Below are 116,425 nucleotides of genomic sequence, written 5' to 3'. Positions count from 1 at the left end.
CAGTGAGCTTCCATAGGTGAGTGGGGACTAGAACCTGGATCTCCCGACTCCCAGTCCAACACTCTAGCCGCTACACTACGCTGGCTCTCTTTTTATATGCAACTTGGTATGTTTTTCAACAGAGACCTGTAATGCAAAATTCAAAGAAGTGCAAAAACCAAAGGGTGACTCCTTTCTGATCTGCATATTAGTTGGGGAACTGCAAATCAGTCTGGTTTGCTTAAAAAATGCATACTGAGCTACATCCACGGGCATTCTCTATATTAAGGTCCTTACCCAAAAGCTGATCAAATCCCCTTTTACTTATTACATGTATATCCTGACTTTTCCTCCAAGGAACCCAAGGCAGCATACATGATCCTCCTTCTCTATCCATCCTCACAACAACCCTGTAAGGTAGGTTAAGTTAAGAGACACTGATTGGCCCAAAGTCACCCTGCGAGCTTCACAGCTAAGTGGGGACTTGAACCCGGTTCTCCCCAGGAGCAGTCCAACGCTCTCACCTCTAGGCCACACTGGCTGTATGGGGAGGTTTATTTGCAAAGGTCAACTGATTTGCTTGCTTTTTGCCCCCGTGATAGAAGGTTGCTGCTTCAATCGATCCTCGGTCTCCCGGTTCACCTAAAAGAGGATTTGGGAGCCAAAGGGCTTGTTTGTATAAGAATCATCACCCAATCCCCAAACCTTGCTTTCAGTGTTCTCGAAGACTGTGTGTTCAAAACCCTCAAACGGATTTCCTCTGTCCTTGTAGAGCGAAGACTCTCTACACTACATATCCTGTCGTAAGCAAGCTAAAATACAGTTGCTCGTTGTCATGCTTAGAATTTCGCTTCAAGACCTCAGCTCAGTTTTACAAGTAAGGACTCTTTATCCTTACTAAAAAGAAACCCCTATCCACAGCCTTGCCCTGTCTTATGTTTTGGCCTTCACTCTTGATTGATTATTGCTGGATGAGAAATACTGCAAGTTATAGGTCTTTTTTCCTGTCTGAACACACATAGGATTGTGCCTTACTGTATATTTAAACAGTCCAATAACAGTTCTCTGGGTGATGTACAATGCCTTAAAAGCATACGACACAAACATTAAAACAAATCATGAAGACAGTGTAAAACAAAACCAAGATAAAACGGGCAGCAGAATAAAGCACTGAAAACAATTCTTAAAAACAACTCAGTTCTTAGAACGCCAGGAAGAAGAATAAGGTCTTCACTTGGTGCCCGTAAGAGCACAATTTAGGCGCCAGGGGAGCCTCTCGGGCGAAAGCGTTGCACAAAGGGGTGCCACCACTGAAAAGGCCCTCTCCATTGCAGCCATCCGCCTCGCCTTGTTTGGCGCAGACACCTGGAGGGGGGCTTCAGATGATGTTATTAATGTCCAGGAAGGTCATTTTTGTTGTGTCTGTGCCACTGACTTCTGTTCACCAAACTCTAGCACCCCCAGATAACTAAAAGTCTCCCACTCCCAGGGCCGGTGCCAGATTATTTTGCGCCCTAGGCAGGTGAGCTACTTTCACCCACCCCCACCCACCCCAGCGTACCTGGACACAGGGCACCATCTCGCCCACCCAGCTGAAGCAAAGCTAGGACACTGGGGTGGGGTGGGGCAGCAGGCGGGTGGCTTCAGAATGGCGCACCTTGCCGGAAGCCACTCTGGGAGAGTGACTTCCGAGCGCGCCATTCCGAAACCGCCCGTCCCCCCTACCCCAGCGTTCTGGCTTCACTTTGGTGCCCACCCAGCCGAAGCGAAGCCAGGACGCTGGAGTGGGGGGGCGGGCATGGCTTCGCTTCGGCTGGGTGGGCACCAAAGTGAAGCCAGAACGCTGGGGTAGGGGGGACGGGCGGTTTCGGCTGGGTGGGTGCCCAGCCGAAGCGAAGCCAGGGCGCTGGGGTGGGCAGCTTCAGAATGGCGCGCCTGGAAACCGCCCCCTCAGAGCTGCTGTGGGAGAGTGGCTTCCGGGTGTGGCATTCGGCGCCCCCCTTACCTTGGCGCTCTAGGCAGCAGCCTGAGTGGCCTCTATGGTAGCACCGGCCCTGCCCACTCCTTTAAATGTTTCTACCCGTTTCCCCTCCTCGGAACTTCCTGGGAACAGAGACCAGTCTATGTTGCCTATATATCTCAGTGACCCAGTTCAAACGACACACCAAGCCACAGTGGTTAAGCATTTTGACCCCTTATGACTGAGCTTTTTGTGTGAACCATTCCTAACCTTGGTGGCTACGTAACGACAGGATAAACACGCTCATTAAACATTTGCTGCAAAAGGCTGAGCAGCCTAACCATGGCTGAACTCCCTCTAATACTCAGGCTGACCTTGCCACGGTGGCAGGTGGCTGGGGGGCAGGGGGGCTACAGGACTGCTTGGATAAAGGCCACGCTAGCTAGGAATCGTGGGCATTGCAATCCAGGTTGGGACACAGCTATCTGGGATTAGAATCTCAAGGAAGAAAAGCAGAAATGACAGAGACGTTGTTGTAACAGACCAACACGGAAGTGGTTCCGGCTTGGATGGGTGGATGTCCACAATTTGCTGTTTTAGACCTAAATTACTGAGAGCACCAAATAAACATTCAGACAGATGATCCTTTAATCTGAACCATAAATCAAGGGTGGGAAGACTTTGAACTCATGCAAGCTAGAACCACAAGGTGGGTATTTTTTCCACTAGAACCCCACAGTCCACTAATCAGAGGCTGCACATACAAATACAAATCTACATACACATTAATAGCTTTACTGCCGATTTTTCAAAAACCATTGCTTTGTAAATCTTAATTTCTGTTTCTGCGGAATTTATCAGATCAAGCTGTTTCCTCAATGCCTTTAATTCATAGATTCATAGAATCGTAGAGTTGGAAGGGGCCTATGAGAGCCAGTGTGGTGTAGTGGCTAAGGTGTTGGACTGGGGTCGTAGCTAGACCTAAGGTTTATCCCAGGATTGTCCTGGGGTTAAACCTGTTCATCTAAGTGCCATACAGGGCATCCAGTGCTCAGGCAGGGACGAATCCAGGATGATCCTGGGATAAACCTTAGGTCTAGCTACGGCCTGGGAGACAGGAGATCTGGGTTCTAGTCCCCACTTGGCCATGGAAACCCACTGGGTGACTTTGGGCCAGTCACATACTGTCAGCCCAGCCTACCTCACAGGGTTGATGTTGTGAGGATAAAATGGAGAGGAGGAGGAGGAGGAGGAGGATTATGTATGCCACCTTGGGTTCCTTAAGAGGAAAAAAGGCGGGATATAAATGCAATAAATAAATAAATAAATAAGGCCATTGAGTCCAACCCCCTGCTCAATGCAGGAATCCACCCTAAAGCATCCCTGACAGATGCTTGTCCAGCTGCCTCTTGAATGCCTCTAGTGTGGGAGAGCCCACAACCTCCATAGGTAACTGGTTCCATTGTCGTACTGCTCTAACAGTCGGGAAGTTTTTCCTGATGTCCAGCCGGAATCTGGCTTCCTTTAACTTGAGCCCATTATTCCATGTCTTGCACTCTGGGAGGATCCAGAAGAGATCCTGGCCCTGCTCTGTGTGACAACCTTTCAAGTATTTGAAGAGTGCTATCATGTCTCCCCTCAATTTCTTATGTATATATCCTTTGAACAGGTTGGCTCTATTCTAAAATTGTTATGTGAGTTGTAAAGTCTTTTGAAAGTTTCTCTCTCTGTTGTTTTTTTAATAGGTGGCCTTTTGCACAAACTCACCTCTGATTACAGCTGTAGGTGTTTCCTGGATTGTAACTTCAATAATATGCCCAGTTTGCTGGATGGGATAGCAAGGGGATCTATCGTTTAAGGGACTTTTTAGTCAAAGACCAAAAAATTAACGATAGTCAACTAAAAGACAAGTTAAAAGGAGTTAATCCCTCTTGGCTCCAACTGACACAAGTCAGAACATTCTTAAACCGCAGATTCAGTAACACGACAGATTTCCGCCCTCTCTCCCCCTTTGGGCATCTATGTGTGAGATCCAATGGGAAAGATAAAGGTGTGACCTCAGCAATTTATGACCTATTGCTTGAGAGGGGGCGGTGGCTTCTCCCTGGCTCTGAGGAGCATATGGGAAACTGATCTACATATACAGATTGAAGATACAAAATGGAAACAAATTTAGATAAATCCCCCCCTTTGAACAATATCATCCTGCATACAGGAGTCAGCCCTCAAGGTTATATTAAGACGGTATATAACTCCAATTCAACTCTCACATGCAACGACTTTAATCTCCCCGTTGTGTTGGAGAAGATGCGACGAAAAGGGCTTTTACTTACATATGCGGTGGGAGTGTAAGGCCCTGAAGCAGTTCTGGGAAACTATCTTCAATACAATTTCTAAGGCCACTGATCAGATCATCTTGCCAGAACCAAGCCTGGCCCTGCCCAATGCTGTAAACCCCTCCCTTACCCATAAAGAATTGGTATTTATCCTCCTTACAGCAGCTCGTTTAGAAATCGCCGAACATTGGAAGGATCCGAAAGGCCCTACACTCACTGGACGGAAAGGGAAAGTGTGGGATATAGCCTGCTCTGAAAAATTAATCTACCACCGCAGAGTTTCGTTGGGCCAACTTAGCTATGACCATTTCGATGAAATATGGTCTCCTTTTCTCGATTACATCAATGGTACAGATGCGACATCCAACTCTGGTTTAACTAATCTTCCTTTGACCACAGTAAATTGAAGGAAACAAGCTCAGTTCGGCAGCTACAGAAATCGTGAGGTCTCTGTTTGTGTCTTTATTAAGAAAGCTGTCTGAGTTGTATGTTATATATATATATATATATATATATATATATATTTTTTAACCACTTTGTTAAATAGAGTTTAATAAAGAATAAAAATATATATTTAAAAATAAATAAATAAAATAAAACTATTGGGAGTTAGAAACTCTTGCTGATCTGCTGAAAATCACCCAGGTGATCTCCTCCTGCCTGCTAGAAAGATGACAGAACATTTTTTTGTTTCAAGTTAGGAAAAAGACCAGCTAATAAAGAAAGACTATGGACAATTGGTAAAGCTTGCATAATCTTTTATGTCACTAGCTGGTTGAAGCAACTGGGAAAAGACATCAATAGAGAGAATGTCAGTCCAGTTCTTCAGTGAAGCTGTTCCTGGCAGACGAAAAGGAAATACATTATCTGCCTATCACGTAATGCATTATCTGCCTATCACATAATGCATTTATGGCATGTACAACCACAAGATGCAGCGATGGCCCATTAGCTTTAAATGACTGGGGGTGGGAGGTGGAATGTATTACAGAAATCCATGGATCAGTCTACGAACAGGTCATAGGCTGAAGGCATCTGATGATGCAGCCTCCTTGCTAAAGCTAAGCAGGTTAGGGTCTGGTCAATGCCTGGATGAGAGACCTCGTGGGAACACGATGTACGCTGCCCACATACGTCCTGGGTTCAATCTCTGCTGTCACCAGCCAAAAGTATCAGATAGGTAATGCAAAAGATCTCCACCCAAGCCCCCGGGGAAGATACTGCCTGTCAGAGCAGACACATATTAAAAGGGCCCCATTCTCATAGCCACTGAATACAAACGCTGCAACCTTTATAACGTAAGAGAGCCAGGCTGGATCAGTCCAAGGGTACCAGCCAGTCCTGCATTCTGTTCACACAGTGGCCATCCAGCTCTCGACCAGGGACCCACAAGCAGGCCATGAGTGCAACAGCACCCTCCCACCCATGTTCCCCAGCAACTGCACACATACTTGCCTCTGCTTCTAGAGTTAGCATATAGCCATGAGGACTAGTGGCCAATGACAGCCTTCTCTATGAATTCATCCAGTCACCTTTTAAAGCTCTCCAAATTGGTGACCATCATTACGACTTGCGGAAGTGAATCTCATAGTTTCACTACGGCTTTTTTTTATTGCTACATAGCAATAAAGTGCTCAGCGCAGGGAACAGTTCCCGCACAAGTCCTTTGGCATTACATCATATAGTGTGTGTGTGTGTGTGTGGGAGGTTTCAGGAGTTTTGGGAGCAAGGTCTTTTTATTATTATTATTTTCTCCTCTGTAATCCCTGAACGACCCTATCTATTACTTGTTTATTATTACATTCCTATCCCACTTCCCCCCCTCCCCTCCCCTCTTCTTGCAAGGAACTCCAGTTGGCTGACATGGTCCTTCGCCCCATTTATACCCTCACATCAACCCTGCAAGGTAGGTAAGGTTGAGAGTAACTGGCCCAAAGTTAGCCAGTGAGCTTCACGGCCGAGCGGGGACTAGAACCCAGATCTCCTAAACTCCAGTCCAACAACCTAGCCACTGTGTGCCTTGGCTTTCTTTAATGCTAACCTTCTCTTCTACAAGCCCTGAACGGGGCTATTTATTTATTTATTTATTTATTACATTTCTATGCCACCCTTTCCCCACCCACCCCTCTTGCAAGGTGTGTGGCTTGTTGCTGAACTGTGGCTTATTTATTTATTTATTTATTTATTACATTTCCATACCACCCAATAGCCAGGGTTCTCTGGGCAGTTCACAAAAATTAAAGCCATTCAAAGTATAAAACAACAGTATAAAACCATCATATAAAATACAATACAAAAGCTCAACCAGATAAAAACAGCAGCAATGCAAAATTACAAACTTAAAACACCAAGATAAAATTTATTTATAGACAGTTAAAATACTGGGAGAATAAAAAGGTCTTCACCTGGCGTCTAAAAGCATATAATGTAGGTGCCAAGCGAACCTCCTTACTTATTTATTTATTTATTATTACATTTCTATGCCACCCTTTCCCTACCCCCCTCTTGCAAGGAACCCAACGCGGCTTGCATGATCCTCCTCCCCGTTTGCATCATCACAATTTATTATTTATTATTTATATTTTTCTCATTTCTATACCGCCCAATAGCCGGAGCTCTCTGGGCGGTTCATTGACCAGACCCTAACAACAACCCTGCGAGGTAGCTTAGGCGAAGAAGTCAGCGACAGGCTCAAAGTCACCCGGGCGGTTTCATGGGGACTAGAACCCGGAACTCCAAAGTCACCACAACGCTACGCCGGCTCATGGAGTCCATCAAGTCCAAAACACGCTCGCCAATCCGGGGCTCCTGCAGCCCAAACGCAACGCCCACAGCCAGTCCAGCCCTGCCTTGGCATTGCCCCGGGGCTTCGCCGCGTTGGCCCCGCGCCCACCCCAACGCTAGGGCGACTTGGTGGAGCCACTCGCCTTTCAGGCGCCCGGGACGCGCCACAAGCAGCTGCCCAGGCCAGGGCGCGTCCTAAGCCGGCGTGGGCGCCCTGCCCTGCCCCGCCAGCGCGCCCACCCGGCACCAGCGCCCGCCGCCACTCACCGGCCCCGCGACCCGGCCGCCAGGTCCCCGCGCCGCCCGTCTCGCCTCGCCTATAGCCGGCCGACTGAGCCCGGACTCCGCCCTCCCTTTGCCAGCTCGGCCTTCCCTCCTCGCCAGCAGCTTAAAGGCGCAACGTGCTTTTCTCCTCCCAGGCCGGGAGCAGCTCTAGGCTGGGGCTTTGGAAAGAAACCAAGGGCGCGATCCGAGCCATGGGTAGATCCGGGGGTGGGGAGGAGCCCTACGATTCCCGGGATCCCCCAGTTAACCATGCTGAGACTTGTAGGGCTTTTATTTATGTTTTTGCTTTGGGCGCGTGTTTGGAGAGGGGGGAAAAAGAACCACAACTTCCAGTGTTCCCCAGCAAGTCATAGAATCATAGAATAGCAGAGTTGGAAGGGGCCTACAAGGCCATCGAGTCCAACCCCCTGCTCAATGCAGGAATCCACCCTAAAGCATCCCTGACAGATGGTTGTCCAGCTGCCTCTTGAAGGCCTCTAGTGTGGGAGGCATTCTGGTTAAAGAAAGCTAGGGCTTTTTTATTTTTTTTAGGAGGGCCAGGATCAATTCTCGATCATCCCAGAGCGTAGGACAAGGAATAATGGGCTCAAGTTACAGGAAGCCAGATTCCTGCTGGACATCAGGAAAAACTTCCCGACTGTTAGAGCAGTACAACAATGGAATCAGTTACCTAGGGAGGTTGTGGGCTCTCCCACACTAGAGGCAGCTGGACAACCACCTGTCAGGGATGCTTTAGGGTGGATTCCTGCATTGAGCGGGGGTTGGACTGGATGGCCTTAGAGGTCCCTTCCAACTCTACTATTCTATGTTTCTATGAGGGTGCAATCCTATGCATGCTTAGAGAGAGAAAAGAACCCCAGCAATTGCCAGTGTTCCCCAGCAAGCCACGCTAGCCAGAGCATGCTGAGAATTGTGGGTCTTTTTTCCAGTCTAAACATGCATAAGGATTGCATCCTAAAGAAAATAAATAAAGAGTTCCCCCCACTCACTCTCTTTATTGTCTGCCCCCTCTCAAGCTTGCATCGTAAATCATGCACTTCTTTACAGCATTTGGGGGAGGGGAAGCCCCTGACCATGCAAGTTTATTCAGAGATCCCCCCGAATTCAATGGGATATTTATAAGTATTGACTTATTTCCAGCCTCCAGATTGAAAGTAACCTCCAGATGTTTGACTATTTACTTATTATAGGGTGGTTTTTTTAAAAAAAATCCACCCAATAACCAATGTTCTCTAGGTGGATTATAGTTAAAAGACTAAAATTCCATATAAACGCTCAAAATATATATGATGCACATATTTAAAAGAAGGCAATAATACGGTACAATTCCCAGCATACCCAACCAGCATGGCTGGTGGTCAAGGATGCTGGGTGAAAGAGTCCAAAACATCTGTAAGGAAAGGGCGGCTTATTTACTGTATTTATAATACACACACACGCACACACATCACTTTTGTTATAGGGCTGCACACCTGCAAAGTGTTTCACCAGTTTTCACTATGCTTCTCCTCCCTTCATTGTGGCCACCCTACATGCTGCACTGTTGCTGGCATTTTACAGATGGGAAAACCGAGCTGAGCAAGAGCAGGGCCTACATAAGGGTACAAGGTGAAATCGTAACAGACGTGGGACTCGAATCTAGACTTTCCTGATTCGTGTCCAGATCTCTAACCAACAAACCAAACTACCTTACAAAGTTTGGGGTTGTTATATTTTTTTTCCTGTGGCCGCAATCTCATGCATATTTCTTCGAAATGAGCCTTGCTTCTGAGTAAACAGGCACACACCCTGGGATCACATCACACAGGGTAACAGAGGTTATTTGAGCAAGGTTATTCGACAAATCCCTTTAAGCTCCTGAGTTCAGTGCTAGAGTTTAACGCAAGAACATGTGAAATAAACGGTAGCGTACATTTCATCGTGCGCAGAATGCTTGAACCAGAATGCCCAACTTTTAGTATTGCTCTGAATGAAGCTTGGGCATTTGACCGCTCTGAAGATAACTTTGCCAATTGACCGGCTACACCATTGATAAATGCTTCCAATATTTGTCTGTTTCAGAGCACTGCGTCAGAGGAAAACCCCACCAATCAAAAAAGCCCAAGTCCACTTCTTTGTTAAAAGGTATCCAAAGGCTTTACCATTATAATCAATTACATTTTTGGAAGGAAAGAAAAAAAAAACACTTAGTTTATACGAATGCATGGCAAGTGACATTCAACCTGTTCATCAACCTGTTCTTGTCAACTGTATTTGGATTTCCAGGTGGAGCCTACAGAACTTGAAATTCTGTTTCAGCTGAAATCAAACACACACAGCGAAGCTATAAAAGGCAAAGGTCAGGTTTTAAAATGTGGAACAACTGCCCAGAGGTGTCCCTGTTTAAAAAAGAAAACCCGCTTCTGCCTTTACTATCAGATAACACCATAGAGAAACTTTCCAGATGTTCTGGACTGCAACACCCATCATTTCCAGCAACCTGTTGACTTTCCGCGTTTGGCATAATTGTTAGACTGTAAAAGAGCCCTGCAGCAAAGCTCTCCCATTCTTTCATTTTTATTTATTATTTTATTGACTGCGTTTAGAGCAGGGCTAGGAAACATTTGGTCCTCCAGACAGTGTTGGACTCCAGTTCCCATCAGCTCCAGCCAGTATGGCCAATGGTGAAAGATGATGTGAGTTGAGGTCCGAAAACATTTGGAGGGCCGCAAGTACTGCACCCTGCGTTGTCTGAACCCAGGACATTTTCCGGAGGGTGAGTTGTTAACCGTGCAGCGGGGCTTCTTTTTCTCAAACAAGCCATCTTGAGAACCCATGGCTTGTTGTTGGGTTGTTCAGGGTAGTTAACAACCCCCACCGCATGGCTCAACGAACAACCCATGGTTCAACAACCCACACACAACCCCTGAGTGTGGTTTAGCGTGTTGTACGAACCCAGTCCATATCAGGTTCAGGGGCAATTCTTCAATACTTTGGATCTTAAGGAGATCTGAAAACGTCCCTCGTGTGCTGCCCCCCTTTTTTGGGGGAGGGGAGCGCACCAGTGCTCAAATTAAAGGGGAACAGGTAGAGGGGCCCTTCGTGAAATCCACAAATTCCAACCTCTAACACCCCACCCCCAAATCAAGCTCCCTGTACCCTTATTCTTATATTATTTATTACAAAATAATAAAAGCGGCAACCAGAAAAATCAAACAAGTAGGATATATTCCTGGCATCCCCTATAATTCGAACACTGTAACCCACTGAAATAGAGCGGCTGGTTTTTGATTCCCCACCCAAAATATGGTCCTATGCTTCCCTTGTGTTTCGCTAGCCCCTCTCCCGGTTTGCACCTCCGCCCTGCTAGGCTAAAACACCCCAGGGAGAGATGGCCGGCCCCTGTTACCTGGCTAGCGACGTAAGAGCCTTAAGAGGTCAGTACGGCACCTTGTGAAATTGCCCCTCCAAGATCACATGCTCGGAGCCGAGAGGGCTTGAACTCAGCCACCCGGGCGTCAGGTTCATCTCACAGGAAAGTCCAAGACATTTTGCTGAAACAGCCGAAGGCCTCTTGCAGACTCGGGAGCGGCGTCCGCATATGTACTTTGGCAAGGCCCCGGCGGGGTCTCTAAGTCCAACTGTCCCTTAATAGCTGCATTGTTCACCTCAGGACATCGGTCAGAACGTTCCTGGGCAGCCCAAGAAGTCTCCCTCGGTACCGACACCGCTGTGCCCTGGGGAAAAGACACCCCTCCGTCAAAAACAATCCCTCTGCGTAGAGTTTAAAGTCGACATTGCTAAATGCTTTTCTTGTTGTGAGCTGTCTGGACTAACTAGGGTGACCATATTTTGGAAACCAAAAAGGAGGACAACATGGTCGCCCCCAAGGGGGCGTGTCCAGCACCAAGGGGGCGTGCCCACCCGAACATAGCCTTGGTCACGTCTGATTTTACAGCACACATTTAAGACAAATCTGTTCTACATAACAACTTAATGTTAAAATCACTGAAATAAAGAACAAGTGAGAGATTCAATGTATCTGAAATTAACTTCACTCACTCCTACTTTTGTAGGTTTTGCTATACTTTGAAGCTTTTGCTATACTCTGTGTGTTACATTCTCCCCTTCCCTCAAATATCTTTTCTGACTGCATCTTAACTCATTGCAAGCTGCTGTTGTTGTTAACAGGGTTTGCTACTGGCCCCAGATCTGTTTCAAATTTGGTGTGGCTAAAGCTCTACCTAAATCCTTTCATGGTGCAAAGTTTCATCTCTTTATCTTTAAAAATGACGATTTTAAAAATAATAATTTTAAAACCTCAATTTTTAAAAAATTCCTAAAAAAATCAATGGATGAACGTACCTGTTTCAAATTTGGTATGACTAAAGCCCTTCCTAATAGCTACCATTGTGCCAAGTTTCATGTCTTTATCTTAAAAAATGACGGAGTTATAAGCATTTTTGTTAATTCCCATTAGAGCTGCTCTTTGGAAAAAAGCCGGATTTCCCCTCCCCCTCCCGGATTTGCCATCAAAAACCCGGGCAAATCCGGTCATATGGTCACCCTAGACTAACACACTTGTGGGCAAGGGTCTGGAACAGGCCTGGCATCAGCGGGCAACGGCCTGGGTCCCCTCTGGGAGGTGGCTTAGGGCGACTATTTTAATGTCCCCTGATGCCGCCAATGTCGTATTTCTCTGGGGCATTGTGGGAAATTTACATGACTGCTCCAGGCCACCTGGCTTTGATCTCAGTGCCGGCAGGGCCAGCATCAAAGGTAGGCGTGGTTGGGCACCTGTCAAGGGCCCACCTTACAGCAGGGGGGCACCGACCAGAGGGCCCTGGAGGTGCTGGCGCTCTTCACCATTTCAACCTGCATCTTCACCTGCCTTTTGCTCTGGGCTGGCCAACAGTGGTGGTGAGAAAGTGGATCAGGAGACACCGCTATCAACTGACTCTCTGCCTATCAAGCAAGTTATGAAATGTAATGTAATGTAACTAGAACTGTCCTTCAAGGCAAAAAATAATTGGCTAGCACGGTCTCTTTAAAGACAGCGTCTGCAGCCCTGCCTTACTCAAGGCAAAGCAATTTGGGCCAAAGGGGAACTTGACTCCCACTGAAGCGGCCTTCTAACTGTACAGAAGTGCCTTGAGAATGCGCAAAGTGTTTCCTTCTCATATCCTAATACTAATACCTTGGGAGATCGTAAATCCCAATAATTAAACCCTGTGCCTGGGATTAGAGAAGAAGTGAGCCCCTGAACCTCTTTGTTGTAATGAAATTAAGCATTGATTAAGCAGGGATCAGCCTCCCTGGTTGATTCTAGGTCACTGCAGCATTACTAATGCCATGAAAGATAAGTGCTGGGGCTCATCTGTGCCTGGATGTCATGCCCATCATTGCAGTTCTATTCTAAAGATGTGTCTTTTGCATCTGTAATGCAGTTATTAAAGACACAGCCTAGAAAAAAGGGTGGCACTTCTGACTTTGCTTTTAACAGAGTGCCAACACTTATTTTTCAAGGGTCTTCTGCCTTTTAAAAAGAGTCTCGTGTGGCGCAGAGCGGTAAAGCAGCAGTTTCTGCCGCTGAAACTCTCCGCGGAAGCTGGTTTCAGGCAGCCAGCTCGGGTCGACTCAGCCTTCCATCCTCCCGAGGTCGGTAAAATGAGTACCCAGTCAGCTGGGGGAAAGGTAATAACGGCCGGGGAAGGCAACGGCAAACCACCCCGCTATAAGGCCTGCCAAGAAAACATCAGCGAAAGCTGACGTCCCTCCAAGAGTCAGTAATGACTCAGTGCTTGCATGAGAGGTTCCTTTCCTTTCCTTCTGCCTTTTAACAAAGCAAGCAAAATTGAACAGCTGATGAACAGCAAAACTGAACACCTGAAATAATCCTACATTGATGACACCAGGCAAAGACCTTATCAATTCTCCTCCTTTAAAAATACTTTTAAATTTAAAAGAATTTTCAACTCCCGCTTGTTATTATTTTTTGAATAATATGATTAATGCTGCATTTTAAAATCATCTTTCTTCCTTGATTTAGCTGCTTGGATATTTATCTTTTTTTCAAATAAATGTTTTAAATGATTGTTTCTGCATTTAAAACCTTTAAAGTCTCCTTTATTGTGTTTTATCACTGTTTTTACTGTATTTTTTTTATTACATACACCACCTTGAGAGCTACAGCTATAAGGGTGACTCATAGATTGAATAAATAAAATAAAACAATCAATAAACAAACTTTTTCTTAAAAGCTTAACCTATTGCCAGTGCGACTTGCGACAGTTTTTATGACAATAATAACAACAAAGTTATCCACAATTGAATTTCAGAAAAACTCTTTTCCTACGAGAACAGAGAGAGAGAGAGAGAGAGAGAGAGTTTTGGTTTTTCCCCAGATTATGCAGAGTATGGAGAAAGGAAAAAATATTTCCTCCCTTTCTCATAAAACTAGAACTCAGAGGTCAGAGTGACCCAATGAAATTAACTGGCAGTAATTCAGGACTGACGAAAGCAAGTACTCTTAGGCGGGGCAGAGGTGGAATTATCTATCACAAGATGTAGGGAAGGTCACTAACTTGATTAGGTGTTTTTTTTAAAAAAGGATTATTAGACAAGTTCTTAGAGCAACAGCTATCGGTCCTTCTAACAGCAAACTCAAGTAGCGAGAGGCAGCAAGATTGAAGGCTAAATTGGACAACTGAGAAAGAAGAGGCAGGCATGAGCCAGCTTGGAGGAATGATGCACTGGTTTAAAATGTTTGAATTAGTTTTATGTACTTTATGGTGTTTTTATTTGTATTGTACCCCGCCTCGATCCAGAGGGAGAGGCGGGTAACAAATAAATAAATATATTATTATTATTATTATTATTATTATTATTATTATTATTATTATTATTATTATTATTACTATTAGGCCCAGCAGCTAAATGGAACATCCCTGTACAGAGGCAGTGTACCAGAAGTGCAGGTGCTGGTGCATGCCAATGGGAAATTGTGACCTCCACACGTCCTGCTTGTTAGCTGGCATTTTTGGAAACAAAATATGTGAACTAGGTGGATCTTCTTAGATCAATCTGGCAAATTGGTCCCCCATCCCCTAGTTTCATTAGCCACAATTGTTAGGAATGAAACCAGGAAAAGGGCTTCAGAATTGCAGCCTTGAATTGCAAGCCTATATAAGCTTATCTGAGAGTAAGCTCCATTAAATTCAATGGACTGACTTCTGAATACACATGTAAAGGGTTGTGCTGCTGGTCAGCCTTCAGCTGCCAGGACAATGGGTGGAGAATTGGAGCCTTAGAACGCCATCCTCTGCTTATTTAGAAAGAGTGAAGTCCTACAACTCCCAGCATGCCCCAGCCTCGCTGGAGCATGCTGGGAGTTGTAGGACTTTTCTCCATCTAAACAGGCAGAGCATCAGCTACTGAAAATTTCATCTAATCCTGGGCTACGCAGCACTACTAGGTGGACCTCCCCGGTCAGATTTAGCAAGGTAGTCCTTAACCCTTTTAAGGTGGCAACTCAATTTCCCTTGGAGTAAACTAGGGGTAAATTAGGCCTCTCTTATGCGTAATTTAGGAATAAACCAAGAGTTCCTTATGGGTAATCTAGGAGTAAACTAGGAATTCCTTGGGAATAATCTAGGAGTAAAGTAGGAATTCCCTAGGCGCATTCTGGGAGTAAAGTAGGCTCTCCTTAGGAGTAAACTAGGATTTTCCTGGGAGTAAACTGCGAGTAAACTAGGAGTAAGCTCAGGACTTTTCCCAGCACCTACCTGCCTACCTACCTGCGCTGTCAGCCTCGCAGGTGCGTAACTGAAGGGAAGGGAAGCGGCGGAGGCTTACACACCGGCTCTCCACCCTTCTCCAAAGGGGCGACAGCGGCTCCGCTCCGGTTCTCGGGCTCGGAGCTCCCTCCTGGGGCTGTCGCAGGTACAGCGCCCGCCGGGGGCTCCTCCTCCGGCTGCATCAGCGGCTCACGTGAGACTGGACGGGCCCCGGGATCTCTCCGTCCATGGCGCTGCATCAGCTGCTGCTTCTGGTGGTCGCCCTGCCGGGGCTTCTGCAAGCCGCCGGCCCGCCGCCGCCGCCTCCCTTCCCCGGCGCCGGTTCGGAACCCACCCGCAGCTGCTCGGTGCTGCTGGACCCGCTCTCCGGCCAGCTGAAGGTGGTGAGCGGCTGGGCTCCGTCCGCCGTCGCCTGGGCCAACCTGACCGAGGGGATCCGAGAAACCGGGTAGGTGCCCAGCCGGATCGGGCTGCAGCCCGCTTTATTTGCAATCCGAACCCCTCCCCTCCCTTCCAGGAAGACCAGTGGGGCTTACTCCCGAGTAAACCCAGGCAGAGGGCTCTTGGTGCAATGCTAGCCAGCTCACTGGAAGCGAGGGCGAAGGGACCCCGCGGGGTTTACTTCTGCGTAAAAGTGCACGGGAGGGGAGGAGAGGGGAGGGGGGTGCGTGGCAACGGATCACGCCCCATGTCAGACTATTTTGCGCCCTAGGCAAGGTGAGCTACTTTCACCACCACCACCACCCCCTCCAAAAAAAAAAAAAAAAAAAAAAAAAAAATGCCAATTTTGATTTTTAAGAACATGTTTCCTGGAAAAGATAAGAAGCACAAAACTGGAAACTGCTAAATTTATTTTAAAGTGCAAGAAATACGTCATGCCAATTATAGCAAACAAATTGGAAAGGAATGTCTATGGGTCTAAAATGCATTGTTTAATAGGAATATCACCTCCAAATCATCCCCCACAACTCACACACGCATGCTCACACACACTCAGCATCACTCACTACAAACAAACACACGCATGAACACATGCATTCACTCAAAGACCCCATGATACACCCCATTCACCCATACATTCTCTCTCTCTCTCTCTCTTCCGGGCACGTTCCGGAAGTCCGAACATGGAGCCCCCCCACCCCAGCGTCCCTGTTTTCGCCTCGGCTGGGTGGGCATGGGGCATCATCTCGCCCACCCAGGCCCAGCTGAATCCTCGGGCTGGCCGGGCTCACAGCCAATGCGCGTGAGTGCTGTGCTGTGCCCGGCGCCCCTCTTAGCTTGGCGCTCTAGGTGGCCGCCTGAGTGGCCTCTATGGTAGCACCGGCCCTGCCTGTTGGGCACAGTAGAACGGGGACTGCCGAGGATATTGCAACAGGGTGACCACGCGGAGGCCAGCTGGCACACATTTCCCACTTCGGATCTGCCCCCCCCCCTTGCGCCAGCACGCAGGCCCCGATCCACTTCAGTTCCTGCAGGTCCAGAAGAGTGCTTTTGGGCGGCTGTGTAGATCCGCACCTCCCCTCCTCCTCCTCCTTTATTGCATTTGTATACCGCCCCATAGCCGAAGCTCTCTGGGCGGTTCACATAAGATAAAACACTTAAAAACAATATGCAAAGATTAAAAACCACAAAACCCAGCAAAACACACATACATTGAAAACCACTGTAACGGCTTGAAACTCATGATCCTAGAAGTGCACGTACCGTACTCATCCTTTTTCTGTGGGAGGGGCTGCTAGCGATCCCAAAGATTGCTCCATAACATACCGTCCTTCTAGAAGCCTATGGGACAGGTTTGTATGAGGTTGTGTATGCTTGAAATTGATGCGAAGCGTGACAAAGAGCCAGTGTGGAGGCTTAAGCAGGGGTATGTCTTGGTGCAGGGGCTGGGCAGAGGGCAGATCTCCAGATGTTTTCGACTTCAACTCTAAGGTGACCATATGGAAAGGAGGGCCGGGCTCCTGTATCGTTAACAGTTGTATAGAAAAGGGGATTTCAGCAGGTGGACTTCGTAGGCATGCAGCACCTGGTGAAATTCTCTCTTCATCACAACAGTTAAAGCTGCAAGAGCCCTGCCTAGAGTGACGAGATACAAAAGAGGACAAGGTTCCGCTGCTAGGGCTATGCACGGACCCCCCGATATGCTCCGCACCTGATCCGCAAATTCCGGATCAGGCCCGCTCTGCCCCGCGTCGATCTGCCTATGGTCCACTCCACTCCGCTGTGGAGCTCCGGCTCCGAAACAGAGCTCCGTATTGGTGGTGCCGGTACCAGGTAAGGCCCCCCTCCCTCCTCCCCCCTTACCTGAATCTGTCACAGTCTGGCGGCTGCTTCAACTGAGCTTGAGGACTCAAACAGGAAGACCAGGCCGCAGTCGCGGCCTGGTCTTCCGGTTTCAGTCCTCGGGCTCAGTTGAAGCTGCTTCCGGAACGCGACAGACTCAGGTAAGACCCTGTCCCCTTACCTGGCTCCGCCGTTGCCGCCGCATGGACCGCGTAAGGCCCCCTCCCTCCTCCCCCTTTACCTGCGTCCCTCGCGTTCCGGCAGAGGCTTCACCTGAGGCCGAGGCTCAAAGCGGAAGGGCAGGCCACGGTTGCAGCCTGGTCTTCTGGTTTGAACCTCAGCCTCAGTTGAAGCTGCCGGACCACGACAGGGGCAGATAACCCCCCCTCCCTCTGCCCCCTTACCTGGCTCTGCCGCTGTCGCCGCATGGAGTGTGCCAGCACCAGGTAAGCCCCCACTTACCTTTTTTCCGGAGCTCCGGATCGAGGCGAAGGATCCGCTTGGTCTCGATCCTCTTCGCCTCGATCCGCAGACCCCCCCCCAATCTGCTTCATCTCCGCCTTTGTCGGAGGTGAATCAGGCTGCCTCGCTATTGCTTCTATGCTCCGATGCGAAGCAGAGCACAGCCTTAGTTCCTGCAGCTTTCACTGTGGTGATGAAAAGGGTATTTCACCAGTTGCTGCGTGCCTACAAAGGGCACCTGCTGAAATTCACCTTTTCAATGCAACTGTTAACGATACAGGAACCCTGTCCTTTCCACAGGGTCACCTTGTTCAACTCCCAGAAGCCCCTGATAGCATGGCAAATGGTCTGGAATGCTGGGAGTTGAAGTCTCAAACTGTCTGTTCAGCCCTGTTTTAGAGCTAGCAAGTAGAAGTAACAGAGATGCATTCCTTTGCTGGACTCAGTCTCTTTCCTTTCTCGTTCTCTTTCTCTCTCGCAGGTGGGCTTCCCTGGAGCTAACCACCAATGAAAAGTATAATGACAGCATCCAGGCTTACGCAGCAGGGTTGGCTGAAGCAGCAGTATCTGACCAGGTGTGTCTAAGAAAGAGACAGTCCCCATTCCATATTTTTCAGGTTCTCTGGATCCTTCCTCTCGTTGCTTTAGCTTTCTAGGGAGAAAACCTGAGGCTTAATTTTGAGGCATGGGTTAGCCTAGAACAGAGGTAGACACACTGGGCAATTTGGGGAAAAAAACTCTCCTGGGCACTGCCACAAAATGGCTGCTGCGGGAGGTGTGGCCCCTCCCAAAGGACAAGTAAGCAGCCCAAAAGACTTGAGTACAAGGCAGAGGTTTGCTTTGAAGCCATCTCACCTGCTAGTAAAGAAATGTGTACATTTTTAAAAAACAAAGCAGGGGAAAGAAGAATTAAAAGTAGGAGGATTCGGGCACTGGATTTGGGGCGTGGGGGAGAAAGTTGCCTGAGAAGGTGGGGGGCATTGCCTGCCCCTGGCCTAGACCCTTGCCTTTGATGCTGGAAAAATATGCAGAGTGTCAGCTTCTGGTCAATGAAAGCTGTTTTACATGTTAACTGGAGCTTTGAAGAGTTTCCCCCCTGGCATTCTGGATAAGCTAAAGAAGTATTGCCAAGGTCTTCCAAAATCTCACTGAGCAGAAGACTGTAGGTCCCAATCCATGATTGTGACTTGGCACATGGCAGCGTCAGAGCCACCGAGGAGAGGGCCGACCGGAAAAGCAGGATCTTCAAACCAGGCCAATGTTTTTCGAATTCATAATTGTATTATTGTTAGTTGACTTCCTGTTGTTAGTTTTAATCAGTTCTTTGAGTAACACATACCATTAAACGAACCATCGTGCCCTCTAATAGCAAGCGAGCTGCTGCGTTCCGATGGGATTGTAGCCGAAATGGAATCACCAGGAAACAAGAGGGAGGTATCGTGTTTGAGGCATCATGTTTAAGCCTTGCAGAAATGCAACCCTACCCCCCTGCCCCAAAATCTCTTTAGGTAAAAAAAACCCACACAGAAATCCTAAGTGGGCTGTACAATTGCAAAACAGCCCATTGAGGATTAGGCATTCTGAATGGACATAGAATGGGGCGGGGAGGGGACGCAGTATTTTCTTCGTTTGTTTTTAACATTTATAAATTGCATTTCCTCCACGGGGTCCCACATCGGTGTATGCAAGCTGAAAAACAAATCCAAGATTTTTTTAAAAAATGATGTTACACATTATGGAACACCTTAAACACCAGCACCAGCCAGCTCCTACTGGATCTAGCACGGATCCCAGGCCCAGACACTCACAAGCTCACCAAGTGAGGTTTAAGACCTTTTTACAATCTGACTAAGGGTAGAGATACATGGGAAATGTACCCTACCAAGAACGGGTATGTCCTTGTGAGATGGGTAAAGTGGAAACAGTAGGCCATATTCTGCTGTATTGTTCCTTTTATCAAGATTTGCGCCAAACATTTATAACCTCTATCTTGCAGCGAACTCCCGGTAGATTAGATGAATATTACATAAAACATCTTCTGTCGGATCAGAATCCTCAGGTTACTCTAAAAGTGGCCAGTTTTTGTGCGGCTGCCATAAGCTGACGGAAACTGATGTTGAAGAATTTTATTGCACCTTAGACTTAGGCTGAGACTGCCGCGTTTTATGGATTTTATGTATGTATTTTATTGTATATTGGGGTTTTTAATATTATTGTGATGATGTTTTCTGTTGTGCTGGTCTATGACCGAAATAAACTAACTAACTAACTAACTAACTAACTAAACGTAGTAAAATATCATAAAAGCGTGCATAACATACGAACCCAGTAACAGGTAAACAATAAAACTTAACGCTAATATATCTCGCGCAAAGCTAGAGCACATTGTTTTCGTCACACCAGCTGACAACCACACCCCTTTCCTGAGGCAGGAATGTTTTAGACTTTCTTTTCCCACTCCTACCCCCCTCGCTCAGGCTTTGTCCTTCAAACCGTCCTCACAGCTTTCGGCTGGGTTGCTTAATCGCTCAAGGCCAGTTGACAGATATGGCCGGGCTGGCGCCGGTCTTTTCTCCCCCCGGCCAGACGTCATCCTCCCTTTGGTATTCTTATCATCCTACAAAACCATACAAATTAATTAAAACGACCCTTTTTCCATACTCAAATCCCCATGTGCCCCTATCCCTCTTCACATCCACTTTCCCTTACACGCCCCATGACTGTCTGGAGATTGTAGGACTTTTCCCCGTCGAAATATGCATAGGATTGCACCCTTATTCGTTTCTTTTTTAAAAAATGAATTCTAAAAGATGAAAATGTTAAAATTCCTGGGCAAAAAGTAACGTTTTGACTTGGCACTGAAAAGAAAAGAAGCTGGTGCCAAATTCATAGAATCATAGAATAGTAGAGTTGGAAGGGGCCTACAAGGCCATCGAGTCCAACCCCCTGCTCAATGCGGGAATCCACCCTAAAGCATCCCTGACAGATGGTTGTCCAGCTGCCTCTTGAAGGCCTCTAGTGTGGGAGAGCCCACAACCTCCCTAGGTAACTGATTCCATTGTCGTACTGCTCTAACAGTCAGGAAGTTTTTCCTGATGTCCAGCTGGAATCTGGCTTCCTGTCACTTGAGCCCGTTATTCCGTGTCCTGCACTCTGGGAGGATCGAGAAGAGATCCTGGCCCTCCTGTGTGTGACAACCTTTTAAGTATTTGAAGAGTGCTATCATGTCTCCCCTCAATCTCCTCTTCTCCAGGCTAAACATGCCCAGTTCTTTCAGCCTCTCTTCATAGGGCTTTGTTTCCAGACCCCTGATCATCCTGGTTGCCTTCCTCTGAACATTATCTCTTTTGGAAGGCCATTCCAGATCAAACAAATTCTATCTATCTATCTATCATATCTATCTATCTATAGGTAGATTTATCAGCATTGTAAAGCCCGTGTCACTATGGGTACTAGTAGTTCTGATCCTTTGCTGCTTTTTGACTTCTCAAGCCCCTCACTACAGAGGGGCTCATGATTAATTCAAATGTGGCTCATCCATAGTGAATTCCCCCTCTGAAATCTGCATGTGGCATGGCCCCTCCCCTTCCCTCATGCCCTCCAATTGGCCTCCTCCGTTCCCTTCCCTCTGGCGGCAACAGCTAACCACACAGCTGCACCCGGGGACTGCCTTCACGCCCCACTGATTGGCTAAGCAGGACTGTCCATCATCCTGCCGGCGGAGGGGCTGCCCTGCCTGTTTGATGCAGAGGGAATTATTTGCTATTAAAGCTTGAGCTTTGATTTATTTATTTTTGGCAAGTTTAAAATTTTCTGCGCGTCTGCACAGCTCAAGCTTCAGTGGAAAGCAAAAATGAACAAAATGGGTCTGGTAGATCTCGAGTAATAAGCCTTGCACGGCCGTCATCTTATACAAGATGGAATATCCTGGAAGGAGGCATAGCTGGCTGGAACACTGAAGAGGCCCAGCCCAGACTGCAACGTTGTGTCGTCAATCTCAATTGTACTTTTTGGAATTCTGGACCAGAGGTTCGAGGCAGTTGTGTGTTTACAAAGGATCTGCCTGGAAGCCTTCTTAATTTCCCCCATTTTGTGCCTTCCAGCTCATCTACATGCACTGGATGAATATCATGGTGGGCTACTGTGGCCCCTTCAAGTACCAGACGGACTACTGTCAGAAGCTGAAGAACTACATTGAAATCAACCTGGCCTGGATGGAAGAGCAGATTGAGGGAGGGAAAGACTCCGAATACTGGTACCAGGTGCGGTTTCCTGTGCCGAGATTCTGATGCTCACGTCAAATAGTGAACCCGGGGTGAGGGGGGGCAGGTTGACTTTTGTGGCACAAAATTTTCCCAGCAAGGAGTTTAAAAGGGATCAGATGGTTTTTTACTGTACTGTAGATCTTGGTTGTGCTGCTCCTGTATGCCAGAAGTATAGAAACTTAGGCCTGGCGACAAATTTATTTATTTATTTATTGGATTTCTATACCGCCCAGTAGCTGAAGCTCTCTGGGTGGTTCACAGAACTTTAAACCATCAAGTACGATTCAGTTCAAGCTATAAAACAAACCACGATACAAACACAATGGCTCAGATCAGACAACACGTTTCTCAATGGTGGTTTTAGAACTCCACAGTGGAGTTTTTACACCACCGTTGAGGAATGTGTTGTCTGGCAGGGAAACACCACGTCATGGTGGAGTTGTTTTTTTTTGGAAAACACTCCATGCAGAATATTCATGCTGTGCAGAAGAGAGTTTATGCACATCCGTTGTGTTGTGTGGAGTCTTCCGTTGTGTTGAGTTGACTTTTCCCAGTGGCTACAGAGTTCCCTGGCAAGAGTGGCAAAAGGAGCGAGTACCCCTCTAGGAGAAGTGTTGGGATTGGTTTTTTTTTTGCAGCAATGGCTGATGGGATACCATCAGGAGGACTGGGGGAGGACAGAGGGTGGAGGAACTTTCAATCAAACTTTCCTCAACTCCACGGGAGCCCACAGTCATGCAGTGGTGGAGTTAGAACATGTTGTGTGGGCAGTACCTCCTAAAAACTCAACCGATGAGTGGAGTTTTCACACTGCGTTGACTAACGTGTTGACTGATCTGAGCCAATATAAAAATATACAACAGAAAGGCTCCAAAAGCAGTGATGCACGGACTAGGGATTTCGTGGTGGTGCCCACAGCAGTTTTTCATATTCTCAAATGTGCCCACAGGTCCAAAAAAAGTGTCTGTGGGGTGGGGTGGGGCCTGGCTTAGACAATTGCAGCTCCTGTTGCCGTTTTTAATGCCTGAGTTTGGGAGTGATTCCTGTGTGTTGCCCACCTGTGTTTCCAGGTACGCCTCGCTCTGCTGCAGTTGAAGGGTCTTGAGGACGGTTACAATGACCAAGTGGCCTTCCCCACGGGCAAGTTCTCCATTGCCCCCTTCGGCTTCCTGTGAGTCTTGGTTTACATGAGAAGAAGGGTGGGGAAAGTCCATGAAGGGCCCTGGTTGTTGCGTAGGGCAGATGGACACATGATGTTAAGCGTGCACCTGAAAATGCAACGTGCAAGCAAGGGAGTCACACCGGAATGCTCATCAGAGTTGAGATTGGCTGTTGCTTTGAGCAGTATAGTCTTGGTATACTCCAGGCGTTTATGGCTGTGCAATATGAGTATGGGGAGACATGACAGAGGTGCACAAAAGTACGTATGGTGTGGAGAACATGGATAGGGAGGCCTTTTTCTTCCTCTCCCATAATACTAGAACCCAATGGGGTCATCCCAGGAAGCTGATCAGTGGGAGATTCAGGCCAGATAAAAGGAAGGACTTCTTCGCACGGTGCAGAGTGAATTTATGGAATTCGCTACCATAAGATGTGGTGATGGCCACCAATGTGGATGGCTTTAAAAGGGGACTGGACAAATTCCTGAAGGAGAAGGCTATCAGTGGCTACTGATCCTGACGGCTAGGTGCTACCTCCAGTATCAGAGGCTGTTTGCCTATCTATACCAGTTGCTGTAGAACATGGGTGGAGAGTGCTGCTGAACCCATGCCCTGCTTGTGGGTTTCCCAAGGGCCACTCTTTCATAGAATCATAGAATAGTAGAGTTGGAAGGGGCCTACAAGGCCATCGAGTCCAACCCCCTGCTCCATGCAGGAATCCACCTCAAAGCATCCCTGACAGATGGCTGTCCAGCTGCCTCTGGAAGGCCTCCAGTGTGGGAGAGCCCCATGGCCTCCCTAGGTCATTGGTTCCATTGTCGTACTGCTCTAGTCAGGGCGTTTTTCCTGATGTCCAGCCAGAATCTGGCTATTGATCTTCGAGTGCAGGCAGGCTGATATGGGTGAAGGTGGTCCTTCAAGTAACTTGGTCTCAATCCATTTAGGGCTTTAAAGGTCAAAACTAGCACTTTGAATTGGGCTCGGAAACATACTGGTAACCAGTGCATAAAAATGTAATAAATCCGGCCCTCGGGATTTCCCAGAAGACCACGCCCCTTCCCTGGGTCCCGCCCTCTTTCCTCCCACCACTGACCGCTTGGTCATCTCCTGGCATTTGTTCAGTTTTCCTCCCATTTGAAAAGGACGAAATGCCTCCCTTAAGGCTTAGCTACTGGCAAGGAGAGCTTTAAGCTAAAATAAGTGGGTGGGGGATTTTTGGCCACGCCCCTTTTTGCCTTTGGCTCTCAAGAGTTTCTCCAAAATGGAATTCAGTCCTCAGGCTGAAGGGGATTTGATGGCCCTGTGTTATAGTATCCAAAGCACCTCACACCCATCATGTACCTGATTTTTTTTGTTTTTGTTTTGCCACAGCCCTGTAAGGTAGACCGGCACTATTATCCCCCCAATGAAAGCAGGGGAGCTGAAGCTATGGGGAAAACACGAAGGAGTTCCCAAACTAGAGAAATGGGTCATCTCCAATGTAGGGAACACGGTCAGTTAGCATAACTGACACTTACAATATCAAACACTTTTGGCTGGCTTCTCACCCAAGCGTCTTTGATTTTTCTCTGCTAGCTTGTTCCAGCTCGGGGGTGATTTGGAAGACCTGGAATCGGCCTTCAACAAATCTGAAAGCCAGCGCGTCCTGGGTTCGGGGTCGTGCTCTGCTTTCATCAAGCTGTTGCCTGGCAACCGGGATCTCTTCGTCTCCCACGACACGTGGAGCACCTACCAGTCCATGCTGCGAATCCTCAAGAAGTATACTTTGCCATTCCGGACTTCAGACCGCAGTGAGTGGCAGGAAACGGGAAGAGGGTGGACCGGGGTGGAAGGGCAGTGGTGGTGCTACTAGTAGTAAACTGCCCAGAGAGCTTCAGCTATTGAATGGTATAGAAATGATGATAATGACAACAACAGCTGCAAAAATAATTGACCAACAACTGGCCATCAAATTCAACTTCCTCAAACAACCTACACCATACTATACATACTCTCCCAAAACACTCTTGGAAAATGCAGATCATAAAATATACTGGGGCAGAACAATTCATATGGACAAGACAATACCTTGCAATCGAGCAGACATAACAGTTATAGACATTATATTATAGTTTTAATTGTAAAATGCCCAGAAAGTCTCGGCTGTTGAGCATTATTATTATTGTTGTTGTTATTGTTGTGTTGGACTGGGACTCAGGAGATCTCGGTTCTAGTCTGCTTGGCCATGCATCTCACTGGGTGACTTCAGACCAGTCACTGATTCTTGGTCTAAGCTACCTCACAGGGTTGTTGTGAAGATAACATGGAGAGGAGGAGGACCATGGAAGGAGCCTTGTTTTCATGCAAGAAAAAAAAGGCAGGATATAATCATCATCATAATAAAAAATAAACGTAATAATAATAAAATATTATTGCACTTCGCATACATTTCTTCTTCTTCTTCTTCTTCTTCTTCTTCTTCTTCTTCTTCTTCTTCTTCTTCTTCTTCTTCTTCTTTTTCTCCTCCTCCTCCTCCTCCTCCTTCCCCTTCCCCCCCTCCTCCTCCTCCTCCTTAAGGCAGCAAATCTGATTCTGCTCCCCACAATTATATCCTCACAACAACCCTGTGAGGCAGGTTAGGTGGAGATAATGGATCACGCTGTTGGTCTCTGTGGAAATGAACTGACTTCCAAACTACTTGCAAGCACTGAGCCTTCTCAGGGAGTTATTCTTCTTCGATGCAGAAGACCTAGGGTGGGCAGATCTCACCCATCCTTCAAAATGGGGTTGAGGGGGGCATATATACGTTGCCGGATAAGTGCTGATGGCTGTTTGCTTTGGGCTCCCCAGGTGACAGCTTGATCCCCGGGTACGTCCAGGCTTTCTCCTCGTATCCAGGCACCATCTTTTCCGGAGACGACTTCTACATCTTGAGCAGTGGCCTGGTGAGTGACGTGTGTCCTCTTCTGCACTGTCCCTTGTGGCGTTACACCCCACAACTCAGTCCCCTAATGTATGACTAGGATTTGTAAGTCTATTGTGTTTAGGATGTTGACCTGAGTGGGTGCAGATTGAATATCTTAGGAGGAGGGAGGAGGGTATATAAGGGAATGACTGAGGTGATCGGGGCGGCGGGGTGTTTTTAAAGTACTTTAGTTCGAGGGAGAATTAGAGGATCAGGGTAAAGAGGGTGGTCTTTTGAGTGTAGTGTGCAGATAGTTGGTGTATATTAAACAATCCTGATAATAAAGGAAGTTCAAGAGTGAAGGTGTGAGAAAAAGGAAAGTGTGTATGAGAAGAGAGAAAGGATTGGACGAAAGGTTTTGACAAGGGTCTGAAAAGTTTTATGATGAAACAAAGTTTGTGAACATCGAAATAAATTTTTATTCAGTTTGTTTTGCTCCCACAAAAATCCCACGTGTCTCCTTGGCATTTATCATCTGCAGTTATATACATATAACACCCGTTCTGACATTAATTCACCATTAGCACAGACACAGCGCATTATTTTATTCCTGAAATCATTCCTGTTTAACCCCTTTCTCCACATAGTTTGTAGAAAGGTGGTGCTTGTCCCTCACCTCAGGCTCATAAAGTGGTGGCGCTTAGCTTGAGCAGGGAGTGTCCACGGACAGGCCTGTTGTAAAGACCCTGTGTCGTGGCACATTCCTCCTCCTCCACCACCACCACCACCACATGACCACCCAACAAAGATCCCATAGTGGCTGGATGGAAGGATGTAGCTCAATGGGAGAACACTAACAGGCATCGTGCACATAGAAAGTCCCGGGCTATGGAGGATTACATTCTGCTTGGAAGCAAGCAATATTGAACTATTGGCTCCATCCAGAAGACACCCTAAATCACGGCTTTAACCATGGTGGTTAAGCCAGAAAGTGCGGGCGCGAAAGAGACAAGCTCTGGTGCTTGGAGAATTCGTATAAAAAGTTTTCTATTAGTATCCAAAGGTGCTCAATGTTTTGGACAGGGAGTCCTTCATCAGGAGGTGAAAAAAGTTAATGAGCTGCCAAAGAGCTATTGCGTTGCAAGGTTTTTCAGATTGCAGTCTCCAGTTTATAATACCGTGATTTTCAGCGTTCTGTGCTGGAGCTACGTTTGTAAATTTTAAAGGGCCTGTTGCCAAGCCAGAAAGCCAGGCCATGTTCAGAAGACACCTTAAACCATGGCTTTAGCCATGGTGGTTAAGCCAGAAAGCTAGGCCGTGTTCAGAAGACACCTTAAACCATGGCTTTAGCCATGGTGGTTAAGCCAGAAAGCCAGGCCGTGTTCAGAAGACACCTTAAACCTTGGCTTTAGCCATGGTGGTTAAGCCAGGAAGCCAGGCTGTGTTCAGAAGACACCTTAAACCATGGCTTTAGCCATGGTGGTTAAGCCAGGAAGCCAGGCTGTGTTCAGAAGACACCTTAAACCATGGCTTTAGCCATGGTGGTTAAGCCAGGAAGCCAGGCTGTGTTCAGAAGACACCTTAAACCATGGCTTTAACCATGGTGGTTAAGCCAGGAAGCCAGGCCATGTTCAGAAGACACCTTAAACCATGGCTTTAGCCATGGTGGTTAAGCCAGAAAGCTAGGCCGTGTTCAGAAGACACCTTAAACCATGGCTTTAGCCATGGTGGTTAAGCCAGAAAGCCAGGCCGTGTTCAGAAGACACCTTAAACCTTGGCTTTAGCCATGGTGGTTAAGCCAGAAAGCCAGGCCATGTTCAGAAGACACCTTAAACCTTGGCTTTAGCCATGGTGGTTAAGCCAGGAAGCCAGGCTGTGTTCAGAAGACACCTTAAACCATGGCTTTAGCCATGGTGGTTAAGCCAGGAAGCTAGGCTGTGTTCAGAAGACACCTTAAACCATGGCTTTAACCATGGTGAAAAAGGCAAAAAGCCTCATTCACCATGGTTAAGCCATGGTTTAAGGTGTCTTCTGAACATGGCCTGGCTTTCTGGCTTAACCACCATGGGTTAAAGCCATGGTTTAAGGTGTCTTCAGTGTAGTGCTCAGTAGGCAATTTTGACTTTTTCTTTCCTGGCCGTATCTCCAGACTGCAGCCCACGTTGGGAGTGGCTGGACAAAATTGCCCCCCCCTCCACCACCTGGACCTCTGGACATTGCTCACGCCTGTTTTAATACCACCCAAAGCAGTTTTTAAAAAGTTGAAGGGAGCAGAGGGCCTTAGTAGGACTAAATGTGAGAAACCCATCCTCACCCAGGGATTTTGTGAGATGTAATATCAATATTTGGGGGGTGGGGGGGATTAGCCCACCGGATAATCACTCCCACTCAGTTTTCCCCAGAACAAGGTGTCACTAGGAAGTGCAGGTATTTACTCATTTCTGGTACTAGACACACAGAGTTTTAGTTCAGTAGCAACTCTCGGACACGCAACTTTTGCCTTTTACTTATTTCATAGAATCATAGAATAGCAGAGTTGGAAGGGGCCTACAAGGCCATCGAGTCCAACCCCCCGCTCAGTGCAGGAATCCACCTTAAAGCATCCCTGACAGATGGTTGTCCAGCTGCCTCTTGAAGGCCTCTAGTGTGGGAGAGCCCACAACCTCCCTAGGTAACTGATTCCATTGTCGTACTGCTCTAACAGTCAGGAAGTTTTTCCTGATGTCCAGCTGGAATCTGGTAGATCCCTAGTTCAGAAGAAACACAAAGCGCACAATGCTGACATTAACCAAATCGGTACAACAACATGGTACATTTCTAGCAATGAGGCTTAGGAAGAGCAAGACATCAGAGTAAATACGCCATCTTACCTGTCTTCCCAAATCAAGTCAAAAGGGCAAGTTCTCCCATGGGGAATGTAATCTACGATTGCTGGGCTGCCTTTTCATACATGTTAAGCTTTTTTGCACGTGTTGATCTGCTTACGTGGTTTTAGATTTCAAGTTTCCTTTCTGTACAGTGGAAATATCAACACGTTGCCGAATCTGGTCCAAAAATCTATAGCGCTTGGATTCAAATCCAAATAACTTGCTCCAAAATCGTGCCTATGAGACAACAATCATGGTCCTCTTGATGTGCAATTGACATGTCAGTGATAAATAGATCGATTATCTCAAAAATTCTGTTTCCCAGAATGTGAGGTTTCACAACAAGATTCCCAGATGGCTGTAGTTTGAAAAACTTTACTCCCAGCCTAAGAGAGATAGTTTATTTATTTATTTCATTTCTATACCACCCAATAGCCAAAGCTCTCTGGGCAGTTCACAAAAATTAAAACCATCATTACAGCATAAAATATAATATGAAAGCTCAAAACCACAATATAAAACCCACAGTATAAAACCACAATACAAAGGTACATCTAGCAATGCAGAGATTTAAAATACAGATTCAAAACAGCAGTGTTAAAAGACTAGGATAGTAAATTGGTAAAATGCTAGGAAAATAAAAAGGTCTTCACCTGGTGCTGGAAAGAGTACAATGTAGGCTCCAGGCAAACCTCTCTAGGGAGCTCATTACACAGCCGGGGTGCCACAGCAGAGAAGGCCCTGCTCCTGGTAGCCACCTGCCTCACTTCCTTTGGCAGGGGCTCCCGGAGAAGGACCCCTGAAGATGATTTTCTGGTTTAGCAAGGTACATTTGGGAGGAGGCGATCCTTCAAATAACCTGGCCCCAAGCCGTTTAGGGCTTTGAATATTAATACCAGCACTTTGCATTGGGCTCAGACATGGATTAGCAGCTAGTGTAGCTGAAAAAGTACTGGGATAATATGGACTTGTTGTCCAGTCCCCATTAACAATCTTTTGGACCAGCTGAAGTTTCTGGACCATTTTCAAAAGCACATAAAACACATTGCAGTAATCCAGACGAGAGATTATCAGAGCATGGATACCTGTAGCTCAGCGATCTCTGTCCAAAAAAAGGGGATTTGGTGCTGGAATAAAATCATGGCATCCTAATGCAGAATAACCTTTGACGCGATTGATCATAGAATCTCCTAACTGCTTAGCTAAGTCAGGCTGAGCAATATGGACCCCGATATTTGCCATGTAAGGGAGGCCTCTGGGGGGTGTTAGGATGCCAGTGGGACCCACTCCAGGAAAAGCAAGTCTCCCAGCACAGGACAATATACTGCAATAAGATAAGGTTGCTTGTATGAACTGGCTACAGCAACGTTATGAGAAGAATACTCTTGAATGCCTCTAGTTGTGGGCTCTCCCACACTAGAGGCCTTCAAGAGGAAGCTGGACAACCTTCTGTCAGGGATGCTTTAGGGTGGATTCCTGCATTGAGCAGGGGGTTGGACTCAATGGCCTTGTGGGGCCCTTCCATCTCTGCTATTCTATGATTCTATGAATCCCAAATTAGACCTGGTCCCTGTGATTCCCAGCAGTAGGACCTCGCTCAGACCTTTCCCACCTCTGCAGGTCACTCTGGAAACCACCATTGGGAACAGCAATAGCAGCCTGTGGAAGTACATCCAGGCCAAAGAGAGCGTCTTGGAATGGCTGCGCAACATCGTGGCCAATCGGCTTGCCAGGAGCGGGGCGGAGTGGGCGGCCGTCTTCCAGAAGTTCAACAGCGGCACGTGAGTGTATGCTTGTGTATGGAGAAGGTCCCCCATTCGAACCTCGGCACCTCCAGTTAAATGAGAAAGGCCCGGTGTTAGGATCAGGCCTATTCTCCCTAGTGTCGGGGAAGGGATTTCCGGGGCTGAATTGGGCTCAGAATCTGAATCTGAAGACGTTTATCAGCCAAGGCAGGAAGCGGGGGAGGAGATTCTCCAAGACTCTTCAGGCATCAAGGATGAATCTTTCTAGGAGCTTATCAGACTCGATGCTGAGAGCGTTCCCCACCCCACCACTGGGAACTCTGCCTCTGTAGGAAGGGGAGGGGGACATCAGAGTTGACAGATCCCAGAGTCTGCTGCAGGGTCAAGTGGGTGGAGAGGAGGTGGGAGGTGGTCTCTTTTGGAGACCCACCAAAGGCGTCTCCAAAAGGAACCTCCTTGAGATAAAGTGCCGGTTGGTCTGGGGGGAAATTTTCCAGTGTTAGTTGAAAGGCAACTACCTAGTTTTGCTAGGCTAATTAAGCTTAGAGGAAATCTCCTACCATTCATGCTCCCATCAGGTGTGAAGAGATGTCTATTTGTTGACTAAAGCTTTGTGGATTACACAGTGGACCTCCGTCTTGTCTTGCATCTCAGCAGGAGGACTTGATATCACGACACCTAATTAGTGTAGGCAGTTCTGGGAGAAACTGACGGGGCATGAAGTGGTTTTCTTGGTGTGTATCCATGCAAAAGACCTCATGGCGTGGTTGCATGGCTAGGCCCAACTCCTGTATTAAATAAATATGATAATAATGGGTAGTCCTGTGCAGCCTGTAACCATTTCTGTATATATCAGGGATGGACAAATGTTTGGTTGAGAACTCCCAACAGCCTTAGCCAACATAGCCAATGGTCAAGGATCATGGGATTTGTAAGCCAACTCTTCTCAAGTGTCACATGTTGACACCCCTGGGGTGTGCCTTGTTGGGTGTGTATCTGTACCCCCTAGATCTATTAGGAGGCTATCCACCCCAACGCTTCTGAGATGTCGGCTGGTATGGTCCATTTGAGCATTGGTTACAGAGCGATGAGGGCTAGAAACTTTGTTTTTTAAATGAAAGCTGGGCTTCTCGGGAAGCTGAATTTGGTAGTGCAACTTTTACATTTTGCTTTGCCTGCAACCTCTTTGGAATGGTGCTTCGAAATAAAAAACATGCAGAGCTGGAACTGTGGTTTTCTGAGCCGATGTGGGGCAACAGGGTCTCCCTGGAACCTGTTTAAATTAATGATGTGTTGAATCCTCCCCCTTATTTTGGGGAACTTTTTCTCTCCTTTCAAAAAAAGGCGGGTTTTTTTTGCCTTTTTCACAGGGAAGGGGAGAATTTTGGAGAATTTTCCACATATATTTTAAGTGCAGCAGGTTGTTGAGGGGGTCTTCTTTCTATTTCAAATTTTTAAAAATGAACAAACAAACAAAAAAGAAAAACATCACTTGGAGGAGCCAGGCAGTTCTCCCTGAATGCCTATTGGAGACCGTGTGACCTCTCCCTCTCTAGTAGGCATTCAGGAAGAACTTCTGGGCTCCTGCAAGTTCTGGGGGTGGTTTTTTGTGTGAAAAAAATATATAGAAAGGAGACCCCTCCACAGCTGCTTACACTTAAAAAGGTATGTGGAAACCCTCCCCCCCTCCCCAAGGAGAAAATTTTCTAAAATTCTCACCTCTCCTAGCCTCTTTTGCCAGAGTTTTTGTCCCCTCACCCCATGAAATGCCAAAAATGGAATAATCGAAATTTAGGTTTAAATGGCCAGCAGTTAGCTTTGCTAGAGGGCCCCTTGAAAAAGGGGGTGGAGTGGCAGTGGGCCCAACTGGCATTGGTCTGTTGCCAAATTTCTACTCTCCATGCCATCTTTTGCCTCTGGGGGTTGTCATTTTGGGGAAACAACACCTCTCAGGGCCAGATTTAGTCTTCTGACCTTCTAATTCCAATGCGGTCTGCTTCCCGGACATTGTCCCGATATATCTTTTTTGTTTGCTTGTTTTTGTATAGGTACAATAACCAGTGGATGATTGTGGATTATAATTCTTTCATCCCAGGCAAGGCGAGCCTCCAGGGGGGCGTGCTCACCGTGCTGGAGCAGATCCCGTAAGTGCTCCTGAGGGCAAATCCCAGAAGCGTGTGGCAACCTTAGAAGGGCTCTGTGGGCCACTGGGAGAAGCCAGTCTTGTGCCGCTACATGCTCCTAGTTCTGCTGTGCCCAAGATATATGACTGCCTGAGGCGAAAAACAAGATGGCGCCCCCCCCTTCCTCAGTCCCTGTACAGTAATTGACTGGACTGGCAGGATTGATTGATTGCATTTATATCCCACCGTTTTTCCTTTGTAAGGATGCATTATCCTCCCCCTCCTTTTTATCCCCACAACAACAACCCTGTGAGGTAGGTTGGGCTGAGAGTCTGTGACTGGCCCAAAGTCACCCAGTGGGTTTCCATGGCCGAGTGGGGACTAGAACCTGGATCTCCCGACTCCCAGGCCAACCTCTAGTCACTGCACCACACTGGCTCTCAGTGGAATCTTCCGTCAACACTGGCCGTGGAATATCACCCACCATGACAGCTGAGGTAGCGAGCTAGTTTAGGGCCCCCAGGAAAGGCTGTGAGGCATATACAGCTCTGACCTCCAGCAAAGGGGAACTGCCACTGCAGCATCCCCCCGCCTCAACATCTGCCGCCTGAGGCATTCGCCTCATTCAGCCTTATGGTAGGGCCGGCCCTGGCTGTGCTCCCTTAATCTGGTCAATGCATCACTAAGGTTAGCCACTAGCTCGTCCCTCTGTGCTATCTCTTCCCTGTTTACCTGTTACCTCCTGTGCTGCAGGTACCTCTCCACCTGGGGCTGGGTGGTGGGTGAGTGGAGGGTGGGGATTAGACCTTGCATCAATGCCAGCCCTCGGGATTGGGTACCGGATTTTAATGGCTATTTAAATGTTTCACCCGGCCCCTAGTCTCAACCCATCTTCCCTGCTGCTGTCTCTCTATCTCCATCTCTCTCTCTTCCCCAGGGGGATGATCATTGCGGACGACAAAACCGACCAGCTGTACCAAGACGGATATTGGGCAAGCTACAATGTGCCGTAAGAAGTCCCTTGGCTATTGCCACCTTTGCTTCTTCCGTTTGCTGTTGGGAAAGGGTCGTAGCTCAGCGGGAGAGCACCTGCTTCGGACTCGGGAGGTGACGGGTTCGAATTCCAGCATCTCTCAGGAGGGCAGGAAAGAACCCTGCCTGAAACCTGAGAGGGTTGCTGCTAGTTAGTGTAGAACAGGGGCTGGGGCTGAAATGCCCCCTCCCGGTCCAAGCCGGTGGACCAGATGATATCAAGGGGACCCACCCAGAAGCCCCTCCCTTTTCCATGACATCATCTGTTCCTACCCACTTTTCTTTTCTCTGTGCGCAGACAGACGAGGTGCCCTGTGCCTCTCTCTGCAGAAAGAAACCGACTTAGCCAGCACTTACAGGATTCGGGCTTCTCTATCCTATGCATTTGGCCCACAGCCATGAGGTTCTGCTACACCAAGTGTCCGACCTAGTAGAAGACGGCTTCTTGTGTGAAGCATGTTCATCGTGGCAATATTTATTGGGAGTTGGGAGGGCAGCTCCGTGGCAGAGCGCACGCGTTGCATGCAGACATTTGCCTCCCTCTCTCACAATAGTAAGACAGAAGGGTCCTTCCATGAAACTGATTGATGGGAGATACAGGACAGATCAAAGGAAGGACTTCTTCACGCAGCACAGAGTTGAACTGTGGAACTCACTGCCACAAGATGTGGTGATGGCCACCAATTTGGTTGGTTTCAAAAGGGGGTTAGACAAAGGCCTGGGGGAGAAGGCTATCCATGGCTGCTAGTCCTGATGGCCATATGCTAACTCCAGTATCAGAGGCAGTAAGCCTATATGTATCAGTTGCTGGGGAACATGGGAACGAAGGTGCTTTTTTACTCTTGCCCTTCTTGTGGGTTTCTTGTCGACAGCTGCTTGGCCTGGGGTCATCCCATGAAGCTGACTGGTGGGAGATTCAGGAAAGAGAAAAGGAAGGACTTCTTCACACAGCACAGAGTTAAACTATGGAACTCACCACCACAAGATGTAGTGATGGCCACCAATTTGGATGGCTTTAAAAGGGGGTTGGATAAATTCCTGGAGGAGAAGGCTATCAAGGGCTTCTATTATTATTATTATTATTATTATTATTATTATTATTATTATTTATATAGCACCATCAATGTACATGGTGCTGTACAGAGTAAAACAGTAAATAGCGAGACCCTGCCACATAGGCTTACATTCTAATAAAACCATGATAAAACAATAAGGAGGGGAAGAGAATGCAAACAGGCACAGGGTAGGGTAAACAGGCACTGGGTAGGGTAAAACTAACAGTATAAAGTCAGAACAAAATCAAGTTTTAAAAGCTTTTAGGAAAAAGAAAAGTTTTTAGTTGAGCTTTAAAAGCTGCGATTGAACTTGTAGTTCGCAAATGTTCTGGAAGAGCGTTCCAGGCGTAAGGGGCAGCAGAAGAAAATGGATGAAGCCGAGCTAGGGAAGTAAAGACCCTTGGGCAGGCGAGAAACATGGCATCAGAGGAGCGAAGAGCACGAGCGGGGCAATAGTGTGAGATGAGAGAGGAGAGATATGAAGGAGCTAGACCGTGAAAAGCTTTGTAGGTCAACAGGAGAAGTTTATATTGGATTCTGAAGTGAATTGGAAGCCAATGAAGAGATTTCAAAAGTGGAGTTACATGGTCAGAGCGGCGAGCCAAGAAGATGATCTTCGCGGCAGAGTGGTGAACAGAAACCAACGGACTGATGTGAGAAGAAGGAAGGCCAGTGAGAAGAAGGTTGTGGTAGTCCAGCCACAAGATGTAGTGATGGCCACCAATTTGGATGGCTTTAAAAGGGGGTTGGATAAATTCCTGGAAGGAAGGCCATCAAGGGCTTCTAGTCCTGATGGCTCTGTGCTACCTCCAGTAACAGAGGCAGTTAGCCTGTGTGCACCAGTTGCTGGGGAACATGGGCGGGAGGGTGCTGTTGCACTCAAATCCTGCTTGTAAGTTTCCCATGGGCATCTGGTTGGCCATTCTGTGAACAGAATGCTGGACTAGATGGACCCTTGGCCTGATCCAGCAGGGCTCTTCTTGTGTTCTGATGGTCCCCAGGCTCCGTCCCCAAAATCTTCAGTTAAAAACAACCCAGTTAAACAGTCTGGTGCTCCAGTCCCAAACATCCCATGCGTGGTTGTTCCTCTGCACCCAGGTATTTCAAAGAGATCTTCAACGCCAGTGGCCTTCCTCCGCTGGTGGAGAAGTACGGCGACTGGTTCACCTACGACAAGAACCCCCGGGCCCAGATCTTCCGGCGCAACCAGACCCTCGTCCGGGACATGGACTCTATGATCCGGCTCATGAGGTAAAGGGTTTGCTTGCGCTGCCCCCTGCAGGCAGGGAGTTGCTTGCGTAAAGATGGGACGCAACACAACATCTCCTTTCTTCTGAGACCTGGGCTGGGTGGAACAGGTGGAGCTGGGTGGGCAGACCACGTTTGGAGCCAAGAAGGATAAATGTTGCCTTAGAAATTGGGTAGGTCTTTCATGGGCAGTAGTGGGTTAGCTCAGTGGCTCACCTAAGTCCCTGGTCCAGAAGCTGAAAAGAGTGTTCCACTGATGTTGTAAGTAGCTTTTTTGCCTGGTGCTAGGCACCATTTTCCCACAGCAGAAGCACCCAGCTTAAAATGAGAGCAACACCCTTCCAAAATCCCAAGAAGACGCCTGTTGCTATTCATTTACAAGTGGGATCTGTAACGAACTGCTGCAGGATAGAGCGCTCCTGTTTAGACTGCCAGCCAGGATAGACTGCCTCTTGCAGGATATTCCATTCCTGCCTGTGTTTTTCCAATTTCCTCCCACTGGTCAGGTAGCACTGGCCACTGGCGGCTCCTGGCTACTTCAGGTTTGGCTTTCTACCTCTTTCTTCTTCTCTCTTTTTTTGCAGGAGCAGGGCTCCTCTAGCTTTGCCTTGTGCTTTTCTTTAGCAAAGGCTCAGCGGCTGTGCTCTGGGCTACTAGAGGAGGCGTCAAGGCTGGGGAATCAGCTGACCTGCCCCTCGTCAGCTGTACAGTGGCTAAGGGGAGGGGGAAAGAGGGAGGAGAAAGTGGCAGCAATTAGCCAATTAGTTGTGGCAGGGGAGGATCTCACGAGGCCAGGAGCGCCGTGATTGGCTAGCTGCAGTGATGCACTGCGTAGCTGCTGGACGTGGAGGGGAAATTGAATCATAGAATAGTAGAGTTGGAAGGAGCCTATAAGGCCATCGAGTCCAAACCCCTGCTCAATGCAGGAATCCGCCTGAAAGCGCAGGAGAAAGAGAGAGAGAGAGACCCATGAGAGACCTGCACTGGGAGCTACATCAGTGGCACTGCCTGGAACCAAACTAAGCAAATCATGAACAGAATGTGTGCAAATTATGCAATTTTCAGTTACAATTTGAGCAACTTTTTATTTATCGGGGGAGGATTCCTGGAATCCAAAACGTTTCGGGAAAAAGCTGAGGCTGGTGGGCAGCAGGAATCCGTCGGACCCCAAAATCGCCGGATTTGCAAATGATGGACGTCCCTAGCACACATGCATGCACACACAGGATGCCTTTTGGTCCGTACTGCCCTGGCTACGCTCAGTTCCTCTTCCTTGTTTCCACATAGGTTCAACGACTTCCCGAAGGATCCGCTGTCCCGGTGCCAAGCCTGCGATCCGCCCCAGAACGGTGAAAACGCGATTGCCGCCCGCTCGGATCTCAACCCGGCCAACGGCACGTACCCCTTTGGTGCCCTCCGCCAGAGGCCGCACGGGGGTACTGATATGAAGGTGAGCAGCTGTGAACGAAGGAGACGAAACCGATTTTGAGAGGAGTCTCAGGTTTCTGCAAAACGAGGAAACGTCTCTGGCTGGACACCAACGATAGTTTTTAATCGTTTATTAATAAAGAGGTTGCTTTGAAAGATGGTTTCGTTCTTCCAGTGCATGCCTTGCACTACTTGCTGTCCTTTGATTGGATGTGACCAAACAGGTTCAGCAGGTTTGGAAAGGCTCCTAAAACTTGCTAACCCTGTTTGACCAGATATGAAAAAGGAGGGTGGAGATGGTGTAACAATCCCACTTTCAAAGCGTCTTCAACTCCCTGCAGAATTCCCCCCCCTATAGATTTTATTAGAACAGAATATGATAAAATTATTTACCTACTTACAAATTCATCTAAGTCCATTCTATTAAGCATAGCTAGGTTCGCAGTTAAAGCAGCTCAGCTTAGAACTGCAATAGAGGACAGTGACCTGGTCTAGGATATGGGCCGCTATAATTTATATCCTGATGAATCAACGGAACTGTAATTAAAATATATTACTGTGACCGAACTACAATAATACTCTGTTTTATATTGTACCTTGTGGTGTGTGTTGTTGATGTTGTTGATGTTGGCTAAAACCTATTTTGGTTGCATAATAAAGATTTGGACTTGAATATGAAAATACAAAAAAGAGAGACAGGAAACGGAGACAGAAAACACATGCCCGTTACAGAGTTTTGGGAGAGAGAGAGGGAACAGGCAGCACAATAATTGCACTTAAGACAGTATTTTTATTCATAAATGTATTTTATTCATAAATGTATTTTTAATATTCATTTATGTCGCTCGGAAAAAAGAAGGGTCAGGGGAGACGAGGGCCCTGCCTTCATGGCACTGGGTTGGTGCCACTCCGCCGCTAAACCCTGCGGTATCGCTATTTTGGGATGATGACGAGTTCTCTAGATGAAAGGAGACCGTGCTGGGTCTCTGGCGGCCATTCGGCTCACTGGGCCTGCCTCCTTCCCCTCACCTGACTTCTGGCAACCAATGAGGGATAGCCTTCCCCCGGAAATGCCCCCCGGCACAAGGACAGATGGTAGAAGAGCCATGGTGACCTTGCTCAGGTAGGAAAGGTCAGGGTAAGTCCCTGACTTTCCCCCTGTGCCGTGTCTTCTCTTTGCCCCTGGCGATTCTGAGCCTCCATGGGGCAAAGACGACGTTTAGACAGCCCCATGACGGAGGTGTACAAAATTATACCCGGTGTGGAGAATGTGGATAGGGAGTCATTTTTTTCTCCCTCTCTCAAAGTACTAGAACCCAAAGGGGTACCCCCATGAAGCTGATGAGTGGGAGATTAGGGATGTGCTCCGCTTCTCCTCGGACCGGAGAAGCAGGAGCGGATCGGGGGGCTTCGCCTCCGCTTAAGGCGGAGGCGAAGAGGATCGGGGGAGCCGCGGAGCGTTGCTGAGCGGATCGAGGTGAAGGCGGATCCTTCACCTCGATCCGGAGCTCTGCAAAAAAGGTAAGGGGGGTTTACTTGGCCCTGCTGCTGTCGGTGCCGCCCGTGTGGCGACGGCGGCAGAGCCAGGTAAGGGGGAAGGGGGTCTTACCTGCGTCCGTCGCGGCCCATCCCAGCTTCACTAGAGCCCGCGGCTCAACCAGGAAGTGTAGGCCGCAATCTCCCACTCATCAGCTTCATGGGGGTACCCCACTGAGTTCTAGTACTTTGAGAGAGGGGGAAAAATGTCTCTCTATCCACATTCTCCACACCGGGTATAATTTTGTACACCTCCGTCATGGGGCTGTCTAAACGTCGTCTTTGCCCCATGGAGGCTCAGAATCGGCAGGGGCAAAGAGAAGACACAGAACAGGGGGAAAGTCAGGGACTTACCCTGACCTTTCAGAGCTGGAGCTCTGCAGCGGAGCAGAGCGGCCCCTAGGCGGAGCGGGCCCGATTCGCAATTTGCGGATTGGGCGCGAAGAGGATTGGGGGGTCCGTGCACACCCCTAAGGGAGATTCAGGACAGATCAAAGGAATGACTTCTTCACACAGCGTGGAATTGAACTATGGAACTCACTACGACAAGATGTAGCGATGGCCACCAGTTTGGATGGTTTTATCCAACCCCTGAGTGCGGCGGCTGTTGGCAATCCACATAGGATTACGCCCTTATACTGCAATTGTATGCTCACCCAATAGGGCTTACTCCTGAGTAGACTTGCTTAGGATTGCTCTCTTCCACAGTCTCAGGGAAGGCCTCGCTTGATGTTGCTGCACAAGTCCCTGATTTGTACAGGAAATAAAATCATGCCATACTGTATAAAACCCCCCAGATATTTTAACTTTGCCTTTAAGTAGATACATCCATTATCCTGCTGTGCCTGTTTGCCACGGAACCCGGACTTCAAGTGCTAACTTTTCTGTGGTTTTGCAGCCTTTTAACTCTCGTCTCTTTTTTCCCCAGGTCACTTCCTTTGAGATGGCCAGGAACTATAGCTTCATTGCCACCAGTGGACCTACCTGGGACAACCTGCCGGCTTTCCAGTGGAGTTCCTCTCCATATCATAATTTGCTTCACATGGGCCACCCTGACGTTTGGCGTTTCTCACCCATCCAGGTCCGCTGGGGTTGATGCCTCACAGATTCGGGCTTCTCCGGTCCCGCTGGGCTGGCGTGCTGGGCACCATTCCAGCTGTTGCTGCAGGGCTTTGTGGATCTGCATTGCAGCCTTAGCTTGCTCTCTTTTGAAAGAAGAATGAAGGTTTCCTCTCTCTTCTTTTAAATTCTTGAATGGCTGAGAGCAGTTGAGAATGAAGGAATACGATTGGGGGCGAGTTGTCAGCTGTGATTCAATGGGAGCACAGATTTCAGTTACCTGAGAACCTCAGCTTTCTAGAAGGGTATTATTATTATTATTATTTGTCTTAAGTTTCTAGTCCTTATGGGCACAAGGATATTCCTTGAAGGTGTGTGTAGGCAAATGGCTGCTGCGATCTCGGAAGCCAGACAGGGTGCTGAATCAGATACCTGGTGGGCAGGGATGGAGCAAATTTTGAGTTCTGTCTGGTTTTGACTGAAACCCGGAACGGATTTCCCGCCCCACTGACATCGGAGCCACCAGCCTCCACTGTAAGTTACCACTGTGTCTTGCCGTTATAGTGGTACTGGAGTGTACTGGCAACTGTTGGGGCTCATTGACACAGACCGTATACCGCTTTCATAGTGTTATATCCTGCTTGGTGCAGAACTGGCCTGAATTCTAGCTGATGCAGGACTTATAATGACAACCATGAAAAATGCAAAACAACAACAGCGTTTTGCCTTCAGTGCTAAGGTGTGTTATAAGGGACCTCCCCCCCCCCCACTTTTCCACCTCTCCTACTTGAGCCAAATCGAAATGATCCGTCTGTTGGCGGCATGTCTCCTGCCCTATCAGCAGGACACGCGGGTCTGCTGCTCAGACACATAAAGAATTTTCTGTCTGTCTCGTGTGATCAAAAGTTAAAGCATTTCATGATGATGATTTATCCTAATAAATAAGCTACGCTAACTTGTCTTCCCCTGTGACGTGCGTTTCTGAACTGCATTGAGATTTTCTTTCTTCAGCTCCCCACATTCCCATTATTTAATCAATACATTTCTGGATGGCACAGGGCCATCTGTCAGGGATGCTTTAGGGTGGATTCCTGCATTGAGCAGGGGGTTGGACTCGATGGCCTTGTAGGCCCCTTCCAACTCTGCTATTCTATGATTCTATGAATTGGGCCTGTTTAGCCTGGAGAAGAGAAGGCTGAGGGGAGACAGGATAGCACTCTTCAAATACATAAAAGATTGTCACACAGAGGAGGGCCAAGATCTCTTCTTGAACATCCCAGAGGGCAGGACACAGACTAATGGACTCAAGTTACAGGAAGCCAGATTCCGTCTGGACATCAGGAAAAACTTCCTGGCTGTTAGAGAGGTACAACAATGGAACCAGTTACCTAGGGAGGTTGTGGGCTCTTCCACACTAGAGGCCTTCAAGAGGCGGTTGGACAGCCATCAGGGATGCTTTAGGGTGGATTCCTGCATTGAGCAGGGGGCTGGACTCGATGGCCTTGTAGGTCCCTTCCAACTCTGCTATTCTATGAATCTAGGGCAAGGATTTTTCTCCATTTCCAGTTGATTGTGTATTGATCATGGGATGTATTTTTCTCCGCACCCCATCCCGATCCGATGGCGTACAAGACACATCAGGGCATTCCAGATTAGTTTTTATTTCTTTATTTATTAAAATTATAGGTCACCGAATTGGCAGAAGCACTGGCCCCAATCCAGTAAAAGCTGTGCAACTGTCTTTCTCTGGATCAGAACTAACGTGGGTAAAATCCAACATAAGTCCTAGTTAGAGTAGACCTGCTAAAATGAATGAGATGTAAGTTAGTCATGACTAAGTTCAGTCCCATTCATTTCAATAAGTCTACTCTAAGTAGGGCTTATGTTAGGGGAGACAGTGGGCAGTGATAAAAGAGGAGAGTGTGCAATCAGTAGTGCAGCTGGGTAATTTTTAAGGTTGTGCAAAGCCTTGGATCCGAACCCTGAATCCGAAGCAGATCGGGGTGATTCGAACCTCCGAATCACTTATCCGAGGCGGTTCGGGAGAAGACCGAGTGGCCCGAAGCTAATTGGCTCTGAAGCTTCGGCACATTTCCGAGCTGCGCCCCCTCCAGGTCTCCTAACCTGCTGCCTCCATTGCTGCCGCCATCTTGGTTCTGGTGGCTTCAGGTGCCGCCACCAGAAATGAAAGGGAATAGGCTGCGTGATTTTAAGGTATCGCATGGCCTCTGCTGTGTACCTCTTTGGCCACCATAGTTTGTGACCATAGAGGTACTAAACAGGTGGCCATGGAGGTACTAATCAGCAGATATCTTAAAATTGCAAGGCCTATTTCCTGTCATTTCCAGCGGCAGCGGCACTGGAAGCCGCCAGAAGAAAGATGGCGGCGATGGAGGCAGCAGGTAAGGAGACTGGTGGTGGTGGTGGGAGCACTCAGAAAAGTCCAAGGGCCCGAATCTCGCCTTGGCTTAGGTGCCGAGGTGGGTTGGGCAACGCCCGAGGCAGCCCTGAGGTGGATCGGGGCTGCTTCAGGGGCTCTGGATTGGCCTCTGAGGTGGATTGGGGGGTGGCTGCACAACCCTAGTACTTTTAGACCCTGGCCCTAATGATCTTACTGTGGGGAGGTCTTATAGATCTATGGATTTTATTAATGCTTTTCTGTCTGTGTTTCGTGGATTGTCAGGCGTCTTTATTCACTTGGATCAGTAAGAGGAGGTTGGTTGATCTATGTATTTCTACAATTATTATTATTTACCAAGGAAGGGTCCTGAAGTGACTTCTAAACAAACAAAGAAATCATCACAAAGCTCTAATAATAAACGAAGACATGTGTCTGTCTGTCTGTCCGTGCCCTAGCCCTGAGGTGGATCGGGGCTGCTTCAGGGGCTCTGGATTGGCCTCTGAGGTGGATTGGGGGGTGGCTGCACAACCCTAGTACTTTTAGACCCTGGCCCTAATGATCTTACTGTGGGGAGGTCTTATAGATCTATGGATTTTATTAATGCTTTTCTGTCTGTGTTTCGTGGATTGTCAGGCGTCTTTATTCACTTGGATCAGTAAGAGGAGGTTGGTTGATCTATGTATTTCTACAATTATTATTATTTACCAAGGAAGGGTCCTGAAGTGACTTCTAAACAAACAAAGAAATCATCACAAAGCTCTAATAATAAACGAAGACATGTGTCTGTCTGTCTGTCCGTGCCCTAGCGCCAAAACCATGTAACCTAAACATCTGAAACTTGGTATGTGTACGATGCAATCCTAGTGTTAAAGTTATAGGCCTGCCCCCCTCAGAGGAATAGAGTGGACAGATCCCTCCCTACAAGGCTATAGAAGTGTATCACCGTAGAGGCCTTGTCCAGAGGTGCCTGCAGGCCTGGCTTCATTCAGATGGGGGAGGCAGAATGTGTCCATCCCTGACAGCTGTATAAGTTTGCTTCCAGGAGTCATTGAATCAGACATAGGGCTGTTCCAACCCATCCATAATGGGGCCTGTTTCCTACTATATAATAAAATCACCAGCTAAGCGGACTAAAATCCCATCAGTCATGCACAGTATGAGCAAACGCTAAAATGCTAACGTGAAACATTGGGCAGAACTCTTGTCTTTATGACACATTCCGGCAGTGGAGATTGGGATCAGCAGCGGATGGGTGCACAGGGAGAAGCCAACACCAAAGGCCTCTGTTTCTACCCACACGGCGAAAGAGGAGGTTAGAAAGCTTGGCTTTGCGGGAATGAGTCAGGGAGCAGGGCAAATGTCATTGGCCTCCCAGCATTTGCTGGGTCCAAAATATGGTTCCTGCTTTTAAAAAAAAGGAGGGAAAAAAGCAAGTGTCAGGACTAAGCCATGGACAGCAATGAGTGGATCTAGGAGGCAGGAACCAGGAGGCATGGAAGAAGCCAGGAGTCAAGACTGACGAATAAGTCAGAACTGAAGGACAACTAAGTAGCAGGATCCAGGAGCAAACTGGAAGGCAGGACAAAAGAACAACTAAAGAATCCAGGAATACAGTCAGTATGGTGGTGGAGCCAACCAAACTAAATCCAGGAACACTCCTATTTAAACCTCAGTCTTGCTCTGATCGTTGTTGGAGCAGCATACAGATGATCCTGTAGCCCCAGGATCACTTGAAAATTTCCATGGTGCTGATCTTTTTCTACCTTGCTTCCTGATCGAGCCTGATCCCTGCTCAGGATTCCAATCCCTAGGAGAACCAAGCTACATCGCAGTGCATCATCAGAACCTGCAGCAATCCTATGCATGTTGATACAGAAAAAGATGGCTGGCTGGGGCATGCTGGGAGTTGTAGGACCTTTTCAGTCTAAATATGCATAGGATTGCACCCTTATACTACTTCCTATCTAGGAGGATCCAATGGCTAGCCTGAGTACACAGAGTCAGTCCTGGGCCAGAGATATTTTGTTGCCTAGGGAGATGTTGCAGCAGCCCGCAGCTCAGTGGCTCACCACATGGGGCAGCGCATGCAAGCTCAAAGGCTCTCAGTTCGAGTCCCTGCAGGTCCTGGAGGCAATCTACTGCCCCTTTTCTGCCGGCGATCCAAACTAAATCCTGAGACACCGCCTTTCTTCCCAGCAGTCCACTCCTGCTTCCCCCACCTGTGTGTGATACAGAGCTCGTGGGGAGGGCAAGGCAGCTGTGAGTTTTAATAAGAGCAGGGTTTCCAACAAGCTCGGAGCGAAGCCTGGGATAAAATGCCGCCGTGGCTTTGCGAAGAGACGTCCCACATTGACACGGCAAGCTGGCTCTCCTCCTCCAAGTCACGCGCCCTTTGGTCTTCGGCATGCTGGATCCCCAGCTGCTCTTTGAGGTGCTGTAGCTCTGCCAGAGTGATGTTGTTGCCCCCGCACACAATAACCACCAGAGAGTCCAGCCGAGGGCTCAGTTTGCCTTCCGCCTGCAGCCGTTTGACCACCCCACTGTAGACCGCTGTCAAGGCAGCCCCACACGCTGGCTCCACCAGGATCTTCTCATCATCTGCAAGAGAAGGACGGAGAGGTGCTGGTTTTGCCGTTCCTTGAGTCAATGGGAGAGGGGAGGGGAGATCAAGTCCTTCATTGTTTCGTCACTCCCGTTAATATCCGACCCAGGTGCTCAGTGCCAATAGGATTAGAGCTGAAATGGGGCCCGTGAGAAATCAGGGGGAGGTATCAGCCTGCTCTGGCAAACCCCAAAGTTAGCAGGAATACGAATCCTAAAAACAAACCAACACACCCTTAAGGCAACTGCCCCCACCCCCACCCCACAGAACAAACGCACAAAAACAGTGAAGGCTGAGTAAGTTCAGAGCCTCGTGTGGCGCAGAGCGGTAAAGCAGCAGTTTCTGCAGCCGAAACTCTCCCCACGGCCTGAGTTCAATCCCAGCGGAAGCTGGTTTCAGGCAGCCGGCTCGGGTCGACTCAGCCTTCCATCCTCCCGAGGTCGGTAATATTATTTTATTTATTTATTACGCTTATATACCGCTCCCATAGCCAGGGCTCTACCACCAAGATCTGCACCTGCGGCGGCTCCACCCGGGCCCGCGCCCTAGGCTTCAAGGCCCAGTTATGAGTACCCAGTTATGAGTACCCAGTTAGCTGGGGGAAAGGTAATAACGGCCGGGGAAGGCAACGGCAAACCACCCCGCTATAAGGCCTGCCAAGAAAACTGACTCCAAGAGTCAGTAATGACTCAGTGCTTGCATGAGAGGTTCCTTTCCTTTCCTTCCTGAGTAAGCTCAGCCATAGAATATTTAGAAAACTTTTGTTGGGGTTGCTCAATTTCAGAGTGTTCAGGCATGTGTGTCTGCTCATCGCACTTGATCAGGTTGGTGCAGGGAATATTTACGTGATGCTGGCCCAGCAGCAGGGCCAGAGGCCGTCACTGTGCTTTCTGCCCTGTTCCTCCGCTTGTTGTCCTCCTCCATGTCACCTGCTTAAAAGCAGTGGAGGCCATTGGCTCTGTTGTCAGTGGAGAGGTGAATTCAGCACCTTGGAAAGCTCCTTTAGAATTCTGACTGGTTCTGATTGAAATGTGGATGTGCTGCCCCATGACATTGGAGTCACCAGCCTCCACTGTTTAAAAGGGGATTGGATGAATTCATGGAGGAATGGTCTACCAACGGACTAGATGGACCTTCAGTCTGATCCAGCAGGGCTCTTTTTATGTTCAGTTTTGCCTGGATTAGTGTGTTGGTCTAGGGAACGGAGACGCTGCTTTTATCAAGTCAGACCAGTAGCCCATCTAGATCTTGTCTACACCAGGGTGGGCACCTTGTGGACCTCCAGATTTTTGGGAAAGATCCCATGATCCTTCACCATCAGGTATGCCAGCTAGAGTTGATGGAGTTGTAGGCCAAAAGGTCTGAAGGGCCACAAGTTGCCCAACCATGATCTCCACTAAACTGGCAGTGATTCTCCAGGGTTTCCAGACCAGAGTCTTTTCCTCAGCCCTATCTGGAGAGGAAACCTGGGGCCTTCTGAATACGAAACAGGTGCTCTACCACTGAGCAATGGCCGTTCCCCATGCCAGGACTGGAGAGACCTGGGTTCAAATCCTCACTCGGCCATGAAGCTCAGTGGGCGATCATGGGCCAATCACTTTCCATGGAGAGGAGCAGAACTATGTCCGCCATCTTGAGTCCTTTGAAGAAATGTGGGATTAAAAATGGGTGGCACTTTGCTGTGGAGATATCTGAGAGGGACAGGGACTTCTTCTACTGCTATCTCTACTAAGGATGTATTTAATATAACAAGTGGGTGTTGCAGTGTGGAATGTTTCTGGGTTTTCAGCTAGTCATGCTGTTTTTCAAGATACTGTATTTCATTTCCCCTTCATTCTGCTTTTCCATCTCCCACCCAATAGACTTCCAAAATTCTGTAGCCGCTGAGTATACTTAGTCCTCTTTGGTTAATTCCCCCCCCCCCGGTATTCCCCCCCCCCCAGTTGTTTTCGACTTCCACAAACCTTGGCATTCCTCCAAGCCAGCTGATATGGCCCTCTTGTGAGTGGGTGGTGCCATTTTGGCTATAAAATGATCTGCACTCAAACACTGTGTTTGCTGTTAGCGTGTCGAACGGGTGTGCTAGGGACTGGGCTACATACCCACAAACTTCTCAATGGCCACCACTGCTTCTTGATCGGTGACGACCACTGGAAAGACGGGGTGCTCTTGAGCGAGCTTCAGAGCCTCTGCTGCCACCGTGGCCGCCCCGAGGGTTGTAGCAACGCTGGGCCCGGAAGAAAAGAGGAGAGTTCTTGTCAGTGGTGAAGGGTGACTCTAAGGAGAACGACGTCAGCCAGGACATAGGGGAAATTGAACCGGACCTTATGAGGAAGGCACGTGGCTGCCGTCTTCAGCGGCAGCTCTGGGATTTTTGGACCATAGAGGTCTGCCTGGATTCCCAGCAAAGAATGCACGTGCCATTCGCTCCAAAGCCTTGAAATATGAATGCCTTTGTAAGGCTCGGGGAATGCAATGAAAGGTAATGCAAATAAATGAGTTCATAAAGACCATAGAAGGAGAGTTGATAATTATGACTTATAGCAGGTGTGTACAACCTCAGGCACAGGGCTAAATCCACTCACCTAGAATCCAAATCTGGCCCTCCGGAGTTCCCAGGATGGACACATACACCTTCCCACTGGCCCCCCTTCACTAATTGTCTGATCGTGCCCTGGCTTTTGCAATTTCTCCCTTTTCTAAAAGGTTGACATCTCTATATCTATCTATCTATCTATCTATCTATCTATCTATCTATCTATCTATCTATCTATCTATCTATCTCATTTATATACTGCCCCATAGCCGAAGCCCTCTGGGCAGTTTACAAAGATTAAAAGACTGAACATTAAAAATGGATATACAAACATAACATAAAAACAGCTAACATTTAAAATGATTTTTTAAACTCTCAACCAGGCCAAAGACAGTTCTGGAGTCAGTTAAAACTCAACATATGCTGTTAAATGCCCGGGAGCAAAGAAAAGCCTTGACATGGTGCCAAAAAGATAACAGTGTTGGGGCCAGGCGGGCCTCATTGGGGAGATTGTTCCATAATTGAGGAGCCACCACAGAGAAGGCCCTCTCCCTTGTTGCCATCCTACAAGCTTCCCTTGGACATGCTTCTCCTACGGTTTAATCTGGTAAGAGCTTTAAACTAAAATATGTTGATATTCTGTCCCCTCCCCCTTTGGCCCTTCCCCCTTTGCCTTTGGCCACGCCTCCCACTGGAATATGAATGTGAAAGTGGCCTGCCGAGCGGCATTCAAGAACAGAGACTTTTCTGTTGCCATAATTCTTTGTTGTTGTTATTATATTTCTACCACTGTTTTGGATGTTCTTCCTCAGGAACATGGACTGTCTCTGAGCACTGACAGCAATGTGGAGAACCCATGCCACATTTTGAGCTGCTGGCTAGTTGTACACTGTGCTTCAGGCTTGGACCACTTGTGGCTTTCCAGATCAGTGGAGGCTGGTGACTCTGATGTCAGTCAGGCGGTGAGTCCTCTCTGGGTTACAGTCAGAATTCTAAAGGAACTATCCAGTGCTTCACACCTTGGATAGCACATTTAGAATTCTGACTGGTTCTGACTGAAACCCGGAGCAGGTTCACTGCCCCACTGACATCAGAGCCACCACCCTCCACTGTTCCAGAAGATTTGGCCTACAACTTCCATCCTCCCTCGCCACTGGCTATGTTGGCTATGGCTGATGGGTGCTGTAGTTCCCTAGACCTTTTGGCCTACAAGTTGCCCACCTCTGCTGTCGTGGCTTATCTCCTGAGGGGAAAAAAAATCAGTATCGTCCCTATCATTAGGCAGAGTGAGGCAGCTGCCTCAGTCAGCATAGACTAGTGGATGGGGAGAGGGGACAGAGCTGAGCCCTGCACTCCATAAGCTATCTTGCTGCCCCCTGGTGGGGTGGAGGACAGCAAGCTGGGGTGCTCTTTTGACTGTTGAAGTAAGATTCATCTGGTTGGCTTCTGTGCATGGAAAAATGGGTTGGGTAGGTGGGTGCCATTCTATGCTTCACCCCAGGTACCAAAATGTCTTGGGCTGGTCCTTTGAGGGAAAGTCCTCTACCCTCAGAGCTGGCTCGAGGTTTTTGAAGGCCCTCGGTGAGTCTACCTTCTCACCAACTGCTATTGTTCCTCCTCCTCTTTCTTGCCACTGCTCACGCTTGCTTGCTTGACAGGCAGAGAGCCAAGGAGCAAGGAGGCCATGGCATCTTCTGCTGCTCCTTCTCACCACTGTCTGGGCTGGAGCAAGAGGCAGGTGAGCAAGCAGGTTGCAATGGTGAGCAAGTGGAACAAGTCCAGGGGGCCCCTGTTGAAGTGTGGGCCCTTAGCAGGTGCCTGACCATGCTGACCCATGACACCAGTGCTGCTCTACTCGATACTGGACCACATGCTCACCTGGTCGTTTTTGGAAGCGTCACCAACTTCCCGGCCACCAAAGCAGCATTCAGGCTGTGGCACCCCTTGGTCTCTATAGCAATGATGGGGACATCGTCCCAGCCCACCTCACGGAGGCCCCGGATCACCCCGCACAGCATGCCTCCTCCTCCTACCGAGAGTGCCAGCACTCCAGGTTTAGACTCCATCTGTTCCTTGATCTCTCTGACCAGGGACATGTGTCCTTCCCTGCAGGGAGAGAGGGACCAGCACATCAGTACCAGAGGCAAAGAGAGGTAGAACTGAGCCAAAACTTCTCCAAAAATAATTTTCTAAAGAATATTCTGACCTTTTCCAGGAATATTCAGATCTTTTCCACCAAAAAAACCAAAGAGGGCAATTGTGTGTGTTTATTTAATTTGTACTCTGCCTTTCCAGCAAATGTTGATCAGGGTGGCTTGCAATCATAGGACCCAAATTTTAAAATAAAAACTGAAAATCTCAGCCATTTCACCGCCCTCGCCCCCACATGCCTCAGACATGACAGCATGGCTGGGTTCATACAGCATGACAAGCCAGAATTTGGGTTGAGTATGGGTTCTTGTTGAACCATGAGTTGTGGTTGAATTGTGGGATGTTGTGTTATGTGAACCCATCCACGCTAACCATGAACAACCCACAAAGAGAACCTACGACTTGTGTTGTGAAATGGGTTGTTCGTAGTTAGCAAACCATGGCTTGTTAGCGCAGACGGGTTCACCCAACACAACAACCCGCCCTTCAAGTACAAGCCACTCTAGGCAATTTAAAAGCCATGGTCCTTTTAGGCATATCAAAGAGGCATGGCTAAAATGGCTGTCTGGATGAAAGGTTGCTTTTACTGGCAGGAAGTTTGACCTGAGGAAGAGAAGATTAGGAGAAACGTTCTTGCTCCTGCCCCAGACATGAGATCAAACCCACAAAGAACAAGTTAGGAAACTGTAGAAATAAGCAAAATGTCATCAGTTATGAGAGCCTCGTGTGGCGCAGAGCTGTAAAGCAGCAGTTTCTGCAGCTGAAACTCTCCCCACGGCCTGAGTTTGATCCCAGCAAAAGCTGGTTTCAGGCAGCTGGCTCAGGTCGACTCAGCCTTCCATCCTCCCGAGGTTGGTAAAATGAGTACCCAGTTAGCTGGGGGAAAGGTAATAACGACCAGGGAAGGCAATGGCAAACCACCCCGCTATAAGGCCTGCCAAGAAAACGTCAGTGAAAGCTGGCGTCCCTCCAAGAGTCAGTAAAGACTCAGTGCTTGCACGAGAGGTTCCTTTCCTTCCCTTCCATCAGTTATGAATAAATATGAAGTGGTGGGAACCGGTTTGTTGATACAGATCAACAGAGCAGCCTGCAATTTTTTGGACAGCCCCTTGGGGGCGTGGCTATGGGGACTGTCACGATGAGTATCTGCATTTCAAAATTTATGACTATGCTACCACAGCCTAATAATATTAAATATGTGTATCTCTCATATGGAAGGGGAAAAAAAAGACTTTCTGTCTCCTCCCTACCCTTCCTCACCCGTAGGTCACATACCAGATGAGAGGGTCATCAAAGGGTGGCACATAGACCCATTCAGGGTTGTTCTTTACCAACTCCTGGGCTGCTTTTGTGCTCTCAGCCAGCATCTGGGGGAAAGGAAGGGGCTTTATTAGACCCAGCTCCTTAGAAAGAGGGAAAGATGGCGGCAGCAGCAGCTTTTCTCAACCCAGTGGAGGCTGGTGGCTCCCATTTCAGTGGAGCTGTGAATCCATTCCGGGTTTCAGTCCAAACCAGCTAGAATGTTCAAGGAGCTATCCAAAGTGCTGAGCCTGTTTTGGGGCCCAGGGATCAGCACCTTGGAGAGCTCCTTGAGCCTTCTAGCTGGTTTGGACTGAAACCCGGAATGGATTCACAGCCTCATTGGAATCGGAGCCACCAGTCTCTGCTGCCCTGCCCTGGTGGACTGCAGATATTTTGGGCTTCAGTTAGGGTTGCCATATTCTGAATCCACAAAACCGGGACAAATTTTTGGAGCGCGGGGGGGGGGGGGGGGGGCTAGGATTTTTTTTAAAAAAACTTAGCAATATGTAAAGGTCTAGGGAAAGCCCAATTTTCCAATTAAAACATCAACAGCTGTAAAACCAGACATCTTAAATTCACTGCCACTTACTTCCAAGTAACAGATTTGAGGCTTGCAAGCCCAATCCAAGGAGGTGGATTTTTGAAGGGCGATCTTTTGGGGAGTGACTTTCCTTTTCTTTCTCCCCTCTCTCCTTTCCTCTCCTTCACCCCCTCGTCCCCCACTCCCTCCTGTTCCCCACAAAATTCTCTTTCTTCCCCAACAAATAACCCAGGAGCTCTGCCCTGTGGTTACCCTAAAGGTCTGACCACATCCAGCCAAGCCCACCAAACTCCTTTGCATTGCATGGGACTCAGGTAGCCTGAGGAGCACACGTGCGCCTTTCCTCGCTGTTGTTTCTCTTCTATGCATCCGCAGGCACAAGAAGGTGAGTCATGGTGAGTGACTCAGATGAGCCTGTGGAGGAGCGGTGATGCTCCGGAAAAGACACCAGATTGATGCCTCTTTTTCTTTGCTGCTGCTGCTCCACTGAGCAGGCTCAAGACACCATTTTGGAGGTCAGAATTTCTCCAGCCAGCTGGGCCAGGAATCCGGGATTCTTGCTCAGCCAGTCAGGGCATTTCAGAATCTCCTGGAAATCGAGACGTTCCCGGTTTTCCAGGACGTATGGCAACCCTAGCTTCAGTGCCCATCAGCCCAGCCCAGCAGGGCCCACGGGCAGGAAATGGTGTAAGGGCGGCACAAGGTTGTGGAAGGCAAGTCTACAGTCTGCTGGGATCATCAAGAAAAGGATGAAAGCACATCAATGAAGGATTTTGTCCCTCTGTTTCATGACCGTGTTCCTTCTCCTTGAATCACCCTCTGGCCCACCAATTGCCTACTGTTTGGTACTTTCCCAACTCTTACAGGTCCTTCACCCCATTCCAAAAGGTCAAAACGTCTCTCCTAAGGCTTAGCTGCTGTTCAGATCAATCTTTATTTGCTTAAAACCAAAGGTCATTGGAAAACAGGAGAGAAGGAAGGGGGAAACCCCAAAATGAATTGGAGTATTTGTTTGTCTTTGCCCCTGCGGGTTCCAAGAATCTGAATCTGGCCTTTGGGTGAAAGAAGTTCAACGTTACCCATGCCCTGCTCTGTACCTACCTCTCCCTCAATGCATACGGCGCTGCCCTCATCTTTCAGGCGCTGTACGGTGAAAGCTGGTGTAGATGTGGGTACGTAAATGGTAGCTGGGATTCCTAACTTCCTGGCAGAGTAGGCAGCTGCCAGACCAGCATTTCCCCCTGAAAGAAAGTCCGTTCAGCATCGCATGACACAAGACCTCATGAGGAATGCTTCCTGTGCTCCACTACACTCTGCATTAAGGGGTGGGGAAACTTCTTCCTGTTGAGGTCAGCATCCTCCTCCTCCTCCTCCTCATTATTATTATTATTATTATTATTATTATTATTATTATTATTTACATTAATGTACTGCCCCATAGCCGAAGCTCTCTGGGTGGTTTACTTGCTGGGGAGCCATATTCCAGGAGGGGCGGGGCCAGAGCTAAGAGTGGGCGGAGTTACAGCTGTGACTATTACCTTTGTTCAGTACAAATGAAAGAACACAAACACATTTCCATCCAGGCGTTCTCCTTCCGCAGCTTGTGAAAGCTTCCTTCCATCGGCTTTGTAGTTGGGGAGCAGAGCAAGGCGGAGCAAAAAATATCAACAGCTCAAGCCCGGGTCTGGTGAGAACAGGGTGTTTTGGGAAGAATATGGGAGAAGTGGAAACTGGTGGTTTCAATTTTGCTGGGGCTGTGAATCCATTCTGAGTTTCAGTCGGTACCAGCCAGAACTCTTAAAGGAGCGATCCAAGGTGTTGTACATTGGCTTAGCCCCAATAGAGATTCAGCACTTTGGATAGCTCCTTCCTTTGCCCTGGAAGAGCAGACTTTACAAGTATTCAAAGCCTTATTGTGCATTGTTACAATAACCCTGTAACAGACCCAGCTCAAGACAGGTTGTCCCCTGAAGTAGGTATCGCTGTGCCACCGCTGCCACATCCTCCTCTCCCCAATCAGTGTGCCTGTCCGCCTCCAGGAAGCTTTCTTTTCCTGGTGCGGACATGCGCACCCACGTTGCCAGCGTGCTTCCTGTAAGGTTTTTCTGCCTTCAGGAGATGCACAGTGCCTGAACATCTGGCAAAGTATCACGAGAGATCCTGGATCTTCCACACTACAAGAAGGATGCAAAAATGCTGTGTGTGTGTGTGTCAGAGGAGGGCAACAAGGATGATCAGGGGTCTGGAAACAAAGCCCTACGATGAGACACTGAAAGAGCTGGGCATGTTTAGCCTGGAGAAGAGAAGAATGGGTGAGGCATGATAGCACTCTTCAAATACTTGAAAGGTTGTCACACAGAGGAGGGCCAGAATCTCTTCTCAATCATCCTGGAGTGCAGGACATGGAATCATGGGCTCAAATTATAGGAAGCCAGATTCCAGCTGGACATCAGGAAAAACTTCCTGACTGTTAGAGCAGTATGACAATGGAACCAATGACCTAGGGAGGTTGTGGGCTCTCCCACACTAGAGGCCTTCAAGAGGCAGCTGGACAACTATCTGCCAGGGATGCTTTAAGGTGGATTCCTGCATGGAGCAGGGGGTTGGACTTGATGGCCTTATAGGCCTCTATCAACTCATCTGTTCTATGATTCTATGATTGCCTGATATCTCCTGAAGGTAGAAAGACCTTACAGGCAGCACACTGGCGATGTGGGCACACGTGTCCACCCCAGGAAAAGTAAGTTGGCTGGCTAGCAGGGTTGGGGGGCAGGCATGCATGCAGGTGGGAGGCAAGGCGAGGTGAGGCGGGAGGTGTGTGGGTGAATGAGCGGCGGCTTCTTGGACCTGTTGGTTGTTTCTTGGCTTTGTAGGCTGCCTGCATGGCCAGCATGCAGGCAGCCAGAAGGATCAAGACACGACAGATCCTTTGGAGAGGGAAAGCGCCACTCTTCCCATACTCTGCTGTGTCTGCTTTCTAATGCTTCATGTTAAGGACAGGACTGCCCTATAAGGTATCAACCCAATTTTGCCCTGTATTGCAGATGGGGGTACAGAGGCTGAGAGAGAGAGAAGGAGCATCATCAGACTGGGGGAAAGTCCCGGTTCCCTATCATCACTTTTCCACCCCTGCTCCTGTCCCACAATACTACTTCTTTCTTCCCGGAGAAGAAAGCGGAAGTAAACAAAGACCACATGGCTCATTCAGGGGCCATTTTCACCGCACCACTTTCCCTGCACACAGCAGGAAATGGCACATTCTGTTTCCAAAAACAAGTTAGATTTTTTTTGGGGGGGGGGTCTATTTTGTGATGGAAATAAGGCAAGAAGGAGCGGGAGGTGCTTGGGAGGCAGACGTCATAATCTAAAGTACGCGCGAAAAACCGTGCGTGGGCAGTAGTAAGCGTGAGATAAAACGGTCATCTGATGAACCCCAAAGAATGTTGTCTGAAGTCTACCTGGTGAAGTCATGTCTGAGATGAGATTCGAACTGGAGATTCCCTGATTTCCTGCTCAGACTCAGGCACTTTGCTCCCCCAGCCCAGCCCACAAAGTGGAAACAGATGTGACCAAGGTAGTAAAATCTCCCACCCATCACCCCCCTACCCTGGAAGCCTCACGGCGTTTTACCTGAAGAGCCAACGAAATGCTTGCAGCCACGCTCAGCCCACTGAGGAAGCAAAAGAAGAGAAATGAGTGAGCGGCAGCCATCTTAACTCCATGGGGAAACCAGCGATTTGTGGGTCGTTCTGGGCCTGCTTTATGCATCCTGACCTCATGCTGAAAATGTATGGCTGCTTTCTTCAGCTTAGTGCCCCCTCCGGACTACAACTCCCAGCTTGCCCTGGCTGGGGGATCATGGGAGTTGTAGTCCAATCCATTTGGAGGGACTGGGCTACATGTTAACAAAATCAAGACGATTTGCTCAAACTAAGCAAAATGCGGCACATAATATCTGCATTATGAGTGCCGTATGCTGCCCAATTTTCAGAGAGATCTGTTGAGAAACGTACAAGATGCAGCAATTTAAAGAATTTCAGTTTTTTGGCAGATTTCTGCTTCCATTTCTTCCCTCTCATAACACATTTTCCGGGTCCTCCCACACCCACCTTACCCCTTTAAGTGCAGCCAAACATTTGAGGAAATTACAGGTCTCTTTCCCTTCCTATTTCTGTGAAAATCCATACTACCTTTGTAACGATATTAGCTTTTAAAAACACCATTTCAGTCCACGGGTTCATTTAAGGGCAACTCATCTTGCCAGACATGCTCAATGCCTAACTTGATGCTTTCCCGGCAGAGCCTTTTCCCAAAACAAAGATGGCCCCTGCCCGACTGAAGAGGAGCCTTTGGGGCTTTAAGCAATGGGTTCCATATGTTAATTAAACGGTGTAATATCTCCTCCCCACCAATAGGTGTTCACCCCATTGAATAAGGATGTTGAACCACTTTCAGCCTGAGGGCTGGATTTCATTTTGGAGAAGCTGCATTCCAGTGGTGGGAGGGGCCAAAGGAAAAGGGGCGGGCCCAAACAGAACAGCATATTTTAGCATCAAGCCCTTTTTCTGCCAGTAACTAAGCCTTAGGAGAGGCGATTCAGCCTTTCAAAATGGAGGTAAAACTGCATGGAAGCTGGAAAGCTATGAAATGACCGATGGTCATGGGAAATGAGGCCAGGGGAAGAGGCGTGGGCATCTGGGGAAAACAAGAAGGCTGGATTTGACTCTAGGCCTAAGGTTGCACACCCCTTCCATAGAACATTTCCCCTACCCATACCGTTTTACAGAAGTGCCCAATGCCCCGTATCTTAAAGGAGCCGGTGGGTTGCGCACTGTCGAGCTTCAGGTAGACTTTGGTGCCAGCTGACTTGGCAAGTGGGATGCTCTCCCGTAGCGGAGTCTTCACATGGAGGGTCTTGGAAGGGGCCATTGTGGAGGGCTGGGAGTAGAAGTGTGATGAGATCCAGAATATCTAAAGTCAAATAAAAGGAGATTATTAAGGACATAAGAAATGCCCGGCTGGATCAGACCAAGGGTCCGTCTAGTCCAGCTTTCTGTTCATGCAGTGGCCAACCAGCTGCCCATCAGGTCTAGTACCCCTAGAGGGATTCTGCCAGTCAGTGTTGGTGATACTGGGCCAAATGGGCTAAGGTTCTGGCTCAGTATACAGCAGCTTCAGACGTTCCTGTGTTGAAGCTTCTATTTGGTGTACAGGGGGAAAATACAGGTGTAGGGCTAATGCTCTCACGTATAACATCACTTCTGAAATGGATCTGACCTGCTCTCCCCTCATGCTTCCCTGCTGCGTAATAAATATAAAGAACCGACCATTTACAACTCTTGAATTATCATGGTAAATATATTAATGGATGATTGATTGATCGATTGCACTTGCATACCACCCCATAGCAAAACCCTTCTGGGCAGTTCACAAATAGTTACACGCAAGATGTTTGGTCCACTCCTGTGACCTTTGCACCCCCTGCCGCCACCTCGCTCCGCTGCCCAAAGGTCTCTTGCTCACCAAACATGACCCTGACCCATTTTCCCTGGCTGCCATATGGGCCTGGTACTCCTGCACTGAACACATACAGGGCACCAATGCTCTCTCTCCTTCCCCCTGTCTCCTTTCAAATTCCTCCTCAAAACCCACTTTTCCTGCAAGGCTTTTTGGTTTCACCCCTCGCTGCTCTCCTCCTCCCATCATCATCATCATCATCATCATCATCATCATCATCATCATCATCATCATCATCTTAAAACTGGATATCCCAGTTCAGCTGGGGCCTTCATATCTGCCGTAGCAGCTCCCCACCCATAGAGACCCCTAGCTGGATGGAGGAAGGCATGTAGAAATCAGGGCTGTGCATGCCATTCCCGACATAACAGCTGGGACTTTGCACATGTGCATACCTCTTTTAAACAAAGCTGAAATTCTACCCTTCAGCTGTCCAGGAAGAAGGAGTGGAGAGCTGCATTTAGCCCCCCCTCCCAAAACAGTGGAAAGGAGGCGTTTCAGCTCCCCCCACCCACCCTGAAAGGCACCACATCTCCATCTGTTTTCTGCCTGTCAATTTCCAGGTTGCAAACTGGCAATTTTGCTATGAGAAACTCCCAGCAGACGATATGTATTGTGTGTTGGTCCACCGGCAGTGCGGTTTGGAATGGGATGAGTGTAGCCTGCTGAAACAATCTCTGTCCCACACATTGTAAGGATCAGAAGGATCTTCTAACTCATTCTACAACAGGCTTTCCTTCCTGCCTGCCCTGTTCCCCTTCCAGATATTACTCAGGGAGGATAGGTCTGTCAATGGCTACTAGCTATGGTCATTTAAAAACGGAACCTCTAAATTCAAAGGTAGTATATCCCCGATTACCTGATGCTTAAGAACATAACAAGAGTCATGATGGATCAGACCAAGGTCCACCTAGTCCAGAATTCTGTTCACACAGTGGCCACAGAAGAAAACCCACAAGCAGGATGTAAATGCAACAGTGCCCTTCCACTCATGTTCTCTAACAACTGGTGTATATAAAGGCATACTGCCTCTGATATTGGGGGTAGTATATAGCCATCAGGACCAGTAGCCAATGATAGCTCCGTGAATTTGTCCAGTTGCCTTTGAAAACCATCCAAACGGGTGGCCATCGCTACATCTTGGGGAAGTGAATTCCATAATTTACCTCTGCGCTGTTGAAGAAGTCCTTCCTTTTATGTGTCCTGAACGTCCCACCCACCAGCTTCATGGGATAATGCTGGATTCTAGTTTAATGAGAGAGGGAGAAAAATGTCTCCCTATCCATTCTCCACCCCATGCGTGATGATCCCACGGAGGCTAGGCTGGCAGTTTCGGAAGCAGGCAAAAACTGTGTTGTTTCAGAAGGCTTTTGGAACTATACTGGACCTGTGTTAATGAATTGCATCCCCCCTTTTAACCCGTTACAGTTTTAATATTTTTTAACATGTTTTTAATTTTACTGTAGGTTTAATTCTATTTTAAACTTTTGTAATTTACGTTTATATGTTTTAAGTGTACATGTTTTAATCTTGTAAACCGCCTTGAGTCCCAGTACTGGGAAAAAGTCAGGATAATAATAATAATAATAATAATAATAATAATAATAATAATAATAATAATAATTTTGTACACCTCTGTCAGGTCTTCTCTTAGCCTCTGCCCCCACCCCCTGAGCTAAACAATCCTAGCTGTTGTAACCTTTCCTCATAGGGGAGGTGGTCCAGTCCCTTGATCATTTTAGTTGCCCTTTGCTGCACTTTTCCCATCTCTACAATATCCTGTTTTTGATGTGGTGACCAGAGCAGTACACCATACTCTAGGGGCTCATCTACACCAAGCAGGATATTCCGCTATGAAAGTGGTATGAAAGTGGTATATAAAAGGCAGGAGCCACACTAATGCTTTATGGTGGTATTGAAGTGCACTGACAAGTGTTGGGGCTCATTGACACATCTACACCAAGCAGGATATTCCACTCTGAAAGCAGTATGAAAGTGGTATATAGTATAGTACGTCAGGGGCCCCAACAGTTGTCAGTGCACTTCAATACCTCTATAAAGCAGTAGTGCGGCTCCTGCTTTTTATATACCGCTTTCCTCCTCCCTCCCAATCCCCTTTCCTTTTGTGTCATGTCTTTTAGATTGTAAGCCTGTGAGCAGGGACTGTCAAGAAATACTTTTGTAAGCCGCCGTGAGAGCCTTTTTTTGGCTGAATGGCGGCATAAAAATAGTGGAATATCCTGCTTGGTGTAGATGAGCCCTAAATGTGGTCGCACCATAGATTTTGTATGAGGGCAGTATGATATTGAGCAGTCTTATTCTCATTTCCTTTATGTTATGCCTAACATGGACTTTGCCTTTTTTGCAGCAGCCACACGCTGCTTGCAGGAGGTGAGCTGGGGAGCGACAGGTTAGGGATATTTCCCTCCTCTTATGAACTTGACTTCCCACTTCTGGTGACTCTCGCAGACAGAGTGAAGGGCCAGGGAGGCCCTGGGTTCAGTGGTACAGCCCTTGCTCTGCCTGCAGAAGGTTCCAGGTTCAATCCCCGAGACCTCCAGGCAGGGAAGGAAGAATTCTTGGCTGAAACCATGGAACTCCGGAAAGCCGCTGTTGCCAGTCAGTGTCGACAGTATTGGCCTAGATGGACCAATGGTCTGACTCAGGATAATGCAGCTTCTTATGTTCCTTAGACTAGACAAAACAATGATCTGATCCGGAAAAGGCAGTTGTAATGTTCATGTTATTTTTTTATTTATTTAGAAGAATAGCCACGGCTATTCAGAGGAATGCAACTTTGCATTAGAGCTTGATCTCAAGAGCTGGGAATTCCTAACTGACATTTCTAGTTAAAAAACTGACCTCAGCCAGCAGATTCAGGAAAGACCTCTGGTTGAAAAACCTGGAAAGCTCTTGCCTGCTTGAGTAGACAGTCCTGGGAATATAGGGACACGGGAAGCTGAGTAACTCCCTTGGTCCATCTAGCCCAGTTTTGTCGGCACTGAATGGCAGCTGCTCTCTAGGATTTCAGCCTTGAATTTTTCCAGCTCTACCTGGAGAAGCCGGGGATTGAACCCGTGACCTTCTGCATGCAAAGCAGGTGCTCTTACCACTGAGCTATGATTCCCTCCCTAAGACGGCATAGCCTCATTGTGCTCCAAATCAATACAAGGCAGCCTCGTGTATTCCTGTGTGTAACACTGCTTCAACAAACCTTCCCTCTGGTTAATTCTCCATCAGTGTGTATCAGTTCATTCTCCAACTGCCTTCATCTGAACTCACCTGATTATCAAGATTAGTTTATCCAGATTCTGAACTCTCCCGATTATCCAAACTCTCGTGATTACCCAGCCCCTTTTATCTGAACTCTCCCGATTATCCAGATTTGGTTATCTAAGTTCTGAAATCTCCCAATTATCCAAACAATCATGATTATCCAACCCCCTTTATCTGAATTCTCCCGCATATCCAGATTTGGTTATTATAGTCCACCTATATACAAAATATTCTAGGTGGCACTCCCGACGCCTATGCCAGTTCGATGGCTCAAATTTGATGATCCGAATAATCCTGAACCCTCCCGATTATCCAAACTCTCCTGATTACCCAACCCCCTTTTATCTGAACTCTCTCGATTATCCGACAACTCCCGATGCTCCAGATACACTGAGAAACTGCTCATCCTGAGTTCGAAGAAGTACCGCGTGGTGCGTATTTCTCGAACAAACCTCTGGTAGGAGTGGAGACACTTACTGCTGAAAGTCCTGGAGAGGTTACGATGGCTCAGTTGCAAAGCATGATGATCGTGGGATGCTTGACAAAGGAGGAAACTGCTGGCATTCTTCTTCTACTGGGAGGGGTCCCTTCCAACCTGATGTCTCCACTGGCTCATTGGGGAACGCTGATCTCTTGGTTCCACTTTATAAGCCTGTGGTCTTTGCTTGGTGGCCAATGAGGGGAGGGAGATGGGCACTGCCCACAACCAGCCCCCTTTCTATGATGTCATCACTCCCTTCCTCTGCCCCGACCGGAGATTCCAGCTAAAGGGGAAGAGAAGCAGAAGCAATACCAAAAGAGAAGAGGTCAACCAGAGGGAGGCAGGGGGGGAATTCGTTGCAAAAGGAAAGGAGCCTATTTCAGTCACTCCAATACCAAAAAGAGAGGCGTTCAGGCTGGACGGCGGAGGCAGGCAGGCTGGGGAGGGGGGCGATTGCCTCGGACAAAGGCCCCTTCACTCAAGCGGTACAGAACCGGCTCAAACCAGGTCAGCGGGCTGGATCTGGAATGATGATGAGGCAGGAAGCAGGGGTGGGTGCTGAGACCCCCTCCCACCAGATAAAGAGGCAAAGCAGATCCAGCAAGGAGGGGACAACTCCCCCCCCTCCACTCTCCTTGCTTCAAGACTGCCCCTTTCTCATTCGTGGTTTTAAACCTGCCAGACTCTCTTTTAGAGAACAGCTGTGCAAAAACACCCATAAGGAAGGTGTGTGTGTTTTAAGATATTCAACCTGTTTCGAAGAACATAAAAGCTGCCTGTTTTGGATCAGACTCAAGGTCTATCTAGTCCAGTACTTGCTCTTGCACATTTGCCAACCAAACGCTCTCAGGGGTGTTGCAAAAAAGCAGGTCAGCCGTGGGAGGAACCTGTCTGGCTCACCCAGGATGGAGCTGGATGTTACATTTTAAGAAATGGAGGACCGACCGGTGTTTCCTCCCACTTTAAAAGGTTGAAATGCTGTTCCTAAGACCTAGTGATGGCAAAAAACTAAAATGGATTCTGCCGTGGACCGGCTTTTTCCGAGTCGCATGAATTCTGCAAACTTGCGAATTTTTTTAAAAAATAATAATCCAGAATTTTGTGCAAGTTTAATCACAGAAAAAAAAAGTGTGTGTTTTTTTTAAAAAGAAATACCAGCTGAAAATATGCATTTTCCCCATAGGCTAAAGCATGAAAATGCACATTTTTGGGGGATTTGCGCAATTTGGGGTTGGTGTTATACATTTGCACAAATTTGAGAAATCGAAAAATTCTGATTCTGTCAATGAGCGGACGTGCGGATGACCGGCACCTGAAAGTTTGTGAAACACAAACAACACAGATTTGACAAAATACGTGCATCCGTATTTCAGACAGGAGTTTTGTGCAGTTTTGTGCAGTTGATGCTGGGCTGAACTTGGAATGTTTTGCATGTAAGCTCTTGAGCTATGACTCCTTCTCCATGTGCTGGTGTTCTGGGGTGTTTTGCCACTAAATTCTTTGGTGTCAGCCATGCCCACCATGGGAAAGCAGCCCCCGAGAATTTCTCTGAAATTGAATTCTGCCCCCAGGCTGAAAGAGGGTCAAGACCCGTGTTTAATGGGTGCGGATATTGCACTTCAGGGACACTGCTTCATTAATGTATGGATGTCATTGCTGAAAAGAGGGAATTGCTGAAAGAGAGAATTCAGTGAATATGACCTGCAGATTCTGTGGCAGACTGGCATGGATTCCGCGGTCTTGTGGACCATTTTTATGCAAATGTTATGCAAATTTAATCACATTTAAAAATAAAACCTGAAAATGAGCATTTTCCCCGTAGGTTAAAGCATGAAAAGGCACATTTTGGTGTGGATTTTTTTTTTTTGCAAATGCAGGGGATTTTCACATTTGGGGGGTTGTTGCGCATTTGCGCAAATTTGGGAAATTGGGAAAAAACCACCTGATTCTGTCAATGAGCCGACGACAGAACGAAAGGCACCTGATAACCTGCAAAATGCAGATGGAATGGATTTTACAAAATCTGTAGTACATCCTTATTTCAGACAGGAGTTTATTTATTTATTTATTACATTTCTATACCGCCCAATAGCCAGAGCTCTCTGGGCGGTTCACAAAAATTAAAAACATTCAAAGTATAAAACAACAGTATAAAACCATAATATAAAATACAATATAAAAGCTCAACCAGATAAAAACAGCAGCAATACAAAATTACAAATTTAAAACACCAAGTTAAAATTTATTTATAGACTGTTAAAATGCTGGGAGAATAAAAAGGTCTTCACCTGGCGTCTAAAAGTATATCATGTAGGTGCCAAGCAAACCTCCTTAGGGAGCTCGTTCCACAGCCAGTGTACCACAGCAGAGAAGGCCCTGCTCCTGGTAGCCACCTGCCTCACTTCCTTTGGCAGGTACTCATGGAGAAGGACCCCTGAGGATGTACCGGGCAGGTACATACGGGAGGAGGCATCCCTTCAGATAGCCTGGCCCCAAGCCATTTAGGGCTTTAAATGTTAATATCAGCACTTTGAATCAGGCCCGGACCTGGACTGGCAGCCAATGAAGCTGGAAAAGGACTGGCGTGATGAGTTTTGCTCAGCCCTTTGTGCAGATGCTGGGTTTGAACCTGGAATGTTTTGCATCTATGCTAATGAGCTATGACCCTTTCTCCATGGCTTTCCATCTTTGTTCCTTGATCAAATTGCTAATTCTGCTTCCCTGCCCAGCGAGAATGTCCTCTTTGTTTTCAGGACATGGACTGTGCCCTCAAAGCCCTCTCCTTCAGCTCATGCTCCACTGGTTAAGTGCACTGGCTGGTGCAACTGCCTAGCTGCCAGCTGGCACCACCTTAGCGGTGTAAGTGGTAGACAGCAGCTATCAGCTTTTATTTCTGACTTACCGCTGATTTCTGCTGTAAATGCAGGCAAGAGGAAGAGAGAGGGGGACAGAGGGCAGCCATTCCCAAAGGCGGAACTGCCATTCAGGGTCGGCATCTTGGGGTACCTGCCGGGGGGCTTACGCCAGCGGGGGGCCATATTGCTGACCTCCATTCCTGCTCCTTCACGCTATTGCTCTTTGCTTCCCGGCAACCTCTGAGCATGTGAGCCCTGACAAGAGCCAAGCAAACAAGCAACAAACCCCCATTTGCCTTGTCCCACTCTGTCTGGATGGTGGTGCAGACTGGGCTGTGATGGAGAGGCAAGCCAATTGGAAGGGTTGCTGATACAGGCAAAGAGAGCCCCACCACCACTAAGGCCCTGCCTCCAAAATGGAGCTGGGACCATTGTCACTGTGCTATATGAGCAGGGCTCGATTAAGACATGCTAAGGCCCTATATATCAAGATTTAGAGGCCCTAATCCATAAAAATAAAGAAAAAAGGTGTATCACATTATAATAGAAAGAATAATGAAAGGGTACCACCCAGAGTTAGGGGGTGCTTGTATTTAAATAATGTTATATAGCCGTCTCTGAAGTTGGGCTTAAAAGCATGAATAACGTAAGTCGCTTTGAAATTCTTCTAAACTGGCACCAGTTTACGCTTATTAATACAAAGTGCTGCATTGCCACGCTTTCTCTATTTGATGCAACTCTGCTGTAAGCCACACCAGACTCATTTAAGCCAAACTGATTTCATCTTACTCATCTCCAACATGTTTAGAGCCTCTTCGTAATAAGAGGCCCTAAGCCATAGCATACTTGGCTTTTCCTCAATCTGGTGCTGTATATGACAAACCCCAATCAATAAAGGTCTCCTAGCTGAGGTGTTGAGAGAGAATCTCCTGCTTGCTTGCCTCCTGCCACCACTGTATGCAAGAACCAAGGTCCCTCCTCAAGTAGGGCACCTGTTTGTGCAAATGTCAGTATACACGTAAAACACATTTACAGAACGGCAACTGTGTGGCAGCTAGAGAAGTCCACAATGGATTCAAGTGTGTTCAGATTTCTATGCATCCTGCCTATGGATTCTACAGTGAAACACCTTTTTCTGACCGGTGAGAATTCTGTGGACTTGCAGATCATTTTTTAACTTTTGGAGGAGAGGGTTGTGCACACTACACGCTAATGCACACATGGGCGAATGTGAGTTTGCGTGACTATGCAGTAGTGTTACGAATGTTGAAGAAATCTGCAAAGGAATCAAATGAGTTTGGAATTCTTTAAATCCAATCCATGGATTCCACAGCAGACTGGATTTTCCTGAGTGGCTCGGATTCTCCGGACTTGCAGACCATTTAAAAAAAAATATCTTCCTGGAATTTTATACAAATTTAATTGTAGAAAAATACATAAAATTAAAAAAAACCCAGCAGAAAATGCAAAATTCCCCCATAGGCTATAGCATTAAAATGTGCATTTGGGGGGAGGATTTGCACATTGGGGGGGGGGATCTGAACATTTTGGGAGGATTTGCGCAAATTCGTAAGTGTGAATGTGTGCAAATGTGGGTGACTGGAACCCCCCTCCTGATTCTGCCAATGAGCGGATGGTAGAAAGAAAGATACCTGACAATCCACAAAACACCCACAGAACTGATTTTACAAAATCCGTCCTTCCTAATTAGCAGTAATGCACCTTTGCGCAAGTGGAATGCATTCTCATACACACCGAAACATAAAAAACAAAACAAAACAAAAATCCAGCATCTATGGGAAGAAAAGACACTCAATAATCCACAAAAACCAGGTGGAACGAATTTAACAAAATCCATACATCTAGTGGCAACTCTGTTTTTGATGGTGGGCTGTGGCTGATCCCTACAACCCCACCCTCCAATGCAGGGGGGTGGGGGAATCGCCTGAACCCCACCAACGTATATTGCCACCCTCAACCATCAAAAAACTTGGGAAACTCCAGCCTTTTGTCCATTCATTCATTCATTCATTCATTCATTCATTCATTCATTACATTTTTATACCACCCAATAGCTGAAGCTCTCTGGGCAGACCAGATAGGTAGGGAGAAGAGGGTGGAAGGTCAGGGATTGAGAAACCAGTAACTAGATTAGGGAGATGCCAACAAAGGAAGGCTGGGTTCTTCCCGAAAGGCTTTGCGGGGGCTGTCCCTGTCCCTCTCCCTCACAGCCAACTCGAGAGCTGGCTAGAGAGCTTGCAACTAAGATTGTAGTGCCTGAATTTCCTTTCCTTTCCCCCCTCCTCCTCCTCCCTCCCAATCCCCTTTCCTTTTGTGTCATGTCTTTCAGATTGTAAGCCTGTGGGCAGGGACTGTCAAGAAATACTTTTGTAAGCCGCCGTGAGAGCCTTTTTTGGCTGAATGGCGGCATAAAAATCCTTAAATAAATAAATAAATAAAAAATAGAACTAGTGGACACTTTTGTATCTGGTCACTCTAGTATAGCTCCTGTAGCTTTCACTGTTGTGACGAAGACGGGATTTCACCAGGTGCTGCAAGCGTACAAAGGACCCCTGCTGAAATTCCCCTTTCAATACAACTGTTAAAGATACAGGAGCCCTGTCCTCCTTTTCATAGGCTCACCCTAAGAAATGTGCACTTTCCCTCATTGATTAATCTGGGAAAATGCATATTCGGTGGTGGTGGGGTGGAATTGCACATTCCGAAACATAAACACAATTTTTGGACACGACAACATATTCAGTCATTTGTGATCACTTCCTGAAAGAAGCTTCCCTGCTTGCTTGGGGCCTGCTGCCACTGGCCACGTTTGGTCTGGCGAGGGGGACACGATTGGAGGATGGCAACAAGGGAGAGGGCCTTCTCAGTGGTGGCCCCGCAATTATGGAATGATCTCCCCGATGAGGCTCGCCTGGTGCCAACATTGTTAACTTTTCGGTGCCAGGTTAAGACTTTTCTCCCAGGAATTTAACAGCATGTTGTGTGGCGCAGAGCGGTAAAGCAGCAGTTTCTGCAGCTGAAACTCTCCCCATGGCCTGAGTTCGATCCCAGCTGAAGCTGGTTTCAGGCAGCCGGTTTGGGTCAACTCATCCTTCCATCCTCCCGAGGTCAATAAAATGAATACCCAGTTAGCTGGGGGAAAGGTAATCACGGCCGGGGAAGACAACAGCAAACCACCCCGCTATAAGGCCTGCCAAGAAAACGTCGGCGAAAGCCGGCGTCCCTCCGAGAGTCATTAATGACTCAGTGCTTGCACGAGAGGTTCCTTTCCTTTCCAACAGCATATGCTGAGTTTTTAACTGAGCTGAGAATAGTTGTTTTAATTTAAATGGATATTGTTTTTTTTATATATACTTTTGGTGGTTTTAAATTTTATATATCTGTTTTTAATGTTAATTGTTTTAAACTTTTGTGAATCGCCCAGAGAGCTTCGGCTATGGGGCAGTATATAAATGTAATAAAATTAATTAATTAATTAAATTGCATGGTTTGCGAAGAGCAATTTACTCAGACATCCCTACCTGGGACAGCCCAGAGCTCCTGTGCAGGTCTAAACTGACCAGCAAATCTGCTTGGGCAGCTTCTAGGGCATCCAGGAGAACTGGATAATGTGGTGCTGCGGGAGACCTTCCCAATTTCTCTGGGCTTCAGTTCCTCATGATTGCAAAGGAGATTCCAGAATGTCCTACCACTGGACGGGCAGTGGTGAAGGGTCAGGCTCTAAGGATTGTGACACGTGGTGATATCATAGTAACAGAGCAATGCGCAAGAGGTGGCGGAGATAAGAATCCCAGCACATCTAAATCGCTCTTGGGGTGTACGGTGGAAATGACCAGAGGTCCCAGAGGCCTACAAATATATTACAGACACAAAATTGGACTGGATGAGGGCTAATAAACTTAAACTCAATCCAGACAAGACTGAGATGCTGCTGGTGGGTGGTTCCTCTGATCGGATGGGGGGTGTTCAACCGGTTCTGGATGGGGTTGCACTCCCCCTGAAGGAGCAGGTTCGTAGCTTGGGGGTTCTCCTAGAACCATCTTTGTCACTTGAGGCTCAGGTGGCCTCGGTGGCACGGAGTGGTTTCTACCAACTCCGGTTGGTGGCCCAGCTACGCCCCTATCTGGACAGGGATAACCTAGCTTCAGTTGTCCATACTTTGGTAACTTCCAAATTAGATTACTGCAATGCCCTCTACATGGGGCAGCCTTTGAAGACGGTCCAGAAGCTGCAGCTTGTGGAAAATGCGGCGGCCAGATTGATAGCTGGAACAGGGAGGTTTGAGCATATAACACTGATTCTGGCCCACTTGCATTGGCTGCCTGTATGTTTCCGAGCCCAATTCAAGGTGCTGGTTTTAACCTATAAAGCCCTACATGTCTTGGGACCGCAATACCTGACGGAATGCCTCTCCCGACATGAACCTACCCGTAAACTGCGCTCAACATCTAAGGTCCTCCTCTGAGTGCCTACTCCGAGGGAAGCTCGGAGGATGGCAACAAGGGAGAGGGCCTTTTCGGTGGTGGCCCCCTGACTGTGGAATGATCTTCCCGATGAGGCTCGCCTGGCGCCAACGTTGTTATCTTTTCGGTGCCAGGTCAAGACTTTTCTCTTCTCCCAGGCATTTTAACAGCATTTAACAACGTTAAGTTTGTTTTTAATGGACCCCAGAATTGTTATTTTTAAATGGATACTGTTGTTTTTATACTGTTTTTTATGTTTTTGATGGTTTTTAAATTTTGTATACTTTTAATGTTTACCATTTTTAATTGTTGTAAACCGCCCAGAGAGCTTCGGCTGTGGGGCGGTATATAAATGTAATAAAATACATAAATAAATAAATAAAATTGGCTGCACTAAAGGAAGCCAAGGGCCACATATGAGCCCCAGGTTGCCCATATATGCTATAAGCTAACATTGTTTTGGAGTGCTGGCTGTTTCCCTAGAGAACTGGTGTGTGGAGCAGCGGAGTTGGTCTTTGGGGTGTTGAAGCTATGACTCCTCTCCTCCTATGTGCAACTCATATAGTCGTAAATAAATGCAAATATTACCAAATGTCAATGAGCCTCCAGTAACCTCCTTCCAAAGGAAAACAAATCCAGATAAGCGCTGCACTTTGGAACTTCTCACTGAGAGCATCGAAGTTTTCTCTTGGATGGTATTAGTCTAGCAAAAGTCTTTCTCCCTTGAATGAAAGTTCATCCATGCAACCCACCCCTCAGTGCCGACATAATGTGGCATAGTCCAGGAAAGTCTTTACCACTTGCTTTTGCCAAATGTATAGGGTGACCATATGGAAAGGAGGACAGGGCTCCTGTATCTTTTACAGTTGTAAAGAAAAGGGAATTTCAGCAGGTGTCCTTTGTATGCATGCAGTACCTGGTGATATTCCCTCTTCATCTCAACAGTTAAAGCTGGAGGAGCCCTGCCCTCTTTTGTATCTGGTCAAGAGGGCAGGGCTCCTGCAGCTTTAACTGTTATGATGAAGAGGGGAAAACACCAGGTGCAACATGCATACAAATGTCACCTGCTGAAATTTCCTTTTCTATGCAACTGTTAAAGTTACAGGAGCCCTGTCCTCCTTTCCATATGGTCACCCTACAAATGTATAAATTAGATCTCAAAGGTGCTATCCTAAAGCAGGGTGTACACTACTGCTTTATAATGGTTTATAATAGTATTGACAACTATTTGGGATGCAGGACACATTCCGTATATCATTTTCAAAACACTTTCAAAGTGTTATATCCTTCTTGCAGTAGATCTGGACTCTCTGTCCAAAACCATATGTATTTTATTCAGGAAATCCATCCAGGAATGTTTCCTACGAGGCTTCAAAGGAGGAATGTTTGAAATAAAGAATAGCTAAATGTTGCCATAAGGATCCTATCTTGCATTTCCTGTTGGCTGAAATCACAGAGAAGTGATGCTCAGTTTCCCTACCTGAAATCCCTGCTAGGATGGGAGGTTTTACGTTACCCTATTAGCTTAGCAATTCATAAGAACATTAAGAAGGGCCATACTGGATCAGACCAAGGGTACCGTCTCATGCAGCATTCTGTCCACAGAGTGGCCTACCACCTGCCTGTGGGAAACCCACAAGCAGGACAACTTCCTGACTGTTAGAGCAGTATGACAATGGAATCAGTTGCCTGGTGAGGTTGTGGGCTCTCCCACACTAGAGGCCTTCAAGAGGCGGGTGGACTCCTGCATTGAGCAGGGGGTTGGACTCGATGGCCTTGTAGGCCCCTTCCAACTCTGCTGTTCTATGATTCTATGACATGAGTGCAACTGCACCCTCCCACCCATGTTCCCCAGCAACTTGTGGACATACTGACGGTAGCATATAGCCATCAGGACTAGTAGCCATTGATAGCCTTCTCCTCCATGAATTTGCCTAACCCCCTTTGAAAGCCATGCAAATTGATGGCCATCACTACCTCATGTTTATTTATTTATTTATTTATTTATTTATTACATTTTTATACCGCCCAATAGCTGAAGCTCTCTGGGCGGTTCACAAAAATGTTCCTATTGGCTTGGTGTTGCAGAGACCAAATGGAACAATGGCTGCTCTTCTGCTGTCACCTATTGGTCGGAGTCTATATTGCAATGCAGCCCAATTGTGGTGGCTGTAAATGGAATAATAATAATAATAATAATAATAATAATAATAATAATAATAATAATAATAATAATAATAATAATAATATACAATGCACAGTGCTTCTGGAAGTGGGAAATTTGCAATGCACCCCATTTGCTGCTGCCCCCCATCGCTGGAGCAGGGTATATTGCAAGACTCTCAAATGACTGCCATTTTATGGTTCATGCAAGGAGAATGCTATTCATTGGGTACATTCTTGAATTAACTGTGGGTAAGGCCAAAGGACATGGGCTTCCAATGGTACACCTAGACCTTGGGAGGAAGTGGGAAGGTTGGACTGCAGGGAAGTGATATGTGGCCTGTGTCAACGGGCCCCAACAGTGGTCAGTGCACTTCAATACCACTATAAAGCAGTCGTGTGGCTCCTGCCTCTTATATACCACTTTCATACCACTTTCATTGTGCAATATCCTGCTTGGTGTAGATCTGGCCATAGTGATGGCTAGGGGTGTGCATGGACCCCCCCCAATCCGCTTCATGGCCCGATCCGGAAAATCCGTATCGGGCCCGATCCTCTTCGCGCCGCTCCGCCCGTCTCCCGCTCCGCTCCGTGGAGCGAGATCCGGCTTCGCCACCGTCACTATATGGACAGCGGTGGCGGTGGCGCAAGATAAGCCATCCACCCACCCCACCTCCTTACCTTCCTCCGTCACGGGCTTCAACTGAGGCCCCGGTTGAAGCCGGAAGAGGCCTCGGCCTTCACTTCCGGCTTCAACCGGGGCCTCAATTGAAGCCTGCAACGGAGGAAGGTAAGCGTCCCTCCTCCCTGCTCCCTTACCTGGCGCCGGTGCCACCGCCGGTGCCAGGTAGACCAGGCCCCCGCCCCCTTACCTTCCTCCGTTGTGGGCTTCAATTGAGGCCCCGGTTGAAGCCGGAAGGGGCCTTGGCCTTCACTTCCGGCTTCAACTGGGGCCTCAATTGAAGCCCGCGATGGAGGAAGGTAAGCGTCCCTCCTCCCTGCTCCCTTACCTGGTGCTGCCGCCGCCGCCGCATGGATGGCAGCGCCAGCAGCACCAGATTAGTCCCCCTCCCCCCCACTTACCTGAAGGCGAAGCTCCGGATTGAGGCGATCCTCTTTGCCTCGATCCGCAGCCCCCCTGACTCTCTTCGCCTCCGCCTTTTTCGGAGGCGAATTAGGCCGCCTCGCTCCTGCTTCTCTGAACCAAAGAGAAGCGGAGCACATCCCTAGTGATGGCCACCACCTTGGATGGCTTTCAAAGAGGACTGGACAAATTCATGGAGGATAAAGCTACCAATGGCTACTAGCCCTGATGGCTCTATGCTACCTTCAGTATCAGAGGCAGTAGGCCTATGTACACCAGTTGCTGGGGAACATGGGCAGGAGGGTACTATTGCATTTGTCTCCTGATTGAGGGTTTCCCATGGGCAGGTGGTTGGCCACTGGGTGAACTGAATGCTGAACTAAATGGACCTTGTTCTGATTCAGCATGGCTCTTCTTAACATAATGTGATGCCTCATGGACTTTTCAAAACTTGCATGGTTTTAATTCATAGGAGGTGTGTTGCAAATCCTCGTATTCCTTCATTCCATATTTCCTTTTCATCTTTATACTGTCTCATCATCATCATTATCATTATCATGATTATTTATTATTGCATTTACATCCCACCTTTTTTCCTGCAAGGAACCCAAGGCGGCATACATAATCCTCCTCCTCTCCACTTTATCCTCACAACAACAACCCTGTGAGGTGGGTTGGGCTGAGAGTCTGTGACTGGCCCAAAGTCACCCAGTGGGTTTCCATGGCTGAGTGGGGACTAGAACCCGGATCTCCCATCTCTCAGTCCAACACTCTAGCCGCTACACCACGCTGGCTCTTCCCTCAGCATGCTTCTTAAATGGCTTTGAAGTGGTTAAAGGCTATGTTATTCTGTGTTTTCTGGTACTGGAAAGAGACAAAGAAATATCCAAAACGATCTGCCGTGCTCCTCGTGGCCTTCACTTCCAGTCCTCTGAGGAACAATGTGTAACCCCAGTTGAGGACAAAAGGCTTTCAGGCTCAAGAAGGATTGTGAAGGTGGCAGCTCGTCCCATTCTCACCCCACCCTCCGTCCGTCCTTGAGCGTCATTCTTGGCAATTTTCCTGCTCCCTCCTCCGTTATTCAACTTTGCTCACACAGCTGAGAGCGACAGAGGCTTTCTGGGAGAGACAAACTCCTCTGAAGCCCGAGAGAGAAGGTAATTGTGGTGGTGGGGTTTTAGGAGTTCTGAAAAAGGAGGAACCTCTGAACACGTGGTTGTAACTGCTTGGGTTTGGGGCGGAAAGGGGACCTTCTCTAGCAGGCTTAGAATTTCTTTGGTGCGACAGCGGGTGACTTCTGAGTTTCTTAGTTACGTGCACACTCTGGTGGCCCAGATCAAAAATGGCTGGAATCAAAGTTGCCAACTTGTTTCCTGAGAGGGAAAACAGAGGATTTGGAGGAAGTTGTTTGATTTGAAAATGGACTCCACGACAGCTATTGCTAAAAGATTCTGGCTTTCTATAGGCTAGGATGCCAAGTACATCTTTTGACATTCCAAGCTCGTGTAGATTTGACTTTTATTTTCTAGAGCTGAGCAGAAATGTCTCAGAAGACTCTCCCGCCCCAAGAAAATGCCTGAGATTTTTCTTTTCCCCACCCCCTTAGAAAAAGGAAGAGGCTCATTTTACAGATTCCACCGCCTCCTAATAGTCTCCGTAACTCCCACCATACCTGCTCAAACACCCTAGAATGACATGAGGTCTGAGGCATTGCGGAGGACGCAAAATGGGGACCAGGCAAAAAAATAACTAAGGCCTTAGCTAGACCAGGCTATATCCCAGGGTGAACCCCAGGATCGTCCCTGTGCATCCAGATGACGCACAGGGGATGCTGGGATCAAGGAGGGATCATCCCTCCCTTGCCCCGAGATACAGCCCTACAATTTGGGCCCGCTTTTTCCATGGTCTCGGGCTGAGGCCAAGACCACGGAGCATGTGGCCTGTTTCCACGGGTTTACCCGGCTCCGCACGATTGAGAGACTGAAAGAACTGGGCATGTTTAGCCTGGAGAAGAGAAGACTGAGGGGAGACATGAGAGCACTCTTCAAAGACTTAAAAGGTTGTCACACAGAGGAGGGCCAGGATCTCTCCTCGATCCTCCCAGAGGGCAGGACACGGAATAACGGGCTCAAGTTAAAGGAAGCCAGATTCCAGCTGGACATTAGGAAAAACGTCCTGACTGTTGGAGCAGTACAACAATGGAACCAGTGACCTAGGGAGGTTGTGGTCTCTCCCACACTGGAGGCCTTCAAGAGGCAGCTGGACAACCATCTGTCAGGGATGCTTTAGGGTAGATTCCTGCATTGAGCAGGGGGTTGGACTCGATGGCCTTAGAGGCCTCTTCCAACTCTACTATTCTATGATTCTATGATTCTGTGATTACTCACGCAGAGCCGGGAGCTGCGCCCATTGGGGTAAGGGGGGAGCGGGTAAATGAAATGAAATTTTTAAAAACCACTTACCTTTGTGCATGACTGTTCGTACGCTCCTCTCCCTTTAAGAAAATTTTTAAAATGGCGGGCACAATGCCTCTCTTCCTGAGGTTGTCGCACCTTACGTGTAAATGGGGGCAAGATCTCACATTAATCGCAACGCAAGGTCTCCCCACCTCTCCCCCGGACTTTCAGGTAGGTCTAGCTAAGGCCTAACATGGGTGGGGGGAGGAAGGAAAAAAGTTATGACACTGTGACTGTCACTGTCACTCCAACCAAAGAAACTGTAAAAGAGTTTCTCCGTCCACTAAATTTAGAGGTACTGCCCCCCCCCCCATATTTCTCGGTCCACAAATAGGATGGAGAATTTCACAGCTGTGGTTATATTAGTTTTGGTGTGCAATCATCTCCATTCTGTATAACAGGGCGGTTCCCCTTCCCCAAATGAGAGTTCTGGACTAGATGGACCCTTGGTCTGATCCAGCAGGGCTCTTCTAATGTTCTTATGTCTACATTTTAGCAAATCTCTACAACACCAATGGCGAAGCCATTTAGTAGCAATGATGGGAGACCATTCCATGTCGTGACGCCTGTGCTGGAGAGCGTGGCTCTTTCACAAGCTGCTGGCACTAAGGTCTACATGAAGATGGAGAATGTCCAGCCCACGGGATCCTTCAAGATCCGGGGTGTTGGCTACTTTTGCCAGCAGGTGAGTGGCTACAGGCATACTGAGAATTCGTTTGTTGACGAATGTTGACTTTGATTACAGAGGGATCTCCAGTCTAGAATGGCTTTTCTCCAGCACCAATAGGCCTCATAACAGAGACTCAGGCAGAGATATCTGCCCCTTCAACAAACCAAGTTGTCAACTCAGGGCTCCATCCAACGAGCGTTTTATTGCACGCTCATTACTGTTGACTCACGGATTTTTTGCAGGTCCCTCACATGACGTCATCCGCTCCTGTTTTCGTAGCTCAGTTACTTCCTGTTTCAAAACAGGAAGTACACAATAAGCATGAGGCCCATTCACTCGGGCATTCTAATGCACACAACAGGAGAGAGCCATAACTTCCGGTTTTAAAAATATTTCAGACTTTCTCAGGTTCTTCTTGTGGTGCAAGGAAGGCCAGGAGGCCTCCCCTCCAAACATGACCAGACTCAGACCTGCTTAGCTTCTGCAAGGTGGCTAACTCATGTGCTTTCAGACCACATCTCGGGACTTATAAAAGGACAGCTGGTCAGAAAGCCTCAGCACAGGGTTGGAGGAAAAATGTTGCAATAGTATGGCAGGGAAGTGCCAAAATAAAGGTGCAAGCTAAGGGATAATCTCTTCTTGGAATTTTAAAAGCAATTATTAGGTGCAATAGCAAGGTTCATTCAGGGTGCAGAGCTAATAAACAACTCCAGGTATATCAGAGAGCCTTGAGCACAAAGGTCACAGGGCACGGAGGTGTTGCTTAGCAGCCAGGTGGAGCCAAATAAGTTTCCTTTTTTTTAGACTGGGCTTCTTGTGGATAAAAAGACTGGCATGTTCACTATGTTCTGTAGTAGTGGTTTCAATCTGTTCAAGACAGCTGATATAAACGGACCCATCATATGCCCATTAAACTCCTAGGAGTAAAGCACAGTCTTAACCTGGCACTGAAGAGTGTGCATTGGTACCAGGTGAGCCTCAGAAAAGTGTGTTTTCCCATGGTACACTAGGGTGCCCCAGTCCATAACAGGAAAATAACTGCCTATTTTCCTTCCATTTCCAGTCCATCCAAGGCTCACCCCAAGGTCCCCTCTGCTTGGGTCTGAAAGTTTCTGCGACTCTTTTTCAGGGCTTCCTGTTGAGCCCAGAAGTAAAATATGGCAACAGGAAGTACCTGTTGCAAAATAACCAGATCTTCTCCTCTGTTGCTTTCAGGTTGCCAAGAAAGGCTGCCAACACCTGGTTTGCTCATCAGGTAAATCAGTGAACCCAACTGACTTCTAAATTTCCCTCCTCATCTGCAGATTAAACTGTTGGATAGCCGATAGTCGATTGGGGATGAACCTCTTTCAGTTTGGGGGTCTGAATTTGGGTTCAGAGACACTCTTGGGGCCCCCATTCAGCAGTGGGTTGAATGCAGTTAGAGTGTTGGACTCAGAAGACCCGGGTTCCAGTGTAGACGGCAAATCCTTCAGAAAGTACCCATAATGTATTTAGTTATGTGTTACATTTATATCCTGTTTTTTCTTACAAGCAGATCAAGTCAGAGTACACGATTCTCCTCCTCTCCATTTCTATCCTCACAACAACCCTGTGAGGTAGATTTGGCTGAGAGTCAGCAACTGGCCCAAAGTCACCCAGTGAGCTTCATGGCCAAGTGGGGACTAGAACCAAAGCCTTTTGAGTCCCAGTCCAACACTCTAAGCATTACACCACACTGCCTCCCCACAACTGCAGATTCTGAAGTCTTAGTGATGCTTTCTTTGGTCATATTGTTCATTCCTAGGTAACTGATTCCATTGTCGTACTGCTCTAACAGTCAGGAAGTTTTTCCTGATGTCCAGCTGGAATCTGGCTTCCAATAACGGGCTCAAGTTAAAGGAAGCCAGATTCCAGCTGGACATCAGGAAAAACTTCCTGACTGTTAGAGCAGTACGATAATGGAACCAATGGCCTAGGGAGGTTGTGGGCTCTCCCACACTAGAGGCCTTCAAGAGGCAGCTGGACAAGCATCTGTCAGGGATGCTTTAGGGTGGATTCCTGCACTGAGCAGGGGGTTGGACTCGATGGCCTTGTAGGACCCTTCCAACTCTGCTCTTCTATGATTCCTTTGAAGACTCTGTCCTGAGCCAAAGGTTCTTTTTGATAAAAAAAAAAGGTTTCCAGTGTGGCCCAGAAATCAGAGCTTGGTACCCTAAAAATTAAAACGCTCTCCTCCGACTCCATGCAGGTGGCAACGCTGGCCTTGCCGCAGCCTATGCAGCCAGAAAACTTGGTATTCCTGCCACCATAGTTGTCCCCAGAAGTGCCACGCAGTCAACGGTGAAGAAGCTGGAGCAGCTTGGAGCAGATGTGCAGATCTTTGGCAAGGTGAATGTGGGAAGGAGAATAAAATCTTTCAGAATCTTGGATAGGATTGCAGCAGGCCTTGCGCCGCCATGGAGGATTCTTGGACTCTCATGATCTTGGACTTGGGATGTTTTGGGAGGGGGGGTTGTGTGTGCTTATAACTATTGCCCTGCACTGCTGGCTAAGAATGAGGCAGGCAGTGGGTGGAGCAAACCCAGCAACTCTCAGAGAAGAGGGAGAACAACGAAAGGATTTAACAATGTGCCCTGCAGTAACGTTGCAGCTAAACGTAAGTCACGCTAGTGTGCCCCGTGATACAGAGAACCGACACAGAGAACCACGTTAGAAAGGGACACTAGCAATGTTATAAGACTAGTGTAGAGCCGGCCCTGGCTCCAAATCTGGTCCTCCAGGGTTCCCCCAAGAACCACACCTCTTTCCTGGTTCCACCCTCTTCCCTGAATCACCAATAGTTTGGTGTTTGCCTAGCTTTTGTGCTGTTTTTCCCTATTTCAAATGGTTGAAATGCGTCTTCTAATGCTTATACTGACAGAGCTTTAAGTATGCTGGTATTTCTTAAAATCTTGGCCCAAACACTTCTGTCTTTGCCTTCAACTCCATCTACCACTGGTCAGCGCAGTCCCAAGCAGAAGTAATGTGTCATCCAGATAATCACTGTGTGGCACAAAGAGAATCCCCACCTTGTATTGATCAGCAGAAGCCAGGTATTGTAGATGCATTATCAGTCTATCCCTGATTGGCTAGGCTATTAGTGTTGTAGCAGGTTCACTGATAGGCCTTCAGCTCAGGTGAGATTTCCCTGTTTCTTGCTGTGGCAGGTGTGGGATGATGCTAACGACAGAGCGATGGAGTTAGCTGAGACGGATGGCTGGGTCAGCGTCCACCCTTTTGACCACCCATTAGTGTGGTAAGAACCTTGGAAATAAAGCCATGAGAGATTATTATGGACTGGACTAATCCTGCCCCCTCCATCCTTCCTTACCCAAGAAGGGCCTTGTTGAGGGCCACTCAAGTTGTTTCGTAGCCTTTCCACCCCTTGCTGCTGCTCAGTCAGTTCATTATCCATTTGTTCTGAAGATGTTGCTGCCTCAGGTTATTTGAAAGACCGGATTCTCACTGATGAGCCTGCCCGTGCTTTGAGATTTTCTGGAAAAGCCCTTCTTTCAGTCCCAAAATCTTCACAGGAGTGCTTGGTGGGAACATGGGAGAGGGCCTTCTCGGTGGCTGCTCCAGTGCTCTGGAACTCTCTTCCCAGGAAAGCTAGACTAGCTCCATCCTTGATGGGCTTTCAGAAACAGGCTAAAACTTTCTTGTTCCAGCAGGCTTTTGGAGAATAAACTGGCCCTCCATCTACGTTAATGTCTTATAATTTTGTTGTGTATTTTAAATGTTTATGGTTTTGTTCCCCCCCCCCCCCATGTATGTTTTAAACTTTGTAAGGCTGCCTTGAGGCCCAGCATTGGGCAAAAGGCAGGATACAAATAAATATAACAACAACAACAACAACAACAACAAATTGTGTCCCCCCCCATGAGGCGAGCAATATTTTTTTGGCACTTAAGACAATAAATATCACAAGCACCTCCCTCACCCCTGGTAGTAAATTATACTTCAAGAACCATTTGCTGCCCTTTCAGAGCACCGATAATCAGCTGTCTGAGGCAGCTACCTCACTTAGCACAATGGTAGGGCCGGCCCTCAACTTTCCAAAGCAAATGTATTGAGGAACTGCCCAGAGAGCTTCAGCAATGGGGTGGTATATAAAATAATAACAACTTCCGTTGTGTTTTACTCAGAAAGTCCACAGTTGGGCCTGATTCTGGAGGAGGGCGGCAAGAGGGACCTTTGGAGCAACCTTCCCACAAACTCTCAGGGCTGTTTTGGTGTCTCTTCTCCTCACAGGGAAGGTCATAACAGCATCGTCAAGGAACTGAGGGACACCCTGGATGCCAAGCCGGGCGCCATTGTGCTCTGTGTGGGAGGAGGTGGCCTCCTGGCCGGAGTGGTGTCCGGCCTACAGGAGGTGGGTTGGATGGACGTGCCCATTGTTGCCGTGGAGACTAGAGGGGCGGACAGCCTGAGCGCAGCCATCCGCGCCGGACGACTCGTCACTTTGCCTGACATAACCAGGTGGGTCGCTTGGGCTTGCAGCAGGAGCAGAGCAAGGCCAGGAGAGAAAGGGGTGGGGCTAAGGCAAAAGGGGCCCCAAATATCAGCATGTTGTAGCTTCAAGCTCTTATGTAGGGTGACCCTATGGAAAGAAGGACCGGGCTCCTGTATCTTTAACAGTTGTATTAAAAAGGGGATTTCAGCAGGTGTCATTTGTAGACATGCAGTACGTGGTGAAATTCCCTCTGCATCACAACAGTTAAAGCTGCAGGTGCCCTGCCCTCGTTTAAATCTGGTCACAGTATAGCTGCAGTATAGCTCCTGCAGCTTTAACTGTTGTGATGAAGAGGGAATTTCACCAAGTGCGGCATGCCTACAAAGGACACCTGCTGAAAATCCCATTTCTCTACAACTGTTAAAGATACAGAATCCCTGCTCTCCTAGGTCACCCTATCTTATGGCCAGTAACTAACCCTTAGGAGAGGCATTTCAACTGCTGCTGGGCCCAAAATCTTGGCCGTTCCAGTTTGGGCATTTTGTGGGGGTTGAGCAAAAAATCAAAACTCCGGCGAAAAAGGCTGGAAGAGGTGAGAATTTTTCTCCTTAGGTCAATTCGCTTTCTTATTATTGTAAAAGCAATAATCAGAATTCCTTCTCCTTTTTCTTTGACTGAGGTACCTATAATTGTTTTTCTATGCACATCTCTAATGCACTGGCCACTGATGAAGACCGAGTGTCGAAACGCGTTTGGCTCAAGTTCCTTCTGATCATCAAGCACTTTTTTAAAAAAATGTAACACCTTTTGAATCTGTATTTTAAGTGCTTCGTGTTTACTGTTCTATGTGTATATTAAAAATTGTGTATTTTCTACATCCTTAACTTCTCTGCTAGCCACTGTACTACTTTGGTTAAGGTTAACACCAGTTGTTTCTGTCTGTCTCCTTGGGGAGGGGACAGGGTTTCTACATGCCCTGTTGTTGAGGTCTTCCAACTTGCTTCTTCTTTTTCAAAACACCCCCAGCATTTTCAGGAGCCCAGGTGTTCTTCCTCAGTGCTTATTGGAGAGGGAGAGGTCACATGGTCTCCAAGAGGCATTCAGGAAGAACTGCTGGCCTTCTCCCTATGCCGAGAGAAGGGGGGTGTTTACCAAACAACAACTAAAAAATAGGAAGAACCCCCCTTAGCAACCAGCTGCACTTAAAAAAAGATATGTGGAAACCCTGGCCTTCTCCCCAAGGAGAAAATTCTCTGAATTCCGCCCCCCCCCTCCTGTGCAAGAGGCAGAAAAATCAATGCCTCTTTCGCAAGGGGAGAGAAAGTTCCTGAAAATAGGGGGAAGGATTTGGCTCAGCACTAATTTCAACATTTTTGAATGGGTGGGGGGGGGGGTGAAATGCACCCCATTTTAGAATGGGGTGCAAAAGGCCAATGATTGGTGGTTGGGGGAAAGGGGTGTGGCCACATGAAGGGCACATGACCTTCTCGGGAAACTTGGAGGGCCAGCAGAGGATCCCAAGAGAACTGGATTTCGCTCCCGGGCCTGAAGTTCCACACCCCTGCTCTATGGGGATGGAATTGGGGCACGATTACAGATGAAGTGACAGGCCCCCACTATAGTATGTTAGCGCAGGGCCTATCTTGTCCTTGATTTGTCCCCACCCGTGACTCTCTCGCCTTCCCTGGGCATAGATCATAGAATCATAGAATAGCAGAGTTGGAAGGGGCCTACAAGGCCATCGAGTCCAACCCCCTGCTCAATGCAGGAATCCACCCTAAAGCATCCCTGACAGATGCTTGTCCAGCTGCCTCTTGAAGGCCTCTAGTGTGGGAGAGCCCACAACCTCCCTAGGTAACTGATTCCATTGTCGCACTGCTCTAACAGTCAGGAAGGTTTTCCTGATGTCCAGCCAGAATCTGGCTTCCTTTAACTTGAGCCCGTTATTCCGTGTCCTGCACTCTGGGAGGATCGAGAAGAGATGCTGGCCCTCCTCTGTGTGACAACCTTAAGTCTATGAAGGATGCTATCATGTCTTCCCTCTGTTTTCTCTTCTCCAGGCTAAACATGCCCAGTTCTTTCAGTCTCTCTTCATAGGGCTTTGTTTCCAGACCCCTGATCATCCTGGTTGCCCTCCTCTGAACACGCTTGTGTTCAATGCCACACTTGCCAACATGCCAACTTGACTTGCTCTTTGCTGTCCACTCCGCAGTGTGGCGAAATGCCTCGGGGCCAAGACGGTGGCGCAGAGGGCCTTGGATTGTGCCAACGAGTGGCCGATCATCTCTCATGTCCTGGAGGACGTGGAAGCTCTGAAAGCCGTGGAGCAATTCCTGGGTGAGTTTGAGAGACTGTTGAAGAGACAGAGAGGTGGAAATGTGCCTGGTGGTGACCCAGACCCTGAAAGCCAAGTAGCCTCAATGGCTGCTGTAGTTTGCGTGGGCATGGTCTCTGGTTTGGCAAGCGAAAGCTGTTCAAGTCTCCAGAAGTATAATCTACACTACAAACTTCTAATTCATTCATTCATTCATTCATTCATTCGCACATAAGAAGAGCCTTCCTGGATCAGACCAAGGGTCCATCTAGTCCAGCAGTCTGTTTACACAGTGGCCAACCAGCCGTTGGCCAGGGACCAACAAAGCAGGACACGGTGCAACAGCACCCTCCCACCCATTTCCCCCAACAACTGGTGCACGCAGGCATACAGCCTCTGATACTGGAGGTGGCATATAGCCATGAGGACTAGTAGCCATTGATGGCCTTCTCCTCCAGGAATGTATCTAACCCCCCTTTAAAGCCATCCAAGTTGGTGGCCATCACTACATCTTTGGGTAGTGAATTCCATAGTTGAACTCTGCGCTGTGTGTAGAAGTCCTTCCTTTTATCTGTCCTGAATCTCCCACCAATCAGTTTCACGGGTTTTGTATACCAGCCTAAAACTTGCCTTGCAATATAAAAGAAAACGCTCAAACAGAGTAAAATCCAACTAAAACATATTGATTTGGTTCAAGCTCTCCTTTCTATGAGAGGAAGGGTTCCTCTGCCCATGTTTTTGGGGCAGGGGCTCACCCCCACATACACCAAGTCTCATGCCATTCAGCAAGGTCTTTGGACTCTCTGTGTAGCATTTTCAGGGGCCTACAGGGGCCTAGAGGGAAAGGAGGGAGACCTGAAATCTTTTGGAGGAGCCCTTCTCTGTGCCCCACAAACGTGAGATATGCACTATGGTGGGACATGGGAGAGGCCTTTCCCTGTGGTGGCACCCTGGCTGTGGAATACCCTCCCCCTGGAGGCCCGACTGGTGCCGGCACTAACTTCATTTCGGCGCCAGGTTAAGACACGGCTTTTTAACCAAGCCTTTGACGGCTAAATCCACCAGCCTGCACACTGTCTTGTTTTCATTGGATTCGACTGTTTTAAAACTTCATTTTGATTTTAACATATAAATGGTTTAATTTGTTTTAGAATTGTATAATTATTGCTCTATTTTATATGTTTGATTTTATCTGTACACTGCCCTGACAGCCTTGTGATATAGGGCGGGATATAAATATTTTTAAATAAATAAATAAGGATGTCCAGTTGATCTGGCATAAATCTGGATCAAATTAGCCAGAACATAAATGAGCAAGAAGGAGAGAAAACATTCAAACCAGATTAAAGCTAGGTGGGGTTGTTAAAAAAAAATAAAAATCTGAGCAATTTATCTATTTTTGTGAGTTTGGGGGAACCAACCACATATCTCTAAGGGGGAAGTTCCTCAACAGAATGTGTGCTGCAACACAACTTGCGCTGCAACAGAACTTCCTTGCACTCCATATGTGTGTACAGCACTGCAGTGAAAGCAGATAATTATAGTCGAGCAGCTCCCTCTAGTGGCTAGTAACCATTCTAAATTTGGCCAAGCTCAAGAACGCCTTTGCTGGCTTAGACTATTTGTCCATCCAGCTCAGTACTGTTTGCTCCGATTGGCGGTGGCTTTCCGGGGTCTTGGGCAGAGAGTTCTCTTTCCCATCAAGCTCTACCTGATCCCTTTTTCAAAACGAAGATGCCAGGGATTGAACCTGGGACCTTCCGCATGTGGAGGATGTGGCTGGCCCTACCATTGAGCAGGGCGAAGCAACTGGCTTCAGGTGGAATCATGAAGCGTGAGATAGGTGAAGGCAGGAATGGGAGTCTGAGAGTTGCAGCAGGACTCTTGGGCAGGCGCTGACCACCGGCTACTGGTCCATTCCATGTTCTTCATCGTTTAGCCTGCTTTACTTGTTTATTTTCCTCTGTGGAGCAAATAGTTTTTGAACTGCAACCTTAGACACAGTAGAACTTTATTTATTTATTTATTTATTACATTTCTATCCTGCCCAATAGCTGAAGCTCTCTGGGCAGTTCACAATTAAAAACATAAAATACAATGTGATAAAATACAATTCAATAGTTTAAAACAACAACAACAATGTTTTAAACCACTGCATTGCATTTGTCATGTTGTATTTTATGTAGAAAGACTAACATGCTTGGGAGAATAAAAAGATCTTGGCACTTTTTTAAAGGGGAGGCTCTCTGGGAAGCTCTCCCCACAACTGGGGGGCCACAGCAGAAAAGACCCTCTTCTTAGTAACCACCCACATTGATTTCTTTGGTGGGGGTTCCTGGGAAGGACCACTGAAGATGATGTTAGGGTCCGGAAAAGTGGATATGGGAGGGGACAACCCTTCAGGTAACCTGGTTTACTTGAGAGTAAGCATACCTGGAATCACGAGCCTTTCTACAGGAGGCATTTAATTTGTGCCTGTGATTCATAACTTACGGTAATTTGTGGGTCCTTTACATGATGTTATCCTCTTCCAGGACTTCTCTCATGCTTTGCAACCATTTTAACAGTTTCCCCCCCACCCCCAACGATGAGGAAAGCCTGGTATTATTTGTGAATGGCAGGATAAAACCTAGAGTAATGGCACAATTCCACTATACCACACTGCCACCTAGTGTTTGTTTAATGGAACAGAAGGAAAGGAAGACAAAGAAAAACCAGGGGGAGGGGAGGGAAGATATGTAAAGGAATGGATCTTAATCCTGCAAAGTATCCAGAAACCAAAGCCTTGGTACTTTGACGGATTGAAGCCTCATGTAGAAAAGCCCCATGTTGTTAGTAGTGTTGTTAGTAGAGGTGCATAATTTGGGGTGTGGAAACAGCATGGGGGCATCCCCCTCCCAGTGTGTGATCCTGATCCCACCCTAGATCTAACGGCTGCCTTCAACTAAAGCTCTTGACTGGCTGCATTCACACCTTCTGTTCTTGTCCTTACCTTTCCCAGATGACGAGCGCATGTTGGTAGAGCCAGCCTGTGGTGCCTCTCTAGCCTTCCTCTACTCCGGCTATGTTCAGCGGTTCCAGGAGGAGGGGCGGCTGAGCCGGCCACTGCACTCCATCGTTGTCATTGTCTGTGGCGGAAGTAGCATCCGGATGTGTGAGCTCCAGGCCCTGAAGAGCCAACTGGGGATGAAGTGAAGGACAGCAGCGCTTGAAGTGCCAGTGGGTTCCTACTGTCTTCAGTAGGCATGTGCGGATTTTGTAACGTCCGCTCTGTCTGTGAATTGTCAGGTGCCTTTGATTCCATCATCCAGTCATTAGCAGAATGGGATTTTGTCCCCCACCCTATTTTCTGAATTTGCCCAAATTCTCACATGCCCAAATTCTCACGTGGCTGAATTCTCACCTCCCTGAATTCTCATGTGCCCGAATTCTCACATGCCCGAATTCTCACGTGCCCGAATTCTCATGTGCCCAAATTCTCATGTGCCCAAATTCTCACATGCCTGAATTCTCACGTGCCCGAATCCCTACATGCCTGAATTCTCACCTGCCCAAATTCTCACATGCCCGAATTCTCACCTGCCTGAATTCTCATGTGCCCGAATCCCCACATGCCCGAATCCCCACATGCCTGAATTCTCACGTGCCCAAATTCTCATGTGCCCAAATCCCCACATGCCTGAATTCTCACCTGCCCGAATTCTCACATGCCCAAATTCTCACCTGCCCGAATTCTCACCTGCCTGAATCCCCACATGCCTGAATTATCACCTGCCCAAATTCGCACGTGCCCAAATTCACACATGCCCGAATTCTCACCTGCCCAAATTCTCACCTGCCCAAATTCTCACCTGCCCAAATTCTCACGTGCCCGAATCCCCACATGCCTAAATTCTCACGTGCCTAAATTCTCACGTGCCCAAATTCTCACATGCCCAAATTCTCACATGCCTGAATCCCCACCTGCCCAAATTCTCATGTGCCCAAATTCTCACATGCCTGAATTCTCACCTGCCCAAATTCCCACATGCCCGAATTCTCACGTGCCCAAATCCCCACATGCCTGAATCCCCACCTGCCCAAATTCTGACCTGCCCGAATTCTCACGTGCCCAAATTCTCACGTGCCTGAATTCTCATGTGCCCAAACCCCACGTGCCCGAATCCCCACGTGCCCAAATTAACACTTGCACAAATTTGCATTTGTCAAATTTGCAGATTTGCAGATCCCCCACCCCGAAATGTACATTTCTCCCCATCTCTATTTTCATGCTTTAGCCTATAAGGCAAATGCACGTTTTTGGCTAATGTTTATCTTTTTTAAAAAAATATATGTACTTTTTTTCTGTGACTAAATTTGCACAAAATTCCAGAAAGTTGGGGGAAAAAATGGTCCGGAGTCTGGGGAATCTGCCTGATAGGGGAAAAGATGGTCTGCTGCGGAATATACAGATTGGATTCTTGGGTATCCCAACTCATTTTCCTTTGTAGATTTCTCCAACATCTCTCATTTTAACTCCACTTCTAGGTTAGACACTCGCCCCTCTAGTCTCTTTGTCCACCCTAAACATGGTCTGGTGTCTGGAAGGAATCTCCCCTGTGGTTTAAATTAATGAATGATCCTGGGTGCTGAGATGTTAAAACAAAACAAAACAACACACACACACACACACACACACACACACGCACACGCACACACACAATTTATTTGTTGCAGTCATCTGGAATGGTTTGCTATTTTGGCCCAGCACCAACATCTGGCATCTTTGGGCAGGTGCCAGGGCCCTGGCTATCCACAAGGCCCATCAGCATTGGTGCTTGCCCTGTGCCAGGCAACTGGTTCTTTGACTGACAGAGCCAGTGTGGTGTAGTAGCTAAAGTGTTGGACTGGGAGTCAGGAGATCCAGGTTCTAGTCCCCACTCAGATGTGGAATTAAGGGTGACATCGGTGTTTAGAAAAGGGAAAAGCCTAAAACTCCCAGCATGCTCCAACCTGGGAACTTTAAAATGGGAAGAATAATCATGACTAACCTCACAGTGTTGGAGTGATGACAAGGTGTTATCCAGTGATCCGTCTCATAGTGCCAAGAGCTTGAAAGCAGAACACCTGAAACTAACACCACCAGGATCTTAGGGGTGTGCCCCTCATTGATATTTTGATTTTAAAATGCATTAACTCATTTTAATTCATTTAAATGTGTCCATGTGGTTGAAGCCTGCAGTAACGTCTCCAGCCACAAGGGGCAGACAGACTTCCCCTAACCAGCACACTGCTTTGCAGTCCATACAGTCTGAAGCCAGGGGAGATAAGTAGGCCGAGGGACTGGGAGCTCTTTTTCATAGAAGTCTTATTCTGCTGAATCTACTTTTGGTCTCATCACAGAACTGAGATCTGAGCTCTACTCAAAAAGCTTCCTGTTTTTCCATGACTAACCTCTAGATGGTGTTGTGGTATAGTGGAAGAATGCAATTACACAAGGGAGGAAGTGCGTTTTGTTTTACTTCACAAATAATACTGCATTTTCCCACTCCGAATTACCCTCTCCTCACAGAAGAGCTCTTAAAAAACGGAAGGGAAATCAGAGGGTTGCAACCCCATTTAAAGTAGGGGTGTGCACGGACCCCCCGCTCCGCTTCACTTGCAGATCCGCCATTTTTCGGAGCGGGCCGCTTCGCCCCACCCCCGCCCCGCCCACTTCCGCTCCGCTCCGCTCGGAGCTCCGGATCCGGATCGGAGCTCCGTTTTTCCCCCCCATAGGCTTGCATTGAAAGCTAAAAAATTATACAACTTTTTTTCTGTTCAAGTTAGAAACCTCATGTTTGGCACCATGACACCTCATGGGGGTATACACACGCACGCCAAGTTTCAAAGCAATCCCATCATCCCCTGATTTTTGGGGAATTTTTGAAAATCGGGCACCCCATTCACACCCCTTTCCATAGCTCCGTCAATTTGCACGTTAGAAACCTCAAACTCACCACCATGAAAGCTTATCCAGGGATACATACGCACGCCGAGACTCAAGAAAATCCCATCATCCCCTGATTTTTGGGGAATTTATGAAAATCCAACACCCCATTCACACCCCTTTCCATAGCTCCGTCAATTTGCACGTTAGAAACCTCAAACTCGCCACCATGAAAGCTTATCCAGGGATACATACGCACGCCGAGTCTCAAGGCAGTCCCATTATCCCCTGATTTTTGGGGAATTTATGAAAATCCAACAGCCCTTTCCATAGCTCCGTCAATTTTGCACGTTAAAAAAAAACCTCAAACTCACCACCATGACAGCTTATCCAGGGATACATACGCACGCCGAGACTCAAGGCAGTCCCATCATCCCCTGTTTTTTGGCGGGGCTTAAACCTGCAAAATTTGGAACTTCCAAAACTCCAAGTGAGCGCAGGAAGGACTTCTCCCCTGAGTCAAAGCCACACACACACAACATCCCTGCGAGGTGGGCAGGGGAGGAGGGAGGGAAGGCAGGCAGGCATGCAGCTGGCATTTCTGGGGGCATAAGGAAGTGAGCCAAGGATAAGCCAGTAATGCATATAAAATGGAATAAATCAATCAATAAACAAAGGAGGGGTGGAATTAAAAGCAGCAGTGTTGCTCAATAAACAGCAAGAAGAATTTTTTTAAAAAGGTCTTTTACCAGCAATAGGGGGACGTGCCCGGGGGAGGGGGAAGCAGCTGCCAGTTCAGCTCAAGAAAGCCATTGCTTCACCAACAGCTCTGAGATTGAGAAGTAAACGCTCACTTCAACTCATAACAGGCATTGCTCCACCGTTTTACTCTCTTTGGAAGGCTCTAATGGCCTTCCAGTGCAGGAGAGAGTGGGGCACGTCCACGATGAGATGCCCTAGGGGAGCTCATCCCCTTGCACCACATCTTTTCAGTTGTTCCCCAAAGTTAGGGTGGGGAGCAGTGCTGTGTTTCTATCTCTTATTCTTGGCTTAGTATATGATTTCAGGTTGTGTGCATTTGGTGGGGCTACTGTGTTAAAAAACACGGGGAAAAGTCTGTTCAGATGAAGAAAGAGAAGTTTCCCAGAATCCCAAGTTACCCGTTTTGCCTATGCCCTCCTCTAACTTTGGGATCATGTGATCATGACCGGGAGCTGACTCTGCCCCTCAGCCCTTTGAAAAAGGTATTTTTCCCGCCGATTTTTTAAAAAATTCTAGCGCGCGACCCACACCATGCAGAGAGGTGAGAGTAGTCTCAAAATGACCCCCATCCACGACTCTCTGTGCACAAGAATTTTCAGAACGATAGCTTAACCCCCCCCCAGTTATCCCCGATTCTTTCCCGTAATGCAATCCTATGGGCGAAAAGCCGAAAACTGCCGTTTGAGCCGCGCTGTCCCTGTTTGTTGACCCAATTTTTAAAAAATTCTAGCACGTGACCCGCACGACGCAGAGAGGTGAGAGTAGTCTCAAAATGACCCCCATCCACGACTCTCTGTGCGCAAGAATTTCCAGAACGATAGCTTCAAAAAGAACGTAGTTATCCGCGATTATTTGCCGCAATGCAATCCTATGGGCGAAATGTTTTCAAGATGGCGACCGGAGCGCTCCGCCTGAACTAGGAGCTCCGAAAAATGGCCGCTTCTCTTCGCCTTGCTTCTAGGGGTCCGCGGTCCGCTCCTACTCCGCCTCTGGGTAAGGCGGAGCAGGCCAATCCGCTACTGCTTCTACGCTCCTAATCGGAGCGGAGCACATGCCTACCCAGAATCCCCTCGCCAGCTGTGAATCCCCCCACCCCCAGGACGCCAAGAGCTGCATTTAAGTCAATGTGCAGTGTGGGCGGAAGGCAGTACCTGGTGCCTGACAGATGTGTTAGCTGGGGGAGGGGTTTCTGGGAATTGTAGTCCAACACAGTGTTGGACCACAACTACACTACAGCCAGTGTGGTGTAGTGGCTAAAGTGTTGGACTGGGAGTCGGGAGAACCGGGTTCTGGTACCCATTTGGCCATGGAAACCCAATGGGTGACTTTGGGCCAGTCACAGACTCTCAGCCCAATCCAACTCACAGGGTTGTTGTTGTGAGGATGAACTGGAAAGGAGGAGGGTTATGTACACCACCTTGGATTCCTTGGAGGGAAAAAAGGTGGGATATAAATGCAATAATAAATAAATAAATAAATAAATAAATAAAATAAACACATCTGACTGGGGTTTGGGGGGGGAGTTGTAGTCCAACACATCCGCAAAGCCCACAAGTCTCCTTCATTGATCCCAGCACTTGGTGTTGAGAGAGAGAGAATAGTCTTGGACATGGATGATCTGATCTTAGGGTTCAGCTTTCTTCTCTACAAGCCCTCCTATCCTCCACGTGGCATCCAGCCCCCCTGAAATTACAGAGAGCTCTTCCACACGCATGCAGAAACACTCATATCGAACGGCCACTGGTGCAGTTAGGTCTTTGCCACTCTTGTGTATTTGTGATAATGTGTATTACTTTGCTTGTTTCAAAATGCAGTGATCCAGCTCTGCTGTTTTTGGGGACCCTCTAAATTCTCTTGAATGGAGCCCTGGACGTTGACCCAAAGTCCTACCCTAATGGCACCATTGTCTACTGGCTACAGAGCTGTTACAAGTGCAATCTATCTATTAAAAAAAACCCTGACCACTCACATTATGCCTTATTTGACTCTCACACCCATCACGCCTGCAAGGAAGTTAGACTGCAATCCTATACTCCTTCCATCCCAGGGGGAAACTCTCAGCTGCAGCCAGTGTCCTTTCTGGCTGGGAGAGAGGGAGGGAGGAGAAACGAGCCCGTTTCAAGTGCTCCTTCTCTGGCTGATGGATGGGCCACGTTGGCCTCCCCCTTGGCACTGCTGCCTGCTGAGAGCCTGAGAGCTCACTCAGGAGGTGTTGTTCCCCTTCTGGTTGTTGAAAAGGACTTTGAACAGCAATAAAATTGGCTCTAGGGCCCAGTCGTCACATTTTCCAACCAGAAGAGGAAAAACAAGGAAGAGAGAAAAAGCCACTCTTTGCTTTTCTGTGCTCTTGGGCTTTGATCTCTGGATGCTACCTGTGGACCATGGACTATAACACATGATACGGAGTTCAGAGAACCATGGTGAGATGTCACTTTGTTGGCTTTGAGAATTTATGAAGCTATTATTTACTGAGTTAGAATTCAAAATGTACGTTGAAGCCAGCCTCATGCTCACTGACATCCTCCAAATTCCACAATAAGGCAACAAAAAGAGCAAAAAGAACCAACAAAAGAAACAGCAATAATAATAATAATAATAATAATAATAATAATAATAATAATAAAAAAAAAAACAGCAGACACAATCATCATATCAGGCGAAGGCTAGAGCAAAAGCATCCGTTTCCAAAGACTTCTTAAAAGCCTGTGATGATGGAACATGGAGCACTGCAGATGGCAACTCATTCCAGAGATGTGGGGCCACTGCAGAGGTGGCCCTCTCACATGTGGTCACCCAACTAAGTCCTCTTCCAGGTGGGCAAAGGAGAAGGCCTCTCTTGCTGATCAAAACACGTGAGCAGCTTGATAAGAATGAAGGCAGTGTTTTAAGTAATCTCATAAGCATGACATGGGCACCAGCCCTAGAGACAACAGGAACGATAAAGCAAGTTAATTCACTAAAGAAAGATTATGTACGGAACGGAATAGTGATATTTATTTTCGGCTTGATGCTTGATGATAGTTTGGAAGGACTGAAAGAAACTAGGAGGCAGGAGTACAAAGACAGAGTCTTGTTGCAGCCAATAATATTATTAAGAGGTCCTAAATGTAAAACCTCTAAGGAAGCAGTTATACATTTAATCCCATAATAGTCAGGTTAGTGCCATCAGCCACATGGCCATCTCCCCTGCAAGGAAGGCACCCAGGCTGCTCCTTGGCTGGTTGGACGGTTTCACTTGGTGAAGCTCCCTCAGAGCCCATGCATTCAGCAGTCTGCAGGGCAACCCATCTTCTTGGAAGAGAGGGACAGGACTTGGGTGGCCAAAAAACAGACCTGGCTAAGGAGGCTGACCAAATACGGGGCACCCTTGTGAAATCATAGGCCATACCCTCAAAAAACCCAGTACTGAGAGGACCAATGCCCATGGCTGAGCAAGGTTGCTAAGTAACCATGGCATGTCTTCCATTGTGACACGTCCCCCAGCTGGAAGGCCTTCAGGAGGCCTCTGGGGGAAGCGGTCTTTGTGGGTTGTGAGGAGATAGAGAGAGAGAGGGAGTTAGTGAGTTAGAGAGAGTTGGAGAATTGGAGAGAGCTAGTGGAGAGTTTTGTTATTATTTTCATTATTTATTTATTTATATTTATTTATATTTATTCATATTTATTTATTTATTTATATTTATTTATTTATATTATTTATATATTTATTTATTTTTTATTTATTTATATTATTACATTTAATATTATATTTATTCATATTTATTTATTTATTTATTCATATTTATTTATTTATATTATTTATTTATTATTTATTTATATTATTAGAGTTAGTTAGTGGGAGGGACAGTGAGGGCGTCTAAAGAAACATTGAATCTATAAAGATGTGAGTAACATTTTTTATATTCTGCTTCTCGCACTAAATGTGATGGTTCAGAAACCTAGGGGGACTCTCACTTTTCTTTCATTGCCAGGTTAAGATTATAGAGATAGATAGATAGATAGATAGATAGATAGATAGATAAAGGGGCTTTCCTTGGCTCTGTTTCAGAACTCCTGCGGCTGATGCAGGATGGTGCTGGGATTCTATTTATTATTATTATTATTATTATTATTATTATTATTATTATTATTATTTATATAGCACCATCAATGTACATGGTGCTGTACAGAGTAAAACAGTAAATAGCAAGACTCTGCCGCATAGACTAACCAGTACGATGTAATGATTGGAGTGTTGGACTGGGTTCAAGTCCCCACTCAGATATGAAACACACTGGGTGACTTTGGCCAGTCACTGACTCAAAACCAATCATGTTAAAGAAATCTTTATTTCCAGGCAGCAATAGAGATTGCTTCTTACATGGTCATAGAATCATAGAGTAGTAGAGTTGGAAGGGGCCTATAAGGCTATCGAGTCCAACCCCCTGCTCAATGCAGGAATCTTCCCTAAAGCATCCCTGAGAGATAGCTGACCTGCTGCCTCTTGAAAGCCTCTAGGGTGGGAGAGGCCACGACCTCCCTAGGGAACTGGATGCATTGTCGTACTGCTCTAACTGTCAGGACGTTTTTCCTGATGACCAGCCGGAATCCGGCTTCCTGTAAATTGAGCCCATTCGTCTGTGTCCTGCACTCTGGGGTGATTGAGAAGAGATCCTAGCTTTCAGGTATTCGAAGAGTGCTCCTAACCCCCCTAAAAAGCCCAGGCAAGGAGCTTGGAAGAGGCAGAAACTAGCTGCAAAGCTCAGGGGGCATGCCCTCAAGGGACCTCTGCCCCCTCCATACTGTAGACTGAAACCAAAAAGCTATTTGAAAAGGTTTTCAAGTAAGAGGTGCCCAGATGTCAGAAACCTCCTTCCCCAAACACACACAGCTGTTTGCTCAGGTTTTAGCACGCTACTTGCCCGCTGTTTAAGCTTGCAGTCAACACTGGCCCAAAGTCACCCAGTGCATTTCTTGGCTGAGTGGAGACTCGAACCCAGATCTCCTGAGTCCCAGTCCAACACTCTAACCATTACATCACACTGATTTGTCATAACTAGTCAAATTGATTTCAATGGGTATATACACTAAGTATGACAGAGTCTGGCTCCAGCCAATAATGAACCTCAAATAAAACTTTTTTGAAAAAAGTCTTAGAAACCTCATGAAAGAGAGAAAATATAATGGAAAATTCTTTCTGAAGTAGTTATACATGTTGAGCTCCCCTCCCGTATTCATGGCCCTTGGTGGGCTAACTTGGCTGTGGTGGTAGCAGTGGGCGGCTGAGACTATCCGCCCTTTCAATGTCCCACAATTCCTCAGAGGAACATGAGCTCGCAAAGGATTTGGATTAGGGATTTGAGGCAGGGGTAGGAAAAAAGAACTCCAGATATTTGGGACTTCAACTCAAAGCATTCTTGACCATTAGCTGTGCTGGCAGGGGCTTCTGGGAGTTAAAGTTCAAAATACCTGGACTTCTGCCATCTGTCTGGGCCACTTGTCTTACAGTGAAGCTGCTTGGGGAATACGGTCTGCAGGAGAGGCCCTTTTGGAGGGTGGCATTAACCACAGAGGCCCGTGTGCCGGCCACATGTGGAAATGTTTTCTCCTGCACTGTTCCCGCCTCAAGGAATGGGTTCTCTCAAGAACTCTATTGGCCCCTGCTCCCTGGGCCTTGGTAAGGGCAAAAATACTGGCATACTTCTAAGAATCAACAGCTTGGAAACAGGACAAAAGATGAACAAAAGACACCCAATACATGAAAGAGAATGAGCAGCATTACTTGCAGGGAAGAATAAACGTTTAGTTATGGGACTAGAAACCTACACCAAGCAGGATATAACAATTTGAAAACGTTTTGAAAACAGTATATGTAGTGTGTCCTGGGCCCGAACAGCTGTCAAACCCATTATAAACTGTTTTAAAGCTGTAGTGTAGATACGGCTCTGGTTTAGTGTTTTGTGAGTCAAGCTGGGTGGGAGGAAGAACTTCCCCTTGGAGAGAGGGAGCCCTAGATGCAAAACGGCCATCATTCTAAACGGTCAAAACCTCTCTCCCCAAGATGCTTGTGCCACCAAATACAGGTCAGTCACGGAGATTTTCAGTGGCCTCAGCTGACTGCATTGTATGGAGCGAGAAGGAACTGCATGCCCCTTTCCTCACTTTCCCCCTTCTCTCTTTTAGGCTGCGGAAGCTGCGAGCTGCCTTCTGGCCTGCCAAGGTCCAGCCAGCCAAGGCAGAGGGGAGCAGGTCCGCCAGGGGGTGTGCATCACCTGCAGCACCCCCAAGGCCCTGCTGGTGGCGCTGCTGCCGGAAGTCCAGCGTCCATCCGCTGGGGCTGAAACCTCTGGAGCAGAGGAAGGCCCTGGACCTGAGCTCCCTGCTCCGGAGGCTGGAGGCCCTGGCAGTGGACCAGAAGGCCGCATCAGAGGGTTCAGGTGAGGTGACGCCCACAGCTCAGGGGAAGGGCTGGTGGAAGGAGGAGGCAGGTCTGTGCTCCAAAGGCCTGAGCGGGAGGCAGCAGCCTGCCTTTTGAAGAGGGAAGGACTCACTCATTCCTCCTGCCATCTGCCCTGACTTCTCTCTCTATTATATCCACAGTCACAATGGAGTCAAGCACCAGTTTGCCTGCTGCCTTGTCAGACGAAGAACTGGCCAAACGGCATGATATTGTAAAACATTTCGTAGAAGATGTTCAGGCTGGAGAAAAGGTACAGCTACCCCCTTCCTCGCCACCCTTAACACAAAACCCTGGGTTTCCAGATCCTTCTGCACAGGTGCCGCCCACCTTGAGCCTAGGACCAGGCCCACTGCTCTTTGCTCCAGGGGGAATCCAGGAAGGCAGTTCCTGGGTTCTCGGAGAGCTTCTCCTACACATGGCAGCATGGAGGAGCTGCTTTTCCCCATGGTCCAAGAAAGGGCTCTTTGTTGCAGGGATCTGGGCGGTTTCTGTAAACCGCCCAGAGAGCCCTGGCTATGGGAGCGGTAGATAAGTGTAATAAATAAATAAATAAATAATCTCCGCTCAACAGCTTTCGGAGCTAATTGGGGGATTTCCGACTCTCCTTCTATTTCTATATAAACCGATTTCAGCACAACTGAGCAAATACCTATCACCAAAACCTGAATTGGGGCTTTTGTTTTCTGCCCTGACATGAAGGCCCAGAATTGTCTTTCCATAATTAACAGCCTGATTCTTCCAATTTTCTAGAAGTTTGATAGCCTGGAGAAGGTGACCTTTCTCCAGGCCTTCATCGCCACTTCATTGGCCACCTGGAGGAGCAGGGGCTGGGAGCTGGAGCTGCCCTGCTCCAAAGACGACCTAACAAAGGCAATAGCGGTGAGTGAGATGCAGCCCCTGCAATCCAGTGTGAAGGGTGGGTGAGGAGCCCTGAATCTCCAACCTGGGGCTTGAGAAGGCTTTGACTGTAATCTTTTCCCTTTTCTCTGTTGCCCTCTCCCAGGTGGCCATGGAGACCCAGCCTGGGGCAACTCTCCCATCCAACATCCTTGTTAGCGCCCTGAAGGCAATCTACTGTCTGAGGTATTACAGTGGCTTACAGGATCTGTTCTGGCTGGGGAATGGTGGGAGGTTTAGGCCTTTTCTCTTCCCCACCTTCCCCATTCTCTTTCTAGGTTGCTCTTGCTTACAAACTGGAGCCAAGGCAGAGATTTCCAGGTTGGATCGCTGGGAAAGTCCCGTGATCCAATCTCCTCCTTCCAGAGGAGGAAATCCACATTGCATGGTGACCAGATACGGCCCTTGGCCCAGCCTGAACACCTGCCCTTCCCTCCCTCACTAGAACTGATTACTTTCCCTTTTCTCCTACCAGCCAAACTGGACCTGCGTTCGCCAGGGACCTGGAGTCCGAGATGTTACGGTTGGCTCTCCACGAGCTCTTCAGCAACTCCAGGAGTGGAGCAGCCCCTCAGCATCAGGTAAATCCTGGCCAGATGCATTGGTCTTGGAGCAAAGACCATGTTCTGGGCCTGTGGTGCGTGATCCCTTCTCGCACTGCCGTTGCAGAGATCAGCTTTGTGATCTGGGGGGCAGATGTCTGTGCCTCAGGGAAGGAGGGAAAGGGCTGAGTCTTTCCTCCCTTGCCCCTTCTTTGACCTAAATAAAGAGGGGGAGAGGGGTGGATGGCCAAAACATGGTTGGGCTGGAGGGAGGCGACCTTCTTGCTCCAGGGATCTTTTATGTGGGCACCTGTGCATCCATGGGTGCACATTGCTGACTCCTGCCAGAGCCTAATTTGCTACCTTGGCAGGGGAGAGCCTTCAGTGACTACACCCTGGTCTAATGCTCTCTTTCTCTCTTTCCTTTCAGCACCTCTGCTTGCGATATTGCTACGAGACCGCAGAATTTATGCTGAGGGGTTTGCTCAGTGGAGAGCCAACCATGGGCCATGTAATATTTTTATTGGAGGTGAGTGGGGATACAGGAGAATTTTAGTTTTGCTCACATGTGAGGACACCCAATCGGGAGCCCCAAGTGTGAGTGGGAAGATCCTGCATGGATTCTGAGCTGCTGCTTCCCTCCACAGAACATGCACTACTGGATAAGGTCCAGGGACGTTTTGGAGAGGTGGAGGGCCCTCATTTCAGCGACGGACCTCCTTGGGTTTGCCCTCCACCTCCGTGAATTGGCCGTGAGTATCCCCACCTGCTGGCATGGCAGCAGCCCTGAACTGGGACTGTAGGAGACTCCACAGAAGTGGACCCAAGCTGCTCTTGGAGGGAAAGGGAGCTCTTTTCTCCATATAATGAGCAGGGGTGGGGAAGAACCCGAATCAGGGCCACCGTCAGGGGGGCAAAGGGTTACAGCCCTTCCCTCCCAATGCCAGGGTCCCATGGGAGTCCCCCTGAGGGCCTGTCGTACATGCAGTTTTCCAGGATGGAGGCCCATTGAGGGATGAGAGAGAGATCTATCTTGTTTTCTTTCCCTCTAGATGCCTGGAGAGCACCCAGTCCTTCTCCGGCTTGTGGAGGAAGTGAAGGAGCTCCTCCTTGATGGCAGGGAGGAGCTCCGGAAGCAAGCTGAAGAAGCTCTTCCCCTGTACGAGGAGCTGCTCCGTCTCCAGAGGGGTAAGTTGGCTGGAAAGAGTGAAGATGGGGAAGAATGCAGAGGAAGCACAGCCTTCCCTGCCCCAAGAGAATTCAGGAATGTCTGCCCCAGCACCCTGAATCCTTCAGTTTTGGGGTCAGATATTCCCCAATAAGACCAAACGACCTCTTTCACTAATCCCACTAGTCCATCATTACTAAAAACACCCCCAATTAGTGCAGCTTTTAAATGTGACCTCTACAGTGGCCCCTGCCTTCATGTTTTAAAGCTACTCTCACTTTTCTGCTTTTCCATCCAGATGCCGTTATAATTGAGGACCTGGACTAAGATCTCTTTCCAGGTCCTCAATTACACTGTTACCACGAAGAAAGCCAACACAACGGCCAGGCAAGACAGAAAGGAGAAGGGGGAATGCACTTCCGGGTGAACGAGTAGCAGCGGAATCTGTAAGCTCCGGTCTCAAATAAACTTTGGAAAGCTATGAATCTCACCCAAAGCAAGATAAAGTGAGTATAAAGAGGGATTCTTGTATTGGAAAGCCTACAGCAGCTGAAAGTGGAGAAAAAACTGACTGTTGATAAACAATTTAGCTATAATAAGCTACTTTCACTTTCTGAGCTTCGGGAGTTGTTGGGTAAATGCCAGGGAAGGGCGGAAAACAACAACAAACTCTCCCTGCATGGATAAGAGGCAAACCACAAGATAAACCCTCGGATTGTAAAACAGCCAGACTTGGCAGGATTGACTTGGAGTTGGAAAGTGGAAACGCTAAAAATAATAATAATACCGAGGACTCACAAACAGCTGGGAAGGGGAAAGAAGGTGGGGCCAGCCTGCCTGGAACAGCAAATAGATCTAAAAAGCAAGAGGAGGAAATGCAGATGGAGCAGATGCTGGTGAGCATCAAGGAAATGATGCAAGATAATAATGAGATTCTCAAAAAACAAATTGTGTCTGAGATATCGATTGAAATGAAAAGAACCATCTCTGAATTTCAAAAACAGTTGAAAGAAGTGAGTGGTAAAGTGGGAGAGATGGAGAAAAGTATATCAGCAAATGAAAAATCTATACAGGAACAAAATCTTAAGTTCCAGCAATGGGAACTAAAGCTGATGGATTTGGAAAACCGAGGTAGACGATCAAATCTACGACTTCGTGCCTTTGCAGAAACTTCCAGCGAGAATCCCAAAATATTGAGAGACCAAATTATGCAATGGATTGTAGTTATAGCACCAGATGTCACATGGGAGGATTCGGATATAGAAAGACTGCATAGGAGTGGCCCTAAAAGGGGAGAGATGCCCAGAGACATTATTATTAAATTTGCAAATTATTATAAAAAAGAACTCTTGATGAAGGCAGCTAGACAAAGTTCAGGTCAACTGATGTACCAATCCAACCCAGTACAAATATATAATGATTTGTGTCCTGAGACAATTAACTGGAGGAAAAGTGTGAAACCATGTGTGGTGGTTTTGATGGAAAATGGAGTGAAATATACTTGGGGATACCCAGTTTTTCTAAAATTTCAATGGAAAAGACAACAACACAGAATTACGTCGCTGGAACAAGGAATACAACTACTACGGAAGCTGGGATTACTGGAACCGGAGGAAGAAACACAGGGAGCAGATAGAGGAAATAAGGAGTAGAAGACACATATTAAAGACAATAACTTTAGGGGATGAGAGACATATTGACCGGGAGAAGAAGATGGCTGCTGCTGGGGAATTCGGAGAAGCTTCTCCCCCCCCCCCCCCCGTGGATCTGATTGATCTATGAACGAGGCTAACCACCTCGGGGAGGAGAGAGGGGGAGAGGAGTATGGATGGTGTGGGGGGGAGGGGGGGAGGGGGGTCAGGAAGAGGGGGGAGGGGATGTAGGACACTATTTGGGACCAACAAATACTATTAAATTTTATCAACAACAATATGGAGAGTAGATTAAGAGTTACATCACTGAATGTTAAAGGGCTAGGGACAACAATTAAACGGAAAAGAATAGAAACACTACTGAATAGAGACAAGGCTGATATTGTATTCCTGCAAGAAATACTTCAAATTAAAGAAGGGATTAATGAGCTTAAGTTAAGGTGGGCGAATATTTATGAGAAAGCATATGGAACGTCAAAGTCTAGAGGGGTAGCTGTTATAATATCAAAGAAATGTGGTCTTCATGATATAGAGATAAAAAAAGATGAAAAGGGAAGATTTATAATCATACGGGGGAAGATAGCAGATGAATATTATACACTGGTGAATGTTTACGCCCAAATGAAAACCAAGCAACCTTTTATTGTAGAGTGTTTAAAGAAATGGAAAATATACAAAAGGGTCATATAATAATGGCGGGGGATTTCAACATGGTAATGGATAAAAATAAGGATAAATCGAACCCCACCATAGAAGAAAGGGGTAAAAATATAACAAGTTTGAATAAATGGGTGAAAAGGAAAGAAATGGTAGATGTTTGGAGAGAGATTAAGGGGGAGGAGAGAAGATACACATTTTACTCATCGGTACATAAGACCTACTCTAGGATAGACTACCTTTTTATATCAAAGAGCTTATTATCAAAAGTAATAGATACAGTGATAGGGGTCATTAAAGTGACGGACCATGCACTGATTAATATGGATATAAAAATTAAAAAAGAGTATAAAGTAGTTAAAAGATGGAGATTAGACACTAGGATTTTTAAATCTAAGCAAACAATAGGGAAAATTGAGAAAGAAATGCAAGATATATGGGAAATTAATATTAAAGGGCAATCGACCCATGCAATAGTTTGGGACACTATGAAGGCGGTGATGAGAGGGATCGGTATCAGGGAGTCATCTAAATTAAAAAGACAACAGGAAGAGGCTAGGAAAAATTTAGAGGCGAATATTATAGAGTTAGAAGGAAAATATATAAAAAAGAAGGATAAATACATTGGAGCACAGTTACAGGCAAAAAAGAAGGAATTGGAGAGTTTAGAAATAGGGAAAGTGCAGAGGAATCTGATTTATTTAAAAAGAGAATATTTTGAATACAGTAATAAAAATTCTAAAATGTTGGCCAGATCCACACAATCAAAAAAAATTAAGAACCAAATTGGGGCAATAAAAGACAATACAGGTAAAATGCATAATTTAATGAGAGAGAAATTACAAGTCTTCCAAAATTTTTACCAAAAGTTATATACATCAAATAAGAGGCCTTTAAAGGAGATCAAAGCTTATATTGAGAAAAATTGGAAAATAAAGATACAGGATACAGATAGAGAGGTTATGGAACAGCCGGTTACAGAAAACAAAATAGAGGGAATAATTGATGATTTAAAAGTAGGGAAATCACCTGGAACGGATGGATTGGGTCCAGAATATTATAAAATATTTAAAAAAATGTTGATACCAAAATTGAAGATGTTATATAATCAAATAATAAACGGAGAAAAGGCCCCACCATCATGGGAACAGTCTATAAACATTTTAATTCCAAAACCGGATAAAGATTTAACAGACCCGGGATCTTATAGACCTATATCCTTATTAAATCCAGATGCTAAAATATTGACAGCAATAATGGCAAGAAGGTTGAATACATTTATGTTTAAATATATTAAAAAGGATCAATGTGGATTTGTATCAGGAAGACAGATGTCAGATTTAAGTGGTAGAGTATTGAATACAATAAATAACATAAAGAAAAATAATTTGCAGGCGGGTATAATAGCCTTGGATATTTTTAAGGCCTTTGATTGCGTGGAATGGCCAGCACTAAAAATGTTAATAGATACTATAGGATTTGGAGAGAAATTTAAGGGATTAAGGGATTATGTTAAGAATGATTATGTTGTAGTATGATAATGTATAGGTAATACTTATTCAACATATATGTACTCAACATTTATTCAATATGTATGTAGCAGTTGTTTGATGTTTCTTTTTTATTATTATTATTATTGTAATGTTGTATGTTTATATAGTGTAGAAAACAAATAAAAATTATTAAAAAAAAAAGAAATTTAAGGGATTGATAAATCAGTTATATTCGCAAAATATAGCAGAAGTAATAGTGAATGATGGTATTACAGAACAAATTTCCTTAGCCCGAGGCACTAGACAGGGGTGTCCCCTTTCCCCAATATTATTCGCAATGGTTATAGAAGTACTAGCAAATGCAATAAGAGAGGATGAAAGTATAAAAGGGATAGGGATAAGAGAAGAAATTAAGATCAGTTTGTTTGCAGACGATACCTTATTAACGATTCAAAAGCCGCTGGAGAAAATGGAGAAAGTACAAAAGCATTTGAAGGAGTTTGGGGAACTGACAGGGTTACAAATAAATTGGTCCAAATCAGAGCTGATGTTGTTTAATTATAAAGAGGAGGGAGAACAGGAATTAGTTAGGAAGAAATGGAATATGAAAGTTAAAAATAAAATAAAATACCTAGGGATATATATAACAGGGGATGCAGGAAAGTTAGAAGAAGAAAACTATAATAGATTAAGGCAGGATATTAAAATAAAATTAGAGGAGTATCGGAAAATAAGACCGTCATGGTTTGGTAGGATAGCATTAATTCAAATGAAGATATTACCTAAAATTAATTTTTTTATTTAGAATGTTGCCAATTAGAATATCGGATACAGAGTTAAAGAAGTGGCAAATAATGTTGAATAATTTCTGCAATGGGGATAAAAAGGCTAGGGTAAACAAGAGAGTTTGGTATAAACAACAGAAGACAGGAGATACTAGGTCTCCCAAATCTAAAAGGATATTATATAGCTAATCAAATAAGATATGCGGTGGAGGGTATTCTGGGAGTAGGTGAAAGGACTTGGTTGGAAACTGAAACACAAGAATTAGAAATGGAATTAGAAAATATTTGTTTTAATAAGATTACTAAGGAATTTCTACAAAGAATAGGGAATCCTTTATTAAAGAATATTATGGAAATTTGGGCTAAAAATAGAATAAAATTAATACCTGCCATTTCCCCATTAACTCCAGTGGTAATGATGGAGGATTTTCCAGTCAATTTAAAAAAGGTGGTAGGGAAGGTATTAAAGGAACGGAATATAAATAGGTTGGAAAGGGTGGTTAAAATAGAGGAGTTAGATCAAATTAAAGAAATTTTGATGGGGGAAAAGTTGTCATGGTTTAACTATATGCAGTTAGAACAATGGGTAAAGAAATGGATAAAAGAAAATAAACAACTTGGAGAGTATACGAGTTTTGAAAAAATGATAGCACAAAGACAAGAGAAAGAAGGGAATTTGATCACAAAGGGAATAACGAGTGAAATATATAGAATATTGATGGCAAGAGAGGATCAGGAAGATGGTTATAAATTGGTATGGGAAAATGATATTAAATTTCAAATAAGTAACCAGAGATGGGATAAGATATGGGAAACACGGAATTTGAAAACCTTATCAGTAAGGATAAAAGAAAATTTTTATAAATTGGTATGGCGGTGGTACCTAACACCAGTTAAACTAAATCAAATCGAGAAGAAATATTCAATATTATGTTGGAGAGGATGCCAGGAGGTGGGCACTTATGTTCACATGTGGTGGGCATGTAAATGTGTACAAAACTTTTGGCAATTGGTGTATAAAGAGATAAAAGAGATAACTGGAATAAGTTTAGAGTTATCCCCGAGTGTAGCACTGTTGTCCATATACGACGGGGTGAACTGCACACAACCTATTAAGGATTTGATCACGAACTTATTAACAGCAGCAAGATTAATAATAGCTAGGAAATGGAAGATACAAAGTGAATATCAGATTGAGGAATGGTATAAGGAACTATGGGACATAGCCATCAATGATAAATTAACATGTAATATTAAAATGGAAAAAGGAAGATGTAATTATAATGAATTTGAGATCATATGGAAACCATTTTTGGAATTTGTTTTGTTAAGAGGGAAAGGATGTACACCTGTACAAGAAATATTACAATTTTGGGAACAGGGATGAAGGCGTAGTTGGTCCTGGTGATGGTTGCACTGTTGTTTTATTTAATGTAATGTAACTAATAATAATAATAAAAAAAAAAAAATTAAAAAAAAAAGACAGAAAGGAGAAAATTGGATTAAATTACCACTTAGTGTACAATTTCAAAGAACATGGGATTACTGAGATGTATTACAGTCGAACTGCAGAGATGAGAGCGGGCATCTTAACCAAGCCACTACCAAGAGAACGCTTTGAGAGTTTGTCGCTCAAGATGAGGCTTCATGGCTTTTGCAGTCGACGTTCAGAAAGGGAATATTTGCAACCTCGCCTGCAAGTTACAGGAAAAGGAGAGTTTGCCATTTTGCTAGTTAACGCATGGGCATCGCTAGCCATAGGAACTCTATAGCCTATGCTTAGCTTCCTGTTTCCTCCTTTTCGTTCCTCACCTCCCCCTCTCTGCCTTCCTCCATTGGTATGGGCACATGCTTCCTCCATCTCCTGCCGATGTTGTAGAAAAGGATTGAACAAACTCTGCTTTGAACCCCTAAACATTTCCTGCATATTGTAAATGCAAGACTACTCATAAGTAAACCATTTTCTAACTTTACCAAAAGAAGAGTCTTTTGTTTGTTTTTCTACAATAGATTTGTGTGTGCCTGTGGGCTGGTAAAACTCTCTGCTTCGCTTTTGTTTTATCTCTGGTAGATGCGTCTAACTGGGAGTGGCAGTACTCTAGAAAACCCCTCATTTTCCTTCTGCCCCTGGAGGAGAGATGAGGGAGGCAGCTGTGAACCATGGGGAGAAAAACAGCCACCTCTGAACTGCGTTTCAGCCAGGCTGCTGTGGCCCCTTGGAGTGCAGCAAGACTAGAACTCACAGCATGGGTTAGCTAGATTACTCTTTCTCTCTTGTTCCTTCCTTCTGTCATTTGAGTTTTTGGGTGCATACTTGCTATGTATCAAGTCCAAATTATTTGATTGCCGTACAGAATTTATCCCATCTATTCTGAATTGCTATTTTTTGTTTTATTTGATTTAATTGATACATTTTGAAACTAATTCTTCCCCCCCCCCCAAGTGTAACATTTTTCATAAATGCGTTATGTCCTGGGTCCATCTCTTGGCACAAACAAATCCTGGCAAGCTAACACAAAACGCCAGAATCTGTGCAAACTCTTATGATTAGCAAATCAAGGTGCACAGAAGAGCTTTTTAGCTCTCGTGGCAAGAACTTAATGGGTGCTGTTGGTAATTAGCTCTGGTCTCAATATGTAGTTCCATGATCAGTCCAAGCTAATAACTACGACCATGTCAGAGGTCTGAACAGCTGGGTTCCCCTCGTGCAGTCCTTAGGGTTCAAAGGAGTGGGCAAAGGGCTTGAACGGTTCCTGGCATGAGCCATCCTAGGCTATCAAAGACCGGCACTCCAGAAACAGACCTAAATACAGAGATGCAGAGATTAAGCACCACCTTTAAATCTTCCTTGCTACATTGGGGCCACATGGTTCAAGGCCTATGAAATCCAAGATTCATGAAGCAGAGTGAGGCACCTACTTCAGGTGGCAGATGTGAGTAGTCGTGGTGAGGTGCTGGGCAGCAGAACCGATTGCGATAGTCTGCTCCCCGCAAGTGCACTGGAGGACACTGGCTTCACCAGTGTTGAAATAAGATTTAACTGCCCGCCTGGTTGGCTTCCATGTATTATTATTATTATTATTATTATTGTTGTTGTTGTTGTTGTTGTTGTTGTTATTTATTTATTTATTTATATAGCACCATCAATGTACATGGTGCTGTACAGAGTAAAACAATAAATAGCAAGACCCTGCCGCAGGCTTACATTCTAATAAAATCAAAATTAAAACAATAAGGAGGGGAAGAGAATGCACCGAACAGGCACTATAAAAATCAGGACAAAATCAAGTTTTAAAAGCTTTAGGAAAAAGAAAAGTTTTTAGCTGAGCTTTAAAAGCTGCGATTGAACTTGTAGTTCGCAAATGTTCTGGAAGAGCGTTCCAGGCGTAAGGGGCAGCCGAAGAAAATGGACGAAGCCGAGCAAGGGAAGTAGAGACCCTTGGGCAGGCGAGAAACATGGCATCAGAGGAGCGAAGAGCACGAGCGGGGCAATAGTGTGAGATGAGAGAGGAGAGATAGGAAGGAGCTAGACAGTGAAAAGCTTTGTAGGTCGACAGGAGAAGTTTATATTGGATTCTGGAGTGAATTGGGAGCCAATGAAGAGATTTCAGCAGTGGAGTAACATGGTCAGAGCGGCGAGCCAGGAAGATGATCTTAGCAGCAGAGTGGTGAACAGAAACCAACGGACTGATGTGAGAAGAAATGTGTTGGAAATAGGGATGAGGCATTTTCCCCTTTGCCTCAGGCAGCAAAATGCTTTGGGGCAGCCCTCCCCGATGCACTCTGTCTTCTAAAGAACTTTCGTTTAGAAGAACAAAATGGTTCTTCGCCCGCCTTGGTGGCTGTTGAGCCCGTAAATGTGAATAACAACATCAGAGAGGGAGGCAGCCATTCAACAGGTGAAGATGGTCCACGCATGGAGAGGGTACAGTCGAGAAAGATGCACCACTGACATTCTGGCATCTTGTTTGGAAAACAGAACAATGTACTTTCCTTCCACCTTCCCCAACCCGGTGCCTTCTGGATCTGTTAGGACGCAAGTTCCGTGCCAACACATCCAGAGGGGACCATGTTAGGGAAGGCTGCTGTACTTTGTGATGCTTTTGCTGATCAGCTGGGAGTCCAGGCATGGCCATTCAGCTAATGTAACCGTTCCAGGGGTAGGGAGTACTCAGGACTCCCAATGGCTGTCAGCCTGCCCTTTAACACCCACACCCCCATGCCACCCAGTGGGGTCCATGGAGCTGTGATTGTACTGGAGGATTGTCAGAGCAAAGAGACACCATGCATTGCCTTCTCTTCTAGCCTCCCAAGCTGCGCGTACAGTTTGCTGCACTGTTGATCTCGCCCGTGAGGTCGGCCGATGGGATAATATCGCCCAACGGGCTGGCGAACCTTTTTGTTCTGGAGATTATAGCAACGGAATAAAGCTTTGTCGTGGGACAAAAGTCCCCTGCAGCTCAGCGACTGCAGAGACAAAGTCACCCCCGTCAATTCCAGGAGACGCCGTTTCAGAGCGATGCGCGCATAGAAAAAAGGAGACGTTCAGGGGCGCTAAACGACGGCTATTCATTGCCCTGTGGAGATCGATGTTTCCGGAAGGCACGATGGGAACCTGTGAGTGTGTGTGTGTGCACAGACAGTTGGAAAGCTCACTGCTTTGGTATGGGAGCATGGTTTCCAGGGGCTAAATCCGTAGGTGATGCACCATGTCATGTGTCCTTGCCAACTCCATGCTTAGAATTAGCTGGTAAAAATAACAATGATAACACAGATGTAAGTGCATTAACTAAAAGCTGGTGGGGGGGGGACCAATCCTATGCCACCTAGCTACATCCCTGCGAGGTGGGCAGGGGAGGAGGGAGGGAAGGCAGGCAGGCATGCAGCTGGCATTTCTGGGGGCATAAGGAAGTGAGCCAAGGATAAGCCAGTAATGCATATAAAATGGAATAAATAAACAAATAAACAAAGGAGGGGTGGAATTAAAAGCAGCAGTGTTGCTCAATAAACAGCAAGAAGAATTTTTTTAAAAAGGCTATATCTGTCTTTTACCAGCAATAGGGGGACGTGCCCGGGGGAGGGGGAAGCAGCTGCCAGTTCAGCTCAAGAAAGCCATTGCTTCACCAACAGCTCTGAGATTGAGAAGTAAACGCTCACTTCAACTCATAACAGGCATTGCTCCACCGTTTTACTCTCTTTGGAAGGCTCTAATGGCCTTCCAGTGCAGGAGAGAGTGGGGGCACGTCCACGATGAGATGCCCTAGGGGAGCTCATCCCCTTGCACCACATCTTTTCAGTTGTTCCCCAAAGTTAGGGTGGGGAGCAGTGCTGTGTTTCTATCTCTTATTCTTGGCTTAGTATATGATTTCAGGTTGTGTTTGTGCATTTGGTGGGGCTACTGTTTTAAAAAACACTGGGAAAAGTCCGTTCAGATGAAGAAAGAGAAGTTTCCCAGAATCCCAAGTTACCCGTTTTGCCTATGCCCTCCTCTAACTTTGGGGTCATGTGATCATGACCGGGAGCTGACTCTGCCCCTCAGCCCTTTGAAAAAGGTATTTTTCCCGCTGACTTTTTAAAAAATTCTAGCGCGCGACCCGCACCACACAGAGAGGTGAGAGTAGTCTCAAAATGACCCCCATCCACGACTCTCTGTGCACAAGAATTTTCAGAATGATAGCTTAACCCCCCCCAGTTATCCCCGATTCTTTCCCGTAATGCAATCCTATGGGCAAAAAGCCGAAAACCGCCGTTTGAGCCGCGCTGTCCCTGTTTGTTGACCCGATTTTTAAAAAATTCTAGCACATGACCCGCACGACGCAGAGAGGTGAGAGTAGTCTCAAAATGACCCCCATCCACGACTCTCTGTGCACAAGAATTTCCAGAATGATAGCTTCAAAAAGAACGTAGTTATCCGCGATTATTTGCCGCAATGCAATCCTATGGGCGAAATGTTTTCAAGATGGCGACCGGAGCACTCTGCCTGAACTAGGAGCTCCGAAAAATGGCTGCTTCTCTTCACCTTGCTTCTAGGGGTCCGCGGTCCGCTCCTACTCCGCCTCTGGGTAAGGCGGAGCAGGCCAATCCGCTACTGCTTCTACTCTCCTAATCGGAGCGGAGCACATGCCTAATTTAAAGAACCTGTAAAGAACTGTAAGGAATGATGAGAGCACAATAAATGCCTTGTGTAGAGAAGCTGAGTTATATGCCTGGACTCTATCCCCTGCTGAGGGGCAACCCCCACCCCTCAGGAGAACATAGTGGACAGACTCCTTCCTCCGAGGGCTAAAAGGGTGCATCATGGCAGGGTGTGTGCCTAGAGATGCCAAGAAGCATGGCTTCCCTCAGGTGGGGCAGGCACAATGCATTCAACTCTGACAGCTGTGCAACTTTGTAGCCTTCACTATAACAATGGAAGAACTATTCCCACCTGTGCGAAGCCGGGTCATTGCACAGTTGTAAATAAACTCTCGTGATTTCTAATTTGTCTCGTGTGTGTGATTTGTGGTATAACAGAACCTTAGGGTATCAGTGAGCAGTAGAGTTTGGAGTTTGCTTACACATGGGGCAAAGTGAATTCCTGCGTTGAGCAGGGGGTTGGACTTGATGGCCTTATAGGCCCCTTCCAACCTGACTGTTCTGTGGTTCTATGACATCACATCTGAGAGAAAGCCTCTAGTCCAGGCTAGGCTAACTTTTCACCCAAAGGGCTTGCTTCAAGAGGAAATATTCAAACATGTGATTCCTCCCCCCCCCCCCATCGTCCCCTGCTGTCTGATGTAGGACAGTCCTTTCTGCCACTCCGGGACCCTATGATCATTTTGCCACTGCATCCTGCTCCATGTGTTAGATCAGGACTGTAGCTATGTGCAGACTTACTCAACCTGGTGCCCTCCAGATATGCTGGACTGCAATTCCCAAAATTCAGCAGCCAGCATAGGGGAGCAGTTAAAAAAACGCACTCCCCCTGCAATCTGAAGTGGTACACTCCAGGTAAAGCTGTGCCATTGAGGGTATAAGGCAGCCCTCAGGATGTCCTTCAAAGTTCTGAAGAGGGTCTCTTTGAGCTAAGCCTTGAATGTTGGGGTGTCTCATCCCCCGCCACCTCCGGCCGCTGTTCTGAGTAAATGTACACCTCAGCCAGATCCTTTTAGAGGGTTTGATTATTGAGCCCTTCCGGATCTTTGTCTCTCTGGGATGAGTCACTTCTTTGCTCTCCTTGTTTCCCTCACCTTTTTGTCAGGGCTCCATTGTGTGGTGTGTGAAACTGGCGGTCTGGCGTCAGCTGTTGCCTCGTGCCTCCGGTGCATGGGGGCACGCTGACGCAAAGCGGGTTGTGTGCGGAGAGCATTTCCCCCTCTCTGCGACATGCTTTAGCCTCAGAAGACAGATGTCACTTTCACAAAGAGGTGGAATTAAAGCACATAAGTGTGTGTGTGTGTGTCTGAGCACAGGCTTTAGGAGCTAAATGAAATGAACAGGACCGCTCCTCATCAAGGATCCTTGTTGAGGGTTATAGAATGCAGGATCTTTCAGTTGACTTACGTTGAAAAATTGAGAACGGTATTCCAGCACACCTGTCTCTTTCAGGATTCACAGAATTTCATTATTCCTCCTCCTCCTCCTCCTCCTCCTCCTCCTCCTCCTCCTCCTCCTCTCTACATTTCTATACTGCCCAATCATCAATATTCTCTGGGTGATTTACAAAAGGTTAAAGCCTCGTGTGGCGCAGAGCGGTAAAGCAGCAGTTTCTGCAGCTGAAAGTCTCCCCACGGCCTGAGTTCGATCCCAGCGGAAGCTGGGTTCAGGCAGCCGGCTTGGGTCGACTCAGCCTTCCATCCTCCCGAAGTCAGTAAAATGAGTTCCCAGTTAGCTGGGGGAAAGGTAATAATGGCCGGGGAAGGCAACGGCAAACCACACCCCTATAAGGCCTGCCAAGAAAACGTCAGCGAAAGCTGGCGTCCCTCCAAGAGTCAGTAATGACTCAGTGCTTGCACGAGAGGTTCCTTTCCTTTCCTAAAACCTTAAAAATGCAATAAACGACATAATATGAACACCATTTACAAAACCATTTAAAGCACTCAACAGTAAAAAGGGAAAAAATATCCCAGTACCATTTAAAACCTTATGCTGTCAAACGCCAGGGAGCAGAGGAGTCTTCACCCTATGCCCAAAGGATACACTTTTGATGCCAGGTGGGGGAACTCAATGCATTCCATATTTGAGCAGGCTTCCACTGAGAAGGCTCTGTTCCTTGTTACAACCCCCCCCCCAACCTCTGAGGAGGGACCTGTAGGAGGGCCTCAGATGATGGTCACACTGTACGGGTAGCTTCTTAGCAGTCTCTTTCCCTGCTGAGAGTGTAATTGTACATTCATCTGGATCACCAGGTATTGCCCTTCTTACTGCACACTTGTGACTGGCCACTCATGATGGTTTGCAGGTCATTTTGACAATGTTGTGAGTCTCCTGCAGGTCTCCCGCTCCTTCCCCCGGTTATTCCATTATTATTATTATTTTAAAAAAACAACCTTGGATATCCCAATTCTTTTTAAATATCTTGGGCTTTTCTGCCATATGCAGCCGAAATTGCTCTACAAAACACCACTAGAGGGCACTGTCCAATCCAACCATACGAGGAGGGAAGTTTTCGGTTACAGTCCATGTGGTCGCCTTCTATTCCCGTGTAATTCAGCTCATTACAATTGCGGAAGAGAAGCAAAAAGCAAAGCAGCGATAAGCAAATGCGATTTCCCTTTACTCAAAGGAAGCCCATTGTCTGCAAATACATCTGCATCCATGGCCAGTTGAGTTGATGATTCTTGGCAGGTTGCAAACTTGGAAGTGGGGCTGGACAACCCCTTTAATTCCGAGGGCCAAATTTATTTATTTATTTACTTATTGCACTGCATTGGACTGCACTGCATTGCATCTCTAAGCCACTCAATAGCAGGAGGAAGCTGAGTACTTCACCAAAAATGCACATCACAATTCAAGGTAATAGAAACATACTATGAAATCTCTAGCCAACAAAATTTTAAAATGAGTGGAAAACTGTGAACATTTACAATAAGACCCCGGATCTCATTGGAACAAGTGATATCAGTGACCCATCACATGCCATCAAATGCCTGGGAGCAGAGAAGGGGCTGAACCTGGTGGGTATCTACCAGGAGTTGGGCCTTTTCGGCTGTGGCACCCCAGCTGTGGAATGAATTCCCTAGAGAGATTCGCCTGGTACCTACATTGTACTCCTTCGGGGCCAGGTGAAGACCTCCCCCCACCCTGTATTTTAGCATTTTACCATCCTAGTCTTTTAACTCTGCTGTTTTATAACTGCATTTTTAAATTGCTGCTTGGTTTTATTCTGGTTGCACTTTTATATTGCAGTTTTATATTGTGGCTTAAGTTTCTATATTTTATACTTAATCGTACTTTATGGTTTAATTTTTTGTGAAAAATTTATTTAAAAAGCCCAATGTTTTGGATGTAGGGAATCCTTCAGGGCCTGTATTCGACAGAAAATATATAAATGTATTAGTGTTTACTTACAGATTAATAAACATGCATGTTCAAATACATCTGGGACAATACTATAACATAAAAGTCGCTAAAACATTGTGAAAAATCATAGGTTAATCACATAAGGATCCAATGGACCAACTCATGCCCTCAACAAACTTGTACTGGAGCAAATCTTTACTTTTCACCCTCTTGATAAATCTTGTTAAACAAACTCAATTTTCTTTAAAGAACACGCTGTTTTGAATATTTTCAATATTATTTATGAGACTAATTGCAACTAGCAAATACCTTTTAACTTATTTGTCTTATGGCCCTCCCTTATTTAAACAAGGAAAATAAAGAAACCTTTCACCAGCACCAGAGCTAGCCTCTCCCTCTTTTCACGTACATCTTTGGTGCTCTTCCCTCCGACCTTCTTCTTAAATTTTTGTGAACCACCCAGAGAGCTTCGGCTATTGGGAGGTATAGAAATGAAATGAAATAAATAAATAAAGCCTGGCGCTGAAAAGATGATGGTGCTGGTGAAAATTCAATTTCCTAGAAGCTCTGGGAGCGCTGAAAGTGAAAGGGATGGGGCCAGAAATGCAAAAACCGCCGGCATGTTGTAGCTTAAAGCGCTTACTGCCGGTACATAAGCCGGAACCGTTTTGAATAGGGAAGTCCCTTTCTCCATCCGGAGAGAAGCAAGGAGTCCCATGCCTCTCTCTGCACAGGGGGAAAAAGTAGGGATGTGCTCCGCTTCTCTTCGATTCAGAGAAGCAGGAGCGAGGTGGCCTGATTCGCCTCCGGAAAAGGCGGAGGCGAAGAGAGTCGGGGGGGCTGCGGATCGAGGTGAAGAGGATCGCCTCAATCCGGAGCTTCGCCTGTAGGTAAGTGGGGGGGAGGGGGACTCATCTGGCGCTGCTGGCACCGCCATCCATGTAGCGGTGCCAGGTAAGGGAGCAGGGAGGAGGGTGTTAGAAACTGTGAGGTATCTGATGATGAGGAGTCTGGGGATGAAGAGCCGCAGGCTGGACCCAGTACCAGCATGGCTGGGCAGCAGCCAGCAGAGGCTCCCTCCAGCTCAGCCTTAGAGGAAGAGCAGACAAACATCTTACCGGTGCCATCGTTCAAACAACAAAGGGCGGAGAAGGAGGCGTTACGCAGATCCAAGCGTATTGCTACTAAACGCCAGATAAACAGGGAACAGCTGTGATTCTGGGCTTGGGTATTTAAGTAACAATGCGCAGGCCAGGAATTTGTCAGACTTAATCTGGTTTGCCTGAGAAAGCTCTGGACCTTGAAACCTTGGCCTTGTCGTGTTTCTGCTATACCGGTTGGACTACGGACTTCTTGGACTCTGTGACTCTCTCCTGCCCTTTGGAACTCAGACTGGCTTTGTGGACTTTCGTGACCCTCTCTCCCGGACCCTTTATGACGACTGGATGGATTTATGGACTGGCTTTGACTTCGGCGTAAGCACAGAAAGACTGTTCTCTTTCTTTATGTTTTGAACTGTGTGAGAAATACAAATTAAGTGTTATCTCTTCATGTGGTGTGTTTGCTGGTACCTGGCGGTCTTCCCAGTCTGGGCACACAGCCCATGTAGATAAGTTAAAAAGTGGCTGGCTGCAAAGCCGCTTCCTCAGGACAGAGGGACGCTTACCTGCATCTGTCGCCGGCTTCAATTGAGGCCCCGGTTGAAGCTGGAAGTGAAGGCCGAGGCCTCTTCCGGCTTCAATCTGGGGCCTCAATTGAAGCCCACGATGACAGACACAGGTAAGGGGGTGGGGAGGTGGCTTATCTTGCGCCGCCGCTGCTGCTGCCGTCCATGTAGCGATGGTGGCGAAGCCGGATCTCGCTCCGTGGAGCGGAGCGGGAGACAGGCGGAGTGGCGCGAAGCGGATCGGGCCCGATTTGGATTTTCCGGATCGGGCCACGAAGCGGATTGGGGGGTCCGTGCACACCCCTAGGAAAAAGTAGTGGCAGGGTGACTCTGGATTACACCATGGGAAGGGGAGGGGCTTGAGCACAGCTCCCACCCCTTTGATATCATCTGGCCTGCAGGTTTGGTCCAGGGGAAGCAGGGGAAAGTGGGTCATGGAGCTGGAATAAGATGAAGACAAATCCTTGGAAACTTGTACAGAGATGGGCTGTGCCCTGTTTTCTCAATGAGAACCCCCTTCTGTTTACTGACTGAAATTTCTATTTGCCTGTCTTTCTACCTATTTAAACGGATGCACTGTCCCTGCGGTTTTTGCCAGTGCCGGCTTACGCATTGGGGCGAATATTATTATTGTTTATACCCATCAATATTTATCTACAGTCAGATTGTTTTGACTGCAACTCCGCGCCTTAATTAGCACGCACGCCTTCTCGGACTCATTTCTTTGCCACTGTCTTCATGCATTACCGTCATAATTATTTTTAATTACGACCACCCTCGCCTGTTGCTTTCGGCAGCAGGTCGCAGGAGAACAATCCGAACGGGAGCAGTTTGGGACAGCGATGGCCGCTGGGGTGGAAGAGCAGGAAATCCTCCATTTGGTCATGCACACGTTTTCTCTGCAAAACCCCCGGTCGGCAGCTAATTTTAAACAGGCCGTATTTGGTTTAGAAGATCAATTTGTATTCCCCCACGCAGCTGCGTTCAAGGTAGCTCCCGCTAATATGGAAGACAATAAAACATTAAAAATGGATGTAGGGTCTAGGAAGACTTGAGGCTTGTGGGATTTTCTTTTCTTTTCTTTTCTTTTCTTTGAAGGATGCCAAGAACCACTTCCTGATGCAAAATTGATTGATTCCTTTCCTTTCCTTTCCATAGTGCCCAATAGCTGAAGCTCTCTGGGTGGTTCACAAAAATTAAAACCATAAATACAGCATAAAATATAATATGAAAGCTTAAAACCACAAATGATCTTAGGGTGCAAAAGAACTCTGAGCCCAGGAATTTGAATATCCAAACCAGGGGGGGGGGAAACCCCTCTCCTAATTTTCCTTGGGAATGTTTAATTTCAGCACTGAATTTCTGCAGTTATTTTATTTTGCCCCACTTCCGTTTCAGTTAAAATCGTTAGCAAGATTCATTTCAAAATGTGCATGCCGTTTTTATTAATTATTTTCTTTAAGGTGTTTTGGATCTCTCTTCTCAGCCCCAAAAGCTCCTGGAGTGGTTAACAACATATAACAGATAAAACATGACAGTCCGTGATCACAGGCTTACAATAAAAAAAGACGGGCATACAAGGAAAAAGGTTCTGCTTCTCAGCCTCTCTCACACATGCCTTACAACAGCCTGCTAGACTGTCTGGTGTTGGTGACAGATGAGAAAGGAAGAACCTTTACGGCAGTGGTCTTAAGCAGGCCGTGTGGACTGGCCTCATCTCCCCCTAAGGGCCGGTGCTATCATAGAGGCCACTCAGGCAGCTGCCTAGAGTGCCAAGCTAAGAGGGGCACTGGGCACAGCGCAGCACTCACGCGCGTTAGCTATGAGCTGGCCTGGCCCGAGGACTCAGCTGGGCCTGGGCAGGCGAGATGATGCCCCGTGCCCGCCCAGCCGAAGCGAAGCCAGGGACGCTGGGGTGGGGGTGGGGTGGGCTCCATATTCGGACTTCCGGAACGCGCCCGGAAGAGAGAGAGAGAGAATGTATGGGTGAATGGGGTGCATCATGGGGTCTTTGAGTGAATGCATGTGTTCATGCGTGTGTTTGTTTGGAGTGAGTGATGCTGAGTGTGTGTGTGCGCGCGTGTGTGTGAGTTGGGGGGGGCGTGATTTGGAGGTGATATTCCTATTAAATAATGCATTTTAGACCCATCAACGTTCCTTTCCAATTTGTTTGCTATAATTGGCATGACGTATTTCTTGCACTTTAAAATAAATTTAGCAGTTTCAAGTTTTGTGCTTCTTATTTTTTTTCCAGGAAACATATGTTCTTAAAAATCAAAGTTTGCATTTTTGGTGTGTGTGTGTGTGTGTGTGTGTGTGTGTGTGTGTGAAAGTAGCTCACCTTGCCTAGGGCGCAAAATAGTCTGGCACCAGCCCTGCACCCCCTCTAATTTCCCAGAATCCCTGGCTGCTGGAGTAGGTAATGCCCATATATAACACTGTCTATCTAATAATATCAAGGGCTGAAACAACATCTCAGTGTAGCCTTTATTGATTCTATTATCATTCTATTAGTCTTATTATTCTATTATTATTGATAGTCTTTATTGATTCTATTAGTCTTATTATTCTATTATTATTATCTCTCTTTTCTCACTCATGGCAGTTTTTCTAGAAGGACATGACAGGCATTGCCAAGTTATGCTGTCTTTTACTGATTCAGGAATTTCCTGACTGTTGGACATGTTTGAAGTATGACTGCTTTCTGGATGTTGGTGTGGATGTATTTTGATAGGCCCAGTTTCTGACGATTTTCTTTATAGTTTTTTGACGTGATGCCAGTGACTGATGTGACTAACAGAATAACTGTAATCTTTTCCTCTTGTCATAGTGCTTTAACTTCCATTGCCAGTGGTGTATATTTCTCTCTCTTTCCCTCTTCCTTTTCTAGAACATTTTTGTCATTAGGTATTGCTATGTCAATGAGGTATGTGTGTTTTTCTTTTTTGTCTTTGACTGTTATGTCTGGTCAATTGCAAAGTATTGTCTTGTCCATATGTATTGTTCTGTCCCAGTATATTATTATTATTATTCATTTCTATACCGCCCACTAGCTGAAGCTCTCACAACAGTTTACAACAATCCATGAGACAATAAAATACAGCATAGAAATGTAACTATGTGAAATTTAAAACTATTTAGAAAACTGAAAACGGACAAACAGCAGGATCAAAAAGAAGCTGCTCCACTCAATGGCTTTGCCTGCCTGGCTGCTGGCCAGCTGGTTGGCTTCCTGTTCTTTGCACGTGCCCTCTTATGGTTTTTCCACCTTCAGAAGTTTCGGGATCTCTCACGATACTTTGCCTGATGCACATGCGCTGTGCGGCTTCTGAAGTTAGAAACACTTTATGGGCAGCGCGCCAGGGAGGCCTGCGGGCATGCTCAC

The 116,425-nt window shown here is 47.0% G+C and overlaps 3 protein-coding genes across 3 annotated transcripts; 2 read left to right on the top strand and 1 right to left on the bottom strand.

Moving 5' to 3' along the window:
* Positions 1-15,346: 15,346 nt before the first annotated feature.
* Positions 15,347-41,205, top strand: PLBD2 (phospholipase B domain containing 2). The gene is made up of 12 exons (XM_063144350.1): positions 15,347-15,567; positions 18,346-18,439; positions 21,968-22,126; positions 23,200-23,300; positions 24,865-25,079; positions 26,119-26,213; positions 30,661-30,821; positions 32,834-32,929; positions 33,846-33,917; positions 36,094-36,246; positions 37,531-37,693; positions 40,136-41,205. The coding sequence occupies exons 1-12, from the start codon at positions 15,347-15,349 to the stop codon at positions 40,301-40,303; spliced, it is 1,698 nt and encodes a 565-aa protein (XP_063000420.1). The 3' UTR covers positions 40,304-41,205.
* Positions 41,206-44,933: 3,728 nt separating this feature from the next.
* On the bottom strand, positions 44,934-56,728 carry LOC134410614 (L-serine dehydratase/L-threonine deaminase-like). The gene is made up of 7 exons (XM_063143973.1): positions 56,576-56,728; positions 55,430-55,469; positions 52,901-53,040; positions 51,232-51,323; positions 49,684-49,911; positions 47,372-47,496; positions 44,934-45,265 (listed from the first exon to the last, which is right to left on the bottom strand). Exons 1-7 carry the CDS (start codon positions 56,726-56,728, stop codon positions 44,934-44,936), a joined length of 1,110 nt encoding a protein of 369 aa, XP_063000043.1.
* Positions 56,729-72,762: 16,034 nt separating this feature from the next.
* SDSL (serine dehydratase like) lies at positions 72,763-85,838 on the top strand. The gene is made up of 8 exons (XM_063144357.1): positions 72,763-72,816; positions 74,612-74,800; positions 76,001-76,040; positions 77,016-77,155; positions 77,974-78,062; positions 79,058-79,285; positions 81,472-81,596; positions 84,575-85,838. The coding sequence occupies exons 2-8, from the start codon at positions 74,630-74,632 to the stop codon at positions 84,766-84,768; spliced, it is 987 nt and encodes a 328-aa protein (XP_063000427.1). The 5' UTR covers positions 72,763-72,816; positions 74,612-74,629; the 3' UTR covers positions 84,769-85,838.
* The last annotated feature ends 30,587 nt before the right edge of the window (positions 85,839-116,425 follow it).

This window comes from Elgaria multicarinata, chromosome 18 (genome assembly GCF_023053635.1).
Source record: "Elgaria multicarinata webbii isolate HBS135686 ecotype San Diego chromosome 18, rElgMul1.1.pri, whole genome shotgun sequence".
In the NCBI taxonomy this organism is placed as follows: Eukaryota; Metazoa; Chordata; class Lepidosauria; order Squamata; family Anguidae; genus Elgaria; species Elgaria multicarinata.
Note: the sequence above shows the minus strand (reverse complement) of the source record. Positions and strands in the feature narration are given on the sequence as shown.

Excerpts from the sequence above, each read along its gene's own strand:
- LOC134410614 (XM_063143973.1), bottom strand. The coding sequence starts at position 56,728 with ATGGCCCCTTCCAAGACCCTCCATGTGAAGACTCCGCTACGGGAGAGC. Across the intron at positions 53,041-55,429 it reads GCATTTCGTTGGCTCTTCAG|GGGGAAATGCTGGTCTGGCA; the intron begins GTAAAACGCCGT and ends ACTTTCTTTCAG. Across the intron at positions 49,912-51,231 it reads TTTGATGACCCTCTCATCTG|GGAAGGACACATGTCCCTGG; the intron begins GTATGTGACCTA and ends CTCTCCCTGCAG.
- SDSL (XM_063144357.1), top strand. The coding sequence starts at position 74,630 with ATGGCGAAGCCATTTAGTAGCAATGATGGGAGACCATTCCATGTCGTG. Across the intron at positions 74,801-76,000 it reads TTGGCTACTTTTGCCAGCAG|GTTGCCAAGAAAGGCTGCCA; the intron begins GTGAGTGGCTAC and ends TGTTGCTTTCAG. Across the intron at positions 78,063-79,057 it reads TTTGACCACCCATTAGTGTG|GGAAGGTCATAACAGCATCG; the intron begins GTAAGAACCTTG and ends TTCTCCTCACAG.
- PLBD2 (XM_063144350.1), top strand. The coding sequence starts at position 15,347 with ATGGCGCTGCATCAGCTGCTGCTTCTGGTGGTCGCCCTGCCGGGGCTT. Across the intron at positions 18,440-21,967 it reads AAGCAGCAGTATCTGACCAG|CTCATCTACATGCACTGGAT; the intron begins GTGTGTCTAAGA and ends TGTGCCTTCCAG. Across the intron at positions 23,301-24,864 it reads ATTGCCCCCTTCGGCTTCCT|CTTGTTCCAGCTCGGGGGTG; the intron begins GTGAGTCTTGGT and ends TTTCTCTGCTAG.